The sequence below is a fragment of the Macrotis lagotis genome, chromosome 1 (genome assembly GCF_037893015.1).
Source record: "Macrotis lagotis isolate mMagLag1 chromosome 1, bilby.v1.9.chrom.fasta, whole genome shotgun sequence".
In the NCBI taxonomy this organism is placed as follows: Eukaryota; Metazoa; Chordata; class Mammalia; order Peramelemorphia; family Peramelidae; genus Macrotis; species Macrotis lagotis.
Window position 1 is genome coordinate 117,832,728 of NC_133658.1, and position 144,179 is coordinate 117,976,906.

The following is a 144,179-nucleotide window of genomic DNA, read 5'->3' on the forward strand; positions in this document are numbered from 1 at the left end:
TTCTGTCATGTTTTACTAGATTTTCCAGTGTACACATAGATATTAGTAAATATTTAGATAAACAAGCAAAACAAAAAGCAAAATAATTATTTGCATCCTGGATAAGCAAATGCTTGCTAAAAGTTCCCTCCCTCCATTCTGAATATAAGTACTCAGTAATGATGTTATGTTCTTGAATCCTTTAACCTCTTATTCAGATATAGTTGTTCTATCTAACAGCAAATTCTGTGATTTGGTAAAGTTGTAAATGAGGTTTTGATGTGATAAGGTTGCTCTTCTCCATTTCCTCCACCCCAGCATTTAGAAAAAAGGCTGCAAATCATCTTAACATTTCACTTATATCTGAAATGTGAATGGTTCCCAAGACTTGCAAGTAACCAAGTATTTGAAATTTTATAACTTAAAAAATTCTGTGTAGTATGTAGTCCTTTAACTATTTAAAATTTTTTTGGTTTCCTCAAGTTTAATATGTATCTTCTGCTAACCCACTTCACTTTTTTAAACCTAAATGTTACTGATCAACTAAGGAATTTGACGTAACTTATTTTTTTCTGTAATCTACTTTTGTAAGGCAATTCAATTCAGAAATGTATTATTTTATAAAAATTTAAAAGATAATTTCCCAAGTCAGTATAGAATTAGCCTGGTCTTTTATGATATATTTCTGCTGTAGTGCTATTATAATTGGTGTTTATAATAGCTATCTTAAGGTAGAACAAGTACTTTCTGAAGAATCAAGGAAAGATGGTCTGAATAGCTTAATGCATTTTGTGTTCTAATGTACTTTTTAATTTATTAATTCATAATAATAATTATAGGAATTGTAATTATTCTGGTAACCAAAATAATTAACCAGACTATTTATCTTTTGAAATGTTCTGTGTAAATAAGATTTTACTAAAGTAGTTGATCTTTTAATTTACATGTGGAAATTTTTAAAGACCAACTAAAGTTAAATTCTTAAGTGTTTTATATAAACCATTATATATACCACACATATATTATTCAAACCATCTAGTCAATATGTTTTAAGTTTCAGAATACACTTAAACTTTATTACTTGGGGCTAGAGATTGTAAATAGTTTAATCTGAAGAAAAAACTAGGCAGTTATTTATTGTACTTTAATAATAAACCATATTGAAAACATTGAATTAAATGGTCTAGAGAATTTCATAGCTCCTGGCAACTAATTTTCTGAAGAATAGATGATTTTAGTTCTCTCTCTTCAATATTTCTCATCAAGAATCACATTGGCTAGGGGCAGCTAGGTGGCGCAGTCAGGAGTACCTGGGTTCAAATCCAGTCTCAGACACTTGATGATTTACCTAACTGTGTGGCCTTGGGCAAGCCACTTAACCCCATTTGCCTTGCCCCCCCCCCAAAAAAAAGAATCACATTTGCTAAAGTTATTTGTATAGGAATGAAATTTTTTTTAGGGAAGCTATACTTATAAAGAATAAGAGATATATCAGAGCTCTGGGAATTTTAAAAATATGCTAATAGGAGGACAATGAATCATGGTAGATAGAGGACAAGTGTGCTATTTCTCCTTTGGCATAATGACTAAAAATACAAGAAAGGCATGATGTTGCAAAAAATAATGGGAGAGGAGGGTCTTCACATTTGTAGGAAGATCCAGTACTTATAAACCCATGAAATTAAGCATCACCACTTCCAAGGAATACTAAGACTTGAGATGCAGCCTAAACAGTTGGCCTACTAGCATACCAGGACATCACTTGGGGTCTTTTTTGTTGCTGTGAGCAAGTTCACATAGAATGATTTACTTTTTTTGTTTTTTGTTTTTTTCAAGGCAAATAGGGTTAAGTGGCTTGCCCAAGGACACACGGCTAGGTAATTATTAAGTGCCACTGTGCCACCTAGCCGCCCCTCGAATAGATTTACTTTCAACTGCCCCACCATGGCTTCACTTTTCTAAAAAGCCATTATAGCTGCTTCAGAAATGGAAACAACTGTCCTTGAAGACTGGAGGGAGAAATCCCCAAGCTGATAAGGTTATGGAAAGTTTGACAATTGAAGTCCTCAAGGATGTCTTATTTGAATAATGAAAAAGGAAAGCAGAATCACAAAGGATACTGTAGCCAGGAACAAAACTATGAAAGTACAGTGAATTGACTTCCTTGACTGGAATAACCAATTCATATTAGGCTACAGTGGAATATAAAATTTAAAAGTTATTGAATTATGAAAAACATTGAATGCCAAGCCAAGGAATGGAGATTTATCCTACTAGCAGCAGGCAGTGAATGACAGTGAAAGCTGCATTTAGTTATTCTAGTCTAAATACCCAGACTAGGGCAGCTAGGTGATACAGTGGAGAATGGTGAGTCTGTAGTCAGGAAAACTTTATAACCTCCTGAGGTTAAATCTGTCCTCAGACACTAGCTATGTGACTCTGGGCAAGTCACTTCACCCTCTTTGCCTCAGTTTCCTCATAAAATGAACTAAGGGAAAGAAATGCTTAAACCACTTAAGTATCTTTGCCAAGAAAATCCCAGATGGGGTCACAAAGAGTCAAACATGACTGAGCAACCACAAAAAACAGCAATAAAATTAACCAATAAACTTAATCTATTTTTTCTATCAATTCATTTCCAAAGAAAACATCTTTCTAACATAATACAAGTTAGGATTTTTATAGCAATGTTGCCATGGTTCTTAAATATAACACGGTAAAAGAATAGCTAATGTTTTACTCGGTAACAGCAGCTCTTAAGACAGTAAGGGAACAAAAATACTTCTACTTATGTAAAGGGAAATAAGATCAAAGAGGGTCCCAAGAATGCCATGTGAAAGTAAGGGAACTTAAAACATTGTTAATAATCCCTCTAGCCAATAAAGCAATTTTCAAATGGCACTGAAAAAATACTATACTTGTATATTATGAAATGATAGATCCAGAAATTGCAAATAAGAAATCCTTTATTATTATGACTGGGGTCATAACCCCAAATCCAGTTTTACCTGATTTCATCACTTTGATAATAAAGCAGAAATAACATTACCTAGAGTTCAGTTTATTTTGTGTGTAAGATTTTAGGATTGTTAAGAAAGTTTGTGTATTTTCAAAATTATTGTCATAATGTTCAGTGTATTTTTTTTTAGGTTTTTGCAAGGCAAATGGGCTTAAGTGGCTTGCCCAAGGCCACACAGCTAGGTCATTATTAAGTGTCTGAGGCCGGATTTGAACCCAGATACTCCTGACTCCAAGGCCGGTGCTTTATCCACTGTGCCACCTAGCTGCCCCTGTTCAGTGTATTTTGATAGAATTTTTCTTTTATGTGATATATATCAAGTAACTTAGAGTAATGTCTTTATTTCATAAGATAGCAGGACCTAGATTAAATTCCTAGGGGGAAAACTGAAAATCCTAAACTTTAAGAAGAAAATTTCCATGGGAGCAATCTATTTACCAAGTTATATTGGAAACCACAGGAGGAGAGATTTCTTAACCTCCCTGGTGCAGAATTTCCTGATCTCAACGGGCAGCCTCTTGAGATCCATACCTAGAGTTGTAGTCCTATGTGAAATGATAAAACATGTCGAGAATCATATTGAGAAGAGAGATTCTGTGGCTCTTTAACCTTACAGTAGTACTACTATATCTAACCATAATATTTTTTATAAAGGCATCATCAATACTCCTAGTACTCCCGGTGCCTAGTATCAAACCATTGTTGTTATTCTGTGTCAGATCCCTTAACATTCAGCTGTTTCCCTTTTTCAGACTCTTAGGGAAAGAGCCATGTGATCATTTAAATTTAAGGTACTAATAAGACAGATGACTATTAGTAGATGTTTAGGGCAGGAAGGACACTCCAGAGATCTTTCAAGAAGATTTACATTGTAAAAAAATATTTTATAAAAACAATGCTTTAAGATAAATGAATCTCAAATGGCTTGTAGGATTCGGGCTTTAGAGGATGACCTTCAAGGTCTTCATCACACACACACACACACACACACACACCACCCAGGCGTTCATTGATCGTGTGCCCGTCTGGAGAGTCACAAGTTTCACCGAAGGAAACTCGATGATAGTCTGTAGACGCTGTGGCAGGAAATGGACTGCTGGTCAGGGATGACCACCACTCGGCGCCCCTCCGTGGGGGGAGGCCTGGCTTAGCACAGCCTAAGGCGCAATGCCAGCGCCGGTTGTCCCGCAGCAACGTGCCCCCTCCCCGGCTTGTCCTGCCGGCGCCTGGGCCCGCCGGAGCTGTTGCCAGGAGACGGGACGCCGGGAGGGCGGGGGGCGCTGCACTGCGACAAGCCGGGGCGTGGAGCGGAGGGGGAGGGGAGGGGAGAGGAGCGGGAGGGAGGGCGGGCGCCGGGAAGGGGCGGGCGAAGCGGCTGCATGGACAGCGCCGCGTCCCGTCGCCCGCCTCCTCCCGAGGAGCGCCTCGCCCATTGGTCCGCGCGGGGCGCTCCCGGCCCGCGATTGGCGAGGCTGCGTTCGGCCTAGTTGTCGGTCCCGCCTTCGCTCCGCGCTCTCCCAGTGGGGCCGCTCGCCGGCTTCGCCTTGGGGCCGGGGGCGCCGGGAGCCGCGGGCTGGGGGCGGCGAGCTTCATGGCGCGCGTGCGGGGCGCCCCGGCCGCAGCACGTGACGCAGGCGCGGCGGCCGCGGCGAGGCCGGCCCCGGGCAGGTGAGTGAGACAGCCGGCGGCGGCGGCCGGGCCGTGCCCGCATCCGCCTTCCGCGCCGCCCCCGACCCCCCCCCCCCCGGGGCCGGGAAATCCGGGTCCTCTCCGCGGCCTGCCGAGCGGACGGGCGGCGCCGAGGTAACCGGCCCCGCGGCCCCGCCGCCCCGCGGCCCCGCGGCCGCCCCTTTTGTCCCCGGCCCCGCCCTCGGCCCCGGGAGAAGGGGGAGCGCAGGGGGGCCGGGGAGGCGGGCCCCTCCCGAGGCCAGGGGCCCGAGCCGCGCCGCGGCACGTCGGGGAGGCCCCGTCCGGCGGGGCCGGTGACCCAGGCGGGCGGAGGAGCGGGCCGCGCCCCCCGCCCGCCCTCCACACTTCGCCCCAAGTGCGTGCCATTGTTTTTCCAATGGAGGAAAACACGCCTCAACCGTATTTCTTGACTGTCGCTCAACTTTTTTTTTTTGCCGTCGAGAAAGATAAAAAAAGAAAAGATAAAAGGTGCAATTTATTTTTCTTAGTGAGGAGTAAGCAAGAAAGATCACCGGGTGCATTTGAAACTCCTCAAGATCATGGTTAACAGCACCGTGTAGACAGAGACCTGTAACCCTTAGCTGCCTGGCATCCTGGGCACTAGTTGTCTAAGAAAAAGGTGACCAGGTAGCCAGGGAATCCTCTATAATTTCCCTATACCTATTAAATTAGAAGTCCATCTTTGAAATCTTTTTGTTTTGTTTTGTTTTTTTAGGTTTTTGCAAGGCAAACGGGGTTAAGCGGCTTGCCCAAGGCCACACCGCTAGGTCATTATTAAGTGTCTGAGACCGGATTTGAACCCAGGTAGTCCTGACTCCAGGGCCGGTGCTCTATCCACTGGGCCACCTAGCCGTCCCTTGAAATCTTTTTTTAAGTTTGACAGTCAGATCCCATTCCTCTCCTCTCTCACACACACATTCCTCCACCTTCTTTGACAAAAGGGCCCATCTGGTGTATGGTTTCATCCCAAAGGATCCTTTCTGCTCTAGTGAAGCACCAGGAACCTAAAGGAATTTGAGTTGAGATTCTTGCCTTAAACCTGTATTAGTGTCTGAAAATAGTCCAAATTGTTGAGGCTTCTAGACTAAAGATGTATCAAACCTCCAGCCTCCTTGGTCCAGAGCCCTTGTATCCATCATTAGCTAAGTAAAAAGAGGCTGTATAGCCAAGACGTTCTCTTGGTGTGTTCTCTTTTATTCCGATATTTCCATGTTTGTTTCCAAACCCCCCAAAATAATATGGATACTGTTTTTGAAAAGAAAATTTAATTACATGCTATATATATATATGCAATTATAATTGTGTTCTACATGTAATCTTTCTTCTTCCCCACAACTGCTAGTGCCTTGCCTCTCAACGTATTTTTACTAATTTACTTTGTATTTGTATATGTTATAGATTTACTTTATATATTTAGGCATCAACTTGTCTCCCTCTTAGAATGTAAACTTTTAAAAGTAGAAACTGTTAAATGTAGTTGAATCCTACAGTTCAAGTACCTGGCACATAAATACTTAATAAATGTATGTTCAAGGGTCTTTGTGTTAAATTGGCTTCATGTTCTTGTTGGTAAAGAAATGATTCTTCACAAAATCATTTCGATTTTGTTGACAATGGACTAAAGTTCAGAAATGCTTGGTTTTTTAGATTGATTAATAGAGGACTTGTGATTTCACTGGTGTAGGAACTTCTTGTTTTTTCTTTATATATTTATGTAGGAAAGTTAAGTATATTTTTATTATTCTTTTCTCTAGTCCTGATTCTTGCTAGCTCTTAGTTCAAGGCACTGACAATTTATTGAATATTTAAGAGTACTAGTACTTAGCTTTTCTGGGCATCCTGCTCCCTCTTGTGTTCATCTGGAAATGCATCTGATCAAGTAGATCATCAGGGTATGGTGATCCAGGGATGGTCAAAGGAATAACCATTTCTATAATGCTTATATAATGTGCAGGCCCCATGCTAAGTGCTCCACAATTATTATCTTATTTGATCCTCACAACAACCCTGAGAGGTAGGTTCTATTATTCTGTTTTACAAATGAGGAAATTGAGGCACACAAGTGAAGGATTACATAGCCAGCGTCTAAGGTCAGATTTTATTTCAAGTCCTCTTGATTCTAGATCCAGGACTCTCTTTATCCACTGAGTCACCTAACTGTTCAGACCCACCAAGTCTCAGGGGCTTTAGACTCTTAACATGACTTAAGACATTTTATGCTCTCAGGTGACCAGAAGACTGTCTACCTTGGAGTCAGTCAGGTTCTGATAGCAGTTTTGCGCTATCACTAGAAGATTTTAGAATAATTTGTGAGTAGACCACTTATGGTTTTTAATGTCATTATCATATAGAGGACTCAAACTTAGTACCAGATGGTTGTCTAATATATCTTTTATTTAAGGGCTATAAGAAGTAACGTGGGGGGCAGCTAGGTGACGAAATGGATAGCTCACTGGCCCTGGAGTCAGGAGGATCTGAGTTCAAAACCAGCCTCAGATACTTAATAATTGCCTAGCTGTATGACCTTGGGCAAGTCACTTAATCCCATTGCCTTAAATAAAATAAAAAAGAAATAATGTGGTAGTTTAAAAATAGATGTATTTTAAGAATCTGAGTTTGAATTCTGACTTTCATTTTACCATCTGTGTAATCTTGGGTCAGTCACAACTTTATTCAGCATCAGTTTCCTCAGCTGTAAAATGAACTAAATAACTTCCAAAGTTTCTTCAATTTTAAATCTATAATCATATGAACTTGAATGAATAAGGGATATATATAAAACAGCCTATTTCAGTTTTCAGTTATGTTAATAGAACTTTATTCTACTTTATAGATATTTCTTTTAGGAAATATCTAACTCCTATTCAGTTTTATAAGAATGAAAGACAATTCCCAATTGATAAATACATGAAAAAGATATTAGTAGTCAGTTCTCAAGAATCCAATCTATTTAGAGACAAATGGGAAAGAAAAATATGTTCCAATCACTAATTGTTTATTTATTTGTTTGAGTTTTTCAGGGCATTGGGGTTAAGTGACTAACTGGTAAGTATGTGTCTGAGGTGAAATTTGAACTCAGGTCCTCCTGACTCCAGAGCTGGTGCTCTACCCATTGTTCCATAAAGCTGTACTTTCTAAAGAAACTGTTATTTTCCTCCAGGCTGATATTGGACAAAATTGGAAAATGATAAATGTTGAAAAGTGGCACATTAATATTAGTGGAGCTGCGAACTGATATCACCTTATGGAAAGCTCTTTGGAATTGTGTCCCAAATATTACCAAACTGCATCATCTTAGTCTTAGCAATATAAATTTTAGGCCTGTACCCCAAAGAGATTCAAGAAGAAAAGATACTTATTAATAGATGACTAGTAAATGTTTGCTTATTGATATTCTTTTTTTTTGTCATCTTTGCTAGTACTCAGGGTGAGACACAGAACCTCAGGTTTTTAAATTTGCATTATTCATATTGATGATTTGTGCCATAATTTCATACAGTCATCATTTGGAATTCTTTTGAAAACTGTTCCTATCCTTAGTCTATTTACTGAGGAAGAGCCCTTGGTCTCAATTCCCTTTTAGATTTTAGTTTATCATATTGTTATATCTTAGCATTTAAAGTAAAAAGGTTTTTCAATTAAGTTTCTCTTATTCAATTGTTACTTGAGTTTCTAGGGACAAACATTGTCTAGAAAGGTGGGAGGGCATAATTCCAGAGAGTTGATTTCATAGGAAATGGGAAAGAAAAGGATCATGAAAAGTACAGGGGGTAGAAATTTATTGCATAATCAAAAGGACAGGAAAAGAGGAAGATGTAACAGAAAAAGGAATAGAGAGCAAAGATCTTCAAGATCCGTAAGGAACCCGGAGCCCAAAAATAGATTAAGCTTAAGGATGATGAATCTAAAAATAAGAATTTTGAATAAACAGAGGAAGACAATTAATGAAGAGAATGAGGTAAAGAAATTATCTTTAGAAAAAGATGTAAAATTGGTTCTTCTTTCACAACAATGCACATGATTGTACTTATTGTCTGGGGGAGTAAATTTGGAACTCAAAATTTTATTGAAAAATAAATGTTAAAAATTGTCTTTACATGTAATTGGAAAAATACTATTAAAAGTTTAAAAAATTAAAAAACTTAATGGGAAAGGGGGATTTCATTTAATTCCCTAATAGTAAAAAACAGGAAGAATTAGATAAGTAGAGAAGAGGAAGAAAGAAAAGGGAATTGTGAAGTTTAAGTAAAATTTCAAAACTGGGGGAAAATTGACAAATAGGGAAGATGAATGACTTCAGAATGAGGAGACAATTTATGGGGAAAGGGTTACCTTAAAGTAGATTAAGTAAACATAACATAAAGAGGAGGAAAAATGACTCCTGGTTTGGGGGAAAACATTAAAGACAAATGTAGGAAAAGATAATTTTCAACTTTTTAATTAAAATTAAATTAAAATTCATAATTTTAAATGTGAATGGATTAAACAGTTTGTTAAATTGAAAGTGAGTGACAGAATGGATAAGAAATCAAAACCTTGCAATCTGTTGCTAAAAAGGAACAATCTTAAAATGCAAAGGCAAAAACAGAATAAAAATTAGAGGTGGAAACAAAATTTTTCAAACTTAAAAAGAGATGGGGCGGCTAGGTGGCGTAGTGGATAAAGCACCGGCCTTGGAGTCAGGAGTACCTGGGTTCAAATCCGGTCTCAGACACTTAATATTACCTAGCTGTGTGGTCTTGGGCAAGCCACTTAACCCCATTTGCCTTGCAAAAACCTAAAAAAAAAAACCTTAAAAAGAGATTCACAATATAAATGAACTAAATGAGGGCATGATATTGTGCTGATAGCAACCAGAGACAACAAATGTATTAATATCAATATTAAAAATTTGTCAAAATAAAGTAACAACTAAGTTTATAAAGGAAATATTAACTGAATTATGAGACTAAACAGACAATAATAGGATAATGTTTTAGACAAAAAGATAAAAGGGAAAATATAGAATTTTCTGGAGAAATTTTTTTTGGTCTTGTGTAATCAAGAATTCTTATTAAAAATGAGGAAAAGGATATGCTACCTTAAAAGTAATATTAAGAAAATAGTGATGAAGAGAATAACAATTAGTATTTACATAGTGCTACTATGTGCCAGACACTGTGCTGAGTATTTCACAATTATCTCATTTGATCCTCATAAAAACTCTGGGAGGTGGGTTCATTATCCCCATTTTACAGATGAAGAAGCTGAGCCAAACAGGTTGAGTAACTTGCCCAACTTCTAGACCAGGCCTCTTACTCTATTCTCTGTCCCACCCAGCTAAAAAGTTAGGGGGAGGTAGAGAAGTTAAATAAAATTTCAAATTCACTATTAACTACTATTTAAATATGGCCACTTCACTAGCAGTGAATAACTAATAAACATAAAAAGTAAAAATTAAATACTTCAAAATTAAAAAAAAAGCTGTCCTCCACCTATACTTGTACATTTTTCAACTTTCTATATATAGCAAGACCTTTTTACATTTTGGTCAAGTATACCATTTGGAATTTTTAATGTGCTCTAGGTATAAATTGCTAGACTAAACCTCATTTCTGCCTTACAGATTTAAAGTTTTCCCAGAAGTTCTTGTGAAGCAGAGAGTCTTTCGCCCATGTAATTTAAGTTCTTAGATTTATCAAACACTGGATTACTGTCTTGGACCACTTCTGGGATCTAGTAAATTCTTGTCGGTTCTTGTTTATCTGAACTGTTTCACTGATCTACTTTTCTATTATTTTGTTTTTGTTAATTGTTTTTTAGTCATATCCAACTCTTCATGACCTCATTTAGGTTTTTCTTGGCAGCAATAATAGAATGATTTGCCATTTCCTTCTCCAACTTATTGTAAAGATGAGGAAACCGAAGCAAACAGGGTGAAGTGACTTGCCCACATTTATATAGCTAGTTAGGATCAGAAACCAGATTTAAACTCAGAAAAATGAGTCTTATTAATTCCAGGACCAGCTTTCTAACCACTGGGCCACCTAGCTACCCTTCTATTATTTTACTGGATTCAGGAGGACCTGAGTTCAAATGTGGTCTCAGACACTTGATACTTATTAGTTGTGTGATATTGGATAAGTCAGTTAACCCTGATTGCCTCACAACCAGGGCCATCTCCAGTCAAACTGGCCATATCTGACCCCTGGACTCATGGCTCTGAAAGAGAAAGTGATATTGGTGCTGCTGACAATTTACTTAATTGTCATAGCATCACCTCCCTAATGTCATGGTCTTCTTTGAGAACAGAGGACAAACTTCATCAATACCAAATAGATTTTAATTACTTTTTTATAATATAGCCCTTTTTCATTATTTCTTTTGTGTACATATCTTTTAGTCCTCTAAATAAATTTTTGTTACTCTTATCCAGTTTCATGCAATTATAGGTAATTGAATTGATATAGCACCTTCTCTCTTTCAAATGAATCTTGGATCTCATTGATTCAGGACTAATCTCCAATGATGTAAATTATAACGCAGCCATGCCCTCCTACAACTTTACTACTAGGGCTTCTCCCAAGCTGCTGGAGGCCTTACTTTCTCCCAGCATTAAAAGTAATACCAGTTGACACTTTGCTCATCTACTTTCTATTTCTTGCTCTGAGAATATGACCATCCAAGTCATGTTTTCTCTTTGAACAGCCCTTGGGCCAATCACATAACCTCTATTTGCTTCAATTTCATCAACTATAAAATGAGAATAATAATAATATCTGCCTCTCAGAATTGTTGTAAGAATCAAATGAAATTTTCCATATGTATGTAGATGTGTGTGTGTGTATACATACATATATATAGTATGACAAAGATATTAGGGATACATATAGATAGATATAGATATATATAGTATGACAAAAATATTAGGGATATATATCCTTAATAGCTTTCTGTCATACTATTCTTGATGCCATTTTTTAATATTTTAGGGTATTCTCTGATGTTTATATATTGCAACCTGCTTACATCCATCTTTTCCATTACCTTCTGTGAGATGCATGTTCTTAGTTTCTAGGAGTTAGTGTTATTTGAGGTCTTACTGCCATACAGCAACTCAAAATGTTTATATTGAAAAGATGGACCTTTATTGTTATGAAAGCTTGGAGTTGGTAAAAATGCCTTGCAATTTCCCAAAAGTGATCCAACAAACTTTAACTCTTCCTCCTTTCATTTGCCGTCTCTACTGCCAGTTCCAGATGGACAATCTTTGTAGGGTGTCCATTCAAATACATGTTGAACAGTAATTTTTTTAATCCATTTGATCTTTGAATGGACAAACCAAATTCCTTCAAATATATAAAATTATAAGGCTTTTGCATAAATAGAATTAATGCTACTAAAATAAGAGAAACTTAAGTGAGGAAAAGAAATCTTCTAGGAGCGTTCGATATCTTGAATAAAAATCAGGAAATCTTGAATGGTCTTGATATATAGATGCAAGACACCTTATTGTAAAAGAGACTGTAAAGCAACATACTAATCTTGGTTATATTTTATCTTGGTTATATTTTTCAGACAGTTGTAAGAAGGCAAAGATGTGAGCCATTACTGAATATCATTTGCAAAAGCCTCCTTGTTCCTTGCTAATACTTCCATCAGGGATATCCTCATAAAGATTTTGTATAGAAGGGAAAGTAGGCAATTAGGTAGGTAGTTGTCAATATATTCCTATTTCTTTGCAGGGAGGGGTGGGGGTGGGGAGGGGGGAGAAATCAGTAGTCAGATTTTTTTCAAATCTTTAGCATCTTCCTGTTTTTTGTAGTTAAGTCCCATAGTGCCCTCATAATTGTACCTTCTCTATCTCATCTCTTTTTTAATGTTTGATCCAATTCAGTTGTTTTTCCTGTTTTTATTCTCTTCAGTGCCATTTCTATTTGCTTTTTAAGCACCTTGGAAATTATGATGTTAGGTTCCAGGTAGAGTGGTCACATTCCTTGATGGAGAAAATGACTATAATAACTTTTGTAAATCTATTCTTTTCTTAGAAGTTCTGTTGGAATGCTCCTGAAAAATAGAAGCTTTTGCTTAGGCAACTAGGTAGTACATTAGATAGAGTTACTGTGTGACCTTAGGATAATAATAGCACCTAACTTCTCAAGGTTATTGTGAGGATCAAATGGTATAAAATAAGTAAAGCTCTTAGCATGGTACCTAACACATAATAAGCATTTATATAAGTGTTACCTATTACTGTTGTTGTTGTTGTTGTTGTTATTGGACATCTTTCCTAGCTTTCTGTGCTATTATTTTTTTGACAACTTTTAGCCAGCTAACTGTGAAATACTGTTCTTTACATAAATCAGCTATATGGTAGGTCTTTTTTCTTTTAAGTTTCCAAGAGTAGTTCAATTCTAAATTGTAATTTAGTTTTTTGGTTTTTAATGTGAGCCTCATGATCTTCCTGGCTAAGTTTGGAAAGGCTCAAAACCAACAGATTGGCCAACAAGAGATGAAGTTTAGTGATCTAAGAACTATCAATATTAGGCCTTAGAAGGGCTGTGATCTGTCTCAGTAGGATTAATACCTGCATCAAAGCAATTCCAAGTCTTAAAAAATATAAGTTTAAGTATTTTCATTTCACCAAATATAAACATTTGGTTAAAATAAGATATATTTTGCTACTTAATAATTATCAGGAACTATTACTTGGGTACAAAAACATTAAAAAGCAAGAGATTTCATGTTTTTCTTCTCTCTTCCTAGTTCTAAAAGATGAGTCGTGGGTATTCAGAAAACAATAATTTTCTGTGCAATAATCAAATGGTGTTGGACATGATCCTTTATTCTCTAATTGGAGTACCTCAGCCTATCAACTGGGAAACAGTAGCAAGACTAGTGCCTGGATTAACATCAAAAGAGGTAAAATTTCACATCTAAACTCCAATAAAATATGATTATTAAAAGAAATAACTTAGGATATTAAAATGTTTGAATCATGGGTTTTTAGATAATACAATATATGTACATGCAATTTTCATTAAAATGCATGCATAATATATATGTGATTATATACCTTAAAGTGCTGTGTGTGAGACTTTTGCAGTCATTAAATATTCACTCCTGAGTTTAGTAGTTTACACATTAGAAGTGTTTCTGAAAAGCTGAGTCTATAGGATCCTAAGTGTCTTAGGGGCATTGACAGTTAAACCTACAGGGGCACCTAGGTGAATAGAGCATCAGCCCTTGAGTCAGGAAGACTTAAGTTCAAATCTGGCCTCAAACAATTAATATTTACTTACCTGTGTGAACTTAGGCAAGTCACTTGACCCCATTGCCTTGCAAAAAAAAAAGAAACCTACCAAAGTTCTGTGCAAATTGTTAGGAAAATTGCTAATTAACATCTCATACTATATTATAAATTCCTTGAAATCCGGGATATTATCTTATTATCTTTGTGTCACCTTTAACACTAGGTTGGTATACAAGTGCTCAGTAATTGTTAAAAATTAAAACATTTGGCTATGGTATAGCATCAAATCCTTTTGTAATAGTCATTAAAACGATCAGGACTTGGGGGGGACCTTTTAAAAATCATGAATGTGTTTCTTGAATAACTTCTACTGAGATAAAAATAATGTGTTCTTCCTTTGGACTAATTTATTCAAAACTGAGAAGCTATTTAGGAATAAAAAAAAGGCGAGGAAGATTGTTATAGTTATTGAACAAGGACAAAAAAAAAGACTGGTTTAGCTGCATAAATTTCTCATACTGACATGACAAATAGCCTTTAATTTAGTGATAGAAAATTTTCACATAATTAAAATAATAAAATATATAGACTTGTTTTGTTTAAATAGTTTTTTATCACTTTTTAGCAAGATATTCAGAATTTGTAAGCTTCTTGTTTCAGTTAAATGTACAAATGTCTTTTGTTTTTTATAACATCTTCCTTATCTAGTGTGGCAGGCATCAGCTTCAAATATCCTTGGTTATTAGCTCATTAAATTCTTTTTTAAAAAGCATTTGTCTTCTATTGATTTTATACATAGTTGCTTCATAGAATCTTGGTAAATTTTTGTTTTGTTTTCCAACATAGCTATATAATAAAAGATATCCAAATAAATCCAGCTCTAAAAATAAAACCTCCATCTCTGAATTGTAGAAGAAAAATAACAATGAGATACTTTGTGTACAAAAAGTAGATTAATGTAATATTCTAATGATTTTAATTCAACTTATACTCATATTTATGTGACCATGACTATTCTCTAATAGTAAAAATATAGACTTTTAAAATTTATCTTTATGATAACTTTTTTAAAAATTTATTTAAGGCAAAAGGGTTAAGTGACTTGCCCAAGGCACACAGCTAAGCAATTATTAAAGTGTCTGAGTTCAGATTTGAACTCAGGTTCTCCTGACTCTAGACTCTACCCACTGCACCACCTAGCTGCCTCCTAAATTTATCTTTAGTTTAAAATTTCATCACAACTCTTTTTTTAAATAGTTATCTAGCAACTATTCCTTTATACTTTATTAAATAATCTTGTTTTAGTAGTTTCATTTTTACTTATTATTTTAATGATATTATCATAATTATAAAATTTCAATTCTAAGTTTAAGGAAGGATTAAGTATGTGTTTGCTTTTGAATAAAATCTCTTAAAATTTGAAAAATATATCTCACTTAAACGATTCTGGCCACAACCCAGCTAAGAGTTCGTATGTTTGTTTGGTAGAAATAGTAACTAAGTAATTTAAACTACAGAATGGAGTAAGCCAATTATAGTGAGGGTGCCTGTACTCATTTAAAAAGTAGATGAAAGTATTGCTTGGAAATGCCTATGGTTGCTGATCTGAATTAAATAGTATGTACTGTTACTCTCTGAACTTTATTTTCTGAAAAAGAGGTGGTCCCTCCCCTTACCAAAACCAGTCCTTCAATTTACCTAATTACTTCTCCAGTCGTATGCCTTTATAAGTATCCCTTTCCCCTCTCCCTTCTACTGACTTATTTCTGCTGCCTAATTATCCCCCAATCTTTAAAAAACCTTGACTTAATCTTAACATCTCCTCAAGCTATCTCCTAGAACAAGCTTTCTATTTTTCTGTACTTCTGTGCATCTCTTCTTCCTGCCTTCTCATTTTTTAGCCTGTTATATTTCAGCTTCTGATGTCTTCACTCATGGGAAGTTACCCTCTTCAAAATAACCAGTGTTCTCTTAAGTGCCAGATTTCATAGTCCTTTCTCTATCCATCCTTCATGACCTCTGCAGCATTTGAGATTATTAGCTACCTCCTCCTAGAGGTGACAGTGTTCTCTCTTGGTTCTTTTCTTGCTTCCCTGGCCACTCCTTTTCAGCATCCTTTGCTGAACCATCATCCTTATCCTAAACTTTATTGAGGTTATACCTTGAGACTGTCTTATGGAGAAGATCCAAAATATGTGGACCTCACTATGGTAAAATAAAAGAAAAAGCTATTGACTGGAAACCTTGCTTCATGGATAAATTTGATATCATTGGAATTATTGGAGAAGGCACCTATGCATAAGTTTACAAAGCCAGGGATAAACATAGAGGAGAAATGGTAGCCTTATAAAAAGTGTGACCAGATAATGGAATGGAAAATTTCTTGATTATAGCTATTCAGAATTAAAATCCTTCAGCAACTTACCCATCAGAGTATTATCAATATGAAAGAAATTGTTCTCTCCATTCTCATTTACCACATAAACTTCTGTTAGATCAATTATCTCTAGACAGGTGACTCCCACAACTGTGGACTATCCATGTTCTCTTTCCTGAGTTCCAATTCTGCATTACCACCCAACTATTAGACACTATTTCCAACTATACATCCTGTAAACATAATAAACTCAAAGACTCAAAAGCAGAACTTCTCTTCCTGTCTTCTCAGTTTTGAAGCCACTGCCCTCTGGTTACCCTGGTTCACAGGCTTCTTTAATGTCCCTCACCCCAGATAGCCAGTCAGTATTCAGTTTTGTTAATTCTATTTCCCTATCTTGTGCATCCATCCCCTTTTCTTCAATAATAGAGCTACCAATCTATTGAATTAACTTTTAATTAGTTTGCTTGCTTCAATTGTCTATCCTCTTCATTCCTTCCTCTACCCAGCTGCCAAAGTGATATTTATAAAGTGCAGTTTGACTATATCTCTCAGTAAACTAAAGTGACTCCCTATGGCCTTCAGGATCAAATACAAGCACCTTTGCTTTGGTGTTTTAAAGTCCTTCATATCCTCAGTTTGACCTACTTTTCTTATTAAGTGCTTACTGTGGGCTAAGAAATTGTCCTAAATACTGAGAATACAAAGAAAAATAAGAAAACTTAACAGATGTCACGTTTCCTTTGATATGCTTCCAATCTGCCTTTCTCATAGAGCACAGCATCCTCACTGATGAGAACATGCCATGCTGGGTAGTCCTGTGCCAGTGTCTCCCATTCTGTATAATCAATCCTAAAGTTCTACAATGAGACCTTCAGGGTGTCTCAGTATCACTTCTTCTTACCCCACTGTGAGTGCTTGCCCTGGGAGAGTTCTTGATCTTAATTGTTAGGCAAAAATTAGTACAAGTAGCAGAAAATCAATCCATACTTTGCAGCATCTCGGCTTCAGAGGCTTCATTGAGTACACAATCATCCACAAATAGAAGATCATGACCAACACTCCCTCTACTTTGGTCTTGGCTTTTGGCCTTTTCAAGTTGAAGAAAAGGGGGTAGTATCAGTGGGGTAGCTGACCTTGAGGCCATATTCATCCCCAGTGAAGGCATTTGATAACATGGCTAAAAATATCTTGCTAAAAAGTATTGGAGTGGGGCAACTAGGTGGCACAGTGTCTAGAGCACCAGTCCTGGAGTCAGGAGTATCTGAGTTCAAATTCGGCCTCAGACTTAATAATTACCTAACCGTGTGGCCTTGGGCAAGCCACTTAACCCCATTGTCTTGCAAAAACTAAAAATTAAAAAATAAAAGTATGGGAGCAAGGACACATCCTTATTTTAGTCCATTGATGACTGGGAAATTTCGAGAGCATTATCCTCTATATATTCCTTTCTATCTCCATTCAGTTTTCTCCAGTGGTCTATACCTAAGTTTTTTAAAATTCTATTTTCCGGGGCAGCTAGGTGGCACAGTGGATAGAGCACTGGCCCTGGAGTCAGGAGTACCTGAATTCGAATCCAGTCTCAGACACTTAATAATTACCAAGCTGTGTGGCCTTGGGCAAGCCACTTAACCCCATTTGCCTTGAAAAAGCCTAAAAAAAAAATTCTATTTTCCTCCTTAACTTCCTTCTTGCTTCTTTTTGGTTAGATTGCTCTTATTCTGAGAGAGGAAGATGTAGTCCCCCCCACTAGTAGAGTTTTGCTCTCTATGTCTTCTGTAACTCATTAAGCTTCTCTTCTACAAATTTGGATGTGATACCGCATAGTGCACATGTCTTTAGTATTGAAATTACTTAAGTGTCTATGGTACCATTTAGGAGACTATAGTTTCCTTCCTTATCTCTCTCTCTCTCTGTTTTTTTGTTTGTTTGTTTTAGGCAGACGGGTTTAAGTGGCTTGCCCAAAGCCACACAGCTAGGTAATTATTAAGGGTCTGAGTCTGGATTCGAGCCCAGGTACTCCTGACTCCAGGGCCAGTGCTCTATCCACTACACCACCTAGCCGCCCCTTATCTCTTTTAATGAGTTCTGAAGAAAAGCCAGGAGAGCTTAAAACATCTGGCTTCTCTAACCACCTTGGCCTCCTAATCCAAAAGGAAAAGTTAAATGAATTACAGAAGGAAAAATTGTAAAATTATACTAGTGAGGGACCTCAGCCTTCCCTTCTCAGAGCTATATAAATAAAACCATAAAATAAATAAGAAATTAAAGAGATGATTAGAGTCTTAAAAAAGTTAAATCAAATTGACCTCTGAGGGAAATTGGAATAGAAAAGAATATACCTTTTTCTCAGCTGTACATAATACCTTCACAAAAATTGACCATGTATTGAGATTTTTACAAAGACTTCACAACCAACTGATAAAAAAATGTAGAAATCTTAAATCTTTTTTTTCCAGATCATAAAGCAATAAAAATTACATTCAGTAAAGGATATTGGAAACTTAGATTAAAAATTAATTATAAAACAATCCAAACCTAAAGGATGAATAGGTCAAAGCACAAATTAAAGAAGCAATAATTTCTTTAAAAATAATGACATATGGGGCAGCTAGGTGGCGCAGTGGATAGAGCACCCATCCTGAAGTCAGGAGGACCTGAGTTCAAATCCAGCCTCAGACACTTAATAATTACCTAGCTGTGTGACCTTGAGCAAGTCACTTAACTCCATTGCCTTGCAAAAAAACAAAACAAAATAATGACAATAATGAGACAATATTCCAAAATTTGTGGGAAGCAGTCAGGGTAATACTAAAGGGAAATTTTATATCTTGAAATATGTGCATTAATAAAAGAAAGAGAGCAGATTGGGAATGCTGATAAAAAAACTTAAAGGAAAAAAAGACACATTAAAAATTCCCAAATACCAAAATGGAATTCCTGAAAATCTCATAGGAGAAATTAATAAAATTGAATGTAAGTAAAACTAGGACCTGGTTTTGTGGGGGGAAGTCCCCTTCTAAATAAACCATTACTTAATTTAGTTTTAGTTTTTGGTTTTGATTTTTTTAAAGAAAGGAAGCAGAGTCAAGTTACCAATATCAAAAATTAAAAAAGATGAATACATCACTAATGAAGGTGAAATTCAAGTACTAAAACTAAGTAAAATGAGTGAATATTTACAAAAATATAAACTCCACCCATATTAACACAAGAAGAAATAGAATGCTTAAATAATCCTATCTTAGAAAAAGAAATCAAATAAGCCATCAATGAAGTCCCTAAAAAAAAAGTCTCCAGGACTAGAACAATTCACAAGTCAATTAAGGACATTAAGGAAGTTAATCCCAATATTATATAAATTACTTGAAGAAACAGATAAAGGAAGAATCCTACAAAGTTCTTTCTAGGAAACAAATATGGTTTTGATACTTCAATCAGGGAAAGAAACCCAGAAAACTAAAAGCCGGGTTTTGGGGGGGGGGGTATTATTTTTGTTTTTATTGAATTTTGCCATTTTCCCCTAATCTTGCTTCCCCCCCCCACAGAAGGCAGTCTGATAGTCTTCACATTGTTTCCATGCTATACATTGATCAAAATTGAATGTGTTGAGAGAGAAATTATATCCTAAAGGAAAAAAATTAAATTTAAGAGATAGGAAAATTACATAAGATAACTTTTTTTAAAAAAAATTGAAGGTAACAGTCTTTGGTCTTTTTTTAAACTCCATAATTCTTTCTTTGGATACAGATGGTATTCTCCATCACAGATACCCTAAAATTGTCCCTGATTCTGCACTGATGAAATGAGCAAATCTATTAAGATTGATCATCAACCCCATGTTGCTGTTTTGGTGTATCTTCTGGTTCTGCTCATCTTGCTCAGGATCAATTCATGCAAATCCCTCCAAGCTTCCCTGAATTCCCATCCCTCCTGGTTTCTAATAGAATATAATGTTCTATGACATACATATACCACAGTTTCTTAAGCCATTCCCCAATTGAAGGACTTTCACTTAATTTCCAATTTTTTTACCACCACAAACAGGGCTACTATGAATATTTTTGTACAAGTGATGTTTTTGCCTTTTTTTATGATCTCTTCAGGGTATAGACCCCAGTAGAAAAACTAGTTTTCTTAATATCAGTGCAAAAATTTTAAATAAAATATTAGATTACAGCAATATATCACAAAGATCATACTCTATGACCAAGAATGCAGAGCTAGTTTCATATAATGAAAACTTTAAGCATAATTGACTATTTTAATAACAAAAAAAAATCTGCATACTACACCCAGTCCTTTTAAAAACACTAGGGGAAAGCATGGGAATCAGTAGAAACTTTCCTCAAAATTATAAGTAGTATCTAAAAGTATGAGCAAGCATTATCTGTAACAGGGATAAATTCGAAGCTTTTCCAGTAAGATCAAGGGGTGAAGCATTATTACTACTATTATTCAATATTATAAGGGAATACTGCATTTAGCAGTAAGAAAAACAAAGAAATTGGAGAAATAAAAATAGGCAATAAAGAAACAAAACTATCAGAGATGATATGATAATTTAGAGAATCCTCTAAAAAAGTAGTTGAAACAATTAACAATTTTAGCCAAGTTGCAAGATATAAGATAAACCTGCACAAATCATCAACAATTCTGTAGACTCCCAACACAACCCAGTAGGAAGAGATAAAGAAATTCTATTCAGAATAACTGCAGACAATATTTGGGAGTCTACCTGCCAAGACAAATCCTGAAACTATATGAAACCAACTGAAAAACAGTCTTTGCACAAATAAAGACAGATCTAGACAATTGAAGAAATATTAATTGCTTGTGAGTAGACTAAGCCAATATTATAAAAAAAAATTCTACTTAGTTTACTTATTCAGTGCCATGGCAATTAAACTACAAAAGAATTATTTAATAGAACTAGAAAAACTAATAACAATTTATCTGGAAGACAAGAATATAAATGGAATCAGTGAAAAACAACGTGAAGGACAGTGGCCTAGCAGTATCAGATATCAAACTATATTACAAAGTAGTAATCATGAAAACAGTCTGGTACTGGTTAAGAAATAGAGTGATGGATCTACAGAGCAAAGGAGGTACAGAGTACACAGTGGTAAATGACCATGGTATCTAGTGTTTAATAAACTCAAAGGTCCAAGATTTGGGGGATAAAGCACTTAGCATCTGACAAAAATTCCTGGCAAAACTAGAAAGCAGTTTTGAAGAAACTATATAGATAACTTTTATACTACATGTCAAGATACAGTCCAATTGGATAAATGATTTAGACAAAAGAATGATATAAATAAATTAGGGGGAGTGTGGAAAAATGTATTTTGTCAATTATGGATAAAGGAAGAGTTTATGCAAGCAGGAAATAGGATCACATGAAATAAAAAGGATAATTTTTGTTACAGTAAAGTTTTTTTTTTTTAATTTTATTTATTGGGGCGGCTAGATGGTGCAGTGGATAGAGCACCGGCCCTGGAGTCAGGAGTACTTGAGTTCAAATCCAGCCTCAGACACTTAATAATTACCTAGCTGTGTGGCCTTGGGCAAGCCACTTAACCCCATTGCCTTGCAAAAAAAAAACTAAAAAAAATTATTTATTTAAGGCAATGGGATTAAATGACTTGTCCAAGGTCACACAGGCAATTATTAAGTGTCTGAGGTCGGATTTGAATTCAGGTCCTCCTGACTCCAGGCTGGTACTCTAATCCACTGTACCACTAGTGCTCCTTGTTATATTAAAATTGTTTTGCATAGATAAATCTATTGTAGGCAAACATACTTAGAAGAAAAACAAGCAATTGGAGAATTTACAGCAACTTTCTTATAAAGACTTCATTTTTTCAAATGAGTAAGGAAGTAAAAGACATAAAAATGAGTCATCTTCCATTGATAGTCAAAAGATATGAACAGGCAGTTTTTAGAAGAAATCAAGACTATCAATAGTCACATGGAAGAAAATGTTTTAAGTTAATGTTGATTAGAGAAGTGCACATTAAAACAACTCTGACAGGGAGACTAGGTGGCACAGTAGATAGAGCACTGGCACTGGAGTCAGGAGTACCAGAGTTCAAATCCGGCCTCAGACACTTAATAATTACCTAGCTGTGTGGCCTTGGGCAAGGCACTTAACCCCATTGCCTTGCAAAAAAAAAATGAACAACTGAGGTATTAGATTGCATCTCATGACAGAAAAAAAATGGATGCTGGAAGGGATGTGGGAAAAATAGAACACTAATGCAAAATTGGCAGAGTGGCAAACCAGTCCAAATATTCTGGAGAACAATTTGGAACTACACCATAGGACTATAAAACTGTATGCCATTTGATCCAGCAATATCACTATTAGATCTTTACCCTAAAGAGAGAAAAGAGAGGGTCCATTTTTTATATATATATATATTTGATAGGAGCTCTCTTTGTGCTGGCAATGAATTAGATTTTGAGAGGATACCTATCAATTAGAAAATGGCTAAAGAAGTGGTATGTAATCCAGATAAAATAATATTGTGCTGCAAGAAATAACGTTTAGAATGACTTTTGAAAAACCTGGGAAGACTTAATATAAATTGATTTAAACTGAAGTGAGCAGAACTAGGAGAACTAGTAGCTGTAGGTTGCAAGGGTAAACAACAGTGAAAGATTTAGTTAAAGTGATTCAAGGCTGAACAAAGGATCCACAATGAACCATGTTATCCACTTTCAAAGGAAAAAAAACTGATGAACTCTGAGTGCAGATTCAGATAAGCTTTCTTTTAACTTTTATTTTTCATGCATTTTTTTGCATTTTCTTTTGCAACATGGTTATTATCGAAATAAGCTTTGCATTGCTTCACATGTATTCTCAGTACCATATGGCTTGCCTTCTCAAGGGATAGGGAAGAGAAAGGATTTAGGTAGAGAATTTGGAACTCTAAATTTTTAAAAAATAAATATTTAATTGAGAAACAATAAAACAAGATGTTGAGATAAAGTAAATTTTGATTTTTGCAATTAGAATATTTTTATAAGTAAATTCTGAAAACAGGATCAAATGTCAATTATTTATGAGGACTAAATCATCAAAATGACTTCAGACTAGAATTTACTTTATTTTTCTAGCTTAAAGTATTAGCCTATAACTTTGAGACTAAAATCCGAGTTTTAAAATTAAATTATGAAATTACCAGCAGATGGTCGCAATTCAGCAAAGGAAAATATGGTTAATGCAGAAGAAGATGGAAAAAATTAATTTTGAACTTCCTTTTTAAAAAATTTAAAGGGGCGGCTAGGTGGCATAGTGGATAAAGCACCGGCCTTGGAGTCAGGAGTACCTGGGTTCAAATCCGGTCTCAGATACTTAATAATTACCTAGCTGTGTGGCCTTGGGCAAGCCACTTAACCCCATTTGCCTTGCAAAAAAAAAAAAACCTAAAAAATTTAAAACCAAATCAAAGACTTATTTTGACATATTTTTGGTAATTTGGGGGTTGCCAGACATCACAAACCTAGATTTACATCTAGCGATACTAAATTATTCTTCATAGGAAAGAAACTTGTGTTACTAAGATACATTTTCCTTGCCTTCTTTCCTTTTTATTTCATTATTTTACTTCATGACAGTGTGCAAAAAGATTTGATGAACTGAAAAACAGTGTAAGTTCACCTGTTGACAACCAGTACAGTCCTCTCATGGCAACTGGAGGAAGTCCTGTTGAAAACTTAGCCACATACATCAAATCCTCACTCCTTGACACACACGGAGAATTTCAGGAGCAACCTCTTAGGCAGAATTCAGTTTCCAAAACAGGTAAGCTTTAGAATAAATCCATCATTTTTATTATAGTTCTTTTTCCTGAAGGCCAGGTACATTCAGTACTACATCATAAGAATAGAGTTTGAATATTCTCCTATGCTTTAATAAAAAGGGATTAAATCATATCTTTCTGACTTGGAGCTTAAACCTCCTGTGTTTTTCCTTCCATTAGAATATGAACTCCTTAAGGGCAAGGACTATCTTCTGTGATTGTAACTTCAACACTTAGCATAGTGCCTGGCAATATGTTTATATACTTTTTTCATTTACATTCATACCTGGGTATTTCAGTTATTTTTTTCCTTTATTAAGTGTTACTTTCCAGCTTCTCTATTTTTCAGACCCTATTCTGTTTAGGAGTTATATTAATTAATTAGTCATTGTTTTTTGGAATATTAGCATTGTTGTTTAGTAATGACAGTTTAAAAAATTGCTCATATTAGATACACTTTAATACATGTTAAAGGATTTTTATCTCAACGCTAAAGTTGAGATAAAACAATCATTAGTCTAAAATCTGTTGTTGGCTTTTAGTTCATTTTATCTCCATAAAACTAGTACCTACCATATATAAAAATAATTCCAATGCATTATTTAGAAACATGACTTGCCATCATTAGCAGTTTATGATTCCTTTTCTTTATTTTGGTCCTTTCAGACTCTGATAGAAAAATTGAGGTAGAATATCAACTGACTTAATTGCCTTCAATTTATGTCTAGTTACATTATCATAGTTTTCACTTACTGCTACTCAATTTATCAGGAACCAAGTTAAGTAACAAACACAACATTTTTTTAATCTGTATTTGTGTGTGTATATTTAAGGAAGACCTAATATAGCTTCAACAAGGAATTGTTCTTCAGAAAATGAAAACTGTACTGCTCATAAAGATGGAGAGAAGGCTGATGAAGCAGAAGGGTAGGAATCTGGTTGTTTATTTGATAAGAACTAATTTTTTAAAAATTATAAGGTATGTAATAAAATTTTTATAAGTCCCTTACTACAAATGTAGAAATATTAAATTACAATATTAGTATCAAAACTTGCTTTCAGATCATCCTATGCAAAATTTATGGTTTATTACTAATTTGCATCTAATAAGCAAATTGAACTTTTTTTACATTTATAGGTGCTACAAATATAAATGAAAACTTTGAAGAGTGACTGAAAGAATCTAAAGAACATTTTTTTTCTTTATCTCATTGATTTTATAACTGAAGAGCCTAGATTTGTTTTCAGTATCTCAATATTATTAAAGTCTTTTTGATTGAAATATTTAATTGCCTTATAATATGTTAGAAATGTTCTTATTGTTTTAACTGTATGCCACTGGGACTTAATGTCAAATTCTCTCTTTTTTTTTTAATTTTATTTATTTAAAGCAATGGGATTAAGAGTGACTTGCCCAAGGTCAGTGTCTGAGACCAGTTTTGAACACAGGTCCTCCTGACTCCAGAGCCAGTGGTCTATCCACCACCTAGCTGCCCCCAAATTTTTTTTAATGAATTTCACTGATTTGTTGTTCTCAACTAATAATTAAATATTATATCTGACTTTGGGGAAAATTGTTTAATTATGAATATAAATTTTCATAATCATTTATTTTGACTGATGGAAATAAATTTCTTTCATTTAGAATTCTTGAATTTGTTGAGTCCTATCCCTTTGATTTTTTTTGTCCCAGCCCCAGGTAGGGAGGGGAGGAGAGGGTGACTACTCATTCAGATTACTGTGCAACCATTTAAATACACAGTATTGTTGACTTATTTTATTCAGTAAATCTGTTCCTATTTGTATATTCCTTTTATAGAGTGACACAAAACAAAATTTGGTTTGAAATTGATGTTTTTAATTTTTTAATGGTTATAATCTTCAGGTAAAGAAAATTTAAAGATTAGTTAATGTGTTAAAATTAACTTTCTGTTCTATCAACCACATTAACATGTTTTTTAAAAAATATGTTAATACTTTTCAATAATGTTAAATATATAAACCATTTCATGTGTAAACTTTTATCAGTCAATACAGAAAGGTAAACTTTATAGGATCATAGCTATAGGGCTAGAAGGGACCCTAAAAGTTATCCATTATAACCCCCTCATCTTACAAATAAGGAAACTGAACCCCAGGGAAAACCAAGATCACAAAAGTAGTGAGCATCAAAGGTGAGTTTTGAATTCATGTCCTCTGACTCCAGAGTAATTGCTTTTTCCATTGTACCTCACTGTCTGACTTTTCATTATTTAAACTCTTTTGTAAAAGTTAAATAAATATCTAAATATTTTCTTTTATTTTGTTATATATTTTTCATATATATTTTATATTTTCTTTTCAGGGTGTAGTATTCCCTTACCCCCAAAAGTATTTAGAATGTAGATCAAAATCAATCCTTATCTTACCATCCTTTTGTAATGCTTGTCTTTGTGCTTTTATTTCTTAATCTGATTTTAAAACTTATATTCTTTGACATTTTAAAACAGTAACAAAGAATTTTATGAATTTAATTCCCTTCTTTCTTCAATATCAATCTCCCTATTCCTTATTTAAAAAAATATAAGGCTGTATGTTCATGCCAAGAAATTTATTTAATTTCTCTGCTGATTATAATTTCTCATTTATTTACTTTCTCTGCTATTTTTATAAAGTTGAAACACAAATTCCTTTTTAAAGTCTAACTTAAAATAGGATTCATTTGTGTTATTGTTAATAATTAAAAGAAGACTGTTCATCTATGAAATTGACATTATTTTTTTTTTGCAAGGCAATGGGGTTAAGTGGCTTGCCCAAGGCCACACAGCTAGGTAATTATTAAGTGTCTGAGGTCGGATTTGAACTCGGGTACTCCTGACTCCAGGACCGGAGCTCTAACCACTGCACAACCTAGCTGCCCCAGACATTTTTTTTAAAGTTTTTTTTAGTCATGTAAATCCATAAAATTTGAAATTATATTAAATTTTACTTGATAATTATCATCAGGTTAGTACGATATCAGAATGTTAAAATTCCATGAAACTGCTTAAGTGCATATCTTCACTTTTTATCTCCCTATTTTTAATAAATGTAGCTTGACTTTTCCTTTCAAACTATGATAACTTGTCTTCTTTGTAACTTTTTAAATGAAGGCCAAATATGGTGATTCATGTATGTGATGAAGCAAAAAACCTGAAAGAAGATTTTACTTGCCCTCGAGATCTTTTGATATCAGAAATGAAATATTTTGCTGAATATCTTTCTGTGGATGCCCAGCGCTGGGAGGAGGTGGATATTTCAGTTCACTGTGATGTTCACATCTTCAACTGGTTGATACAGTATGTGAAAAGGAACTCCAAGGAAAATGAAAATTGTGAGATACCCACTTTAGGTAAAAGTGCTTATTTATTACAGACAATTCTTTATAAGTTGGAATGCAAGGGGTGGCTAGGTGGCGCAGTGGATAAAGCACCGGCCCTGGAGTCAGGAGTACCCGGGTTCAAGTCCAGTCTCAGACACTTAATAATTACCTAGCTGTGTGGCCTTGGGCAAGCCACTTAACCCCATTTACCTTGCAAAAACTAAAAATAAATAAATAAATCAGTTGGAATGCCATCCAGTAGCTGCTTTATGCCAGTAATGAGATGTAAAAGATTATTTGTAAAGTAGTGTTCAATTCCACATAGGCAATAGTCTTTTAGGAAATATAATCCTTTTTTAGTAAATTATAGTGGAATTTCTGGCAAATGGATAGGTCTCCAGATGTTAGAATGGACATATTCCAAATTATTTTTAGAGGATAAAGACATGTGGCCAGAGAATACATTGCACTGTCTAATAAAAACATCTTATACAAAACTGAAATTCTTTATAACCTTTCCCCATTGATTTTACAGCACTTATAGCTTCTTTATCAGTGAAATATTAATACTTAGAATACCACGTATTTCTGATACACATAAACAGTTAGTGATTTTGTATTTTTCATTAGTGTATAGAAACTTCCTTCAAGGATGCCAATCTTCAACCTGTAGTCTTGAGACAATTGCATAAGATAAATTGAGAGGATAAGCCACTTGTTCTTGGCAAGGCAGCCACTACATGCCTTTGACAGATTTCTCAACTTTAAGACTCTACTCATTATGTAATGCTTCCAGTGGTCTAATTAATCTGATAGCCTAGGTGAAGCATGACATCATGAAACCACCATATTTAGATAAGAAATTGTATACTTCTTAGTACTGATAAATGTCCATATGAAATGGTACCATAAATGATCATATTTTCATAATAGGAACAGGAGCAATTTTTCTCCCTATATTGATCACTTTATCAACTGAAAACACTTGCTAATTTAGCCCAACTAAATTCTTTTTTTTTCTTAGTTTTTGCAAGGCAATGGGGTTAAGTGGCTTGCCCAAGGCCACACAGCTAAGTGTCTGAGGTCAGATTTGAACTCAGGTACTCCTGACTCCACAGCTGGTTCTCTATCCACTGCACACCACCTAGCTGCCCCCAACTAAATTCTTAAGACGCACTTATACTATATTTAGAAAGTAGTTTTTTCCTTTTTTTTTTTTTACTTCTCTTTGGAAGGGTTGCATTATCTAAAATGTTGCCTGTAGGTCCATTTGCAACAACTCTGATGATATCAAATCATCTCAACTTGTTTTCTATATTTTTCCATTAAGGAAACGTGATAATGTATCATCTTGATGTTTTGGGTTTAGTTATTCTTTATTTTTCACTTTTTTGTGAAAAAAAGAATTTTGAGTATGCTTGGTATATATCTTGATTCCAGTGGAGATTACTGCTTGTTTTCACTGTATCCTAAATTTAACTTTGATTTTATTACTCTGTATCTGAACTAGATATTAAAATTGTATGACTTAGATTTATTGCTATTTCACTTGATAAGTCTTAAATAGAGATTCTGTCACAAAGGAAGAGATAAGTGAATTATAATTTTTCTCATTTATTTTTAGAACCAGGGAATGTCATTTCAATTCTAATTTCTTCTGAATTTTTGAAGATGGATTCATTAGTAAGTATTCATAAAGAGTTCTAAGTCTTTTACTACCAGCATTTTGCTTCATTGAATTGGAAATGCTTAATCATCAGATACATCTTCATCTTTTATTCTTCAGGTATCTGAAAAGTCCTGTCACATCATTTCATTATATATTGTTCTTTTAATTTGTTTTTAATAAATCTAATATCCCTTTTAGAAAAAAATTCTAAACAAATGTGTTTAAGAATAATTTGTTAACTTTTAGAGATTCCAGTTTTGGGGAATGTGGCAGGGAGTCAGAAATAATAATGAGATAAAAAATGGAAAACTCTTTGCAAAACATAAAATGTTGTATGTGATATACTTTGTTATATACTATTTAAAATAGAGATCTTATTCTTAAATGGGATGAAGTAAAATAATTGTATATTTGCCCCTGAAAGTAACTTTATTTTGAAAGTCAGGTTAAAGGAAGAGTAAACTGATTAATTTTTAAGTTAATATTTAGTGTAAAATAGAAATTCAGGTGTAATTGGTTTATCAGCTATTACAAGAAATAAAGAAATAAATGTTCAAATTTTTTAATGAAAATTTTATGTGGACATACAGAAAATGTGCATAGGCTTAATATTATCCAATAAAACACCAACAAAAATGGCACTATAATGTCAGTTTTTTTTAATGCAGTGATAAACAGTACTTTTATATTTCCATGACATTTTACTTGTAATCATTGTGCTGCCTGCCAGACTTCTAAAGCTCCAATCTGGACCCACCTCTCAGTTCAGTTCCATTACTTTTTTGTTGTTGTTGTTGTTGTTTTTGCAGGGCAGTGGGGTTAAGTGACTTGCCCCAGGTCACCCCAGCCAGGTAATTATTAAGTGTCTGAGGCAGAATTTGAACTCAGGCCCTCCTGACTCCAGGGTCGGTGCTCTATCCACTGCTCCACCTAGCCGCCCCAGTTCCATTGCTTATTAAGTGTCTGTTGTGTGCAAGGCCCCAGAGTGAGACATAAGCAAAATACTTCCAGACCTCAGAGAGTTGATATGCAACTGTAAGTAGATAAGTAATGCAGAGGAGAGTCAGAGAAAGAGAGACAGAGATCTTGTCAAGACCCAAAGGGAAAATCCTAGGTCTGAGGGGAGGAGTGGACTGGGCTTAGAATCACTTAGGGATTCTAACAGAAGGATGTGAGGAAGGGATGCATTGCAGATGCTCAAAACCCTTGAGTTGAGGTGCATAATGGCACCTGCCATTTGGCAGTTGAGTGGAGAATGGATTAGAGAAGACAGGAAAAGGAGGCCAGGAGATAATGAAGGTGAGAAGTGATAAGGATGAACTAGGGAGAGAGAAAGAGACAGGTGGAAGAAATATGGGGAGGGAGGAATGACTTAGAAACTGGTTGAGTGGGTTGGAGACATGAAGGCAAATCTGGGTGACAGGAAGGAGTCCTCCTTGATTTTTCCCATTTCTTCATCTTCCACGTCTTTCTGATTCTAAGTCTGTGTCTCTTACAGCCACTTTCTTCTCTCCACTACTTCCCCAGCTTTTCTACTTGTGGTCCTTATTACCTCTTACTCGGTTGACTACTGTAGCCTGCTGCAGGTGTTTCCTCCTGATCATACTCTATCATACTCTAGACAGCTGCCAAATCTATATTCTTAAAAAATAGATGTTATTAAAGTATTCACCTTTTCACAAATCTTAGGTTAGCTCCTGCTGGCCACTAGAGTAAAATAATCTTCATCCTAGCTTTTTTAAAGCCATCTACACTGGATTAAGCAGCTCTGCTATGGTTAGACTGGCATGCATGGCAGCTGTTCCTGCTTCTTCCTGGAATGTTCTCCTTCCTTATATCTATCTCTTAGAATCCTCCCCTCTTCCTTCAGTTACCACCTCCTGCAGGGCATATTCATATATCCTTATATATCCTTAGCACCCAACATGATGTCTTGCATATAATAGGTATTTAATAAATTTTTCTTGAATTACAAAGTTTGATACCACATTACTTTCATTGAAGTTCTATTATAATTCTAATTCTTTGTCTTGACTGGGACAGGTTTGTAGACTCTTGAGGGTTTTACCAATTCATCATAAGCCCTGGCAGGCCCTCCTGAGTCAGAATGACTTTAAAGCATGGTCCCAGAGATAGACCCTATCTTGAGTCCTTTATCTGAAGATCAGCTTCAGTTTAAAGAGATTGGTTACCTAAAGTTGGCCATAGTCCACATTTATTTTTGCCCAGAGAAAATCATGACCTTCACAAATGGAGAATATAGTGGATATTTATAGATAGATAGATAGATAGATAGATAGATAGATATAGATACATATCAATTATTATGGGATATCTATATAATTATAATATGATAAAATATTAATTATAGTAATTAATAAAAACATGAATACAAAACAGGCTGTTTTTTTTTAATTAAGGGTTCCATCACAAAAATCAATGTTCTTATGATTTGGGTGCAAATTTTGGAATCATTGAAATATGTATGTTTTTCATTTTTCTTTTCCATTGTTAATTCTTAAATTTTTTCACAAGCATCATATATGTAGCTGTTTTCTCAGTAACTAGTGAAACTATCTAAATTATACTGCATTGTTATTTGTGTAGATTTTAAGTTTCCAAACTTTTCATAATTTGGGGTCTTAAACAGTCACAATTAGACCAAGTACTATAGACAATAGACTACGAAGATATAGTTCAGTCTAATAATGTGGCTTTTAGGTTATGTGCCATGAGTTGGAAAACCTTAAGACATTCATAAATACTTACATTTAAGTATTCAGTAAACTTAAAACGTTACCTGCCACATTACCTGTGCGGTGATATTAATAAACAAAATTTACTTTTGTGTTCTTGGATTAGTCCCATCATAAATGTTTATCATGTGAGCTTGTTGATATACAGAAATACCAGCATTCATCTTATTACTTTCAATATTCATTGTCTTTTTTTTCTTCTTTGTAGGTTGAACAGTGTATTCATTATTGCCATAAAAACATGAATGCTATAGTATCCACCCCATGCAACATGAATTGTATTAATGCAAACCTCCTTACACGTATAGCTGACCTGTTCACACATAATGAAGTTGATGATGTAAAGGACAAAAAAGATAAATTTAGGAGGTAAATTTCAAGGCATCATTTTTCTTTTAAGAAATAAATCAATTTTATCTTTGAATCTTTTTTAGGACCTTCTATGTGAAATATCTTTCTTACAGAACAGGTATCAACTGAATGGTCAGTCATTTTAAAACAAATACCTTTTTAAAAAGTTGTAGAGTGGTTTAGAAATTTGTCTAGAAACAAAACTAATTATTAGGGGGGGAAAATTTTAAGAATACTTGGGTTCTAATCCTGACCCCAGTAAACTCAAAAGAATCATTATTCCTTGTGCCTCTTTCTTTCATGTGTCTTATAGAATAATAAGAAATTGACTAGGACATAAAGTTAATAGAAAAATACTTTACAAATATAAGAATTTTATCAAGCTAGGAAAAAATATGACTCATAGTTCAGTCCTTTAGACAGAAGTTAACTAAACCCTAGAAGTCTTCAATTTCTGGTTTGATTTGGTTTTGGTTTTCTGTTAAAGTAATCCTTGGGTGAGTATGACTAATTTGGTGACTATTATATCTATTTTAGCAGTATCTTTAGTTTCAAAAGATAAGGATAATTGACATCTTCCCTTTCTGTACACTCCTACTAACAACCTGGTTCAGGCCCTTAATACTTCACACATCCACCACAATACAAAGCCCATTTTTAAAAAACTACATGGCCCTCTAAATCTGGCCCCAGCCCACCTTTCTGATCTTATTTTCTCCCATGCTCCTGCATATAAATACTGTTCTCCAGCCAAATTGGTCTGTGTACCATTTCTCAAATGCAGCCAGTATTTGACCTTCCTATTTTTAGTGTATTCTGTTTTCTCTGGTTAAAATGCCTTCCCTCATAACTCTTACTACTAAGATCTATTTCTTCTCTCTGCCCAAGTCTTTCCCCCCTATATCTTTCATAGCCCAACTGCGTCCTTTACAGTAATTTTCTCAGATCTCTCTAGCTAAGAGTGATCCTTACCTCCCAGTGACCTATAACACTTACTCTCCAGATCTTTCATTTGTCATATATTTCCTTTTTTGTAGATTGTTTGGGGATTTTTGTTCTTTAATATCTCCTATACTGGATTCATCAAAATAAGAATTGTCACATACCTCTTTGTTTTACTTATTTTGAATCATTTTTAATAGTTCCTTGCTTATAATTGTGGAAAGAGAATCAGAAAGAAATAAAGTCCTTCCCCTGACAAATATTAACTAGTTGGTGACCAAGTCTCCTGGGCTCTTAATCAGGTCTCCAGCAGCAGCCTGAGATCATTTCCTCATGTTCATCATTGTTGAGGGAATCCTCCCTCAACCTCTCTTCTGCTTGAGAGCTGCAATGAGTGCATCACTACCATTGCTCTGGAAAGAATACATTCATGGATTCCTCTATTGTCTATCTTAACTTCCTAAACCATAAGCCCCCTCTGTGACCCCACCCCCTTTAGAATATAAGCTCCTTAAATGCAAGGACTGGCTCACTTTTGCATTAGAATCTCCAGTATTTGACACAGAATAACCACTTATTAAGTATTTTTCATTCTAAAACTACAAGTTACAAAAACTTGCTTTTCTTTACTAGTGAAAGGAAAGCTTCCTTCCACAATGGGGTTTCCCTATATCCTCTGAAATTGCTTTCTGCAGAGTTACCAGTGAAGTCTTATCACCAGATTTGGTAACTACTAACTAACCATGCTTTCTTTACCCTGCATTTTGTAAAGTTCATTTTTTAACCTAAATGTAATAATTTATTATCCATATTGAATTTCATCTTATTAGAATCTGCCTAGTATTCTATACTATCAAGATCTTTTTAGATTTTGAATGTAGTTTAATCTGTTAGTTCTTTCTCTCATCTGCCATCTGTAGATTTGATGTTTGTCATTAATAAAAATATTCAATAGCACAGAGAAAAGTTCCTCCAGAATGTTAATTCCTCCAGAGATAGCCTGTTCAAGTGATATAGGGCTGTTAGTGGCAACACTTTGAATTCAACCATCCAACCAATTCTGAATTAGTCTATATTAGGGTCTGTCCTACACCTCATCATCTTTCATGAGCTCTTATAGCCTCAGGTGGAAAAAACATTAAATGCCCCCAAGTCCAGTTCCTTTATTTTATAGACAAGGACACAAGAGTCTGGAGAGGTTTGGTGCTTTGGTTAAGAAGGGTCAAGGGTGGAATTTGAACCCATGTCTTTCTGACTTAAAGGCCTGTGCTGTATTATGAAATGATTGTGTAAGATAGTTCATCAAAGTCTCAGTAAACTATATTAATAGAGATTTGCATCAGTGTGGTAATAATCCTACTTAAGGAAGAAATAAATTTGACCCAGTGTGACTTATTACATGAGTATGTGCTTTTAGAACCTCATCAATCATCTCTTTAATAATTCATTAAAGAATTTGTCAGGAGTCAAGGCAGTGGGGTAATTATTAAGTGTCTGAGGTTGGATTTGAACTGAGGTCCTCCTGACTCCAGGGCTGGTACTTTATCCACTGTAACACCTAGCTGCCCCAAGAACTTATAATTTTAAGCTCTTTAATCTTCCTTCTCTAGAAAAGTGATGTAACATTTGACCTCTAGTCCTTTGGTAATTTTCTAGTCTTTAAGCTATCAGTGACAGTGTCTCATCAATTAATCACCAATCTTCACCAGTTCTTAAATTTGGTAAGGGCAATTAGGTTATCTATTTTTATCTAAATATTTTGACTGTGAACTTTGTTTTTGTCCTGTTATTTCCAGTGCAAAAATCATTATTCTTGACCAAAAGCATTGAAGGAAAAGATGATCTAGGGCCATAGTTCAGGCATTCAATTCATCCCACTGAGTATCAGTGTTACCAGTGAAGATATTTTCTTCCCCTGTATTAGGGTCTGAAGTTTTTCTTGGGTTTTTGTATGAACTTTGAGTATCTGGGTAAAGACATTTGAGGCCATGATTTTTATAACTGGTTCCTTTTGTGATTTTTTTTTCTTCACTGAACTTCTGGACATCTCAACTGCTATTCTTCCTTCACTATAGTTAACTTCTGTGATTTCTTTATTAATAGATAAATGTTGCTGGTTTTCTTTGTATTCCATTCTTTTTATTTTGAAGCCCTTTTTATTAATTTGCAACTTGACCAAGAGTCTGTAAAGTCTTTAAATCCTCAGTTTCAAATGTGTGCAATAAAATCAAACCCATTGTCAGATAGTACCTTCTTAGCTAGATATTGCTTTTCCAGATCAATTATCCTCTTCTCCAGTAATGTCAAACTCAAACAGAAACAGAGGGCTCACTAAGTCATACAGAATACATGTAGGTAGCATAACTAAAAAGCCTATGTTACCATCTGTTGTGTTTTTATTTATTTTGTTAAATATTTGCCATGATTAATTTCTCTAATTAAATATTTGTTAAGTACTTAATCTGGTACCATTGGACTCAGGAGTGTTTTGAGTCCTTCATTTGACACCTGTTCTTCTTTTTTTTATTATTTATTTTAAGGCAGTGGGGTTAAGTGACTTGTCCAAGGTCACACAGGTAGGTAATTATTATTAAGTGTCTGAGGTCAGATTTGAACTCAGGCCTTCCTGACTCCAGGGCTGGTGCTCTATCCACTGTACCACCTAGCTGCCCCACCTCTGCTCTTCTTTATTCTTTACCTTCATTGGGTCTAGTGAAGGAATATCTGGGCTTAGTCCTGCTGTTCCTTTCTTGGAGAGATTATGGGAGAAGGGAAAAGGAAAAAAAATGACCATTTATATAGTACCTATCATATACCAGGAGCCATGCTAAGTACTTCATAAACATTAACATAAGAACCATGTATGTTAGGCTGATGTTATTATTCCCATTTTACCATTAAGGAAACTGAGGCAAACAAAGGTCAAGTGACTTGTCCAGGGTCCACAACTAGTGAATATCAGAATCTGGATTTAAACTTAGATACTCAGAACTCAGGTCTTCCTGACTCCAGGCATTTTACTGTGCCACCTAGCCAGCCTAGGAAATCTAATTTGATTTTGGGGTGTTGTGTTATTCCAGGATCCCAGAGACAGTTCAAACTGGAGATCTGCATGCTTTCAATACACCCTAAGTAATTTAATCCAGAGCAAAAACTGATTTCTAACATCCCTGTCCCAACTCTAGTCTGAATTCTACAAGTTCTTTTTTTTTTTTCTTAATTTATTTTTTGGGTTTCTTTTTTTTTTTTTTTTTTTTTTTTTTTTTTTTTTTTTTGCAAGGCGATGGGAGTGACTTGCCCCAGGTCACCCCAGCCAGGTAACTATTAAGTGTCTGAGGCCAAATTTGAACTCAGGTCCTCCTGACTCCAGGACTGGTGCTCTATCCACTACACCACCTAACTGCCCCTGAACTCTACAAGTTTTTAACTAAGGTTTGGGTCTGAACAATTTGCCCTTGGTTTGAGTTCCAGGAGATTGCTACTGAATTCAGCTACCAAGAGCTAACTGGAAAGCTCTCCTTGTTCTTAATGTCAAAACCTGTTGATTCTCCTTTGTTCTGGGATTCCTGCTTTGGTTTATTCCCCTCCAAGCTTCAGACTGGTCTAGAGACTGGAACTGAGACCCCTGCTCAACCCCTGAATTTGCTTTTGACCTTGTATTTTGATCACACTTCTCACCCTGGATTGGCACTCCTAGGTTCAAGTTCCCTTCTTAGTCTGCTTTGAATCTGTGACCTGAAACTGAGTAGTAAGCCAGCATCCTGCCCAAGCAGAGGTTCATCTGGGCTGGATTTGGGCTTCTCATTGTGTGCTCCTGCTCAAACTCTGTCCCCAATGTCTGCAGACTTTCTGTCTGGTTCCTTATGTCAACCTGGGCTGGAATAATGACCCCCCCCCCCAAAAAAAATTTTCTTTTTCTCAGATCAGAACCAGGTCTGCATTTTCAGGACCTCTATAGAGGGGCTAACCAGTGACTTTAATTGTCTGACCTAATAATCTCAGACACTTGATACCTGTGTGACTGTCGAAAAGGCATTTTAACGTCCACCAGCTTTAGTTTTCTGATCTGTAAAATTGGGGTTTTATAATAGTGCCTACTTTCCAGGGTTGTTAAGAGGATCAAATGAAACAGTATTTGTAAAGTATTCTACAAATCTTAAAACCATTGCTATTTCTCAGTCTTCATCTTTCTTGTCCTCTCTCCAAGGTTTGACACTATTGATTACTCTCCTCACCTCAGGCAGTTAGCTAGGTACAGAAGTGGATAGGGCACTAAGCCTAGAGTGAAAAAAGACCCGAGTTCAAATTCAGCATCAGACACTTAGTATTGTGTGACCCTGGCCAAATTACTTCACCCTGTTTGCCTCAGTTTCCTCCTCTTTAAAATGAGCTAGAGAGGGAAATGGCAAACCACTCCAGTCTTTGCCAAGAAAACCTCAAATGGGGTCACAAAGATTCCAATATGACTGAAAGGATCAAATAATATCAAAATTCCACTCATTAATGCTCTTTTCTAAGTTTCCATGATATCATTCAGTCCAATTCTTCTACCTATGTGTGCTCTTCTCAGCCTCCTTTTCTAGATCTTTATTCAGATCATAATCCCTAACCATGGGTATATCTTTCTCTCCATATGATTTCACTTAGCGATCTCATAGGTCCCTATGATTATTCTCAAACCTAGTTATCCAGTCCTTACTTTTCTCCTAATCACCAGACTCTTCTCCAACTATCTGTTAGACAACTATCACTGAATATCTTGTAGATACCTCAAACTCAACAAGTTCAGAATTTAACCACCATCCCCCACAGTTACCCAGGTTTGAAACTCTTCCTCCTTTTCACTTTGTGGCTTCCCCAACTTCCTCTAGTCTCTTCTTTGAGGAGTCTTTCCAGATCTCTCTTTAGTGCTGATGTCTTTCCTCTGTTGGTCCTCCCCCATTTCTCCTCTGGGCAGCCGCTTCTACATGGGGATTTTCATGCTGTCTGCTCCATGAGCCTAAGCTCCACTTTGTTTGAGCCTCAGTGCTTATCAGACACATGGTATGCCCTGAAGTCTTCTGTTCAACTGACTGAAAGCAGAGCAGTCATTTGATTGGGTTAGAAATAAACATAAGTCCCTTCACAGTGCCTGCTCTTTGCATTGATTTTGATCTCTAGGATTGTTTAATGACATTTAGTATTCATATCTCCCCTAAAAAGGTCCTGAATAAAAGCTTTGGTATTGGTAACATCTACACTTGATTCCTTAATAAATATGAAGCCCCATCCAATTCCTTTCTTTGTCTAAACAATATTGACCTCCTCTTTCTGTCACTTATTTGATTTACTTTTCTTGATGTGTTCCACTTATGAATTGTGTATTTCATCCAGATCTAGCAGCAGTACCTGACTCATATTAGGTCCTTAATAAATGCTTTCTGAACTGAAATCACAGACCCAAACAATAAAAATCTCCCACTTAGGACAGATTTCTCATAGGAGAGAGTAGTGAGTTCTTTAATCTAAACTTTCTAATTTTTCCCCTATTGTTCTGCTTGTTAGAGCCATTTTAAAAAAACAGCATTTCATATGTGGCATAATCACCATAACATTTCAATAGGAACTCTTGAGATTATTCATTCATTCAGCAGATATTAGAATTTGTGAAATCATCACAATGATGAATCCCATTTAACTCCACATCAGTGCTTACCACATTTTGACTTTTTTTGATAGCAGAGGACAAGAGGGAAGAAGTTTAATTTTTATCTGATTTTCATACAAAGTCAGACTTTTGCAATAACTTATGCAATAATTTTCAGAGAAAACTACAACAAAATTACAGAATATCAACCCATCAAGTAGAGATGAGTCAATAATTTATCCTAATTTTTTTGCCCCTATAGAGTTGGAAAAAAATTTTTTCATAGTACTACCAGGTAATCTTTGTAGTAAAATCAAATATATACTTTACAATCAGTTGAAGTCAGATATATTTGTCATTTACAGTAAACTTTTTTGTAAGAAGATTGAAAGACTTTTTGATCCAGACTACCTGAACCCAGATTCTCGGAATAATGCAGCAACACTATACAGGTAAAATAATTCTTTAGTATTAATTATATGACAAGATATTTTTCAGTGAGCTATATATTCCTAATTATAATTTTGAATGTTTCTGTTTTCTTTTCAAATGATTTTTAGATGCTGTTTGTGTAAGAAACTTCTAACTAAAGAAACAGAAACAAGAATTCCTTGCCTTCCAGGGAAAATCAACATAAATCAACATGGAAACATCGTTTATATTCACATAAGGTATGGTGAAAATAAAATAAATTTCCTATGATATAAACTTTTCATATGTTTACAGAAATATTCTCATTCTTCTGAGTGGAGAAAAGGGGAGAGACATAGAAGATTCTGGGTAACTGACTAGAATGGAAGAATCAAGAGTCAGGAATTACCTGGAGGTTTAAACTTGGTCCTATGACAAATAACAGGCTGGTTTTAGTAATGAATTAATGAGATTTGTTTTATGGGAATTTGATTTATATCAAAGAAGTAGAACATGGTATAGAATAAGTTCAATGTTCCTCAAGTTTCACCCTTAAGCCTAAGGACTTCTCATTCTTATCCCTTGTTAAAGAGCTTTCAGGGTGAAGTTCTATCCTTTTCCACATTGTTTATGTATATTGTCTAATGAATTTGTTCAGAGCTGATTTTTTTTTAAGTATCAAAAAGAAGACATCTTTTAAGTTCAATGTTCCTCAAGTTTCACCCTTAAGCCTAAGGACTTCTCATTCTTATCCCTTGTTAAAGAGCTTTCAGGGTGAAGTTCTATCCTTTTCCACATTGTTTATGTATATTGTCTAATGAATTTGTTCAGAGCTGATTTTTTTTAAGTATCAAAAAGAAGACATTTTCAGGAAATTTGAAGATGGTAAAGAGGAAGTACTTTTATGAGTACAACAAAGAAAATTTCCCCTAGAAAATATTATCAATATTTCTGGATTTCTTATTAGAACTACAATGGTGAATTTCAGGAGAAAGAATTCTGAGTTTGCTCTGTTAAAACACATATATACTTATCCAAAAAAGCCCACCACTCCAAACAGTAGATTCTGAGATTACCAATTAGAAGTAAATGACATTTGATCATTTAGTTGTAACAGAGTTTGCATGTACTATTTGTACTTAAGGCCAGGTAATAACTGGTTGATCTCTGCTATAGCTTTTATTTATTTTTTGAGTGAGACTCTATCTTGCTTAGATTGAGGCACAACGGCTACATTTAATGGACCAGTGTCACTATTGATCAGTATGGGAGCTTCTATCTGGTACACTTTGAGCATGAGATGGCCAAGCCTCCTTAAGCAACATATGTCCTTACCTGCTAGTTCCTTTTCCACCTCACCCTTTATGTGTTTGTGTATGAATTAACATTCTTATAACGTTTCCTCTTTTGTTTCCCCATAGACTCTAAGCTATCTACAAGCAGGAATGTTTTTTGTCTTTGTATCCCCAGGATGATTTCCATAGAATAGGTGCTTAATAAATTCATTGATCAAAATAGAGATGTGATACAGTGATAAATTTATACAGTGATACAATGTTTGGGATTACCAAGAATACCTATCAGATTGTTATAGCATATGCATTTATAATAATTTCTATATGACAAATTTTTCTGTTTCCCCAGCATTCTACTTAATTCAAGCAATGGTTGACAAGAGAATATAGGTAAAGCAAATGTCATACAAATGACAACTCTTATGATAATGATTGCAAAAATATTTTGAGTACAATAAAATAGGCCTTCTCCAGGATTTATCATAACTTGATTTAACCTGTAGGATCATTAAGAAATGTGGAGAACAAATTCTTCTAACAATAATAAGGGATGTAGAACTCCTTAAAGTTTTTAAAGTGCTTTACATGTTTTCTTATTTTAGCTTCACAGCAACTCCATGAGGTCAGTACTAAAGGTAGTAGTATTCCTATTTTATCCCTGACAAAAATGAGGCTCCAGACTTTTGCTGTAGATGTCACAGGATATGAACTTGTATCTTACTGACTCCCAATGCTCTCCTCTAGCCACCATACCAAAGTGCCTCAAATACAGTTTTCATTCATCCTCCACCTTAATTCTTGTCAACCCGACCATTTAAGAAACTTTGTTAGAAGTAGAAGGCTTAATTATTTTGAGTCTAAAACAAACATTGTTTATGTTGCTATTTATTAAAGTAAGTTTACTCATCCTCTCTTCTTAGAGATAAAACTTGGGAAGTTCATGACTATTTGGCTAGTCTTTTTGAGGAATTAAAGTCTTGGAGAGATGTGTACTGGCGATTATGGGGGACCGTCAATTGGCTGACATGTTCTAGATGTCACCAAGTAAGTACTTTTATTTTCTTCTTATTGAGTTTCTACATAAAAGATGCAAAACCTTTTTTTATGTTATTTAATTTTATTTTTTCCGGTTACATGCAAAGATAGTGTTCAACATTCATGTTTTTGTAAACTTTTGAGTTCTACATTTTTCTGTCATCCTTCACTCCCCCTTCTCCATGGCAGCAAGCAATATAATCTAGGTTGTACATGTGCAATCATGCTTAGTGTATTTCTATAATAGTCATTTTTTGAAAAAGGAATTAGAAATAAAAGTAAAAATACCATAAAAAAAAAGAAAAAGCATTAAAGAAGTTTTTAAAAGTGAACCTTATATGCTTTGTTCTGCATTCAAACTCCAGAGTTTTTTTCCTCTGGCTGTGGAGGGCATTTTTCATGACAAGTCCTTTAGAACTGTAACCTTATCATCAAACTACTGAGAATCAAAATAGATCATCTGATGGAGAATACCATCTATTTCCAGAGAAAAAATTGTGGCATTTGAACAAAGACCAAAGATTATTTTAATGTTTTAAAAATTATTTTATTATGTAATTTTGCTATCTCTTATATTTTATTTTTTTTCCTTAAGGATATGATTTCTCTCTCATCACATTCAGCTTAGATCAGTGTATAGCATGGAAACAAGACAAGCAGTTTGCCTTCTGTTGGGAGGTGGGGGGGCGGGAAGCAAGATTAGGGGGGAAATTGTAAAATTCAAAATAAATTAAATAAAAAAATGGATCATATCACAATGTTGCCATTAATATGTTCAACATTTTCCTAGTGCTGTCCACTTGGCTCATCAAAAGATGCAAAATCTTATGGTCAAATGTCAGGTGTTGTTTCCATGGTTACATCTGATAGTTTCAAATGTCAAATCAGTATTTTTTCCTTTGTGAAAACAAGAGGGAACAATAAGACTTTCACTTATATTTTATATTAGACTATATTTTTGTAGTCATACAGTTCTGAAAGGTACAGAGAATAAAAGATCCTCCTAAGCCTCATGGTTTTTAAAATTTTATTAATGTCTCTTTTCCTCCCTCCCCATCCCACACTAGAGAAGGCCATCTTTTTACACAGATGTATAAATATATGCAAAACCATACTTTGCATACTTTTTATCAGTTCTTTATCTGGAAATGGATAGCATCTTCCTTCAGAGGTCCATTAGAGTTGATTTGAGTATTTATAGCACTCAATTCACAATCATTCTTCAAACTACGTTGCTGTTACTGTATAGTTCATGACATTAAATACTACTATCATCATGACCACTACCATCCCCAGGAAAAAGTCATCAATAGGATACTTATTGTCAAGGAGATTGTCAACATTTTCATATTCCTACCTCATCAGTATTCTCTGCCCTTCCAATTGCAGGGCTGGGGGTGGGGGGATTATTGAGCAGATTTCACCTAAGCCTAGGCAACTCTTCATTTCCTATGAATTATATTTTTTGAGTTCAAGTTTACCATCATTCTATACCTTCCCCACCTAAACCCTCCTCTAAGCTTCCTTTTTTACAGGATCTTTCCATGTAAAATTATCAGCTCCTCAAGGGTTTTGCTTTGTACCTCTAATATTCAGCACAGTACCTGCACATAGAAGGTGTTTAATAAATGTTTATTGTATTGTAAATACACACCCACTAAATGACATTGCATCTAAATATTTAAAGTATAAGAGAACTAGATTATCATATCATGAAACAATTAGAAAATAATAGAAGGAAACTTAAGGAGTGGAGCCAAGATGGCAGCATGAAGCTAGCATGCTCCCAGAGCTCTTCCTACACAGTGTTAAATGAAGCCTCTACACAGAAATTAAAGCTATAGATTCCACCAAAAAAAAAAAAAATAAAAGATTGAAACAAGTTTTCAACTGTAGACATTCATATAGGATCTTCAGTGAAGGCCACTCTCTTCCAGAGAAAAGGGGAAGTAAAGCCCAGCTAGGTGGGAGGAGCAGGAAAGCCTATAGGAGGCCTCTAACCACAGTGCAGCCTAGTTTCCAGCAGCTTGACAGAAATCCAGGTCCTGGGAGCTATATATAGGCCAGCAGGGAGGGTCCCATCCCCAGACAAAGTCTGAACCCTGGGAACACAGGGGCAACAGACAGGACTGGGTTGGGAGCAAACCTCAGTATAGGCAATGCCTGGGCTCCATAGGCAACATTTTGGCAAGCTATAAGCTAGGGTTTAGGCCCCAGCCCCAGCACAAAAAGCTCAGGACCATACTCCCTATACCCCAGAAGCAGAACTCAACAATGAGCAAATGAGCAAAAAAACAAAAAGAGAAGAAGGAAGAAGTGACAAATCATGACATGACTCAAAAGGAATTTATGAATTGGACTTAATCCAAAACCTCATAGAAGAGCTTTAAAAAGATTTTAAAAACCTAAGAAGAGAGGAAGAAGAAAAAAATGGGAAAAAAAAGAAATGAGGAAAATTATAACCAAATTTTGACCAAATCATAACCAAATAACCAAATTTTGACCAAAGAAATAAACTCCTTTAAAAGTAAAAATAATCAACTGGAAAAAGAAGATAACTCATCAAAAAATAAAACTGACCAATTGGGAAGGGAATGCAACTCAGCAAAAAGTAAAATTAACCAAATGGAAAAGGATAACTCACTAAAAAGTAAATTTAACCAACTGGAAAAGGAAACTCAAAAGCTAACTGAAGGGGAAAAAAACCCTAAAAATTAGAATTCAACAAATAGAAATTAATGAATTGCTGAGACACCAAGATTCCATTAAGCAAAACCAAATGACTGAAAAAATTTAAGAAAACACAAAGTACCTCTTAGAGAAAAACAAACAACCTAGAAAATAGATCTAGGAGAGATAATTTATGAATTTTTGGTCTAACAGAAAGCATAAATCAAAAAAAAAGCCTGGAAAATATCTTTTCAGGAAATTATCATGGAAAGCTATCCTACTGTACTAGATCAAGAAAACAAAAGAGTTCTTGAAAGAATACCAGAGGAGCAGCTAGGTGTCACAATGGGTAGAGTAATGATCCTGTAATCAGGAGAACCTGAGTTCCAATCCAGTCTCAGACACTTAATACTTATTTAGCTTTGTGACCTTGGGCAAACCACTTAACTCTCTTGTCTTGCCAAAAAAAACAGCAAAACAACAAAAAAACTACAAAAAGAAGATACCAAATCACCTCCAGAAAGAAACCCCAGGTTCAAAGCTCCAAAGACTATCATAGCCAAATTGCAGAATTCTCGAAGGAAAAATACCACAAGAAACCAAAAAGAAACAATTGAAATACAAAGGAAGCACAATCAGAATTAAATAGGGCTTAACAGTGGAGGACAGAGGATCTTGGATTACAACTGAGAATTTACTACCCTGCAAAATTCAACATGTTCTCTCAGGGGAAAAAGATGAATTTTTTTTTTTTTGCAAGGCAATGGGGTTAAGTGGGTATAGTTGTTTCTTGTCCTATGTTATCAAAAATGGCATCCCTATGTTTTAGACAAATTGCATTCTGTCCAGCTGTGGCTAAAAAGACTAGTACTAGCTCGGCATGCTTTGCCACAAGCCAGGTGAACACCTTAGGTGATTACCCTAAACTTATGTATCTCACTTTTCCCTTGATCTACTTTAAATCTTCCTTGCTCATGGAGTTCCTCACTTTATCTGATGAGGGCACTCTTTGCTGAGAGGTCCTGTGCCAGTGTCTCCCATGCCTTAAAATCAATAAAAGTTCTTAAGAGAAACCTTAAAGGGGTCCTAGGACTTAGAGTACTTAGAGGATTTATACATAATTAAATCAGAAATGACCTTATTTTACTAGTTACCTTTACTTTAGTTAGAGAGGACTGTAGTACAGTAGGGGCAGAAGGTAGGGGTTACTTAGAAGGATTGGACTTAAAGAGTTTAGTAAGTGATCTTGCCTTAAACAAAACTTTAGTTAGCAAAGGTTTTAGTACCATAGTTGGGGTGCTAAAGGGACAGAGGGAGACAGTGTACCTGATAACTTTGGTTGGGGTGGGTTGTAGGGCTGAGGTTGGAGTACTATAGAGAAGGAAGGAGAGAGTGTACTTAGAGGGTTTGGACATAAAAATATCATGATATTTTTCTTTGCTTGGTTGGCACTTTGGTTACAACTGGAGGGAGCAGGCTTAGGGGTTGGTATAGATGGTTCATGAAATGATTTGGCTTTGTGTATCCATGAATGGTACTTGAAAAGGGAGTCAGATATAAAATTATTATAATTTGATGTAATTTATGACTCTTGAGAAGTGTATTTTTAATGAGATAAGAGGGGAGTTCTTAGTGACTATGAAGCAGTGCTACTTATCAGTCAGTCAAGCAATCAATCAACCTTTGAGAATAGTGCTTCTGTCAGAACAGATAAAAGGAGTATATTTTGACAAAGGGAATATAAGTACAAGATAAATTGTTAAAACAATAAAAACATTAAAAGAAGTACTATACTAGGAGAAGACTAGGCATTAGTGGATAAATAACACCAGCTTAAAAGACACAAAGATCTATTATAGTAGAGGGAAAGAAGAGAGGGTGTTAACTGAGTAAATCTCTCTGTCCCAGAGAGGGAACATAAATTCCCAATTGGATTTAAAAATCTATTCTACCCTACAAGAAAGGGGATGAAAAGGGAAGAAGGGACTGATAAAAAGGGAAAGTAAAAGTGAAAGCAAAGTTAAAGTTAAAATTTAAGGAAAAGTTAAAGGGGTGAGTAAAACATTGTGAAGAAGAATAAGTTTAAACAGGGAAAGACAGCATGGAGGGAAATACAGAATTACTGATCTTAACTTTAAATGTGAATGGGATGAATTCTCCCATGAAACAAAAGTAGATAGCAGAATGGATTAAAAGCCAGAATCCTACAATATGTTGTTTACAAGAAACACATTTGAAGCAGAGAGATACACACATAGGGTAAAGGTAAAAGACTGGAACAAAATATATTTTCTTCAGTGAATGTAAAAAAAATCAATAGCATTCCTGATCTTAGAGAAAGCAAAAGCAAAATAGATCTCATTAAAAAGAATAAAGAAGGAAATTACATCTTAAAATGTACCATGGACAGTGAAGTTATATCATTACTAAACATATTCACCAAGAGGTATAACATCCAAATTCTTACAGGAGAAGCTGAATGGATTACAAGGAGACACAGACAGCAAAACTATAACAATGGGGTATCTCAGTCTTCACTCTCTCAGAATTAGCTAAATCTAAGCACAAATAAACAAGTAAATTAAGAATAATAAAATCTTAGAAAACTTAAATATGATAGACAACTAGAGAAAATTGAATGGGAATAGAAAATAACATCTTTCTCTGTAGTACATGGCGCCTTTTACAAAACTAACTACGTACTAGGGCATAAAAACCTTATAATCAAGTGCAGAAAGACAAAAATAATAAATGCAAACTTTTCAGATCATGATACAATAAAAAATACTTGGAATAAAGGGTCATGGAAAGATAAACCAAAAATTAATTAGTGATAATGGGTATACTTGTTTTACCCCTAATCTTACTGGAAGAGCTCCCACTTTATTCTCAATACACATAACATTTGTTGAAGGTTTTTAGATAGTTACTGCTTATTATTTTAAGGAAAATTCTATTTATTTCTATACTCTGGTGTTTTTTAATAGAATTGGATGTTTTATTTTTGTCAAAGGCTAATTGAAATGCAAGGGTAAATACATAAACTTTTGCCAAAAACATTTATTTATAGTATTGTTGGTACAGTTATGAATTGTTTCAGCTATTCTGGAAAACAATTTGAAACTATATGATGCAATCCCAGTACAAGACATATAATCCAAGGGAAAAGATCTCATTCAATTCAATACTGGCAAACCATTCATAGCAGCAATCTCGGTGGTAAGGGAGGAAAAAACCAGAAGGTGTTTATATTGGAGAATAACTGAACAAATTATGGTCAATGAATGTAATAGAATTATTCTGTTGTAAGGGAAAATGAATGTAGAATTTTAGAGACATTTTGGAAGCCTGACAGAAACTGATATGGAGCAAAATAAGGAGAACAAAGAACATAACTATATATAGCTGCAGTAATGTAAAGAAAAATAGCATTTTAAAACTTCAGAACTTGGATCAATACAATAATATCTCTTCATGAGGTGGAAGTTAACAGGTGAAAACTGAAGTATATGCTATCCGACGTAGTCCATCTCTGTTCTTTATGTAACTTTGGTTTAAGAGAGAGTACTCTTGGTAGCCTAGAGGAGGGTGATTGTGTTTGAGCAATAGCAGCAGTGCTTACAAAGCACTCAGAAAACCTGTTCCTCCTTCCACTTAGTTGCAGTTTTTAATCTTCTGATTTTCTTTACTACAAAAATATAAGGATCAATATGTGCTTTAGGCCTTGTGATAATATGTTGATTCACTGTTCATTAAAGATCTCACATTTAAGAATACATTCCATGTTTATAGGCAGTCTAAAAGCTTCCATTTTTAGCACCTTCTTCTCTTTTTTTGCTACTCCCTCATCATCGCTGCAGAAGTGGAAGGGGGAAGCAAGACTGAAGGATATCATTCCTCTTTATTGTTAGTAATCCATGATTATACATTCAAAGAATTAATCATTTCAAACTAGCCTGAATGGGGCTTGTACTCAAAGACTTTCAAGCATGGTGGAGCCTAGAAGAACGTATTCTTTTGTACTAGCACAAAGTTAGAGTCATTTTCATGCTGCAATGGAAGCATTGGAGTGGTACTTTGTGCTTGAATGGTTCAGAAGGGCAAATTATTATGTGTTGATGTCTTATTCAATATCATTGTTTTAAAAGTGAAATTTCTGATAGTTTTTAGTTGTTTCCATTTATAAGTGTACCTGAAAATCCTAGCATGACACAGCTAAACAATTTGTTTTCATCTAATTTTAGACTTACACCATAGTTTCCATTAATATTGGAGTTATTTATATACTCTTTTAAAAACAATATATCATTGATTTCTCTCTCATCACACTCAATTTGGATCAGTGCATACCATGGAAACAATGTAAAGACTGACAAATTGCCTTCTGTGGGGGGTGGGGGAGGGAAGTAAGATTAGGGAAAAAATTGTAAAACTCCAAATAAATAAAATCTTTACTAAAAAAATATCATATTTGTAAAGCAGAAAGGGTACTAGGTATGAATTCAAAGAACCTGAGTTCAGAATCTTCTTTCTGCCATTTTTCCTAATGCAACCCTGAAGAAGTCAACTTAACTCTTTCAGCCTTAGTTTCTTCATCTATTAAAAGAAGGAATTGGGGTAAATGACCATTCATTCACACTTCCTACCTGTATGATATTGGGCAAGCCCCAGCTTCACAGATCATTTCTCTCATCTGTAAAATGATTTTAACTATATGGCCTCTGAGATTCCTTCTAAGGGACCCTTCAAACTCTAAATCTAGTATAATTCTATGAAACTTTTAAGTGCTGTTCATGATATAATTTCCATGAGGAAACTTTTGACAAAACTGGCAAATTCATGATTTAAATTATTGTGTATTGTCACAAAAAAACAACTAGATGATTTTGATTTCATTAAATTAAAAAGTTTTTGCACAGATAAAACCACTGTAACCAAGATCAAAAGAATTGTAGTAAATTGGGAAAGAATCTTTACAACTAATGATTCTGACAAAGGACTCATTTCTAAAATATAGAGAACTGAGTCATATTTTTAAAACAAAACGCCATTTAAAACAAAAAGCCATTCCCCAATTTGACAGATGGTCAAAGGATATGCAAAGGCAATTTACAGATGAGGAGATCAAAGCAATCCATAGCCATATGAGAAAATGCTCTAAATCATTAATTATTAGAGAAATGCAAATTAAAGCTTCGCTAAGGTACCACCTCACACCTCTCAGATTGGCCAGTATGACCAGGAAGGATAATGATCATTGTTGGAAGGGTTGTGGGAAATCTGGGACACTATTATGCTGTTGGTGGAGCTATGAACTCATCCAACCTTTCTGGAGAGCTATTTGGAACTATGCCCAACAGGCAACAAAAATGTGCATACCCTTTGACCCAGCAATACCACTACTGGGTCTATACCCTGAAGAGATGATGAAAAAGGGTAAAAACATCACTTGTACAAAAATATTTATAGCAGCCCTATTTGTGGTGGCAAAGAAGCGGAAATCAAGTAAATGTCCTTCAATTGGGGAATGTCTTAGCAAATTGTGGCATATGTATGTCATGGAACACTATTGTTCTATTAGAAACTAGGAGGGATGGGATTTCAGAGAAGCCTGGAGGGATTTGCATGAACTGAAGCTGAGCGAGATGAGCAGAACCAGAAGAACATTGTACACCCTAACAGCAACATGGGAGTGATGATCAACCTTGAAGGACTTGCTCATTCCATCAGTGCAACAGTCAGGACCAATTTGGGGGCTGTCTGCAAAGGAGAGTGCCATCTGTACCCAGATGAGGAGCCCTGGAGTTTGAACAAAGTTCCAGGACTATTCTCTTTAATTTAGGGTGAAAAAAACCCAGACGTCTAATTGTCGGATCTTGTTTTTTCTTAGACTTCTTGTCTCCTCCTTAAAGATATGATCTCTCTCTCTCATCGCACACGATTTGGATCAAGGTACAACATGGAAACAAAGTAAAGACTGACAGATCGCTTTCCTTGGGGGTAGGGAAGTAAGATGGGGGGAATTGTAAAACTCAAATAATATCTTTAATAAAAATAAATTTTAAAAAAATATTGTATATTGAAGATAATGTAAATTTTATTTTGAAAGAAGTCATGTGACATGCACAAACACATAAAATTATTAATTTGTTTCCTTTGCTATTTAGACTTTTCTCTGCACTGAGTTTTCACATTGTCAATATCACTCAGAGCCAGTGATTTATCCTGGTGTATCGAATACATCAAGTAGTTCTGGCACGGGAATATATCCTTGCTGTAACCAGAAGGTTCTTCGATTTGATCCTACCCAGATTGCAAAGGTAAATTTTCAGTGTGACTTTTCTTCCCTTAGAAAAACTTGAAAATTTACTAGTTCTAAGAGGAAAAAAATTAGTCACAAATTTGAGGACTCGGGACCAAATAAACTCAAACTTTTGTTTAGCTTCATCATGTTTGATTTTTATTGATAGAATTAATTCATCAGAAATTTAATTTGTGAGGTTGTTAAGGTTGACTAGGAAATTTACATTGGAGATTTTTTATGCTAAAAATTTTTTATGAGAATTTGCAAAATGACATTCTAAATTCATTGGATAATAAAACAACAATTCATAGGTCTAAAATCTTATGATTTACAAAGTATATATAATCTCATTCTCACCACAACCCTATGAAGAATGTGAAAATTAAATGGAGTTTATTATAAGTAGAAAAAGGTAACACTACACTGACAGACTGATCACTGAAGATCAATGATAGCTTCAAAATGGAACCAGCTTTTATAGGTAATTTTAAGATAATTCAAATAGATCATTGCCAGCAAAACAAGTTGAGCCCTTGCAATCTCACTTCCTCCCCAAGATAGGAAGATGACATTTTATAGGTGGGCACACATGTTATAGGTAGGGGGTAACTTAGATGTGTGAAAAATATAAAGGAATTGGGTGACACCACCCCCAACATTGAATGACAAGCAAGACTGGAAACAATAGGTTACTGAGTCAGCATATCTTTGAATAGTGATACGAATGTTATATTAACTCCTTTTTAACCTGACCTATGACTTATTTAGTATAGGAAACTTACCAAGAAGGAATTTCCTATTCCAATGCAGATCTTCCAGGTTATCTTCTCTGCCACTTAGAGAGTTACCCAAAGGACTGAGGTTCCATAGCCAGCATGTTAGAGCTAAGATTTGAACTTACAGCTAGATCTTCATCTTCTGTGTCACCTGGCCTTCCAATCCCATTTTACAAATTAGAAAATAGGGTGAAGATTTGCCCAAAGTCATAGTGATAGAATTAGAACTCAAACCCCAATCCCCTCATTTTCATATTCCTTACTCCTATCAATACATGACATGCTACATATTTAGTTCTATGAGATATCTTCAATTAAGGACTATCTGTTCAGTTTCCCAATTCTCTCATTCCATATATGGGAAAATTAGTTTCTTTAGATCAGATTATCTTAAAGATGTTGTATCAACCTATGATTAATGTGTTGTATATTTTACTTAGATTTATTAAGATGATCAATTCATTACTTTGTGTTTGTTTCTCTATTTTAACTTTGTATATCTTTTATGCAAATACATTATTTATAGGAAAATAATATTCTTCATTGTATGATGAAAGTCATTATATCTTAGTTGACACTTGGTTTTTCTGTTAGTCTCATTTTAATACTTTACTTCTTGTATTATTCACTAATATTCCATTCATTCTAAGTGAATTCAAGATATATGGGATTTAACTATGTAGCAAGTCCAATTAATTATCAGCTTTGCACCAAATGTATACTCAAAGTATATTGATTCATATAGGTAATCTGCCATCTTCAAAGAACTAGCACATCATGGTTTACAATCAAACAATAATCCTTAAAACAAACATTTCTGTACCAAACGATCTAACCTGAAGTCTCTTATATAACAGGGTTGTAAAGTGAGAGACCATGTGATTGCTTTGTGTGATCGAGGGGAAGGTGGGGATTTGCAGACCTGTTCATCTTCTAAAATACTGGAAGATCTTCTCATGCACAGAGATGTTATTGTTGTACCTTTTCCTAAAGACATAATTAGGTGAGAAAAGACCCCAAGAAGGTAAAATTCTGTAATCTTTGAATTTGTCTTTTATGTGTTTTTTTAATTGTTTAAGCCCTTTATTTGAATGCTTGAGTAAAAGCACTAAGAAGTTTGGTTAGTATCAGCATTCTAGAAATTAATCTTACTGCAGTTACAACTGAATTGGAGAATTTAGTATATATAATTACTGCTACTAAAAAGGTACTCCAGAAATAATAACCCCCATAGCCCACTTTGCTCAGTGGCAGGCTTAAGAGGATTTAATTGTCCCTTAGTTAGGTCCCTATTAGGCAAATCATTAAATTGATTAGAAAATACAAACTTTTGGGGCCTAGGTGACTCAGTAGATAGAGCACCAGCCCTAGAGTCAGGAGAATCTGAATTCAAATCTGGCCTCAGACACTTAATAATTACCTAGCTGTGTGCCCTTGGACAGGTCACTTAACCCCATTGCCTTGCAAAAAAAAGAAAGAAAATACAACTTTGAACTCATAGACCTCATACTTGAGAAACTACAAATATAGCTCCTATATGGCTATGCAAATAACTTCACTTAAATTTTCATAAAACATTAGTAAACTTAAAGAATGTTCAATTTAAATTGATGAAATCCAATGCTTTCAAAGTTTTTCTTCTATCAATAATATTCTATCTTCTTTAAAGTGATTATGGAATTGGCTTCTTTGATGAGAAAGGCCCAGATTGTGATGGTCTGCTAGAACCAAATACACCTTGGGGTCCCAAAACTGCAGAGATCAATGCTGTGAGTAAATCCATTTTTTCTATACTTTGTTCATATTTTTATAATGTAATTTAAAGCATTTGTTTGATCTTCATTTTACTTCAAAAAAATTTTAGGTTTCTTCCCAAGTTTGAACATTTTTTAAACTTTAAAAACGTAACTTCTGAAGTATTTTGCTTTTGAGTTTTTTGTTGGAGTTATTTTTGGTAGATTAGAAACAGATTTTCTTTTCATTTATTACAAAAGGTGAATTCTATGTTGGATTCTTTTAACCTTTTGTTGTACTTTGATACCTTTAATTTTTACAAATTAAAGAAAATAAGCTGATTAAGCCACAATGATCTATCATACATAATATACTTTTTTAATATACAATGTTGTATGTTTTCTACCCCTATACCTGTAAGATTTCCAAGACCCATGAATAACTTCAGTAACTTCCATCCCCTCTTAATTTTATTATATCCTTATGACTTCTGCCTTTTTTCTAGTTGTTCCCTATTGTTAGCCTTTCCCCCCCACTTTGAATTATCTGCTTCATGTGGGCTCCCTTAGCTCAAACTCCTGAACTACATAAATAATCAGGGGATCTAGCAGGCAGTACAATAATTCTAAGTTTAAACCATAAATAAGGACTCTTATTCACATATGTTTATTTCAACAAATAATTTGGTAACATACATGATTTTAAAATCTGATACTTTAATTTAGAATAAAATTCTCATAGTTCTTGGGCAAACTTGATCTCTAAATTATCTTTGGTAATTCTGTAATAGGAGACACAAGATTTAAATTGTATTATAATCAGGATAGAAGCATAGCTATTGAATTAGTATTTTTCTGTCTTCTTTACAGTTCTTATCCTTGAAAAATTGGACTCTGCAGCTGGTAAATGACTATTCGTGTTTTCTTAGTTTCTTATAATAAAAAAAAAGAATTTAAACTGAATCTTGGACAGTTTTTATTTCAGAGATTTCAGTGAATTGCTCTTTTAGCTAAACTTCTTTTGTTAATAGTGAGAAATTTGTCTTCATTATAGTTGGCAATATTTTGTTAGGTTGACAATATTTGCCATGCTGTTTGATACCTCTGATTTTATCATCTGCACTAGGCTTATCATCATTACTGTGTTAAAAAAAAAATTTTTAAATCAAAATCTAAACACATGATGAAATGATGTATCACCAAAATGTAATATAAGTTTAGATCACTGGAGGAGACTATAACCAAAGGAAAACCATGAAGAAAATGTTAGTATGTGAGCAATGACCATGTTGCAGGAAATGTAAGACATTTAATGCAAGAAATCGTTATTTTGTTTTTTAATAGAGTTAGGCTTCCCATTTTAAATCAAAGCCTCCTCAAATCAAGAGACATTTGTTTAATATCTGTTATGTTCTTAGGATTATAGCAGTTACTCTGGGGAAAAACAAATATGTGATATGATCACTATGTCCCTAAATATGAAAACTTCTTGTCCATAAACCAGCAGTTGCTGAATACTATGATACTATTTCTTTGTTTTCACTTGATCTATTCTATTTTCTGCTTTGAGAACAACATGTTAGAAATATGATCATCTCTTTATGATTAAAAAGCAGAGAATTTATTTCATGAGTTTTTGGGGGGTTTTTTTAAACAACAGAAACAACAATCATTATTTTCAGAAGAGGATGAATATACCACTGGTTCTGAAGTTACTGAAGATGAGGTTGGGGATGAGGAAGAAGTAACTAAAAAGCAAGGTATATAACCTACATTAAAAACAAGTGTCAGTGTTCTTAGCTGCATTCAAAATTCATTTTGACAAACTCATCAAATTTTATTTCCAAAACATTATTTATTGTTCAGCATGAGGGCAGGTCTTTCTTTGCCCTTATTAAGCTTACCAACGGATTGCATGGAAAATACATAGTTAAGTATCTTCATATTTTTCAAGGATCTTTAATGTCATCTTGTTGGGTATTCCCTTAAGAATGAGGTCACATGTATTTATATTCTTTTCCTCTACATCTTGTAAATTAGACCCACATCAGAGATATTTGATACACAAATTTTTCTCCCATTTCCACAGCTTTCCTTCTTATTCCAGTTTGCCTAATTTTGTTTTTGAAAAAGCTTTTCATTTTCATGTAACCAAAGTTGTATTTTAATCTTTTATGATTATTTCCAGCCCTCATTTGAGTAAGAAATTCCTCTCAAAATAACATACACACTGAAATCTTATCTTACCCTAGAGAAAAATGAGAAGAAAGGGATGGGATAAGGGGGAATGGGGGGAGGGAAGGGGAGAATAGGTGATAGAAGAGAGGGAAGATTGAGGGAGAGGGTACTCAGATACAACACACTTTTAGACAGGGACAGGATGAAAGGAGAGAGAGAGAGATTAGAATAAATGAGAGTGGGAAGGAATAGAGTGGAGATACAGCTAGTAATAGCAACTGAGGGAAAAATATTGAAGCAACTTCTCTGGTGGACTTAGGATAAAGAAAGCAACTCACCCCAGAGATAGAGCCATTGGAATCTGAACACAGAATGAAATACATTTTTTTGACTCTTTCTCACTATTCTTGAGGTTTCTCTTCTTCTGGGGGGGGGGGTGGTTATGTTTACTCTTATAACAAAATTATGGTAATAATAGTAATAATAAAGTTCACTTGCAAAAAAAGTACAAAAATTAAAAAAAGTTAGAAAGAAAAAGAAATTCCTCTCTAGCCATGGCAGTAAAAAGTCACTGATCTGGTTTGCTTCTAATTGTTTAAATGTTGTGACCATTAATAGTCTTCTTGTATATTCCTTTTTAATATAAGTGCCACCAAAGCAACTACTTGAATGTCTCTTTAGAGCTGCTTATGGCATAGGATGTTAGAAAATGAAATCAACCTAATTTCTCCCAGTCTGCTTTCTAGTTTTGTAAAGCAAAAAGTTCTAACTCAAGACACTTAATATTCTGTGAATTTTTAAAACATTGAGTTGTTGAGTTAAATTGTTTCTGATTCTTTCTCATCTAGTCACTGATTTACTTTTTTGTTTTTAACCAGAACCATTTGGTTTTAGTTATTATTTTTTTTCCCTTTTTATGGGGGGAGGGTGAGTTTGCAAGGCAATGGAGTTAAGTGACTTGCCCATGGTCAAACAGCTAGGTAATTATTAAATGCCTGAGCTAGATTTGAACTCAGGTCCTCCTGACTCCCAAGGCCAGTTCTCTATTCACTGCACCACTTAGCTGCCCCTATTTATTTTTTTAAAATATTATTTATGATATAGAAGTACTGCCTCTCTTTCATACCTTCTTTTTTCCATTACTTGCCTCAAGATTCTCGACCTTTATTTTTTTCTAAAATAGCTTCTTGGTATTTTGATATAGCACTAAGTTTCTAGGTAGTTAGATAGTATCACTTTTTATTATATTAAGCCCAACTTTTCCTGCTGTTCTTCTTCTGGCAATGCTTCATAGTTGCATATTCTATGGCACCATGAATACTAATTGCCATTGTTCTGAAACACCAAATACATGTGATAACTAGAAGTCAAGGATAGCGTATTAACTAGTTTATAACTTAACATTTTTATTTACAGGAAAAAAAGAGAAGCCAAAGAAGTTCACCAAACAGCCAAAAAAACAGATGTCTTCACCATGTGTTCAAAAGAAAGAAAAATCATCAGATAAGGTACTTTTAAGTTTTAAAATTAATTACCTAATTGTTACCTAAGCCCCTTGAAAATTTTGATCATTTAAATAAAGGGTAAAGGAGAATCAGGTCAGTCAAGCAAAAGGTATTTATTAAGTATTTATTTTGTAATAAATACTTCTCAGATCTCAAGGGTACTGGGGAAAATAGCTTACACATGTGACCATAATACAAACTCTATAAAACAGGTGAGAAGTCATTGGAGGGTTACAGCACTAGCATGGGGATCAGGAAATGCTTCTGGTATTTCAAGGAGGAGGGCAAGAGTTATCCCATTAATATACACTAGAGCAGCTCTCTTTCCCATGATGGTGAGAGCTCCAAAGATCTAGATAGTTTACCATGATAACTATTATCCTACTCACAGGGTAAGTGTTACAGTTGTGAAATTGTTGGTATATTTAAGACTACATTTATATATCATAGAGAATTATTTTTAATACTAATTTTGACTAAATCAGCAAATGTGTTATAGTTGGGCTTAAGTGCCATCATTGGGTTGTTTCATTTTTTTTAGTCAACTTCTAGAGATGCCTCTCCATTCGTGTAAGTACTGCCTTCTCCATCCTTTCTTATCTGTGCATGTTTTTTTCATAATAAGCTTATACATACACACACACAAATACATGTATATACATATACACAGACACATTCAAATAAAGGTATGGAACCTGATTTTTTTCCCCATTTTTTTCTGATAGTGTGAGTATACAGAGGAGCAAATGGGATGCCTCCAGGTCTTTGAGGTTCAATCAGGATGCTCAGAGAGAAGAGGGTAAGACATAATGATCTGGTTGACACATTTGCATATACATAAGAGAGATAGGTATTTCTTCCTAATGTTTACAAATCCTTTTGAAGAAATAAAAGATTGGAGCTTCCACCATTGGAAGTGTTTCTGAGTAATCAAAACCAACCCCTCATTTTAAAGATGAGAAGATTGATATCTAGGACATTGGAAGTAGCCTCTCTAAGATCACTCTCCTGCTGAGGGATAGGAACAGGAACAGTGAACAGGTTCAGTGTAGATCTCTTAGTCTAAAAATTGTAAGGAGCCACCTCGTAATGACCAAGTATCTGTGAGAGTGGGGATATCCTTTTTGTCGCTACTAATCTGAGAAAGAACAAAAAATCTACTCCTTTTATTCCTGCATACACTACCATAGTATGTCCTTTTTAGTTATATACTATTATAGTAGAAAGTGCATATGTATACATATTTCTTTTCAAAGTGGATAATTTTGTTTACATTATATTAGTGTTAAACAAAGTAACTATAAATTATTTAAGAAAATGTTCTTGGGGGTGGCTAGTTGGTGCAGTGGATAGAGCACCGGCCCTGGAGTCAGGAGTACCTGAGTTCAAATCCAGCCTCAGACACTTAATAATTATCTAGCTGTGTGGCCTTTGGCACACCACTTAACCCCATTCGCCTTGCAAAATCCTAAAAAACAAAAGAAAAGGAAAAAAAAGAAAATGTTCTTGCAAGCTGGTGGTCCTTGAGTTATGGCCACCTTCCATCATTATTATGTGTTTCAGCAGTCCTTTCACTAAAAGATAATACTATTTAGACATAAAATTACTGCAATTCATCTGAACTGTTTCTCTATTGACTACAAACTTATTTATAGTGCCAAATTTGATCATAGCCTTTTTAACTAAATGGGAAAATAATTATTCCAAACATTCTTGACTACATTGAGTTATAAACCTTTAAGAACTGGAGAAATTGATCCAAACTATCAGACTGAAAGAATCAAATAGTTCTAGGGTCTTTATGCATTCCACCAAAAAACACAAAAGAGAAATACTAAAGAGGGGAAAAAAATTATTTTTAGAAACACATAAGAAAAAAACAAAGTGAAAAGAACCCGTACAATTTTTTAAATACTACAAGAACAAGTTAATTAAAGCATCAGAAACAACAGGTGTGGAAAAGTAAATTGTAAGAGATGTTCTCTTGTTGGTTCTGGGCCCAGTTCATTGTCCATTTCCAGGATTCATCCAAGATATACCAATGACTGATGGAACAGCTCACTCTAATCTTCCCTGCCACTTAATCTCCTGGTCTGGACAATGGGCATTGTTCCTCAACTTTGTTTTTCCTTCCCATCATGTAGACCAGGTTGCAGGTAGACCAGGATAAATATCAAGAAGAAAAGTGTCCTGAAATCCAAGGAAAGGAAGGGACCCTGCCATTGCTAGATATCAAAATGCTCTCTATGGAAGCAATCTTTTTATATTAGATATTTTTAAACTGTGTGGTACTAGAAATGCTTTATATAAATGCTTTATCTGTCTATCTAAACCTATACTCAAAACAGAATAGATTCATTATTCATTAAAACTGCACGTCTGTATGACCCAAAAAAAAGATTTAGAAACATATATAAACTGTAATAATTTCTAATCAGTTCTTCAAGCTAAATTTTTTTTCAACTCATTAAAAATCTAGAAGGAAAAACTTCTATATCTATTTCTACTTTGGAGAAGCTGAATAAAGTAAACAACTCTGATAAAGCTCTGGCCACAAAATCTCTAAGGAAATAACACATATCCAACTAATATATACTCCCCAGTGGGCAGTGGTCAAAAGACCTATAAAATTTACAAAAAAGAGGAAATGAAAATTCAAATTGTTCATAAATATATGAAAAATGCTCATAGTCCAAGACAGGAAGAGAAATGCAAATCAAGACAACCTCAAATGCTGCCTTGTACCTCCCAGAAGGACAAAAAAAATATGAAAAAAAAAAAGCTTAAATTCACTGAACTCTCAGGGAACAGACATTCTTCTTAATAAGTTTTGGGTGAAACTTCAGGATATCATACAGTTTTTGGAAAGCACCATGCAATGAGTCAAAAATGATCCAAATTAACAAGGGTCAGAAGAAAGGATATTGAATTTGGAATCAGAGGAACCAGTTTTGAGTCCTGACACTTCCATTGACTGCCTGTGTGGCCCTGGACAAATCACTTAGCATTTCTAGTCCTCAGTTTCCTCATTGTAAAACAAGAGTATTAGACTTAGTAACCCTTGAGTTCTTTTCTTGTTCTAATATGCAGCAGTTCCATTGTTAATTCTCTATCCCAAAAACAACATTAAAAAGGACCTGCTTTTACAAAAATATGTATAAGGGTTCTTTTATAATAATACCTGAAACACTTGTGTTCCCCCCAAAAAGTTGCTCCATATATGCCAAACTGTGGGTCGCTGGCACAGCCCCTTGCCATTACTTTTGCCAGCCAGAAGACAAATTAGTTTAAGCTCAAGATTGATAATGGACTTGTGTTTTCATTGACATGGAGAACTCCCCATGAGAAAACATCTTCTACCAATGCAGGTTGGCACCTTCTCTGCAACTTAGGGTCTCAGTTGCTCAGATCACTGAAATTGTAAGTGACCCTTTCAGGATCACAAAGAAAGTATGTGTCAGAGGTGAGACTTGAACCGAAGTGTTCCAGGTTGCAAGGCCAGCCCTCTGTCCAGTATACCATGACTACCTCTCTTAGATCAAGATGAAGACATTTAATCAAATAACACAACAAATAAAATGACAAGGGAAAGTCCTTCTGGAATATATGACTTCGGGATGTACACAAAGAGAACTGGAAGTCAGAAAACATGCATGTAGGGGCAAACAACAAAAATAAACATATGGAGGGCCCACATAGGCAACCAATGTATTTGGCCAGAGCCTCTCAGGCCTTTGATGCTACTAAGCTAACTATCCCTTTTTAATATCATCATAGCTTTTTCCTGAAAGTATTCCTGAGTGAGTGTCTTTGCCAGTCTTAGTTAGACAGGAAAAGCCAGTAGAATTCCTCCCTTTCCCCAACCCTCATGAAGATTAAATCTCTAATTTTATAGGTATTTCATAATCCTAGACAACCCTGTTTTTTCTAAAAACCATTTCACAAATTCTACTTGGAAATCGAAAAATAACAACTTAGAGGAACTGTTCTCAAAATATCCTTTGGCATGTAAATTAGGTTAAGAAAAAACACAAAGTCTGTGGCAGTTTGGCCACATTACTTTCCTATAAAGCCTAGCATCCAGAACAACAACAACAAAAAATTCCTTTTTTTTTTAACCTGTGCCCAACAACAAAGAATGATTCTTTTTCCAATACAAAATCAGAAGTAATCCGTGCATTCAACAATCAGATCAGCTGAATAAATTAGAGTATCTTAATGTAATAGAATGTTAAGGTGCAGTATAAAACAAGAATTGGGAAGACCCATACAACATGAGTAAAATCAGCAAAACCTGATATTAGTTATTTTTAAAAAAGAAAACAAAAGGGGAAAGTAGATCTAAAGGTGGCAGAAATTGAGCCAGGCTTGGAAGGAGTCTAATTTTGGAAGCCAAGGCTTTTGAGAAATCTTAACCTTCCTTTGTTTTCATATTAGAGGGGGGAAAAACTAATCATTATTTGAATATTTATCAAATTCTTTGAAGAGGTTCAGATAAAATTTCTTTATGATTTGCTAAGAAAATACAAATCACATCCCTCAAAAAATGTTTCAGTTTTACATTGAAATTTAGACATTTGGCAATACAAGTTCTGTTCTAGCTTTTCCCTTTTTTAAAAAAATTGTCTCTCCCCTTCTGGCTTCTTTATGGATCCTGAAACCTTTGGAAATTTAAAGTTGTCCAACTTCAAAGAGATTTTTGGGGTTTTGTTTTTGGCAAGGCAATGGGGTTAAGTGAGTTGACCAAGGTCACACAGCTAGGTAATTAAGTTTCTGAAGCCAGATCTGAACTCAGGTACTCCTGACTACAGGGCCGGTGCACTAATCCATGGTACCACCTAGCTGCCCCTGAGATTATATTTTTAATGTAATAATACAAATCCTCTCATCTAGCTAGTTCTAGAGTGGGTCCCTAGATATGACTTGCTTTTCTGGGGAGAAGAACCCAAAACCACATCCCAAAAAAACCTCAGATTGCTTTTATTAACTGTGTTTCCTAAGTTTATGAATACCTATTAAACACCAGAAAATCCATGAAGAAATAACTTTGCAACTTGATACCTTGGTCCTACAAAAACATGTTTACTGAGAAAACCTACCAGTCATATATTCATAAAGTCTTGATTTTTATGGCTGCAAGTAATAATTTTCTCACAAGAAAATAAACAGGTTTTACTATTTATTATGTTCAGATCAGCGACGGATGTCTGAAATTACAGGGCATCTAATAAAAATGCGACTAGGTGATGTGGATCGAGTCAAGTCGAAGGAAGGAAAGGAAGTAAGAATTATGCTCTAGTATCCTTTTCTGAGTTTGAGTATGCCTTCATTTGAATTTTATTTGTTTTCACCATGGGGAATTAAAAAGAGTTTTCACATAATTCAACTCTGTAGACAAGTCTAACAGCACACAGAGGTTATTAACCACTCACCCTACCCTTGAGCTTTACATGCCAAAGTAGCAAAGTAAGGTGGGTGTGTGTGTGTGTGTGTGTGTGTGTGTATGTGTATGTGTTTCTATTCCTATTATAGGTTCTTAATTCATATTTCACACTACTGGCCACATACTATGTGACTTTCCTGGAAATTTAATATTAGTTATTGATTTTTATTAATAGCATCTGTCCAGATGATTAGTAGTATCAATTGATCCTGCTGCTATAAATATCAGTGTGCTAAGTATAAGGTAATAATATGCATTAGCCATAGCAGTATTATAATCCATTATCCTCCAGATCTTTAACTTAAAAATAAGATTTCAAAACTCAAAAATGGACCCATTAATAAGCAAAGTAATTATTAAAACCAAAGTAGAATAGCTTCATAATTTAATTTATTTACTTTGCAGTTTGCGGGTGGTATTTATTCTAGGCTTGAAGCTCAAATCAAGGCCTCAATTCCAGTTACTACACGTCAGAGCAGCACAGAGAAAAATGCAAGGTAACTCAAAACCTGAATTAGTGTGTTCAGGAGATAACTTAATTTTGAAATTACATTTCAGTTTAAGTTACATGAATAATAAAGGAAAACGTATTTACCTTTAATCTGGAGTATGTTAAACTTCATCTCAAAATTGTAAATCATGCTGATATAGTATATATACATAGCATAAATAGAGCTGTAGTGATGCCTATGTATTTTTTTCAAAACTCCCAACAGTTTATAAAGCAGTTTCAAGAACTGTAGGTTTAAATCTTTGACAAAGCCCAATTAAATGTCAGAGTGTGAACTCTAGCTCTCAGAGGGTGTCACAAAAGTCTGAGTGCTGTTTTTAAGCTATTTTAGCTATTGAAAGTTTAAAATATTACTAAGAACTTTTGTACAATGAATGGTTTCTTGAAACTTTGCTGTGAGCCAACAGCTAGTATCCAGGTTCAGAAGTGTTCGTGGTCTGCCATGCCCCCCAGGTCACCTGGAGAAGTCCTTGCATTTTATGAGCCTTAGTCTCCTCATCTAAAATGAGGGGGGGTTGGACTAAATGACCTTAAGAGTCTTCTGACTCTAAATCCATGATCCTGCTCTCAGTATGTTCTGCTTCCTAAGAAAAAATGTGATTTCATCAGACAGGCTTCATTCTCCCTCAGCCAACTGAGACTAGAAATGGTCAACATCTCAGCAGAAAGTCTCATGAGGTGCCATGGCCTACTAGGAATTCAAAACCTAATGACTAATGTTTGGTGATAAACCTCTTTGAACTTACCTAGGATCATCAATTAAGATGTCCAGTTCCCTTATTTCTTAATAGATAAGGAGTAGAGAAAAACCCAGAGAGATTTTCTGAATTGCCCAACATCACAGAAGTAGTAGTGGGTAATCTCTCTGGATTGGGATTTGTATTAAGGTTCCCTGATTCCAGATCAAACCTTCTACATTGTTCCTGAGTTGATCCCTGGGCCTGACCCTTTGCACTTCTAACATAGCCATTAAAAACATTGGAGGAGAGAACTTTAGTGGAGGAATGTATCTAATAAAAATTTTAATTATGTAAGTCTCTACCTTTTAACTAGTAGCAACTATCCTAATGATTTAAAATAAGATAAGTCTTAAACCTTGATTTTAATTGACATTATTTATTTTTGTATTTTAACCTAGGTCTAAAAGTCGCTTTAGTCAAAACCGTCCTGTATAAGACACCTAAGGAAAGCTCTCAAGTAGCCGAAGGCATTGCTGACATCAGAAATTGTTCTTTTTTGAAGATATTTGGAAGGCTGTCGTCTTAATCTTTTAAGTGACTTATAAATTGAATACTGCAAGCCACATTAATTATATTTACTAAGAATGAATGCAGATCTCAGATCTTGTAAAAAAAATGAAATTTGTAAATATGCAACTTCTTAATTTTACTCTGCTTTTTAATAAGTTATGCTATGTAGAAAATTTTTATTTATAAATTTGCACAATTTTAAAACTTCTAATATTTGAGAATTCTAATTTATTTCTTTGAAAGGAAAGAGGCCTAAATTCTAAGTTTTTTTCTTGGTGGGGTTTTTTTAAATACATTAAGAAGTGACTGAAATACAGCTGGCAGTGTTACCATGCATGTGCATTAAACTAGTATTATATCATTTCAGTTATACATCTTGGGATACTATATTGGTCTTCAGTATGTGCAATGTAATTCCCAATGATGTTAGGTAGGATTGCATGAGTATCTAGGGAGCAACAAAGACCCCAAGATTGCAGTGTTTAAAACTTGAAGGTAAGGTAATTTTTTTGTATGTTGGGCAAGATTCATTCTCCAACCTTATATCACATAAAAATGAAAATGTTTACTATCAACCCCTTTTTTCCCCCTCTTTCTAGACAAATGTTTTGGCATTTGTGCCTGAAAGTTCAGATAATTACCTAGTTCCTTCTGTGTTACTAGCGTCATTCTGAATCTGATAGAATAGCAGTTAGTCCTAGGACATTAAATCATTTCAGTTTGGTGATATACCCTGAGTCTACAAGGGTCCCAAATTTAAGATATTGATTTTACAACCATTAAAATAGTTCACAGTGAGATTACTGATTGCTTTAGAGCTGTCTAGAGAGACAGATGTTTGTGTATGTTCAGTAGGGATGCAATTGTGTGTCCTCTAAACAAATCACAATACAGTTGTATCCTGCAGATCATGTTTTAATTTTTTCTAGCCAAGCAGAAAGAGTGCTCAGGGAAAATTAGTTCCAAACCATAAGCACATAGTAAATAATGTGTTTGGAAATTACTTTTACTTAAATCTCTGGAAAAGAAAAACCTCCTTAAAATGCACTATCTGTATTTTTCAGCCTTTATTTCATTTTTAATTAAAATTATTCAAAAATGTAAATTATAAAGCAGATTTAGATATGTGAGGGTGGCAGCTTTTAATTGACATGTTAAGTGTTGCACTTGGTTTACACAGAGAAATCACTATTCCAAACAAGTGTTCGAGTATTCTTTCTAATTTAAAGGATTTTGCAGCTTCATTTTATTTTCTTTCTGAAAATAAGTATGGCTTTGCCAAAGTCTTTGTTTCTTATTCAGAAATTTTATTCCATTTTTTGTTTTTAAAAACAGTTTTTCAGAGTGGTTTACTTTGTAACATCTGTTCAGTATTAGAGTTTGACATAAGTTTACTATATTTTTGCTCGACAAAGGGATCTAGGTTTATTCATGTAAACTTTGTTTTAAGACCCACAATAATAATAAGAAAAATGTTCTTTCTCAATTTACTGATGTGAAAAGAGTAAGCTGCTTCTCTCCTGGAGGGGACTGGACCACTGAATTGATTTTTTTTTGTTTGTGATTGTGCCATTTTTCATGCCAGAGTATTTCAGAATCAGATTCTCTTCAAGATGTGCTTTTTTATTTTTGTTAATGTCTGTCTGTACTACATAGCATAAATACAATTAATGTTTTAATAAAACTGTATTAACATTTTCTTTGCCAAACATACCCTGCATTAACTTTGAGTTTCCCACCTCTTTAACCAAAATAAATGGTAATGAAAAGCTACTTAATGAATTCAATAATTAAGTTGTTTAAATAGTCTATAATTCTGAAGCATTCATTCTTACCTGTAATGTAGGTAAGCAGCAATATACTAATTTGATTTCTACTTGATTTTTATTATAATAAGATGTTTTATATTTTAAGTCAAGTCATCATTTATTAAGTATGCCATATATCTTGCATTTTGCTGAGTGCTTATCAGGAGAACAGATACAAGCAAAAAAAAAAATAAGGAATTTACACTTATAGGGCAAGACAACATACAAACGGTAACTGAAAAATGAAGGGGAGGAAAGGCTTCCTTAAAAAAGAAATTCCAGGGGCAGCTACGTGGCGTAGTGGATAAAGCACCGGCCCTGAAGTCAGGAGTACCTGGGTTCAAATCTGGTCTCAGACACTTAATAATTACCTAGCTGTGTGGCCTTGGGCAAGCCACTTAACCCCATTTGCCTTGCAAAAAAAAAAACACCTAAAAAAAATGGGGTAGCTAGGTGGGGCAGTGGATAGAGCACTGGCCCTGGAGTCAGGAGTACCTGAGTTCAAATCTGGCCTCAGACACTTAATAATTACCTAGCAGTGTGGCCTTGGGCAAGACTGCTAGACCAGAGCAGTGTAGTCCAGAGAGGCAGGAATGGGAATTGAAACCCTGAAAGGAGGGACTAGTAATAGTATGCTTTCACCAGTGTGGGTGTTGCCATACCATAGTAGACAGTCTGAGTTGCTGTAGCTGAAAATATCACTTGGTTGTCAGCTTTTTGCTGATGAGCCTATTCCCCCAGCTGCTACTCAAAGCCTTTCCACATCAGAGGGACCTGCTTGAGCTTGTACTCCACTGCCACAGCCTTTTGAGAATCCAGCATGATGTACCACAGCATCAGATTAGGACCCAAATGGATGACAGCAACCCTTGAACAGGGAAAATGCTACAGAAAATGTTGGTCAGCTAGATCACTCCATGGAAAGGAAGAGTCAAAAGGGAGCATCAGGAAAAAAGATGACCAAAGTGTACTTCACAATTCCACATTGATAGAGACCAACTGAGGTTGGTAAATCCAAGGGGGGGAAAAAAGCTTTTCCAGCTCAAGTTTGCACATGGAGACAGGTCTGGTTATGGAATTTAGCCAAGAATAACCTTACAAAATATTTGCACCAGGGCCAGAAGTCATCTCAGGATCGTGTGCCAGCTGTCATCTTTGTCACACCACCCAGGTCAAAGATCCCAGGTGGACATGGAGGGAACCTACACCAAGGAATGGTAATCCACATTAAGGTTCCTCAACTGTGTACTGAACAAGGAGCAAGTTTAAGAAGTAAAAGACATCCTTGTGCCTCTGACTCCAGAAGCTGAGCAGGGTCTCCATTTCAGCCCAGTCTGAAGCCTATAGTGGAATAACAAGGGCAGAGGAGAGACTAGACTTTAGACCTACACAGCTTTCAAGCCAGCTGCTAATAGATGAGTGCATCTAGAGTCTACTGGAACTCCTGCTTGGGAGTATTGTTTCCAAACCCAGGTCAGAAAGAGGAGTAATCACTTTGCCCTAGATTAGAGCACTTTGAAACACTACTAGCTTATAGATCACAAGACTGAGCTGTGCCAGAGATCCTAGTAAAAAGCACTGTTCCATACTCCCTTCAAGAAAGCAGCAGTAGCTTCCAGGAGAACACAAGCTTAGTTCAGACGTAACCTGACATAAAATCTGAATGAGGGAAAGAAGAAAAAGTAGATTAGAAAAAGGAAAATATTTCTACCATTAAAAAGTTATGACAAGGGGCGGCTAGGTGGCGTAGTGGATAAAGCACTGGCCTTGGAGTCAGGAGTACCTGGGTTCAAATCCGGTCTCAGACACTTAATAATTACCTAGCCGTGTGGCCTCGGGCAAGCCACTTAACCCCATTGCCTTGCAAAAAATCTAAAAAACAAAACAAACCAAAAAAAAGCTATGACAGTTATGCTTTAAAAAACTGCCCATATCTCTTAGAACTTGAGGGTAATGTAGACACAGAATACATCAGTCTCTTTCTGAAAGAAAGCCTACAATTAACTCTCAGGAACATCATAGTCAAAATCCAGCTTCCACATCGAATAAGTACTGCAAGGAAACCAGGAAGGATCCCAGTGCTCAGAAGCCATTGTCAAAACCATAGGATTGCGGAATCAATAGAGGAAAGAACTTATCTGAACTGGTTTGATTAAAGGAAAGAATACAGTAATCACACAGTTGGCTGCAGAAGTGTATTTCACTCATTGGGGAAATCTGGGAAAGAGGAGAAGGGTAGAGATAAAATAGAGAGTAGATTAGGAGATTAATCCTAAATCAAACTAAGAATGCATAAAAATATTTCTAGCCCTTTATGGTCCTTTTTGAAGTAGCAAACTATTGTAAACTCTTGTAGTCCCCATCCCTTGTGGCTAAATATATAAATGTGATAGAATATTAATATGCTATAAGAAATGATGTAAGAAATGTGGGAAAACAAACTGATGCAGAGTGAAGTGAGCAGAATCAGAACAATTTACATAGTGACACTATATAAACAACTTTGAAAGACTTAGAAACTAATCAGTTCAGTGGTCAACAATTCTGAATGACTGATGATAAAACATGTTACCCAACTTTTTGAAAGCTTAATGAGATTCTGACACCAAGTAACTCTGTAAAAGTACGAAGAAATCCCACTGCCTAAAACACAACAAATGAACAATTCCTAGAAATTTGACTATTTACTAAATAAGCACATAAATGCTATTTGTGGATGGGGTGAGGAAAGGAAAACAATATCCATAATAACTTAAACAATGTATATACAACAATAATAAAATAGTTGATTATTTCAAAATTATAATGACCAAACTTAGCTACAAAGAAAAGATGAGACTTGTCCCACTAATCTGAAAAGTTTATGGGTCTCTGGATGTAAAACATTTCCTTTAACTTTGGACTTTTTTGATGTGCTGACTGGTTTTTCTGAATTTTATTCTTTATTAGAAAGAATGACTTTGAGAAGAGATGAGGGAGTAACATAGGGTACATAGCTGATATAAAAGCAAAAGTTATCAATAAAAATCTTTTTTTCTTAAAAAAGGAAGTCAATGGTCCAGGCCCTGTCCCTTTATTTATATACCATCATTTTACTAATTCATTCCTAATCAATGAGCACCTATTTTTTCCTTTCAGTTATTTGATACTACTACTATGATAGGCTTTTTTTTAATATATGGGACCTTTCTTGGGATCTTGGGATAAATCCTTGGATTTTGGAAATGCCCCTCGGGATAATTTGGGATAAATATATAGTAATGATATCACCAGGGTCAAAATGTATATACAACAATGGCCATGTAATTCCAACTTATTTTCCAGAAATTTTGGACCTATTCATAGAGCCACCAAAAAAGCATTAGTATGTCTTGTCTTCTCAGAGCACCTCCAATTTACCATCTCTATATTTTTCCATCTTTGACAATTTAATGGGAATAAGGAGAATAAGGGAATAAAAGTTGCTTTAAAATATGTTTTATAACTAATTTTTAACATTTCCTTCATATGGTTGTTGATAGATTGTATTTCTTCTTGAAAACTGCCTGTTCCTATCATCTGATGACTCCTCTATTGGAAAATGACTCTCATTCTTACACTACAAATTTAAGTACCAAATCATCTCAAGATTGAGGTATGCCTATGAACTTAAATATAAAGATATGTAGTGTGGAATAGTGGGTAGGGTGCTGGATCTGGGATCAATTGAACCAGGATTCAAATTTTACCTAACATACTTTGTAACCATGTGGCTTCAGACAAACTCACTCTGAGCTTTGATTTCATCATACGCAAAATGGTGATAGTCCTTTTTGTAAGGTGATGGTGAGGATTATTTGAAACAGTTCATCTGTAGCTTTCTTTTGAGACAACCCTTCCCCAAATCCTTTATTATTGGGTTCCCTCAAGGACTGCAAGACCAACCTCAAGGTATGCATGAACTACATCCTATATTCCTAAAACTTAGAGGCTCCCATTTTGTCTTTCAGTTATTAGCCAGAGCATTTACTGAAATGGCAGAATAATAAAACATTTTTCCAATAAACCTGAGGCACACTCTGTAACTATTCTCAATATCAGCAAAGAGCGTGGACGCAGATAGGGAACATGGCAGCCAAGGCACATTAAAGAAGGGGCTACTGACCCCTTTGATAATGGCTGACATTCATGCAGCTCTTAAAATCTTCCATCCTTCTGGGTGACAGCAGCCTCAATGTGTTACAGTAATTTGCAAGATTTACTGACAGTTCTGTCCAGCAATACTTCTCTTTTATTTTCTACTTCCAGCTATCAGGCGATCCCTGCTGAGGACCAGGAGAAAAAGGTTAAGGGTTTGACACCTTTTACTAGTAACCAAAGTTGTATCTCTTGAAGCTGTTTGGAGTTAGTCATCTTGAACAAGTGATCTCTTCTTTCTCTGTCCTGGGACTGCTATTTGTTGCATTAAATTCTCTGTTACATCTAGAGAGGAAATCTTTTCTCTACTGCCAGAGTTGTTACTAGTGTGACACTTTATACATTATCTCATTAGAACCTTTCAGCAATCAATCTAGAAGACGAATATTATTGTCTCATTACCCAGGCTCACAGTTACTTAAGTGTCTGGACAGATTCAAACTCATTACTTCTAGACTCCAAGTATAACATGCTTTCTATGTTTCACAAAATGCCATTGCTCCTTAATGAAAAAAAAATGCAAAAGAAGGTGGCTTAGCCCTACCTGATCTAAAATTATAAAGCACCAGTCATCAAAACTGTTTGGTATTGGCTAAGAAATAGAGTGGTGGACCAGTGGAATAGACTAGGTGTAAAAGCAGGAGATGATTATAGTAAGCTGCTGTTTGATAACCCAAAGAGTCCAGCCTTTGGGATAAAAACTTCCTCTTTGATAAAAACTGCTGGGATAATTGGAAGTTAGTATGGAAGAAACTTAGATTAGACCAGCACCTCACACCCTTTAACAAGATAATATCCAAATGGATACAGGATTTAGACATAAAAAACAATGCTATAAGCAAATTAGAAGATCAAGGACTAGTTTACCTGTCAGATCTATGGAAAGGGGAGCAGTTTATGACTAAGGAAGAGTTGGAGAACATCACCAAAAACCAACTAGATGATTTCGATTACATTAAATTAAAAAGCTTCTGCACAGATAAAACCACTCTAACCAAGATCAAAAGAAATGTAGTAAATTGGGAAACAATCTTTACAACTAATGATTCTGACAAAGGACTCAGTTCTAAAATATACAGAGAACTGAGGCATATTTTTAAAACAAAAAGCCATTCCCCAATTGACAAATGGTCAAAGGATATGCAAAGGCAATTTATAGATGAGATCAAAGCAATCCATAGCCATATGAAAAATTGCTCTAGATTATTAATTATTAGAGAAATGCAAATTAAAGCTTCTCAGAGGTACCACCTCACACCTCTCAGATTGGCCAATATGACCAGAAAGGATAATGATCATTGTTGGAAGGGTTGTGGGAAATCTGGGACACTATTACATTGTTAGTGAAGCTGTGAACTCATCCAACCCTTCTGGAGAGAAATTTGGAACTATGCCCAATGGGCAACAAAAATGTGCATACGCTTTGACCCAGAAATACCACTACTGGGTCTATACCCTGAAGAGATGATGAAAAAGGGTAAAAACATCACTTGTACAAAAATATTTATAGCAACCCTGTTTGTGGTGGCAAAGAATCAGAAATCAAGTAAATGTTCTTCAATTGGGAATGGCTTAGCAAACTGTGGTATATGTATGTCATGGAACACTATTGTTCTATTAGAAACCAGGAGGGATGGGAATTCAGGGAAGCCTGGAGGGATTTGCACGAACTGATGCTGAGTGAGACGAGCAGAACCAGAAAAACATTACACCCTAACAGCAACATAGGAGTGATGTTCAACCTTGAAGGACTTGCTCATTCCATCAGTGCAACAATCGGGAACAATTTTGGGCTGTCTGCAAAGGAGAGTGCCATCTGTATCCAGATAAGGAGCTGTGGAGTTTGAACAAAGTTCAAGGACTATTCCCTTTAATTTAGAAAATAACCAGATATCTTATTGTCTGATCGTGTTACCTCTTAGACTTCTCTTTAAGGATATGATTTCTCTCTCATCACACTCAATTTGGATCAAGGTACAACATGGAAACAAAGTAAAGACTGACAGATTGCTTTCCTGGGGAAGGGGAAGTAAGATTTGGGGGGAAATTGTAAAACTCAATGTCTTTAATAAAAAAAAAATTTAAATGCCATTGCTTTTCTTTCAGAACCTCACCTTATAGACTTCAAACATAAACTTATCTCACAGAGCTATGAAGGCTAGATATATTATCAGATATGGTCACTAAATTTTTTTTTTGGTGTTTAGTGTAGTTTTGCTAAACTGGTCTTCCTTCTTACAAGAGAGGGCTGAATTTTAGAGAGGGAAGAGGGGGTCTTTCCAAAAATAATGATAACACAAAAATAAAGGATATCAATAAAATTTATTTTCTTTAAAACTATTTTGCAATAAGAAATGGGTTGCACTGTGGATGCATGAAGAACTATGTATCTTAGTACTATTGCAGAAAATTGGTTACAAATGATAATAATGATAAATATAGAATCCTATTCATTCGTTGTGAAGGATATAAAGGAGACTAGTTTTATATTGGTAATCTATTATTATTGTTAGTGAAAGTATTTCTGGGTGAAATCAAGATAGTATAGTGAAAGAAAGCATTTTTGCCTTGCTCATCTAGCTCACTCCGATCTAGAAAATGCAGCAGATAAGAATTCTGATCAGAAAAAATAGTTAAAGTCACATCAAATCATTTTCTGACCTGGGCATTGTAGGGGAACAAGCAGATCTTCAGGCACTGTGGTGGAGGCTTGCCAGAAGTTTCCCGGGCAGTAGGGCAGCTAGGTGGCACAGTGGATAGAGCTCCATGCTCTAGTCAGGAAGTCTTGTCTTCATGAGTTCAAATCTGTCCTCAGACACTAGCTGGGTGGCCCTGAGCAAGTCACTTCACCTTGTTTGCCTCAGTTTCCTTATCTGTAAAATGAACTGGTGAAGGAAATGACAAACCACTATCTTTGCCAAGAAAACCCCAAATGAGGTCACAAGAACTGAAATGACTGAATAACAACCACTCAAGGATGGAAAGAGGGTTGAGAGAGAGTACCAGGGCAGGAAGAGATCTCAGGGAAGACTTGAAATAGCACTGGATGCAGGAATGGGAACCTGTGGTACTTTCCCAGTTCTGAGTCACAAATCTAGGAAAGAAAGGAGTGGGAGCCAATTTAGAAAAAAGGCAGGTACTTAACTGGGTTCTCGCCCAAACTCTTCCAAATACCTTTAAATTATGACTCCAAATAAATTCTAGAGCAGCAGAACCCACAAAAAGATGGTGTGAAATGATTTTCCAGCCCAAGACAACTTAGAAAGTTGTCAAGAAAGGCCTGCTGCATGAGGGTGAGAGAAAAGCAGAGGCCAGGCCAGCACACACAGGGCTCTGTCAGGAGGAGATAGCAAGTCTCTTTCCTAGCCCTGAGGCAGGTCTGCTGCTTTGCGCAGACCAGATCCAGTTTGCAGATGGTGACAGTCCCAGGCAAGGAGGAGCAGGAGCACACCAGCATTTAATGAGATGCAGTGGAGCAGGAACCCTGTCACAGTTCTAGGGCAGAAAAGAGTGCTTGGGGTCACTCAGAAACTAGAGCTCAGGCCAGGAGAGGAGTAACAGACCTTTCCTTAAATCATACCACCTTGGAAGAACTGAAAACTTACAGGTTCCAAAACTAACTTTGAAAACAGTTGCACAAAAACCCTGGAGCTTGGTACAATGAGCCCTTAACCCTGGAAGCAGAGCCCTACTTTAACAAGAAGTTGAAAGTCAAGTAGTGGACTAGGAAGGTGTGTAAACAACAGAAGAAAGAATTCTGAACACAGAAAGATAAAAAATACACTCAGAAGAAGATAAAGAGTCAAAGCTCTAAAAGGCCGAGCCTCTACAAAAAATATAGGCCATGGAAATGCTCAAAAAGATTAAGAAGGGTAGAGGAAAAATTGGGAAGAAAAATAAGTGATGCAAGAAAATCCTAAAAAACAAGTAGTATGGTAAAGGAGACAGGCGTGTGTGTGTGCGTGCGCGTGCGCACACACACACACACACACACACACACACACACACTGAAGAAAATAACACTTTAAAAAACCAGACTAGGTCAAATGGTAAGAGAGGTACCAATGAGGAGAAGAATACCTTAAAAAGCAGAATTAACTAAATGAAAAAAAGACACAAAAATTCACTGAAGTAATCCAAAACAACCTTCAAAAGTAGAATTGGCCAAATGGAAAAAGATACTAAAGCTCATTAAGAAAATAATTCTTTAATAATTAGAATTGAGGGGCAGCTAGGTAGCACAGTCAATAGAGTACCAGCCCTGGAATCAGGAAGACCTGGGTTCAATCCATCCTCAGACATTTAATAATTACCTACCTGTATGACCTTGGGCAAGTCACTTAACCCAATTACCTTAATATAAATTAAAAAAAATTAAATTAGAATTGATCAAATGAAAGATAATGACTTTATGAAAAATCGAGAAACAATAAAACAAGACCAAAAGAATGAAAACAAAAGACAAATATTTCATTGAAAAAACTAAACTGAAAAATAAATCCAGGAGAGATCATTTTAAAATTATTGGATTTTCTGAAAACTATGATAAAAAAAATAGACATCATATTTCAAGAAATCATCAAGGAAAACTGCCCTGATATTCTAGAATCAGAGAATAAAATAGAAATTTAGAAAATAACCAATCACTTCCTCTTTCAGGATCTTGAGTTCCCAGAGAATATTGCAGGTATCCAGAAAGAAGCAATTCAAAGTATCATGGATCCATACCCAGAATAACACAACACTTAGCACTTTCTACATTAAAGTATCAGATGATTTGGAATATAATTTGGAGGGCAAAGAGCTTAGATTACAACCAAGAATCACCTGCCCCCCAAAAAATGAGTATAATCCTTCAGGCTGGGGAGTTGGAGGGTGGAGTAAGAGAAGGGAAGGGAGAATGGGCATTCACTGAAATAGAGGATTTTTTAGCATTCTTGGTGAAAAGTTCAGAACCAAATACAAAATTTGACTTTCAAAGTCAAGACTCTAGAAGCATAAAAAAGGTAAATAGGAAAAGGAAATCATAAGGGACTTAAGGTTAAACTGTTTACATTCCTATGGGGTAAGATAATACTTGTAACTCATAATAACTTTCTCATCAGATCAGTTAGAAGAATATATAGACAGAACGCACAGATGTGAGTTAAATATGAAGGGATATCTAGAAAAAAACATTAAGGGGAAAGAGGAGAATGTACTGGGAGAAAGGGAAGGGAGAGTTAGAATGGAATAAATTCTTATAAAAAAAAGAGCAAGAAAAAGTTTTTACAGTTGAGGGGAAGAGGGAGGAGGTGAGAGGGAAAACCTTGCTTTTATCATAACTGACCTCAAAGATAGAATAACATACTCAACTGGCTATAGAAATCTAGTTTATCCAACAGGAAAATAGGAGGGAAAAGGGGAAGGGGATGATAAAAGGAAGGATAGATTGGGCAAAGGGGTCAGTCAGAAGCAAAACACTCGAGGAGAGCCAGGGTGAGAAAGAGAATAGAATAAACAGGGCGGGGGAAGAAATGGAATGAAGGGGAAAACAGCAACAACTGTGAAAAAAATTTTGAAGCACATTTCTCTGATAAAGGCCTCATTTCCCAAATAAGAGAGCTGAATCAAATTTATTAAAAAATAAGAACCATGGGGAGGCTAGGTGGTGCAGTGGATAGAGCACCGGCCCTGGAGTCAGGAGTACCTGAGTTCAAATCTGACCTCAGAGACTTAATAATTACCTAGCTGTGTGGCCTTGGGCAAGCCACTTAACCCCATTGCCTTGCAAAAAAACTAAAAAAAAAATTAAATTAAAAAAAATTAAGGACCATTCCTCAATTGATAAATGATCAAAAGATATAAAGTTTTCATACGAAGTATTCAAAACTATAGTCACATGAAAAAATGTTCTAACCCACTATTGATTGGAGAAATGCAATTAAAACAATTCTGAGATACTATCTTATACCTATTAAATTGACTAATGCTACAGAAAAGAAAAATGACAAATGTTTGAAAGGATGTAGGAAAAAATAAGACATTAATACATCGTTGATATTGTAAACTGATTCAACCATTCTGTAGAACAATTTGTAACAAAGCCCAAAGGACTATAAAACCATCCCTACCCTTTGACTTAGCTTGTATCCCAAAGAGTTAAAAAAAAAAAACCTATATGTACAAAAATATCCATAGCAACTTTTTTCTGATGACAAAGAATTGGAGATTGAAGAGATACCCATTAATTGAGGAATGGATGAATAAACTGTGGTATGTGATTATGAGGGAATACTATTTTTCTCTAAGAAATGAAGAGCAGAATCCTTCTAGAAAAACCTGGAAAGACTTATATGAGCAGATGCAAAGTGAAACATTCTGTGTATAAAGCAATAGCAATATTGTAAGATGATTAGGTCTGAATAGCTTAGCTATTCTCAGCAATAAAATGACCCAAGACAACTCTGAAGGACTTACAATGAAAAATCCTATCCATCCCCAGAGAAAGAACTGATGATGTCTGAATACAAATACATTTTTTTTTTACCTTCTATGTTTTTCTTGAGGTTTCTTGGAGGGGTTGTTTTCTTTAACAATATCACTATTATGGAAATGTTTTACATGACTGTTCATGTATAATCTGTATCAAATTGCTTTCCTTCTCCATAGGACCTGGTGGAGGGAGGAAGGAAGGAAGGGAGAGAATTTGAAAGTCAAAGTTTTAAAAATGAATGTTAAAAATGTTTTTACATGTAACTGGGGGGGGTATAAAGTTCTAAATAAGTTTAAAAAAGAAAAACAAAGAGGAAAGGAAAGGAAAAAGGAATGGGGAAAGGAAAGGAAAGGAAAGGAAAGGAAAGGAAAGGAAAGGAAAGGAAAGGAAAGGAAAGGAAAGGAAAGGAAAGGAAAGGAAAGGAGACAGAAAGAAAGAAACAAAGAAAGAAACAAAGAAAGAAAGAAAAAGAAAGAAAGAAAGAAAGAAAGAAAGAAAGAAAGAAAGAAAGAAAGAAAGAAAGAAAGAAAGAAAGAAAGAAAGAAAGAAAGAAAAAGAGTGGTGACAAATGAGTAGACTCAAGTAAGGAACAAGTTCCAGAAACTTAACTGTATGGCTCTGAGCCTTGGAGAACTGTGACTCAATTCCACCCCTTAGTCCAGTATCTAAGCCTGGAATGGAAAAATCAGGGTTAGAGTCACAGACCAAAGATGAACCAACTGTTCAAATCTATTTGAATCTATTAGAACTGCAAAATGAGGGGCAGCTAGGTGGCGCAGTGGATAGAGCACCAGCCCTGGAGTCAGGACGACCTGGGTTCAAATGCAACCTCAGACACTTAATAATTATGTAGCTGTGTGGCCTTGGGCAAGCCACTTTAACCCCATTGCCTTGCCAAAAAAAAAAAAAAAAAAGAACTGCAAAATGATGAGTATAGTTACAGCCCTAGTGAAATGCAACCAGGCACAAACCAAGAGACTCAAATCTGGGTCAAGCCCTTGCAGAGCTCAAATCAGGAAATTAGTTAACAGTCCTCACTCTGGATCCCACGACTTTTTTTTTTTAATTTAGAAAGATTTTATTTTGAATTTTACAATTTTCCCCCATTCTTCCCCACCCCCTACAGAAGGCATTCTGTTAGTTTTTTTACATTGTTTCCATGATCTCAGTTGAATGTGATGAGAAAGAAATCATTGGATCACAACTACTTTAGGAGCACTGAAAACTTGCAAGTGTCTGAACTGAACTCTGAAAGCAGTAGGACATAAAAAGTCAGAAGCTTGGGTTAGCCATCCCCTCACCCCCAGAAGTCCAGCTCTAACATAAAATCCAAAGTCAAGAAGAAGACTGGTATAATGAGCAAACCAAAAAAGATCCCCATCATAAAGAGCTACTATAATGATAGAGAAGTTCAAGGCAAAAATACAATAGACAATAACTTGAAAACATCCACAAGCCAAAGCTTAAAAAAGAAAGATGCAGATTGAACACAAGTCTAATATAATTTCTAGAAGGGTTAAAGAGGTTTGGGGTATTGTTTTTTTAAGAACAAAAGAAATCCACCTCCAGTGAAAAAACTGATGCAGATTGAAGTGCACTTAAAATAAAAAGAAGCAAAACTGTATTTTCCTTATTTATTTTTGTCTGTGTTTCCTTTCACAACATGGCTAATATGGAAGTATGTTTTAGATGACTACACATTTAAATTATACTAAAGGCCTGGGCATAATTCTATTTTTTAATGATCTTAAAAAAGACGAATGGAAATATGGGGAAAGGGATGTACTGATAGAAGGGGAAGATAAAGAATGAGAAAATTATCTCATAGATGGAGAGTACAATGGAGGAGATGGGAGAGAAATGAGTGATGCTTGAAATTCATTTTCATCTGAACTTATTAAAGGAAGAAAGAATACACAAATATAGAACTGAGGATAAAACTTCATCTTACCTAACAGAAAAGTAGGAGGGGAAGGGGTTAAAAGAAAGAGAGAGGGAATAAAAAGGATAAATAATGCAAATAAAATAGATGTCTTTCCACTAAGACCAATTGTAAAGCAAGGATGTCCACTATCATCTCTATTCAATATTGAACTAGAAATTCTAGCTATAATGATGACAAGAAAAAGAAAAGAAACAAATAGGCATAATCTCCTCCAACATTCAACATTTTTCCTTTTTTTTGTCATATTAGATATTCAGATAGTTGTGAGTTGGTATCTCAGGTCTGCTTCAATTTGCATTTCTCCAATTATGAGCATTTTTTCATATGACTAAAAATAGTTTTGATTTCTTTGTCTGAAAACTGCCTGTTCATAACCTTTGACTATTTATCAATTGGGGGAATGACTTGCATTTTATATTTTAGAAATAAGACTTTTAACAGAAATACTCAGTGCAAAAATTTTTTCACCAGTTTTCATTTTCCTTATAATTTTGGTTACATTGTTTTTGTTTGTGCAAATGTTTTTTTAATTTTATATGATCAAAATTATTTATTTTGCTTTTTTGTAATGCTTGCTATATATCTTCTTTGGTCCTAAATTCTTCCCTTCTCCATAAATCTGACAGATAAACTATTCCATGTTCTCTTAATTTACTTATGGTATCATAAAACAGTCTTAAGTAACTTTAAGTAAATTTTAGTACTGAATCAAGTGCTTTTTTTTTGTAGTCTACGAACCATAAAGACAATTTGTTGCATGTTCAATTGTTTTTAGTCATGTAGGACTTTTCATGACCCCATTTAGGATTTTCTTGGCAAGGATACTGGAGTGGTTTGTCATTTCCTTCTCCAATTAATTTTGGAGATGGGGAGGATTAAATGACTTGCCTAGGATTACCCAGTTATTTCAATGTCTGAGAACAAGTTTGAAAGCATAAAAATGAGTCTTCCTAAATCCAGACCCAGAGTTCTATCTATGCTACTTAACTGCCCTACAGGCACTGAACTGTGTGTGTGTGTGTGTGTGTGTGTGTGTGTGTGTGTGTGTGTGTGTGTGTGGTCTATAAACAATAAACACTTGGGATCTTATATTTTCTTTAAATTTCAATCAATTGTGTGAATAAAACTGTAGCCTGCTCTTTGCAAAAATCTTTGTTTCCTTCTTATATTTTCAATCAGATTGTTCTGAATACATGTGTAAATCATTCTCATTAAATTCTTTATAGATTAAAAAACTAGGCATATGAATCAGCGATGACTAATGTGTTTTCCCTTTCATTATTTCCAATCATTTGTTATCTTTTCTTTCAGATGATTTGGGAATTACTCAATGTCCTCAAAATTGTTTTGTCTATCAATAAATCCTCTGTTTATAGCTGCACTGCTCTAGCTGCTTTTCCCATCTTTATTTTCTTTAATACAATTTATATTTCTTCATGAAGTACATAAAATCTAAATGTATCATTTTTATGATAGTTAACTATAGTTCTATAGTTTACTATAGAACTGATAACAGATCTTTTCCATTTTTGTTTTTGGTCTGTTTCTTTCAATTGGATCCTTAAATACTCCTGGGGATGACACTTCTTCAATGGATATAACACCAAACTTAATATAAATGTTTTCATCAAATACTTTTTTGCTGTGTTATGAGATGATAATATTCATATTTCAGTTTCCTCCTTCATAAGGATTTATGATTGAGAATATATTCTAAATTGGCAATACCATTAGCTGCCAGAATCAAGTAATTTATGATTAAGGTAGTTTTTAAATTATTTTTATCTTACCATCATGATAACTACTTTGACTTCATAATGACTGCATATATTAAATTTGTGCTGGGAATAGCAAAATAGCAATATCCTGTGTTGATAGTTTGTTTAAATACTTCAGGTTGAAGTTTTTTTTAAGATTTTATTTATTTTGAGTTTTACAATTTTTCCCCTAATCTTACCTCCCTACCCCTACCCCCCACAGAAGGCAATTTACCAGTCTACATTGTTTCCATGGTATACATTGATCCAAATTGAATGTGATGAGAGAGAAATCATATCTTTAAGGAAGAAACAATAAAGTATAAGAGATAGCAGGATCAGACAAAAAGATATCAGTTTCTTTTTTCTAAATTAAATGTAATAGTCCTTGGTCTTTGTTCAAATTCCACAGTTGTTTCTCTGGATACAGATGGTATTCTCCATCGCATTTAGCCCCAAATTGTCCTTGATTGTTGCACTGAAGGAATGAGTGAGTCCATCAAGGTTGATCATCACCCCCATGTTGCTGTTAGGGTACACAGTGTTTTTCTGGTTCTGCTCATCTCAATCAGCATCAGTTCATGCAAATCCTTCCAGGCTTCCCTGAATTCCCATCCCTTCTGGTTTCTAATAGAACAATAGTGTAGGTTGAAGTTATTTTCATTGAACACTATATATTTAAAATTTTTAAAATAATTTATATCTCCTAATCTGATTTTGAATCTAACATTTCTTTTAAAAATTACTGATAGAGTAATTTCATGAGGTGGGGGGAGGAAAAGGAGGGAGGTGGAAAATGTGCAACTAAAAAGGTTGCCAAAGTATCAATGTAGAAAACTATCTTTGCATGTAGTTGAAAAAAATAAAATAACATAAAAAATTAAAATTATTGATAATGGTCTCATGGCATTTGAAAAATGTGACTCATTGTTGAGCCTATTGTCTGTACCAACAATGCTTCTATGACTTGGAAAACCTTTGAGATTTGCTAAGGTTGGAAAAAATGTAGTCTTTTGTGGTCATTTTGGTAGTTATTTGAGACTGTTGATAAGTTTCAGTGAATTTAGCCAGATCAGTTTTCAGACAGTAGGTAGTTACTGGGACTATACCTGAAGCTGATTCAACTAGGTAGTCAGGACTTGCAATCAATTAGTATAACCTTTAAAAATCTAGGGTCACCTTTTATTTTATTTTATTTTTTTTATTCTCATTTTGTACAAATGGTTTTTTTTACATTAATAAAATATTCTTGTTTAAGAGTAAACGAAATACCCCCTCCCCCCCATGAATATAGACTTGCCTGAGCAATAAAGTAAAGGGGAGAGAAAAAAATTAAAATTAAAAAATAGTAATAATTGTAGGTATGGCCAGGTGGCTCAATGGATGAAGCACCAGCCCTGGAGCCACGAGCACCTGAGCCCACATTCAGCCCCGTACACCCAACAATCACCCAGCCATGTGACATGCAAGCCACCTGATCCCCACTGCCCTGCAAAAACTGAAAAGAAGAAAAAAAGAAAGACCCAAAATAAAATAAAATAGTAATAATAGTAGGGGGTAGCTGGGTGGCAGATGGAGCATTGGCCCTTGAGCCAGGAGCACCCGGGTCCAAATCCGGCCTCAGACGCCCAAAGATCACCCCGCTATGCGGCCCCAGGCAGGCCACCCAGCCCCAATTGCCCTGCACCTCCCCAAAATAATAATAATAATAAATAATAATAATAATAATAATAAATGTGCTTCAGTCTTTGTTCCAACACCAACAACTCTGTTGTGGGTGGATCACATTCTTTATGCTAAGTCCATCGCAAAAGTTACTTCCATATTTTTCCACTGTTGCCATTGCTGATCGCAACTCCCTCCTTTCTTATTTCTCCACTACCATGTGCTATATTTTCTCTCTCCTTTCACTCTGACTCTGCTGTAGGGTCACTGAGTGAGGTAGCAGACAGATCCCCGGCCCTGGGGCCAAGAGGCCGGGAGCCCCCCTACCACCCCTTAGGCCCAGCATCCACCTGGCCCTATGGTCCTGGGCAGGCCTTCCAATCCCAGCCCCTTGCAAGAAGTAAAAAAGAAAATGTGTTATATCTGACCACTGTCTCCCCATGGTCCATCCTCTCCTCCTTTATTCACATCCCCACCCCTTCCCCCTGCTCCCCCCTCCTTCTTACTCCAGATGTCTATACCCCATTGAGTATATTTGCTGTTTCCTCTCCTAGTCACCTCTGATGAGAACAAAGGTTCCCTCATTCCCCCTTGCCTCTAGCTCATTGTAATAAAGAAAAATATTATATGAAATATCTTGGCCTATTCCCCCTCTCCTTTTTCTTTCTCCCATTCCATTTCCCTTTTTTTCTATTGACTCCATTTTTACACCATATTTTATCTTCGAATTCAGCTTTCTCCTTTGCTTCAACTATAAAAACTCCCTCTACCTGTTCTATTAGCTGAGAAGGTTCATATGAGTATTATCAGTGTCATTTTTCTATGCAGGAATACATGCAGTTCATCCTCATTAAGTCCCTCATATTTCCCCCCTCTCCTCCAATCTCCATGCTTCACCTGAGTCCTATATCTGAAGATCAAACCTTCTGTTCAGCTCTGGCCATTCCAAAAGGAACATTTGAAATTCCCCTGGTTCATTGAAAGTCCATCTTTTTCCCTGGAAGAGGACATTCAGCCTTGCTGGGTAGTTCATTCTTGGCTGCATTCTGAGCTCTTTTGCCTTCCGGTATATTGTATTCCAAGCCCTATGAGCTTCCAATGCAGTTGCTGCTAAGTCCTGTGTGATCCCGACTGCAGCTCCATGATATTTGAACTGTGTTCTTCTGGCTGCTTAGGGTCACCTTTTTAACCTTAAAGAGGTAGCGCATAGCGGTGGCTAGGTGGCGCAGTGGATAAAGCACCGGCCTTGGGGTTCAGATCCGATCTCAGACACTTAATAATGACCTAGCTCTGTGGCCTTGAGCAAGCCACTTAACCCTATTTGCCTTGCAAAAATCTTTAAAAAAAAAGAGGTAGCACAGTTGATCTTTAGTGAAGGCAATAATTAGCCTTCTTAAAAGGGATGAGAAAGAAATGGGTCAGGTTTTTTCATCTCCTTTTTGTTAGTTTTTTTAAGTCTTTGGGGGAGTAAATCAGAAAAGGTAAACTGGAAACTTTCCTCAGGCTTCCTAGTTATATTGCTCAAACTTAATAAGAAACAGGCATTCTTATAGTAGAAACATGAAATCATTCTGCTGGCCTCTTTTTTTGCACAAGGAAATTTTTCCTTTTCTACTCTGTGTGCTGTTTTTAAAAGTGTACTACATCACACCCCCTCCCAAGGCACTCTAATAACGCCTGCCTAATTTAGTTGCTAGTTCTCGCAAACTCACTGCATAATTCAAAATGAGCAACTTGCGTAACTATACTAACTCTCCCACATAGGAATAAGGCAGTAGGTGCTACAAATGAAAACTTCCCCTTGGGGCAGGTTTTTTCATTTAGTTAGGATTTTCCAAAATGTAAGAGACATTTTTTACGTTTCTATTATAGCAAGAACATGATTTTTAGTGGGTTTGAAATATTTTTTATTTGAAGCCAGCCTTGTCCTTTTGAATCTCATCACAAGAGTCAAGTTTTGGTTCCAACTGTAGGCTCTCCCACTAGTGGATTGGCAATGACAATGAATCTCTTTGTGTGTGTGTGTGTGTGTGTGTGTGTGTGTGTGTGTGTGTGTGTGTAAACATATGAGTATATAGGTATTAATATATATATTTATGAATACACACCCGAATATGTGAGTATGTGTTATACACTGTAGTATATGATAGTGTATGCATACCATAAACAATATTGTATTACATGATTTTTATAGCATATTTTGTAGATAGATAGATTAGATAGATAGATCGATAGATAGAAATAGCTATATGTATTTGGGACTAAGCTAATGAATAAAGCTATTGTTTCTTTGGAATAGGAAACTCCTGTAATTAAGGATACTTGGTTTCCCAGTTCAGACTTGCATTTTCTCTGAGTTAAATGTGTATATGTATGTATTTGTGCATGAGAATATGTGTATATAAAGATATAGTATAAGAGCAGGGATTCCTAGCTTTAAGAATATGAGTATTTTTTTATTTTATTTTTTATTTATTTAAGGCAATGGAGTTAGTGTCTGAGGTTGGATTTGAAGTCAGTTCCTCCTGCCTCCAGGGCCCGTGCTCTATCCATTGCACCAACTAGCTGTTCCCATATATGAGTATTTTAAAAAATATATTTGGGTAATTGCATTTCAAATATAATAGGTTACCTTTATCATATTTTGTAATATATTCTCTTTTATGTCTTTAAAAACATTATCCGAAGAATTGATCTTATGGTTTCACCAGAGTATCAAATGGCCCTGTGACCAAGGAGAGATTAAAAAAGTCTATCTTAGAGGGTTTCCATAATACTGAGGGCTTAAGTGACTTGTCCAGGTTAAACAATAGTCTACATATGTTAGAGGCAAGATTTGAATTCATGAGTTCCTGGCTCCAAGGTCAGGCTTTCCAATAAACCATGTGCCACATAATATATATGTAGATATATAACATATTAGCCACATGTTTTATATGTGCATATGCATGAATATATGTGTGTTCACATATAATTATGTTTTACCTATATTTGTGTATATATGTGTGAGTTGTGAATATAAATACATACACATATGATTGAATGAAAAAGTGTTAGCTTACTGTTTGCCTGGCAGTGCGCTAAGCCCTGGGCATACAAATTCATAAAAACAAATAGAGTCTCTGCCATCAAGGTGTCTGCTTTTTTTTTTTGCAAGGCAATGGGGTTAAGTGGCTTGCCCAAGACCACACAGCTAGGTAATTTAGTATCTGAGGTCAGATTTGAACTCAGGTACTCCTGACTCCAGGGCCAGTGCTCTATCCACTATGCCACCTAGCCACCCCTGAGGTGTCTACTTTTTAATGAAAGTAACAAAGCACAAAGGAGAGTGTTGGCCAAGGAGGGGCACCCAAGCCAGAAAGTTACTGGGATGGTCAGTGGAAGTATAGAGGAGCAATCTGGCACACTGTCTAAAAACAAGGCAGAGTCCAATCTATTCGTGATTCCAGAACTTGGTTGAAATGAAGGTAGGGGCTGGAAATTATATCCTAGCTGAAGCCAAACAGGTAGATGCCTTAGAGGAGTTGGGCATAAAGCAAAGTGAATCAAGGCTAGGATATTTTCTAAAATAGTGGACTGAAAGTTAGAACCACCATTGAAAGAGTGGGGCCCAGAATGGGAAGAATCCTGAAAAAGACTATGGAGAAATTCACATCCTTATCTACTATAGTAGATAATATCCTAATATCTACAAGCAGCCTTTCTTACATAATGGTCGAGATGAAAGGGAACACCAGCAAGCTGGGATGGGTTTTGCAATCAAAACTAATCTTGTCAGCTTTCTTGGAAGCCTACCAAAATGAATGAATGACAGGCTCATGACATAGAGATTGCCATTTCCAGAAAAACACCATGTCACCATCATCCGTGCCTGTGCTCTCACCCATGACAAACACTGATGAAGTTATAGAACAATTTTATGTAGATCTGGAGATCCTTATCATCTATGTACCCAAAGAGGACAAACTCATAATTCTGGTTGACTGTAATGCTAGAGTAAACTCAGATTACCAGACATAGTAGGGAGTCCTTGGGAGGGATGGAATTGGAAACAACAGCAACGGTCACCTTCTACTGAAGACTAAAACTTCCTCATAGCAAACTTCGGCATCTATTAGACTATGTGATTGTAAGGAAAAGAGACAGACAGGATGTGAGAAAGACAAAGGCAATGTGTGGTGCAGAGTGCTGGATTGATGATCATAGACTCATCCTTTCTTAGCTAAATATTCACATTCAACCAAAGCTACAGCCCCAAGGTAAAAGAATTAATGTCAAGAGATTAGAGTGTCTCTCTAAGCAAGAAGAGTTTGTTGCTAACTTGGAAGGGTAACTGAGCCAACACACAGTTGGCAACAGTAGAACAGAAAAAGAGTGGGCAGCTTTCAGAGATCTGGTGTACACCACTACCTTTGCTCATCTGGGCCAGAACACTCACAAACACCAAGATTGGTTTGATGAAAATGGTGGGGAAATACAAAAGCTGCTAAATGAAAAACAAGAACTCCACAGGGTTTAACAGCAGGATAGTTCAAACAGTTCAAAGAAGGCAGCATTTAATTCCATCAAAAGTAAAGTACAAGCAGAGATAAGAGAGATGCAGGACTATTGGCTCAGTAAGAAGGCTGATGAAATTCAATTTTATGCAGACAGTAACAAACCAAAATGTTTTTACGGTGCCCTGAAGACTATTTATGGGCCAAAGACATATGGTGCATCTCAGCCTCTCAGTGCTGATGGATCCACATTGATTAGTGATAGGGACATGATGCTAGAGAGATGGGCTGAACACTTCCACAGTATTCTTAATAGACCATCATCAATCAATGCAGAAGCCATTAACCATTTGCTTCAAGTTAAAGTCAATCAGTACCCAGCTGAAGTTCCCACTAAAGAAGAGGTTTTGAATGCCATTAGGTTCCTTTCAAGTGGCAAAGCACCTGGTGCTGATTTTATTCCAGCTGAGACCTACAAGGTGGGGGATCCATAGCTCATCCAAAAACAGAGTAAAATTTTTCAGGGTTTATGGCATGAAGAGCTTATCCCCCAAGAGTTCAAGGTTGCCTCCATCTCTATAAAATGTTCATCTCTATAAAATTAAAGGGAATAGATCATGACAATCACAGAGGTATTTCTCTTTTAGTCATTACTGGTAAGATTCTTGCCAATCCTTCTCAATAGGGTGATCCTTCACCTGGAAGATGGTCACCTCCCTGAGAGACAGTGTGGCTTCAGAAACAGTCAAAGAACAGTCACTATGGTGTTTGCTGCCTAGCAACTCCAGAAAAAAATTCCAGAAACAGAATAGATGTATGCATACAACATTTGTAGATCTGCCCAAGGCCTTTGATACTGTCAATTATGAGGGTTTATGGAAAATTTTGTCAAAATTTGGTTGCCTGAAGAAGTTCAACACTATTGTACATCAATTTCATGATGGCATGTATACCTGGGTTCTGGATAGTGGACAATGCTCTCAAGATTTCCCAGTCACCAATGTAGTAAAACAAGGGTGTGTCACGTTTTAGCATGATGTTTTCAGCTATGTCATCAAATGCCTTCACTGAGGATGAACATGGATGGCCTCAAGGTCAGCTATTGCACTGATAGTAAATTCTTCAACTTGAAAAGGCTACAAGTCAAGACCAAAGTACAAGGAGTGTTGGTGCATGATCTTCTGTTTGCAGATGATTGTGTGCTCAATGCAGCCTCTGAAGCTGAGATGCAACAAAGTATGGATTCTCTGTTGCTTGTGCTGATTTTGGTCTAACAATTAATATCAAGAAAATACAGGTTCTCCATCAGCCAGCACCTCACCATCCATATGTGGAACCATCGATTACAGCAAATGGAGAAGTTTTATGTATTGTAGACAAGTTCATTTACCTTGGCAGTGTCCTTTCCAAGGGGGTGCACATTGATAATGAGGTTGGCACATGCATTGCCAGAACTAGCACCAAAATAAAGTATGGGAAAGAGAGGTATTAGACTGACTATCAAACTGAAGGTCAACAGAGCCATTGTTCTGATCTCATTGCTATATGCTGTGAAACCTGGATAGTCTACTAGTGCCATGACAGGAGACTGAATCATTTCCATTTAAATTCTCTTAGGAAGATTCTGAAGATCACCTGGGCAGGAGAAGATACAGACACTGTGCTTTCTCAAGCTACACTGCCTGGCATTGCAACATTACTACTACAGAGAGTGCAATTACAATGGGCTGGACACATTGTTAGAATGCTAGATGTTCACTTGCCAAAAAAAATTATTTTATGGAGAACTCACACAGGGCAAATGCTCACAAGGGGGATCAGAACAAGAGATATCAAGACACCCTGAAGGTCTCATTGAAGAACTTTAGAATTGATTATACAGAATGGGAGACATGGGCACAGGACTACCCAGCATGGCATGTCCTCATCAGTGAGGGTGCTGTGCTCTATGAGGAAGGCAGAATGGAAGCAACTCAAAGGAAATGTGACATCTGTAAGTTTAAAGTACCTACCCCAGTGTTCACATGGACTTTTTGTGCCCAAGCTGTGGTAAAGCATTCTGAGTTTGTATTGGTCTGATCAGCCACAGTCAGACATGCTGTAATTTGTCTCAAACATAATGTTATCATTTTGGTCTTCTTTGATGAGGAAGGACAAGAACCAACCATATTATTTATACATATAATATATCTGTGTATATATATATTTATGTATATAGTTACAATTATATGGTAGAAGAAATTTTCTTATTGCGTGGTTACCAATGCGAATCAAATCACAGAGTCAATTCTATTATATTTTCTTAATTATGTTTAATTCTAAGAAAAATGGATTTGAACACTACTGGCTCTACACCCTAAAGAGATGATTAAAAAGGGTAAAAACATCACTTGTACAAAAATATTCATAGCAGCCTTATTTGTGGTGGCAAAGAATTGGAAATCAAGTAAATGTCCTTTGGCTTAACAATGGCTTAACAAACTGGTATATGCATGTCATGGAACACTATTGTTCTATTAGAAACCAGGAGGGATGGGAATTCAAGGAAGCCTGGAAGGATTTGCATGAACTGATGCTGAGTGAGATGAGCAGAACAGAAAAACACTGCACACCATAACAGCAACATGGGGGTGATGATCAACCCTGATGGACTTGCTCATCCCTTCAGTGCAACAGTCAGGGACGATTTGAGGCTGTCTGCAATGGAGAATACCATCTGTATCCAGAGAAACAACTTTGGAGTTTGAGCAAAGACCAAGACTATTAATTTTAATTTAGAAAAAAACCTGATATCTTCTTGTCTGATCTTGCTATCTCTTATACTTTATGCTTCTTCCTTAAGGATATGATTTCTCTCATCACATTCAATTTGGATCAATGTATACCATTGAAACAATGTAAAGACTGGAAAATTGCCTTCTGTGGGGGGTGGGGGGAGGGAAGTAAGATTAGGGGGAAAAATTGTAAAACTCAAAATAAATAAAAATCTTTAAAAAAGAAAAAGAAAAATGGATTTGAAAATAGAATGTATATATGTGGTTATACATACATATAGATACATACAAGATAGCTAGCATTTATATGGCATCTACTGTGCTGTATTAAGTGATTAACAAATATTATCACATCTGATACTCACAATAACCCTGGGAGATAGTTGCCATATATGTGATGTGTATCTTAGAAATATGTTTAAACACATACATATATTAATCATGCATAGTCATTTTACTAAACTAGACAACTATAAGGTGCTGTCCTCAATGAGCTCATAAACTAATGGGAGAGACAACAAAGAAATATGTATAAATAAGCTTCACATAGGATAAATAGGAAATAATTAAAAGACACTAGAACAAAATAGTCAGGAAAGGCTTCCTGCAGAAGATGGGATTTTATTTGGGACTTGAAGATAGAGAAATCAGTGGAAAGAGATGAGGAGAGAGAAAGCATTCAAGGCAAGTGGGAAGGGGGTGGGTGGCGGGGAAGCAGCCAGAAAAAAAAAATGACTGGAGTTAAGAGGTGGAGTGTTTTGTTCATGGAATAGTCAGGAGGCCAAAGTTACTGCATCAAAAAAGAAGATGGTGGAGGATTAAGAGGACTGGAGACATATATCAGGGTTGGACTAGATCCGTACAGAGGATTTTGCATTTGTCCTGGAGGTGATAGGGAACCAGTGAAGTTTATTGAGTAAGGAGGGGGTGATACATGGTAGGATCTGCACTTTAAGAAAGTCCCTTTGAGATCTGAATAAATTTAAGTGGGGAAAATCTTTAAAAGGGAAGACCCACCATTAGGATATTGCAGTAGTACAATGTGATGTGATGAAACCCTGATCCAGGATGGTGTCAATTGTCAGAGGTGATGGGGCATATTGAAGAGATGCTCATGAGATGTTATCTATCTGAGAAGACACAAACTTGTGTAACAAATTCTGTAACTGTGCATATATATATATACATATATATATATATATATATATATACACCTAAATGCATGTGTGCGTGTGTTTTTGTGTGCATATTATTCAGTTGTTTAAGTTGTGTTTGACTCTTTGTGACCTCATTTGGGGTTTTCTTGGAAGAGATGCTGGACTGGTTTACCATTTTCTTCACCAGTTCATTTTACTAATGAGAAAACTGAAGCAAACAGAGGAAAGTGACTTGCCTAGTGTCACACAGCCACTAAGCTTCTGAGGCTACTTTTGAATTCAGAAAGAGGACTGACTCCAGCTCCTACAGGCTATCCATTGTGCCACCTAAATGCCCACATGTATATATGGATACATACATATAGGTACAATCCATCGGATTAAAAATTCCCTAAGGGAAGTGCCTGTCTTTTGTCTCTTTTTGTATCTCCAGGATTTAGCCCAGTGTTTGAAACATAGTAGACACTCAATAAATGTGTGTACACACACATATGGACGTGTGTGACTTTTATCTGAAAAATGTGAAAAGGAAAAATATATTTTTCCATTTTAAAGTGTTTTATTTGTTCCAATTACATGTAAAAATAGTTTTCAAAATTCATGTTTAAAATATTTTGAATTCCAAATTTTTCTCCCTCTCTTCCCTCTCTTTCCCAAGAAACAAACAATCCAATATAGGTTATACATACATATACAACCATGTTAAACAATTTCCATATTAATCATGTTGTGAAAGAAGATTCAGAACAAAAGGAAAAAACCACAAGAAAAGTAAGACTAAGAAGCAAATAAAGAAAAGTGAAAATAGTATTGCTGTGTTCTGCAATCAGACTCCATAGTTCTTGCCATCTTGTGGATGGCATTTTTTCATAACAAGTCTTTTTTGAATTGTCAATTATATATTTATCTATACATATAGACACATATAAATGCATATAAATACACATATATACACACACATACATACATACATACATACACATATATACCTAACACCAGGCTTCAAAAACTACTATTTTTTTCTTTGACAACATTCTATATACTTTAAGAAAAAGATTAAGTTAAATGTATACATACACACACACACACACACACACATCTACATATATACTATTCTGTGAGGTCAAGACACTTAACTCAAATGCCGACAATTCAATCAATAGATTAAGCATGGATTCTATCCCTGTTACCATGGCAACTGTGAATATTCAGCAGTTATTTTTTCCTGTTGAGATGTCTAGAAGTGTAAAGAATGAGAAAAGGCCATTGGACTTAGCAGTTAGAAAATTAATCTTTGGTAAACTTAGAAAAAGCAGTTTTAATTCAGTGAGTGTTAGAAGATGGGGGAAACCAGGATTTCAACTTCCTTGCTTCCCTCGTGATGTCCCTTTAAAGCTTGAAATCAAATCCTACTATACTGACCTTTTCCCTCAAATTGTTTTTCTATATATTCTGATTCCAGAGATGCAGAACTTTGAACACTAGAGGGAGAAAGCAACCTAGTTAAAATGACATTACAATTCCTAAACAAAAGGTAAATAAACGACATCTTAAATGTTCTTGAGAAAAAGATATACCACTTAAGACTAGTTTCTTTAGAAACTAGATTATAGATTTGCTCTTGTCCTTACTTTTATCTCAGGATCCTGCAGGTTAATTAAACCCTAAAATTCAAAGAATTTTCCTTACTTTTCACCTAAAACTATGTGGGAGGTTTTTAAATTTAATCTTAGTTGGTCCTGGCTGCTCAATGGGAAGAAGGAAGGAAACAGCCATTTATTAAGTATCTTTCCCATTTTTAAAAAAAGCACATAGAAGGTTGTCAAGAGAAAGGAAATATAGTAGTTTTTTGAAGTCTAGTGATATTTTGGTTTTATTTCCTTTTCACTTTCATCAAGTAAAAGTTATTCTCAAATACCATTCTAGAATGGAGGTAATTTGTCATTGCCTGGTTTCTAAAAAAAATCATCTAGGTTTAAGATCTTCATTACCTTAACACCTTCTCCCCTTTTCCTGTATTTAGACTCTGACAATGAACTAAAATGACTTTCTCCAAGTTTATTATTATTGATAATAATGGCTAACATTTATGTAGCACTATGCTCCAGGCACTGTACAATTTACAATTATCTCATTTGATTCCCACAACAACCCTGGAAGGGAGATGCTTTTAGCATCACCACTTTACAGATGAAGAAACTAAAGTAAAATGACATGCCCAGGATCACATAGCCAGTGCCAGATGCTGGATTTGCTCTCAGGTCTTCTGACCCCAGGGCTGGTAACTATCCACTGTGCCACCTAGCTGTCTTAGTTTACTATATTTGATCTATAAATGACTAAACCTAATTATCTGTCTTCATCCTTCTTGACCCTTGCAGTTTTTTGATTCTCTTGATAACCATTTATTAAGCATGCTAAATACATCATAAATATTGCCTCATTTCATTCCCACGACAACCCTGACAGATAGGTGCTATTATGATCCTTGTTTTACAGTTGAGAAAACTGAGGCAGGCAAGTTAAGTGATTTGCCCCAGGGTCACACAGTGTCTGAGACTATTTGAGTTTTTGGACTCTAGTCCTCCTGACTCCTGGTCCAAGACTATGCCATGTACTGTGCCACCTAGTTGTAGGCAAATAAATGTTTTCTATAATGCTACCATTTTTCAGAAGAGAAGCTGATCAAGGGCAGAATCATCCTGAATCTAAGGGAACTAAAAAAAAATACCTGGCTGGCTAGGAAACATAGAATTTATGAGGTGCTCTATAGTCCTACCAAAAAAATCATTTTTTTAATTTTCTGAGAGAGAATGATAATTTTATATTTTAAGTGTGACTCTACCCACACCCTCCAGCAATGAATGTGATGCTTCTCTGGGGGGGGGGAGATTGTCCAGCTTGGGTTGGGTCAATTGTTCAGCTATTCAGTTGTGTCTGACTCTTCATGACCCTATGGACTAAACTATTCATGAAATTTTGTCGGTAAAGATAGTGGAGTAGTTTGCCATTTTCTTCTCCAGTAGATTAAAACAAACAAAAGTTAAGAGACATGTTTAGGAGTTACAGTTAGTGTTTGAGGCTAAATTTGAATTCAGGTATTCCTGCCTTTAGGCCCAGTGTTCCATCCACTGAGCCACCATGTTACCTTGAGTTTGAGCATTAGGAGGCCTCAAAAGGCAAGTGAAGTAGAGAAGGAAAACAACATTGAAAAGAAATCAGATATGTATTGTAGGTCAATGGGGCACCAGTAATCAAAGAGAGGTATGATCCTCTCCTCCATTCCTCTCAGGGCCCTACTCTATGGACCACTTCCCAGCAGCATTCTTATGCTTGGAAGTTGCCTTTATACATCATGCTCCAGAAATGTTTTTTTTTCATCTGTCTTATTTATTTTTTCACATTATTACATTAGTCATGTTGTAAAAATAAACATAATCCCCCCCCAAAGAAAAACCTCAAAAAAATTGAAGTGAGAGAGAAAACAAAAAGTGTACTTCAGTCTATATTCAGATACAATCAGCACTGACTTTGGGATAGATAGTATTCTTTATCATAAGTTCATCAAAGAAATTGCTTCAATATTTTTTCCCACAGTTGCTATTGCTAGCAATATTGCCCTCCATCCTATCCTTCCCAGCCCCTCAAAAATGGTTTGTATCTGACTGGCCTCTCTCACAATCTTCCCTCTTTCTATCACTCACACACACACCCATCCCCCATCCCATTTCTCCCAACCTTATTCTCTCCTATTTTCCTCTCAGGTAAGATAGAGTTCTACACCCAATTAGTGCTTATGTTATTTCCATTCTGAGCTACTTTCAATGAGAGTGAAGGCTCACCCATTCCCCCTCAACATCCCCCCTTCCACTACACTGCAAAAGCTTTTTCTTGACTCTTATAGTGAAATATCTTTGCCCATTGTTCCTCTCCTTTCATTTCTCCCAGTACATTCCTTTCTCATCCATTAACTCCATCTTAAATATATTATACCTTCATATTCAGCTTCCTCCTGTGCCTTTTCTATAAATGTTCCTTCTAACTGCCCTAATAAATTAGAAGATTTATATGTTATCAGTATCATCTTCCCGTGCAAGAATGCATGCTATTCAATATCATTAAATCCCTCATAATTTGCCCTTCTCATCCACCCTCTCTGTGCTTCACCTGAGTCCTGTATTTGAAGATCAAACTTTCTGTTCAGCTCTGGTTGTTTCAACAGGAAAGTTTGAAATTTCCCTATTTCATTAAATGCCCATCTTTTTCCCTGAAAGAAGATGTTCAGTTTTTCTGGGTAGTTAATTCTTTCTTGTAAATCAAGTTCTTTTGCCTTCTAGAACATCACATTCTAAACCCTAAGAGCTCTTAATGTAGAAACTGCTAAATTTTGTTATCCTGACTGTAGTTCCATGATATTTGAATTTTTCCTTTCCAGCTGCTTGTAATATTTTCTCTGTAACTTGGAAGTTTTGGAATTTGGCTATAATATTCCTGGGAGTATTTATATTGAGATCTCTTTCAGGAGGTGATCAGTGAATTCCCTCAATTTCTATTTTACCCTCTGCTTCTAGGATATTAGGGCAATTTTCCTGGATAATTTCTTGAAAAATAAGTTTAGGCTCTTTTCCTAGTCATGATTTTCAGATAACCCAATAATTTTTAAATTATCTCTCCTGAATCTGTTTTTCAGGTCAGCTAGTTTTTTTTTTTGAGGATAAGGACAGTTTATTAGTCTCCACGGAGTTGGTAGGGAGCAACAGAGGAACCCCTCCCCATCCCAGCTTTCCCCAGCACGTGCCCTCCCCGCCTCACCCCAGGGACTGCAGTCTGGGTAGCATCAGGGAATGATATAGTCTTTGTTATCAGGACTCTCAGGAACCAGTACTAGATTTAGAACCTTTCATTCTTGCCCCCCTACCATTCATTACATGGAGTTGTTTCCATGACAACCAGCCACCCCAGAAGTCCTTGACATCATCTCTGGATTTCACAGCTGTGCCCAGGGGAGAGAATAGGCAGCTGCACCCCTTACATCACCCCAGCATGGACACATACCCACCCCTACTCTATACAGTTCTCTGTAACCTAAATATAAATACCCTCCCTGTGGCCCCACCTGACTGCAATAACTCAGGGGTGCCAGGGCCATTGAGCCTGGTGTCAAGTGGGGGCTCCTCAAGGTGGGCCTACTAAAGTCACCCATGGAGTTCATCTTCATAGCCAGCTGTGACACCGGCCAGGGCTGCCCACCTTTTAATGCCTGGATGCTGTTGGTTCAGAGTCATCCTCTCCACCCTCACCAATTGGCTTTTACAGCATTGATGTCACTCACAAGATTCTGGGCCAAACAAATGCCAAAGATCTGGAGCATGGTGATGCCCATGAAGACCCCAGCTACCACAACCAGGTTGTCTTGCAACCACTTTTCAAAGTGGTCCCCACAGCCTTTCATATGGATGAACCTCTGTTGTTTCAGTTCCAGTTTGAGCCAGACATCATAGCCACATTGGGTATTGAGAACATCCTCTGCAGAATCCTTGACACAGCAGAAGGGAAACCCACACTGCTCATGGCTGGGGTTCCAGTCAGTGCAGTTAAAATAGATGTTGAGGTTCCAGTCACTGGGCCCTCAGACTCCACAGCAAGACCAATATTCCTGAGTAAAGTCAATGAGGTTTTGCAGGTCAATATCATCCTGGTAGACCTTGACATTGTTGTTGATGAAGATATTGAGCTGGTCTCTAATCCAGTCCTTAAAGATGAAGGCCAGGATTCCTGTGGCTAGCTCCAGAAAGAAGATAAGGCCAAGGAACACTGAGAAAAACAAGTAAAAAGGTGTTCTCCAGAAGAGCCCAATGCAGCCTGCAAAGCCCAGCACAGACATGATACCTCCCACCACCATGAAGAACCAGATGGGGTCCAGGCCACTCAGGTGGGTAAATGAGGAAATGTTGGAAAGGATACCCTTCTCCTCTGCCTCACAGGCCCACAGGCCTATGATTAGAAGCACAGCCCCCCCAGTATCCAGAAAACAATGTTGAAACCGAATAGGAAGCATTTTCCATAGCAGCTGACCTCTGGTTCCTGAAAGCTCTGCTGCTTGGCTGGCATGGTGAACATCCAGGGAGCCCACGGCCTGGGAACTGCTTGCCTGGGGCCGGGGCCCATGGCCCTATAGCATCCCTGGGTTAGTGCAGACCCCAGGCCTGGGCTGGCGACCTTTAGATCAACTGTTTTTCCAATGAGATATTTCACATTTTCTTATAGTGTTTAATTCTTTTGTTTTTTGATTTCTCACAGTCATCAGTTTCCCTTAGCTCCATTATACATTTGAAGGAATTATTTTCCTTAGAGAGCTTTTGTGTCTCCTTTTCTAGCTGTCTAATTCTGCTTTTTTTAAGGCATTCTTCTCCTCAATGGCCCTTTGGACTACTTTTTCCATTTGACCAAAGCTGGTTTTTAACATGTTATTTTCTTCAGTATTTTTTTGCATCTCCTTCACCAAGCTGCTGACTCGGTTTTCATGATTTACTTGCATTGCTCTCATTTCTCTTCCCAAAATTTCTTCCACCTCCCTTACTTGATTTTCAAAATCTTTTTTGAGTTCTTCCATGACATGAGAACAATTCCTATTTTTCTTGGAGACTTTGGATACAGAAACTTTGACTTTGTTATCTTCTGAGTGTGTTTATGATCCTCCATGGGACCAAAGTAATTGTCTATGGTCAGATTTTTTTCTTCTATTGTTTGATAATTTTCCCTAGCCAATGACTTGATTTTAATTCTTTGTTAAGATGGGGTTCTACATCCAGTATCCACTGTCCCAAGCTTTGGAGGATTTTTTCAGCTATTTTCAGGGATATCCTCTCAAAGACTTAAATTCCTTTGAAGTCTTGTAAGAAGCTCTGACTGCTCTCCTGGCCTGTGTTATGATTTGTGGATCTCCCCTCTCTTCTGGAACTGTGAGGAGGTTCAATCCTGCACTATGGCAGTAAAACTCCTTTTTTTCCTGAGCCTGTAACCTGGATCTGAGTATGAGCAAAGCCTCAGTGATAGCAGAGAGACCTCTGTAGTCTCCCCAACCCCCTTACCTTCCATTGATTGAGAGTGCTCCGAAAGCAGTGGCCAGGTGGCTCCCTGTGCTCCAGGTTCTCCAGGGCGGGTCTGTGCTGAGGCCTGCACTGGACAGGGCACTTCCTCTGGTGCAGCATAGTTTTCCGGCTGACCTTCCAAATTGTCCTTAGCAATCCCCAGGCTGAGATGACTGGAAACCACCCTGTTGTCACATAACCAGGTATCCCCAGGGACACAGGTGCCCTGCAGGCTGCTTTGGGCTGGCCAGAGCCAGTTAGCCTTTCTAACCCCCAGTATAACTGAACTTTCCTGTGCCCAGTTGTCTTGGACTGGAATATTGTTTCATTCAGTCTTTCTTTGGGCTCTACCACTCTAAAATTTGGTTAGTGTCATCATTTAGAGGTATTTGGAGTGGTCTAGGGGAGAGTAACCTGGATTTTCTGTCTTCACTATGCCTTCTTTGCTCTGCCTCCAACCAGATAGAAGGTTGCTATCTTTGTGCAGACTAAAGAAATTTAGTGGAAAACTGAAGTTTAGTTCAAGGAAGACCTAAGCAAACAACAAGGCAACAAAGCAAGCTAACTTTATGGAGGTGCTAACAAAATAAAGGAATCCAAGAGAATGATGGAGATAGGTCCTCTGGTCTAGCAGGACCACACCCTGGGGAAGGATGTAAGGAGTGATTGATGCTAGAAGGGGAGAAGATTCTGGGAGAATGGGAAGTTAGTTTATAGTCCAACTTTCTGCCAAGTGGGAAAAGGGGACTTTGGTACATTACTCCTGCTCTTATCCAGACAACTCAGAAGTTTTCTTGTTTGCTTATTTAAACTTTCAGGGTGCTTTTTTGTTTAGTGGAAAAGCTGTCTACTATATATTTTGTACCTTCTCATCCTGTAGCTTCCACTTCTTCCCCTACAGCCTTTCCTCTGATGCTCATTCTTCCTGGAATCTCAATGAAGTGTCCCTAGGTAAGCCATGTTCATGCCTTCATTCCTCTCTGGTGCTCCTTCCTGACTCTCTGGATTTCTATTTTCTCTTATACTCAAACCTAGGTACCTCCCTCAATTCCTTTTCAACTTCCTTTTATGTGTTGTCTTCCTCCATTAGAATGTAAATTCCTTGAGATCAAGGACTGTTTTTGTTTTTCCTTTTACTTGTATCCTTGACATTAAACACTATCCCAGTACATTCATTTTCAACACATTCTTGATTTGTTGATGAACAGACTAGAAGTTCTCTTTCCTCTCTTTCTTCCCTCCCCTCCATCTGCAGATGGAGATTTTTTTCCCCCCCCTAGAGCTTTTGACCTCATTGGTCCTTCCTGGTACACTGGTATTTTTTAAAATTTATCTTGATTAATTTGTATAAAGAGTATCAATATTTCACAGACTGCATAAGCTAGGACCTCTTTCCTGGCCAAGGAGATCATGTGGCAAAGATTTTATGAGGCATTTTACCCTATATGTTTCATAGCTGAACTCCCAAAGACAGAATCGGGAATCAGAGGTCTGCTACTGAGGCCATGAATCTGTCTTTTATTTATATTGTTTGAAGTCATCTGTTATGGCTCCTTGATTGGTTAGCTGGTGTTTTCTGAGCCTGGGCAGTCCTCCTTCCTCAGTCTCTGGAACAAGAGTTCTTGACTTCAGGTTCAAGAACATTTTTAAAAATACTCTTTGACAACTATATTTCAATATAATTATTCCCTTCATTATTATTCCCAATAGATTTTATTTTATATATACCAGTGACTACCCTCTCTCCACCACCACCTAATGGTCAAGTGTGTTACACTTCACTCTTCTCCATCCATGGTTTGAGGTTCTAGGTCCAGGAGGTACAATGTCTGTACCTAGAACTGAAAAAATCAAACAAAATAGACCAACCCTCAATCCAGATTCTTGGGGCCATGGGACCTGAAAGGGAGATTAAAAAAAAGGAAATCCACCTCCCCTCCAAGCCAGCTTAGTTTATGGTACCTGTGCTGTGAGTGAAGGAAACCTTCTTCTACTGGTTGCATTTAGAAAAAGACAGTGAGATTGTCCTAATATGATAGTTTTATCTGCCCAGTCTGTTTCCATTACCAAGCCAAAGGAAAGAAGCTGTCCCACCCATGAGGGAGGGTAATGCAGGATGTCTTACTCTAGAAGCAATCTGCTGTTTCCCACAAGGATGTCTCCATCTTAGGTGATCTGGGCATGTGCAAAAACTCTGCTTCCTATGCATTTAAAAACATTATTCTGAGAAATGGCCCATTGGATTCACCAGACTGCCAAAGAGGTCAATTGCTTGCTCTGGAGGAGAAAGGAAGGGAAGGGCAAGTAAAAGGTGGAGACAAGAGTAGAAAGTCTAAGCACTGCTCCAGCAGCCTGAGTGTTTTGTGTCTGCTCTTTTCTAGTTGGGTAGGCAGGAATAAGAAACTGTGCAGACAGCAGCTACATAAATGTTAACATATCCTTAAGAGTCTTTTGTTTCTTAAAATGGTAGTTGTGCATTGAGTATCTTTTATATGTAAAATATCCATATGGTTTCTCTAAATATATATATTCCACTCTTGGAGAGGAGACAGTGATTTCGACTTTGAGGTGAACAGGAAAAAGACTATGATAAGACCTTTGCTTCCTCCCCCCATCTAGTTCTAAAAGATATATCAGACTAGAACAATATTTCTGCCCCTTCAAATATTGTTAATCTAGCAATAAAGTCTGGTTGGGAAAGAAAATTGCTTCTCTGATTGTTCTTAAGGACAAGGGTAGCATTTAGCTTACTGCCAAATGCTGGTTACAGAAAACCTCATCATAAGTAGTGAATAAAACCATTTGTCAAATCAAACAGAAATTGGAGAAGTTATATACACTAGAATATAACAAATAAAATATGAGAGTGAATGAATTTTTGATAAGAAGAAGAAATCTTAGAAAAACGGGCCCCATCTAAACCAAGAAAGTCTATTCTAAGCTCCAGATGGTGAGCTGGAAATCAGACATTTTGAGAAATTCCTCTCCATGTCTGTAGTGTCTTTCCATGTATATCTCCCTCTCCTGTACCCCTAGAAGCTCTAGCACCAATTCCCTAAAAACCTTGGTCTAGGTCCTATATGGGGACCTAGCATTCTCTCTTCTAATTAAGAGTGGCATTTTCCTCTATATATGCAGCAGCATGTTACATGAGTAATACTTACTTTTATTTTAGAGTTTGTACCCAAGGCTCTATCTGAAATGGTAGCACAATAAACCAGAAAAGAAAAGGAAGGCGGAAGTCTCTTTGGGAAATGGTCATGTGGGGGATGATTAGACTTAAGGAGATTCACAGTATCTTCTCCATGACACTTGTAGTTTTTCTCCCTGACTGTATAGTATTTGGAAAGCAAAGCCATCCTGTCTTATTCCTTGCATCAATATTTCACTGCTGTGGCTGAAAACATCTTTTCTATTGTTTTCGTTAGTGCAGAAGTTTTATATTTCATTGCTATGAAGGGTCTAGTGATGACTCCATCTAAGAACTTTGTCTTTCTGGAATTTTTAGATGCCTTCTGCCTTGCAAAGGTTAAATATAAATCTTAAAAGGAAGCGTTTTAAAACAGAATGCCCTTTATTTTTTGTGGTAATCACATTTGAAATGGTAGGCAAAAGGAGAAACCCCCTCCCTCTAATATTTTAACTGGTTTGGGGCCAGTGGTGCTAAAAGTAAGGGGTTAAATTCAAATCTATTGTTCAAGATCAATCTGAGATGTCTGGAAAAACATCTAGAAAACCTTGAGGAAGTGGGTGGGACTATCATCTGCAGCAAGGAAAGTAGCCAACAATGACTTGTATATGAAGAAAATAAGTTTGCCTCAGTTTCCCTGTCACCAAAGCTAAAGAGAACCCTATAACATCTAACAAATAAGTGTCCAAAATGGAAACCCTGACAGGGAGGACTAAGATGAATGAGGTCTGAGGGGTGTCATAGATTTACAGAGGTCATCATGTCCCACCAATTTGGACTTTTCTTTTTTAATCTTCTTACTTTTGATTCCTTTTATTGATATATCACATTCATTTCTAAATATAAGTCTCCTCCCTTATCCAATAAGCTATTCCTTTAGCAAAGATTTAAGAAAAATATATTTAAAAAAATAGTAAAACTAGCCATCATATGAACTGTATCTGATAGTATATGAAGTATTCCACCTTAATTATTTACATTATAACTTATTTACAGTTATACCACCTTAAGAGTCTCCCACCTCTGCAAGGAAAGCTGAGAGTTACGTTTCTTAATTCCTCTGAGGCCAAGCTTAATCATTTTAATTAAACAATACTCAGGTGTATTCTAGTGTTCTTCCTTTGTAATAGTCAGTTTGTCCTGTCTTGGTTCTGCTTCCTTCACTCTATGAACTCATATATCTTCCCATGGATATATCTGAATTCTTCCTAGTCATAGTTTCTTATGGCATAAAAATTATATTCATGTACCATGATTAGTTTATTTATGGGTTTACTAATTTTAAAAGTTGCACATTCAATTTATAAATCCTCTCGTTTTCTATTTTGTTAATGTATTTTTTTCAAGCTATAACTCTTCCTCTGAGGATTGTTGAAGTTGAATCCCAAAAGCTGTTGCGAGTTACCTCATGGTTATCATTCTTTTACACATGGTTATTGTTTGTATGATTCACTCTTTGACCCAATCATTAATTAGATTATTAAGTAGCCTTTTAGGTCCATGTTGCTTATAACAATGTCATCATTTTTGTTATATTTATTTTTATGAACAATGTATTTAGTATAAAACTATACTAAGACTTCTGGGATATCCAGTATATACACATATTTGCATATATGTATGTGTATATGTGTGTGTGTGTGTATACATTCTTTTTCTTTACTATTCTTATTCAGAAGATGCCTTTATGTAATATGTATTCAGTCTAAGAAACATTTATATCTCCTATAATTATGGTTTTATCTTTTTGCATTTGGGCTAACTTTTTCTTTATGAATTTAAATTCTAATGTCTTTTGTTGCATATATTGAAATTGTTTCATTGTTTATTCTACCTGTTACAAGCTACCATGGCATATATATTTCTTATCCATGTACCTCACTACCCTTTGTGCCCAGACTTTTCCAATGGATATCGTTCATTTGGAAGAGTGAACCCCAAGTTTATGAGTGGAATGTTTTGTCATTTTTACTCTTGATTTGCCTTTTTTTTGTAAAGAAATTATATTCAGGGCTATAGAATCTTAGAGTAGGAGTTATAGCAGCTGATCTCTTTTGGGGAACCCTGGGTGAAGATCAAGGAAAAACAAGCCAAAAGAGAGTTAATAAAAGTGTATGTGGGAGAGAGAGAGAGAGAGAGAGAGAGAGAGAGAGAGAGAGAGAGAGAGAGAGAGAGAGCGAGCTCAGGGGGAGGGAAGCCCAGTAGTCTATATTGCAGGATCATAGATCTTGGATTCAAAGATAACTCAAACCATATAGTCCAACCCCTTTATTCAACAACTGAGGAAGAAATTGAGGTCTAGGAAGGTTAAATGACTTCCCCAGGGTCAAGTTGAACTACATCCAACTAATAAACAAAGAAAAAATGGGATGCCAACAAAAACATCTTATCTACAAAAAAAATTGTTATCTTTCTGGATGAAAATGCCAGGATATAGACAGGAGCTAATTGGTAGCCTCTGATATTGGAATACCTCAAAATAAGCAAAATAGAAAGGAAATCATTTTCTTCTTTCTCTAAGATTGCCTTCTGGGAATTGATTGGTACAGTAAATGAATAGAACTGTTGTCTCTAAATATAGAATGGGGGGGGATTATTGCATGCTTTTGTTGTTGTTATTCAGTCATTTTAGTCATATCTGATTCTTCATGACCCTATGGACCTCTGTTCAAGGAATTTTCTTGGCAAAGATATTAGAGTGGTTTGCCATTTCCTTCTCCAAGGGTAACAGATGTTAAGTGACTTCCCAAGGTCATTCAGTTAGGAAGTTTGGAGGCTGAATTTGAATTCAAACCTTCCTGACTCCAAACCCAGCATGCTATATACCGTGCAACTTACCTGCCCCTATTACATGTTTATTATGTGCTAAATACTATGAAAAGCTCACAAATCAAAATCTAACAGAATCCCTGCTCTCAAAGAGCTCACACTTCAATTGGGTGAGACAACACCTAAAAGAAGATGAAAAGATGGAAAGGCCAGTAAATGCTTACATTCTTATAGATGAAGCCATTTTATGATAAAAGTATAATTCACTTGCTTTCCTCTGCCCTCCTGGAATTTCACATACATCCTCATAAATGTCTTAGACAATCCCAATAACCTACTCTGCCAGAGGGAAGAATTCTACTTTCAGTTCATTGTGGGGGGAGGGGGTCTAACATGTTCCTGTCATCTAGCTAACTGCCTAAAGGAGACAGGTCTCTTGGTGATATTGTGGAAACAATATTGAATTTGAAGACAGAAGATCCAGGTTTCAACCCTTTGCTGCTTTTTATTTCTGAATTGTAGGAGAAATCACTCCTCTCCGTCGTCCTTAAGCCTCCGCTTCTTGATCTGTAAACTAAAGGAATTAGATTAGATGACCTTTAAAGTACCTTTCAGTTATAAATATGTGGACCCTAAACTTGTTTCCATAACCTTATTCCAGGACTTCAGACTCTATTTTGCCAGCTGAGTACAAATATTTTTCCAGGTCTCAATTCTTTGCAAAAAAGAAGGATACTCTGTCCCTGAAAAAATGCAATACTGGTTCCAAACACTGGATACTGCAGTGCTGCAGATTTCTTCAGGGAAAGCTATGCAGTGCTTCTCCAAGACAGAATAGCAGAGGACAAATCATCAGCTGTGCAGAAACAAGATGAATTATTCACCTAAGCCCTGTCTCTGACTCTGTTACATGCATAGCTATCTTGGCATGAAATTGTGATTAACACTTCTATTTTGTCCTACTCATGTGAAACTTTTCTCTGGATTAGAAGAGCTACTTAACAGATAATTGCTCTGTCTCTGTCTGTCTCTGTCTGTCTCTGTCTGTCTCTGTCTGTCTCTGTCTCTCTGTCTCTCTGTCTCTCTGTCTCTCTCTCTCTCTCTGTCTCTGTCTCTCTGTCTCTCTGTCTCTCTCTCTCTCTGTCTCTCTCTCTCTCTCTCTCTCTCTCTCTCTCTCTCTGTATCTAGGTCCCTGTCTCCCTCTGTCATCTCTCCCTTGTTTTTCCACTTAAGCTACACAAAACATTCAACTACAATAATATTGTTATCATCTTTTTCTCTGCTGTTTAATTGAAACTGACAAAATTATACATAAAACATTTCTATCTCAGTGATTGGGGCATTCTGAGCACACATCCTTAGTAGAAAACCATGGACATTGGAATTGTATTGGACTGTTAAAAAAAAGGCATCAGAATGAGCCATTGAATATAAATTAACTTGCAATAGGAAACCTCAGGATGTCAGAGCCAAAAGAATCCTTAAATATTATACTGTATATTCCAAAAGTCAATGCAGTTATAAATATTAATAGCTTTAAATGCACTAAGACTTTTGAGACACCTTGTATAGACAGACTCCTCTCATTTAAACAATAAGCAAAATCCCAAAGAGATGAAATTATTTCCTTAAGGACACATAATAAGCTGGTATGTAACTGGCTACAAATGTTCTTTCTTTCAAATGATGCTGCAACTAAAAAGCTTTTATCAGCAAGTATAAGACCTTCTCTGGGATCACTCCCTCAAACCAATCATAAGATTGTAGGTAGGGATGGTCAGAGGGGCAAGTATTACCCAGAGTTCTCATGGAATTTTAATTGACTCTCAAGTAGAAATTCATGCATGCAAATAAATAGGTTTGGGCGTGTTGGGTTGGATTTCCATATAGTGTGGTTGTCCACCTATAACAAATATATTAGACAATGTTAGGTTTAACAGAGATCACTATAAGTAAAACAACTTAAGGCAAAATAAAGGAATTATCTGCTGATATTATCTTTTAATAAGAAAAGACTGATATGTGAAAGGGAGGAAGGCATAAAAGGAATGAGCATTTACATGATGTCTATCATTTTCTTAGTGTTTTTACAACTATTATTTTATTTAATCTTCACAACAACTCTTATTTAGGTGCTGCTATTATCCCTATTTTCCATTTGGGGAAACTGAGGCAAATAGATCCTGTGCCCCGGATCACAAAGCTAATAAATTTCTGAGGTTAAATTTGAACTTGGGTCTTCTTCCTGACTTTATTTGTGAGCCACAAGTAAGGAATACAGAGGGGACCTACATGGGGAAAAATTTTAACATATGTGAGACACAAGTCCTTTTCTCACTCTATATAGAGTCATCATGAGTCCCTTTAGGTGTAGCTCTCTACTAAGTTGCAAGGTTTCTTTCTAGAGTCAATAGCTGGCAATTCCATTACAAAAGATTATATTTCCTAAAGCTGTTTTTCTTTGATAACTACTGCTTCCTATCCATTTTTCTTTGGAATATTCCTCTGCTCCCATACATCCTTTGCTGTTAAGTCACTAAGTCTCTGGAGAGCAAAGCTACTTCCACCATTCAGCTCCGGCCAGCAATAAGGCATAGGATGGCTTCAGAAGATGCAAGATGTATCCAGCTTGGATTACTATTTATCTCATATCAGAAAAGAACAAAAACAAATAGACTGAGACATCCATGTTCCCTACCTTTTATGCCTGGATAGGAGATGGGGCAGCTGCTTTTCCCTTATCTGATTCTAGGGTAGATAGATGGTGTAATGGGTAGAGCACTAGCCCTGAAATCAGGAGGACCTGAGTTCAGATGTGGCCTTAGACACTTAATAGCTATGTGACCTTGGGCAAGTCACTTAACCCTGATTGCCTTGCATCCAGGGCCATCTCTACTTGTCCTGATCCATATCTGGACACTGGACCCAGATGGCTCTGGAGGAGAAAGTGAGTTTGTGTCTTAGCATAGCACTCCTTTCTCAAAACCAATTCATGTACACAATTGTCATGTTATCACCTCCTTAATGCAATGGTCTTCTTTCAGAATAAAGGACAATCATTATCTCACCTTGGTGAGATAGTTAAAAACAGCCCTTCCACTTCAAAACTAAGAAAGAAGGAAGCCCATTGAATTCTGGTTCAGCAACTACTATGTCATCAATTATTCTGGCTTAAGCAGCAGTAATTTTTCATCATCACATAGCCCCCAAGCCCTGGTCCTAGTCCTCATGGCAGGCTCACTCCAAGGCTTTCATGAACTTCATTTTAATTAACCAAATATTTGCTCTTAAAATTATATATATATATACATGCATACATATAGATAGATATGTTTCTGGCTAAATTTTCTGGATCATTGCCCTAAGTCAAATAATCCAGGAACTTCCTTTCTGACAAGGTCCCAGGTTTTTTCCAACTCCTTTTAAGTTTACAAAGTTCAAGGAATTAACAGGTTTATTTATAGGTCAATGAAAAGAAATATAGTCCTTCTGAAGGGATAATATCAACTGAACAATGAGCAAATCTTTCTCATAGACCAATATAACTCAGTCACTTAGAGAATACCACAATTCTTCCACATGGCCTGTTTGATTTCCTAAATGTGATTTCTCATTTAGACTTTTGAGATAATAGCTGACATTAAGTAGCTTTAAGGTTTGCAAAACATATTACATAAACTCATTTACTCTTTACAACTGTAGTAGGTTAGATGCTTTTATTCCTATTTACAGATAGAGAAACTGAGACTCATGAAAAGACTTGCCCGGAGGGGTTGGGTGGCACAGTGGATAGAGCACCAGCCTTGGAGTCAGGAGTACCTGGGTTCAAATCTGACCTCAGACACTTAATAATTACCTAGCTGTGTGGCCTTGGGCAAGCCACTTAACCCCATTGCCTTGAAAAATCTTAAAAAACAAAAAGACTTGCCCAGAATCACATAACTAGTAAATATTTGAAATAGGATTTGAATTTAGATCATGATGTCAAATCCAAAGATCTCTCTGTCACCATTCTGCCTTTGATTCTCCTTAATTTCCAGTGCATTGCTGCAATGATGTTTTTCATATTGTTTTCTCCTTGTAGAATTATACATTCCCATGACTCACCAACACCATCATTCCATTCTTATCACTCCACAGGCAACAATTCTCTGCTGGAGAAAGGAGCCATGGGTTGAAGAAGGCATAAGCTATTACCCCTTATTTCTCCCAGCTTTCCTTCTAACTCTCCAGACTTTGCCACTATGCTCCTTTGAAATTCTCTTTCTTTAGGATAGGAATAAGGAAGCAAAACTCTCACTCTTTGCAGATGATAAAAATGGTATATTTAGAAAATGCTAGAGAATTAACTAAAAAACTATTTCAAATAATTAACAACTTAAGTTAAGTTGGCAAGATATAAAATAAATCCACATAAAATCATCAACATTTCTATATATAACCAAAAAAGTTCAACAGCAAGAGATAGAGAAATTCCATTTAAAATAACTAGACAATACAAAACATTTGGGAGTGTCTACCTGCCAAGACAAACCTAGGAACTATATGAACACAATTACAAAAGTTTCACACAAAGTCATATCTAAACAATTGGAAAATATCAGTTGCTCATGGATAGCCCAAACTAATACAAAAAAGACAATTCTACCTAAATTAATCCATTTATCTATCAGTGCTATACTAATCAGACTACAAAAAATTTATTTTAAGGAGCTAGGAAAAATAACAAAATGCATCTGGAAAATTGAAAGGTCAATTATCAAGGGAATTAATAAAAAGTATAAAAGAAAGTAACTTAGCTATACCAGATCTAAAACTATATTATAAAGTGACAATCATCAAAACTATTTGGTATGGCTAAGAAATAGATGGATTAGTGGCATAAAATATCTACATAAGACACAGTAGTAATCAACTATAGTAATTTACTGTTTCATAAGAAAGACTTCAGTTTCTGGAATTTAAATCACTATTTGACAAAAATTGCTGGAAAAACTGAAAAATAGTATGGCAAAAACTATGTATAGACCAACATACCCTATACCAATCCTATACCAACCAAGATAAGGTTGAAATGGGTACATGATTTAGACGTAAATTTTGATACTATAAGTCAACAAGGAGAACAAGGAATATCTTCAGATCTATGGAGAGAAGAATTTATGACCAAACAAGAGATAGAGAACACTATAATGCAAAAATGAATAATTTTGATTACATTAAATTAAAAAAGTTTTGTATTAACAAAACCAATGTAACCAAGAGTAGAAAGGAAAGCTGGGAAATAATTTTTGCAGTCAGTGTTTCTGTTTAAGGACCATTTCTAAAAAATATAGAGAACTGAGTCAAATTTATAAGACTACAAGTCATTCCCCATTTGATAAACAGGCAAAGGATATGAACAGCTAAGTTTTCAGAGGAAAAAATTAAACTTATAATCATATGAAAAAATGCTCTAAATCATTATTGAATAGAGAAATGCAAATTAAAATAGTTTTGAGATATCACCTCACCTCTATAAATTAATATGATAGTAAAAGAAAATGATGGATTTTGAAGTATATGTGAGAAAACTCAGACACTAATATGCTATTGGTGGACTTGTGAATTAATCCAATCATTCTGAAGGTCATAAAAAAGGACCCACGTGTACAAAAATATTCATATCAGCTTTTTTTTTTTTAGGTTTTTGCAAGGCAAACGGGGTTAAGTGGCTTGCCCAAGGCCACACAGCTAGGTAATTATTTAAGTGTCTGAGGCTGGATTTGAATTCAGGTACTCCTGACTCCAGGGCCAGTGCTCTATCCACTGCCGCCCCCATATCAGTTCTTTTTGTAATGGCAAAGAAGTAGAAATTGAGGGGATGCCCATCAATTTGGTAATGGCTGAACAAATTGTGGTGTATGAATATGAGGGAATACTACTGTTCTCTAAGAAATCATGAGGGGTGGGACTTCAGAAAGACCTGGAAAGACTTGCATGAACTGAAAACTGAATGAAGTGAGCAGGACCAGGAGAACATTTTATATATTAACATCAGCATTATGTGATGATCAGTTGTGATAGATTTTGCTCTTCTCAGCAATATAATGATCAAAGACAATTCTAAAAGACTTGTGATGGAAAATGCCATCAACATTGAAACAGAACTGTAGAATCTGAATGCAGATCAAAGTATATTTTCACTTTTATTTGTTTTTTTTTCTCATGGTTTTTCCCCTTTTGTTCTGATTCTTCATTCATAACATGAATAATTTGGAAATAAGTTTAACATGATTGTGCATGTAAAACCTATATCAGATTATTTACTGCCTTGGGGAAGGGGAAGAGAGAGAGGGAGAAAAATTTAGAACTCAAAATTTTACAGAAATGAATGTTGAAAATTGTTTTTACATGTAATTGGGAAAAATACTATTATCTTTCTTCATTTCCTCTTTTCCCACACCCTTGCATTTCAACTTTCATTTATTGTTGTCTTTCCCCATTAGAATGGAAGTTCTTTGAGGTCAAGGACTGTCTTTCCTTCTGCTTGTATTTTTATTTCTAGCACTTAGCTCTTAGCCTGGGACATAGTAAGCATTGATAAATGCTGGCTTACTTGATTCAGTGTGATACTGTAGGAAGCATTGGTGCTGGTGATGTGGTTCTTTCTCAAACACATATTAGCGTTGTGACCTTGAGTGAGTCACCTAACCTCCATCTACCTCCTTCTGTAAAAAGGAGAGGATACTTGCACCTCTCAGGGTTGTTGTGAGGAAAAAGATGAGAAATTTGTGAAATACTTTGTAACCCTTAAAAAAATATATAAAATTTTGCTTTTTTGTTCATATCTATCAGCATTTGAGTATATGAATATGTGTAAAGAACTATATCACAAAAAAGAAATTTCTCCTTGCTGCCAAAGTTTACACTCTCATTTTCACCTCTTCTTCTTTGTTCCTTTTCACATCTCATATCTTATCCTCAATTTTATCCAGTCCCTGCATATGTTTTCATGAATTCCTACTTTATGGATTTTGTCCATGCTATGTCTGTTTGCTGGATAGTTTTTTTTCCTTGGCACACAATTATAATCTTAATTATGTTGTTCCAAAATAGGACTTCCATGGACTAAGGATTAGCTACTCACAGGAGCAGGAGAGACAAAGTACAAATTAGGAGATAAGTAAATGTAGGGCAGGAGGCCAGGGCAGCCTGGGATCTGAGTGGGAGCGCAGAAATCCAAGGGGCAGAAAGCAGTTAGAAAAGCCAGGTACTGGAGCAGTGATTTGGACCAGGAAGTCGGTATCAGATGAGGAGGCCAGATACGAGGAATGCCAGTGAGTTGATAATTGCTGGTATGGCTCAGGGCAGCTGCCTGTATTTCTTATCCTTTTCCTATATTGGCACGGTCTATTGTAAGCCTCTTAGTTCAGCTACAACCCTGCCACCAAGCTGCCTTCCATTAAGAAACTCAGCTACTCATTCAGAGAAAAAAAAACTATGGAGTCTTCTGTTCACTTTTTAAAACTTCTCTTAGTTTTTTCTTTCTTTCTCATGTTTTTCCCCCTTAGTTCTGATTCTTTTTTTAAATATAACATGACTAATATGGAACTATGTTAAGCATGACTGTACATGTGTAATCAATAGCAGATTACTCATTGCCATGGAGACAGGGAGGGATGGAAGGATGGTAGAAAAAAATGTAGAACTCAAAAGCTTGCAGAAAGATAAATGATTGAAAACTCTTTTCGTGTGATTGAAAAAATAAAATACATTTTTAAAAAAGAAACAGATACTCTTCAATCAACCTAATTTTAAAATAGTTATTCTGAGACAAAACTAGGGCAGGACCACCACAGGATGAGAAATTGAAAGGGCACCACACTACTGTTCTGGGCCATTACTGTTCTTGGTTGCCATTGTCACATCACACCAACCAACAGTAGCCATTCTTTCAATAGTGTGCATGTGCAAACCTGAGACGTCCCTGGGACAGACATATATATCAGCAGAAAGACCTCTCCTCTCTCCCTCCACCTCCAAATACATGACTACTTGACCAAGAAATTGGAAGAGGAAAACATATCTTAAGTGTTTGCTTAGTCTCAGTCAAACTGAGACTTGTTAAAGATCTTAGCCTAAAGAATCCACCAAAGGCCATCTCCAGTCATTGTGATCCATGTGTAGTCACTGGACCCAGATGACTCGCTGGAGGAGAAAGGGAGGCTGGTGACTTGGCACAGCCCCCCTCACTTAAATCCAAATCACTTCCATGAAATGGTATCACATCCTTATGCCAGGATCTTCTTCAAGAACATAGGACACACACAACAACTACTATGTCCCAAGCATTTGGGTCCCATGCTATACAAATATAACAACCCTGGGGCCTAGGTGCTCCTCCTCCTCCTCCTCCTTATTATTATTATTATTATTATTATTATCATTTTCAGTTGTGGATATTGAGGCAGACAAAGGTAAAGTGACTTGCCAGGGATCATATAGCTAAGAAGTATCTGAGTCTGGATTTGAACTCAGATCTTTCTGACTTCAGGTCCAATGTTTTAATCCTATAGTTCTTTATTTCTTGTAGTATTGTGCTTCTTACTTAGCATTTAGATTGATAGACCACTTCATATTTTCTCTTACAATAACATACTCAAAGATCAAACCTCAGGCATGAATAATTATTGGCAGCAGGATAAATAACAGATAAATTTTTTTCTTATATTCCTCTGCCATCTCCCTCTTTGAAAAACAAAGTTTAAGGAAATATATAAAATCTACTTTATTTTTTTTTAATCCTGGCTTAGATGAGAAACAGTCTGTGTCAGGCAGCAAATCCATTTGAACCAACATATGTGCTTTGAGAGGCCAAACTATCAACGTGATTAACTACAAAACACACAATGATTGGCTTCGTTTGGTTGCCAGGTCCATGCTGATGCTTGGTGAATAATCAGGGCTTGTTGTCATGGCACCAAGAACTCACATTCATACAAACTATGCCAAGTTGTTATTTTTTACAGATTTCAGATATTACATAATGGAAAATGTCAAAGGAAGGGAGAAATGAAGAGGCCCAAGGCACACTGGGAGTGAATTGTGGAACAAGATGAGGAGGCATTCAAAAGTTAGGTCAAATTTTACCCAAAACAATCCTCTCATTTTCTTTTTTATCTAATTCCTTCTGAAAAGGACAAAAGAACAAGAATCTCACTTGGAGAAAATTCATAATTAATCAATAAGCATTGATTAAGTGCCAGTTATGTGATAGGTAATACTTGAAGACAAAATGAAATAATCCTTGCCCTCCAGAAGTTTACCAGTTTATCAAAGGAGATAACGCACATACAAATGTCAACTCTGACCAAATGACCAAAGAGCCACAGCAGCTCTGTGCTGCTCTTAATTCTAAAAAAAACAAAACAAAAACAGGGAGTTTGCATAGATTATCAAAACCATAGTTAATTCTGAAAATAAAGCCAGAGCTAACAGAGGTTAAAAGCAAAAAGCTTTCTTTATTCCATAGGAGGAGGGAGACTGGACACATGTGCTGCCCCACCCCCCACCCTTTTCCAATAAGAGACCAACTTTAGTACGGACAAATATTCCTCTCTCTCTCTCTCTCTCTCTCTCTCTCTCTCTCTCTCTCTGCATGTGTGTGTATTATATATTAAATATATGTGTATCATATATTAATTATGTTACACATTAAACATATGTGTGTGTATTGTGTGTTAAATATGTGTATTATATAGTAACTGTATTATATCTGTGTGTTACATATTAAATATGTAGGTATTATATATTAAATGTGTGTATTATATATTAAATACATGTGTATTCTATATTAAATACATGTGTGTATTATATTTTAAAAATATGTGTGTATTATATAGTAAATGTGTGTGTGTGTGTGTGTGCTAGTGGCTTCACAGTGAGCTGTAGTTCTAACAATGTATTAGTAACAGCAACAATGAGGCAAGTTTGATTCACAGCAGTACTTCATGACCAGAACATGGGTATTATAGGTGCTTGACCTTGCTCAGAGATCCCTTGAGTCTGGAATGAAGCAATTCTGAGATTTTGTATGACTGAGTTCACCCAGAGGGTGCAGGCAAAGGATTATTGTTATTCTAAACTCAGGACATGGCTTGTCTGTTGGACCTTCCTTCCCTGGTCCTTTTTTGTGCTTCTCTCTTCCCTGGTGACTTTCAAGAAGGTCAGTCTTTCCTGTTTTGTCCAGAGGGTAAAGAATTCATCATCCTACATCAAAGGAACACTAGGATGAGAAGGGAAAGATTTCCTTTTCTTACTGTCCTTTTACCTTAGTTCCAAGAGATGGACCCTGAGGTATTTGTTTCTGTTCTTTGTCCTTCTTAAGTTCAGGTACCGGAGGTTAAACCTGTTAAAGTTGGGCTCTGCTCCTGGGGTGGAGGCGACAGTGTTCCAAGCTTCAGGTTTTTCATGCTACTGTTGTCAGAGCTAGTTCTGAGGGTCTGTAAGTTTGAAAGTCTGTAAGTCTGTGAGATCCAACATGGTTTTGTCTAAGGAGAAGCATGCTCACTGCTCTTATCTCACTAGAGTGACAAAGTCAGCTGAAGAGGCTCTAATCAGTTAGTTCATTTTTAATGTATCCCAAGTTCCCACCACACAACCTCAGCCAGAGAAGCTCCTCCTGACAATGTGATCAGAAAACCATAAATCAGTTACAGAACTGGACAAGCTTCAAATTTCTCCGAGATGCTCTCATTATCTCTCATCACAAGAACTTGTCAATTTAAATCATGTAGATGACTCACTATTCAAATTTTCAGTAAAACAACTACAAATTCTTCACATAGCAGCAGAAGGACCACAAAAAGAAATGCTTTCTTGGTCATGGAATCAAAAGATCACTGATCCAGAAGTAGAAATAATCAAAGGATCAAACATTTAGATATGGAAAGGATATTAGAGACCTAGTAGTTCAACTCCCTCATTTAGAGATGAAGAAACTGAGTCACAGAGAAGTAGCTTGTCCAGGTCATTCAACAAGTCTCTGAGGCAGAATTTGAAGTCAAATTTTCCTGACTCCCAAGTTCAGCATTTCATTCAGTACACCATTTAGCTACCATCTAATCCAAACTCTTAATTCTAGATATGAACAATTAAGTACCAGAAAAGATCTTTCTCCCCAAAATCACACATGTCCAATTCAAAGGTCCATGTTCCCTTTCCCTGAAAATGAAATATGGAAAATATCAATTCTGTGGATTATTATAGACTCAGAATATTATATACTGATTCCTAATCTCAGTTTCTTCAATATAGAAACCATTGAGTTGGTTTTTCCTCTCTAAATAGGAAGGTAGCAGAACTCAAAAAAAAAGAAATTCTTGAGCAGAAATTAAGTTAAAATAAGGCTACCCTATATTAGGCAAATTTGAGCAATATTTATTCAATTTCAATCAATAAGAAATTAAACAGCAAAGCAATAGTTCATATTGGACAACTGTGCTCAGGATTACAGTCAGCTGAGCACATTCTTTTTCTTTGTTTCATCTGCACCTACCTTTAAAGCTTTTATCCCTGAACTGTAAGGGATTTCTGTTTTCTGGGAGTTTATGATCAAAAATAGAAGTTAATTTTAGATTTCTCCTCCCTCCCTATCTTCCAGTAGGGACTGATGCACAGCTGAATCTCTAGTATATAAACTGGAGTGCTTTTAGAGGTTGTATAATCATATGCCTTGGGTCTGAATCTCATTTCTATTTCTTACTACTCATGGGATCTTTAATCTCTCTGAGATTTATTTACCTTGCTGTAAAATTAGGTGATGGGATTAAATGATCTCTGAGGTCCTTTCAGCTCCCTATAATTCCTAGTTCATGGAACTTTCCACATTAAGGCTTTGACAAGGTAGCTATAAAAACAAGGGAGAATTCAGAAAACTAACAGCATGATCACTCAGCACCTCATCCCCTGTCACCCATTGTATTTGTAAGACTATACAAGCAGTCCAAAGGGTTTACAATAAAACTCAGCTCTAGTTCCCTGACTACATCTGTGAATCATATGGCAACCTTCTGTGCTGCAACAGTTCTAAAGGAAAACAGAGGAACAGAGGGAATAGGAAGGATAATAATATATAATGGGGTTTAAATCTATACCCTGACCTCTCTCCTCTTCCTCCCCTCCTCACTCTTCCTAGTGCCCTGGAGAGCCAATCTCCAAATAGCAGACATTTGTTCATCCTGAGATAGTAGAATAAATAGCAGCACACTGTGCGCCTTGGGTCAGGGAATTGAGAAATGGCAGAACAGAGGAAGACATTTGTGGCACTCCACAAAACCCAAGGAAAAGAATTCAGCAGCCAGCTGGGGTGATTTATGTTCTTCCAAAAGTACTTGGAGTAGATACACAGATTGGTAAACCAAGAATTGTCCAAAATGAAAGGAAGCTGAAACACCTTGAGATCCAGCCCCTGGTGAAACTACATAGATAGGAGGGAGTCAAAAAGTGAACAATAAGAGAAAATAAGTATAATTACCTTAACTTTCACTGCCTAGGTGGTTAGATAGAAATTCTCCCAAGCATTTTCTGGTTCTCTTGAGGGGATTGAAGGAGGTGTATTTAAGCTCTCTTGGCTCTAGTTCTCACTGATGAGCTTTATTCTAGTGGGGGGGGAGCAAGGAAAGATGATTCCTAGAATACAGTTCCATTAAACAAAAATCAGATGATGTTTATTTATTTCAAAAAGGCATAATCAGAAATCTAAAAACTTATTCCCTTAATTTGTGGGAGTTATAATCCTCTGTCTTTTCTCCCTTTACAGCACTTCAATCTCTGGTGTAGCAATTAGGTTCAGAGTCTAGTTTGGTTCCCATAGAACATGATTGTATCTAAGTCTAACTCTCATCTTGGGCTTGAGTCTTAGGCACCCTCGCTTCCTGAGGCTTTCAGCTAGCTGACTGACTACATACCCCTCCTGAAATCCTGGCTGCACTGTTGCCATGGCATGAAGACAAAGAGAGAGATCAAAAAAAGATGAAAGGGGGAATAAGTAAAACCACATCAAGAAAGTTCAATGATGTTAACTTGGTTATCAATAGCCTCTTCAAAATGTATTGAGTTTTTATGGCACAAAAGTATTTTATCAGCTGCTCTTGATTGTTCCACCCTCGCTGCTTAGAATCCCCAATTTAAACAATTAAATAAGTTTATAGGCTGGGAAAAAGAATGACACACACCTTTTTCCTGTATGCACAAGTTTCCAGAATCATAAAGCATTTATATACAACAATGTTTGATTTAGAGCAACCCAAGATTGAGAAATTCCAAAGTATACCTATAAATGAACAGACAAATATCTCCAGTGGGCCATGAAGCATATTTGGTTATCTAATTCATTCCTACTGAGACACAAGAATGTGAATTGTGAACCCCTGGGTTCTAGAAGAGAAATTCAATTCTATCATATGAGACTGGTACTCAAACTCTATTTAAAAAAGACAAGAAAAAGCAAAGGTAAAACAGATATAGATTATTTTAGTCAATCTACCCTTGGAAAATGTGATCAGGTACCATCTGTAATAATTTTGGGACTGCTTATAACAAATAAATTAGTAGCTCACAACCTTCTTAAACATTAAAAGGAATCAAATTGAGTTTGAAATCACAAATAAAAATGAAATACAGACATGATAGTATTTTTTTTTGAAAATGCAGAACTGTAACAGCCAAAGCTCTTCCTTTGGACAATGACATTTAGCAGGTAGAGACAAGTTATACTCTCTAATCGATGTTGAAACAAGTGAATTTAGCACCTATTTAGCAAAAGTAATTATTTAAAATAGGAAACTACTGGATCATCCATTTACCACTAAGTGAAGCTATGAAATTCCCAACCCTTAGAGATCATAGGATCATCTATTTAGAGCAATAAAGTACCTTGAGTCATCTAGTCCAGTTCCCTTATTTTACACATGTTAGAACAAAAGCCCAGAGAATTTAAGTGACTTGTCAGAGATTTGAACCAGGGACTTTGACTCCAAATTCAGCACCATGTTTTATCTCTGTACTACACTGCTTTCTTTGAGTTCTATTTTTTTTTGGGGGGGGGTACTAATTATCAGTCTTTGAGAAAAGTTCAGTCACTCAGCTCTGAAAGTGGGACTAAGACGATGTCTTGATATCCAGGCTAATGCTTCATTCTATGATGTCATAGAAGGGAGGTAAGTGGAAAGGCCACCTCTGCCTTGGATCCTTGCTTCCCTGGTTAGGGAGAAGATTTGAATAATCACAAGAGTTCCAGTTCAGTGACCCTTCCAGCCACTTCATACTCATCACATTCATAGGGAAGAATTAAACCAGTGTGAGTAAACTCCACCTACACAGGAAGAATGTATTTTACGGAACTGAACTAATAAAAACAGCATCAACCCCCCAACCCTTCTGTTCTTCTGTTTCTAGAAAACTTAAAGAATAAGAGAAACAAATTCAAACTGAGCTGGGGAAAAAATCTGAACAATCTGTGATCGTTTGAATGTGTGATGTTCTTTGAAATCCTAGGAATCTGGGTCCTCATTACTTTCCTGATATGTGTCATATTCCTTCTCCTTTTAATAGCGATTTTATCATGCCAAAGGTATCAACCATACTCATAAGATTCCAATCCATGATAGAAGCTTAGTTTAGATCTTCAGTCACATTTTGAAATAGCTCAAATAATATTTTGGATAATTATTATTCATTTCTCCCTATTCTTTAAGACACAAATATCAATGGCACTCTTCTTTTTGTATATTCTTCTCAGGGCCCAAATGGGAAGGAGAGCTTTTGTAGGGAATATGAAACTAAATCCTAAAAAGTTGCATGCAGAGACTAAGAAAAAAATGACAGATCCCACCAAGGACAGGTAAGATTTGTTTTTTGGAATATAGCTTTATGTAATGATTTTTTTTTAGGTTTTTGCCAGGCAATGGGGTTAAGTGGCTTTCCCAAGGCCACACAGCTAGCTAGGTAATTATTAAGTGTCTGAGGCCGAATTTGAACTCAGATCCTCCTGACTCCAGGGCCAGTGCTCCATCCACTGCTCCACCTAGCTGCCCTAGTCCTTGATGCTTTTAAAAATCCTGTAGTAATTGTTTTGTAGAGCCACCTCAATGAAACCTGGCATTCTGGTGCAAAGACAGGACAGAAAACAAATGTTGGTTTTGCCATGGAAAAATGAAGAAATCAGGGAGGAAAAGAGGAAGATGATGGAGTTTGATATGCCCAAGTGGTTTGACAGTGATACTGAGAAAGAGGTAATATGCTTTTCTGTTTAATCGAGCATTCTTTTGGGGTTGTTGTTTTTGTAAGACAATGGAGTTAAGTGACTTGCTCAATGTCATATATGCTAGTCAAGTATCAAGTGCCTGAGGTCTGATTTGAACTCAGGTCCTCCCAACTCCAGGGCCCAATCTCTATCCACTGCTCCACCTAGATAACCCATTAATCATTTCTTAAGCATCTATTTACTATGTGCCAGATACTGGTTATTTGAAGACAGAAATGAAGCATGCCTTGCCCTCAAGGAGTTTGTTTTCCAAGGGCAGATGCACATAAAAATATATACAAAATACACAGTCATTTGAAAGGGGAGGCACTAGCAACTAGTAGGAAAGGCCCCACAAGATAAAGATGGAGGAGGTGCTCCATTCCAAGCATGGTGCTACAGCCTCTGTTCACATATAAAATCTTATTATATATTCTACATTATAAAGATTACTTCTAATTGATCCTCAGTTTGTATTTGTATACAATGCGTATGCACACACACAAGTGTATGTAATGTATGCATACAATGTGAATGCTATTTATACACACAAATGTATACACAGAGAGAGTAAATTGGATCTAATCTTAGAGGGAAGGCTCTAGAGAGGAGGGAGGGAGGGTGATTAGGAGAGGCCTCTTGTGGAAGGCTATTTGAGTTAAGACTTAGAGGAAGCCAGGGAAACCAGGATATAGAGGAGAGAAGCATTCCAGGCATGGGGCAGCCTCAGTTAACTCATCTATACGACAGGAGTAATAATAGCACCTGTTTTTACAGATTGTTGTGAGAATTAAATGAGATATCATATATGTAAAGTGCTTTACAATCTTAAAGCATTATATAAATGTAGCTATTACTAATATTTTATTGCCATTCATGTTTTGAGAAATATTAACCTACAAGGTTAGACACCTTGTGACAACTCATAATATGTCTCGTGGTTCCTCTTGGAGCAAGAATGAAAAAGCTCATGAGTCTCATCCTGTATACATTCCTTAAAATGTTTACTCTGCACCATCATGCTAATCTCTGTTATATAAAGAAAGATATAAAAAGAACTTCTTATGGAACTTATTGCATTATACATTCTCATGTTCTTTTTACATATCGGTAAATGATACTTTGAGAAATTTTCCCAGATAAGCTATGGTATTACAATTATATTAAAAGTATTATGGAAACATAGTATTATGACAATTTCTCATGACCTACACACACCATTTAAGTAAGGATAGTTGACTGCTTCTTACTAGTATAACCCATTTTCAAGATTTACATTTAAAACAGAAAATTTTATTTTTTCAAAAAGCATCGTATCATTTGAGATCTTTTGTCTTATCTTTTCTCTGTCACATATTCTTAAAGGATTCCGAGATGTCAGAAGGAGAATACTTGATCTCTAACTCCTCCTCTGCTGAGGACAGCAAACTAATAAAAGAAGTAACATTTTCTCAAGAGGTCGTTGTTGTAGATCTTGGGAAAGGCAATGATAAACCTCAGTATTATACTAGAGAACATAAAGATCAAAAATGAAACCTCTAAAAAAGAGGGAGAAGGGAAGATATCGAACAATGTGCTGGAAACCAATGAATATGGACATGAAGGATTACAATGAATTGGCAAAAATCAGGATGAATCATTTCATAAATACGGATATTCATTCATCTTTGGGCAGAAAAAGATGAACTAGATGTAAAATGCTATAAGTAAAACAGCTTGAATTTAGTTTTTGAAATATAATATTTGAATTAAAAAATTTGTGTATTTATGCTTAAACCTCTTTCTGCTAGATCACTGCACTGAAAAATATGAATCATACTCTTTGTTTCTTCAAATGCACAACAAGAAAGCAAGGTCAAGACATGATTCCTTGATTTTTCTTTCTTTTTCAGACCTGAGCCTGTCATTCATTGGTGAAGGGAACTAACTACCACTTAGGAAATTCTATCTACCAATGCTCTGAAGCTTATCCTTAGAGAGTTTCTTTGGGCACTAAGAGATCAAGAGATTATACACAGCCAGTAAATATTAGAGTGAATTTAAACCCAGATCTTCTTGACTCTGAGGCTAGTTCTCTATTTACTATACCATACTCCTTCTTTACCTTTTAAATTGCTCTCCTTTAATGTTCTGACATTTTGAACTTAGAAGTACACAACTAAATAAATTTATTTTCAATGTAGAAACTCTCATAAGTAACACATTGTGGTATCTCTATGTTACTTAGATAGTTGGTGTAGATTAGTAGATATTGTTATTTTGGACACAATTCCAGAATCTTCTTGACACTAAAAAACATTTTCTTTTTTTTTTCCTTCTGATTTTTCAAAGCAATGGGGTTAAGTGGCTTGCCCAAGGTCACACAGCTAAGTAAATATTAAATTCTGAGACTGGATTTGAACTCAGGTCCTCCTGACTCCAAGGCTGGTGCTCTATCCACTGTACCATCTAGCTACCCCCAAAGTATCTTTGCTTTTCTTTTGGTTTTTGTAAGGCATTGGAGTTAAGTGATGTGCCCAAGTCACACAACTAAGTAATAAGTGTCCGAGACTGGATTTGAATTCAGGTCCTCCTGACTCCAGGATTGATGTTTTAACTGCTGCTCCCTGAGCTGCCCCCAAAACATATTTTTCTAAGATTTTGGCAACAAAATAATTCAAGCAGCTATAGAGATGTATAGGATTCAGTATTGATATTATCTAAATCCTAAGACTCTACTACTCTCTTCAATAGCATCTTAATGGTGATTATGGTGATATTGGTTGGGATGACATAAGAATCTGTATGTGGGTTATGGAAGGAGAGATCAGTGCCTCTTCAGTAGAAGTAACAAGTATTTCTTGACTACCTACTATGTGCTGAACATGTGCTAACAATCATTAATGACTGTAGGTATTAAAGTGATAACAAATCAGCAAAATAATAGTACTTAGCGCCTACTATATGTGGAACTATATATATGGAACTAGAATTCAGAAAGGTGTAAAACATAGTTTCTGATCTCAAATAATTTTAAATTTAGTTGTGCAGCTCAGCAGAAATGTAGCAAACTGGGAAACAATCTTTATAACTAATGTTTCTGACAAAGGACTCATTTCTAAAATATACAGAGAACTGAGTCTAAATTTAAAAAAAAAAAGACATTCCCCAATTGACAAATGGTCAAAGGATATGCAAAGGCAATTTACAGATGAGGAGATCAAAGCAATCCATAGTTATATGAAAAATTGCTCTAAATCATTACTTATTAGAGAAATGCAAATTAAAGCTTCTCTGAGGTACTTGCACCTCTCAGACTGGCCAATATGACCAGAAAGGACAATGATCATTGTTGAAGGGTTGTGGGAAATATGGAACACTAACACATTGTTGGTGGAGCAGTGAACTCATCCAGCCTTTCTGGAGAGCAGTCTGGAACTACACCCAAAGGGCAACAAAAATGTGCATACCCTTTGATCCAGCAATACCACTACTGGGTCTATACTCCGAAGAGATCATGAAAAAGGGTAAAAAATCACTTGTACAAAAATATTTTTAGCAGCCCTGTTTGTGGTGGCAAAGACTTGGAAATCAAGTAAATGTCGTTCGATTGGGGAATGGAAGCCTGGAGGGATTTGCATGAACTGATGCTGAGCGAGATGAGCAGAACCAGAAAAACACTGTACAACCTAACAGCAACATGGGAGTGATGATCAACCTTGATGGACTTGCTCATTCCATCAGTGCAACAAATCAGGGACAATTTGGGGCTGTCTGCAATGGAGAATACCATCTGTATCCAGAGAAAGAACTGTGGAGTTTGAACAAAGACCAAGGACTATTACCTTTAATTTAGAAAAAAAAACTGATTTCTTATTGTCTGATCTTGCTATCTCTTTTACTTTATATTTCTTAAGGATATGATTTCTCTTTCATCACATTCAATTTGGATCAATATATACCATAGAAACAATGTAAAGACTGGCAAAATGCCTTCTGTGGGGGGCAAGTAAGATTAGGGGAAAAATTGTAAAACTCAAAATAAATAAAATCTTTATAATTCAATAAAAAAGAAGATATCTGGTTTTGGGTCCTAACACCAAACCTCTGATTAGTAACCAAACACTTTCTTGAACTTCATTAATGGAATGAATAAAGCTTGAAGTATCTATTTTCAGAATTCTTACGAGAAAAAAGTCAAGTGATTTGCAAGGCTATAGGGAGACAACAATTTTGTCTCTCCATTCTCCATAACTGAAACTTCTGAGAGGCAAGAACCACAACCAGCTACATCAGAATATAAATTAATCAAAAAGACTTTCTCATTTAAACCAAATAAAGGAATAAACTCATAGGTTTCCTCAGACAAAATCAGAAGAGTTCCAAAAGATGAATTGAATTTTATCCTGTCTACCAACTGGCTATAGATTTGCTGTTTAAAAATAATATTGAATAGGGTGGATAGGGTGGATGGGCAGGCTTTTATAGCAGTGATAATTTTGTGAAAGATCAACAGGTGGCAGTGGAGAGCCAAGGATCAGTGGATGACAGGCCATTCATTAGTCCACCAATACTTTCAATTTTCAGGGTAGTCAGATGACATCACTGAATCTGCAGAGTAAGAACCTGAATTTTTCTGACTTCGTGTTCCTACATATATGTCCTTGACACAGATGATCCTTCTTCTAGCTCATTATGGTAATCTGGGGGGCAAGTACCCTCCTGGGTGGATATGGAAGAGGTTTCCCTTTCATTTTATTTTTCTATGCTTTTTACTCGTTGAAATAATATATCTTCTGATAGATCCAATAAAAGGAACATTTGTGAGAGCTGTGTTTTTGAGAGGATACTGACCCAAAACAGGCGTTGAAACTAGGGTATCTTTCACAGAGCCCAAGGAAGGGGGAGGATCTAGTGCTACAAACTGACAGGCACCATATAAATGTTGGCTATTATTATTTGGGGAGAAAGAATGGATAGATTACAATACAAGTGATAAATCATGGTACAGTAAAAATAAGGGATGTAGGGAGAAAGAATGGATAGATTACAATACAAGTGATAAATCATGGTACAGTAAAAATAAGGGATGTAGGAGGGAGAAATCACTTTGGTGTGTGGGAGGACATATCTTCACAGAAAAGATGGTAAATCTGTGAACTAATTCAATCATTTTGAAAAGCAATTTGGAACTGTGCCCAAAAAGCTTTTAAACTCTGCATACCCTTTGACTTAGCAGTACCACTACTGAATTTATATCCTAAAGAGATAAAGGAAAGAGGGGAAGGGCCTATTTTATAAAAAAAAAATTAATAGTAGCTCCTTTTTGAGTTGGCAAAGATTTGGAAACTGAGGGGATACCCATTAATTAAGAAATGCCTGGGACAAATTATGATATATGTGTGCTCTATGAAATGATTTTTGTTTAGCAGAACCAGGATGACAACTTATACAGTAACATGAATACTATAAAGAAAATCAACTTCGAAAGATTTAGAAACTGTAATACTGACCAACCATAATTCCAAAATGAACCTCTCTCCAGACTTAGAGTTGATGAACTCAGAGTACAGATTGAAGCAGCTTCTCTTCTTTTTTTCGCTTTCTTTTTTATGGGTTTTGTTTTTCTTGCCTTCTCAAGAGGTGGGGAAATGGGAAGGGGGGAGATAATTCAGAAGTGAAAAATAAATTAAAATTGAATAAAAATAATAAAAGTGCACAGAGTAGTCCAGGAAGAAATTTAGAAGCAGGGACAGAAAGAAAAAAAAAATTTAGAAGCAGAGACAATCTTGAAAGAAGTGGATTTAATTTATCATACTCTTTTGTGGGGGTGGGGAATGAAACTTGAGTTGATTCTTTTTGTATTAACATTTTTATTTGAAATTTTGGTTCCATATTCTATTTCCCCTTCCTGAGAAGGCAAGCTATTAGATTTAGGTTACACATGCAATTTATGTAAAAGATTTTAATAGTAGCCATTTTGTATGAGACTCAAAAAATGAAAGTGAAAAATAGCATGCTTCATTCTGTATTCAAACACTATCACTTCTTTCTCTGGAAGTGGATAGTGTGTTTCATCATTAATCCTTTGGGATTGTTTTGGATCATTATATTTCTGTGAATAGCTTAGTCATTCATAGTATTTCATAGAACAATATTGCTGTTACTATGTATAATGTTCTCCCATTCTGTTCATTTCACTATGGATCAGTTCTTGTAAGTCCAGGTTTTTCTGAAATCATCCTGCTTGTCATTTCTTACAGCTCAATAATATTCCATTAGAATCATACTCCACCAACTTGTTTAACCATTTCCCAATTGATGGGCATCCCTTTCACCTTTACTTCTTAGCGAACACAAAAAGAGCTTCTATAAATATTTTTGTACGTATAGATCCTTTCTTGCTTTTTTGGATGTCTTTGGGATATAGACCTAGTATATTATATTTTTAAATATTTAATATTCATTCTCATTTTGTACAAATTTTTTTATACATTAATAAAATATTCTTGTTTAAGAGTAAAAAAAATACCCCTCCCCCCCAAAATATAGACTCACTTGAGCGATAAAGAAAAGGGGAGAGAAAAAATAAAAATTAAAAAAATAATAGTAATAATTGTAGGTATGGCCAGGCGGTGCAGTGGACAGAGCACCAGCCCTGGAGCCATGAGCACCCAAGCCCCAATCTGGCCCCGTACACCCAACAATCACTCAGCTGTGTGACATGCAAGCCACCCAAACCCCACTACCCTGCAAAAATCAAAAAAAGAAAAAAAAAGACCCAAAATACAATAAAATAGTAATAATAATAGGGGTGGCTAGGTGGCGGACAGAGCATTGGCCCTTGAGCCAGGAGCACCTGGGTTGAAATCCAGCCTCAGACACCCAACGATCACCCCGCTATGCGGCCCCAGGCAGGCCACCCAGCCCCATTTGCCCTGCACACCCCCCAAAATAATAATAATAAAAATGTGCTTGAGTCTTTGTTCCAACACCAACAACTCTGTCACGGGTGGATCACATTCTTTATGATAAGTCCATCACAAAAGTTACTTCCATATTTTTCCACTGTTGCCATTGCTGATCGCAACTCCCTCCTTTCTTATTTCTCCACTACCATGTACTATATTTTCTCTTTCCTTTTACTCTGACTCTGCTATAGGGTAGCTGAATGGCACGGCAGACAGATCCCTGACCCTGGGGCCAAGAGGCCCTGAGCCCCCATACCACCCCTTAGGCCCAGCATCCACCTGGCCCTGTGGTCCTGGACAGGCCATCCAATCCCAGCCCCTTGCAAGAAGTAAAAAAGAAAATGTGTTATATCTGACCACTCTCCCCCCATGGTCCATCCTTTCCTCCTTCATTCACATCCCCCCCTTCCCCCTGTCCTCCTTCTCTCCTTCTTACTCCAAATGTCTATACCCCATTGAGCATATATACTGTTTCCTCTCCTAGCCACCTCTGATGAGAGCAAAGGTTCCCTCATTCCCCCTTGCCTTCCCACTTCCATATCATTGCAGTAGTTCATTGTAATAAAGAAAAATCTTATTATATGAAATATCTTGGCCTATTCCCCCTCTCCTTTTTCTTTCTCCCATTACATTTCCCTTTTTTCTATTGACTCCATTTTTACTCCATATTTTATCTTCGAATTCAGCTTTCTCCTGTGCTTCAACTATAAAAGCTCCTTCTACCTGCTCTATTAACTGAGAAGGTTCATATGAGTATTATCAGTATAATTTTTCTATGCAGGAATACATGTAGTTCATCCTCATTAAGTCCCTCATATTTCCCCCCTCTCCTCCAATCTCCATGCTTCACCTGAATCCTGTATCTGAAGATCAAACCTTCTGTTCAGTTCTGGCCATTCCAAAAGGAACATTTGAAATTCCCCTGGTTCATTGAAAGTCCATCTTTTTCCCTGGAAGAGGACATTCAGCCTTGTTGGGTAGTTGATTCTCGGCTGCATTCTAAGCTCTTTTGCTTTCCGGTATATTATATTCCAAGTCCTACGAGCTTCCAATGTAGTTGCTGCTAAGTCCTGTGTGATCCTGACTGCAGCTCCGCAATATTTGAACTGTGTCCTTCTGGCTGCTTGTAATATTTTCTCTTTGATTTGGGAGTTCTGGAATTTGGCTATAATATTCCTAGGGGTTGTTTTTTTGGGATCTCTTTCTCTGGGGGATCGGTGAATTCTCTCCATTTCTATTTTGCCCTCTGCTTCTAGGATATCAGGGCAATTTTCCTGTAGTAATTCTTTGAAAATGATGTCAAGGCTCTTTTCCTGATCATGACTTTCAGGTATTCCAATAATTTTTAAATTATCTTTTCTAAGTCTGTTTTCCATATCAGTTGTTTTTTCAATGAGATATTTCACATTTTCTTCTATTTTTTCATTTTTTTGGTTTTGAAGTATTGATTCCTGATTTCTGGTAAATTCATCAATCTCCCTGAATTCTATTCTTTGTCTGAAGGATTTGTTCTCCTCAGAGAGTTTTCTTATCTCTTTTTCCACCTGGCCAATTTTTCTTTTTAAAGCATTCTTCTCCTGAATAACTTTTTGAACTGTTTTATCCATTTGAACTAAGCTGGTTTTTAGCATGCTATTTTCTTCAGCATTTTTTTGGATTTCCTTGACTTAAGCTGCTGACTTCATTTTCATGTTTTTCCTGCATCTCTCTCCTTTCTTTTCCCAGTTTTTCTTCTGACTCCCTCATTTGATTTTCAAAGTCTTTTTTGAGCTTTGTCATAGCCTGAGTCCAATTTCTGTTTTTCTTGGAGTCTTTAGATGCAGGAGCTTGTGCTTCCTCATCTTCAGACTGAGTATTTTGATCCTTCTTGGGCTTATATGCAAAATATTTCTCAATTGTGTTCCTCTTTTTTTCTCTGCTTGCTCATTTTCCCAGCCTGAGCCTGGTTTTGGGGTGCTTCCTGAGCTTTTGGGACACTCCCACAAGGGTCTCAGTGTGTGAGGCTCTGTTCTCCCTCCTGGTCTGTGAATGACCATAAGCACCCCCCTCTGCCACGGGGCTGAGGGGGAGGCACTGCTGTTCTATGGGGGGGCCTAGACTGGGATCAGGATCTGAATGTGGTCAGAGCTCCAGAGTCCTGTTCCAGGGGCAGAGGACAGAGCTCTGCAGTCTCTCTTCACTCCCCTCCCTCAGCTCAATGGGCTAATGCCCTGGGGGCTCCTGCTTACCAGCTCCACCTGCTTCTGTTCCTGGAACTTGGCTGTGCTGGCCATGCTGCTTGCTGTGTGCCCTGTGGGCTGGGCTCCACATGATCACTCTGGCAGAGGTCCCCTGCTGTTCCCCCACTTTGTGCCCGGTTCTTCCCGGGTATAGCTCAGGAAACTCCCCCGCTGCTGTGGGCCAAGGCTCCCAGCGCCCTGGGGCTGCCTCTGGGAGGTTGAAGTTCTTTGGCTCTGGTGGGCCACCCCTCTGGCAGGCCACCCCTCCGACCCCAGGGAGCAGAGCCTTTCTGCTCTTTTCCAGGTTACCTTGAGTAGAGAACTGCCTCACTGGGTCCCTCTGTGCATTCTGTCTCTCAAAAATTTAGAATCCTTAGCTTATGAGTTTTATGAGAGAGCACCTAAGACATGATCCTTTCTTGTCGCCATCTTGGCTCTGCTGTTATGTTCTTTTTAAAAAAGTAAATAGTATGGAATAAGAATTCATAATTTCATATGTAGTCTTTTTGTATATAGAAATTTTCTTTTTTATATTAAGAATAAATATATTTTGAAAAAAGTAATGATAGTAGCAGAAACTCTATTTCATTGATATAGTACTTTAAGGTTTACCAATTGCTTAAAATACATTAATGATTAGAGAAGTTGATTTAATTTCATTCAATTCAACATATATCCATATATGTTTGGGTGTGAGGCATTGTGTGAGGCACTGAAGATACAAAGTCAAAAATGAAATTTGTCCCATTTTTTAGGGAGACCTATAACTCAGAGTATAAAAACCTATGCCAACAGTTTGATTTATCAGTGAATATGTAGAAATGGGATCATGATAAACTAAGGGATCTATTAGCAAGGTATTTGGTTTCTTGCCGGCTTGGTAAGTGGTTAGACAAAAGGAGGAAAAGGTATATGGGGTCCAAGAAAGGAACAATTGGAATTGGGAAGAAAGCAAGAAAGTCCCAATATTGAAATTAAAACTATATTGGCTTTGGAGGTTCTAGGGTTGATAGGGTCTTTGTTTCCATGAGGTTCAGAGATATAGATAAGGACTTGCTGCTATTGGAGATTCAAGAAACAAGAATCGACCAGGAATCAGTGGAAATTTCTGGTCTATAGGAAGAGATTCATCCAGAAGCAGGGGAAAATTAATGGGTAAAGCAGTAGCTCGTAAATTATGTTTTACATTTGCGGTCGAGGTGATTTGGAGCTCCCATCCAGTGCAATTGAGGAGTCAAGGTGTGGACTGATTGAAAGTCTTTAGATAACTAATTCTTGACCTTAGTTTAGGAAATGAAGAGTGCTCTTTTCAGATGTGGCATAACTAAGAAAGGGTTACTATTGTAGAAGGTGGTCCTGGGTAAAAAGGCTGTGAAGTACGGCATTCTCTCCCTGGCATTAGTCTGGTAACTGTGGGTATTACTAATGTGATAGTAATTGAGGTAATGTTTGGGTTCCTCTGACTCTAGTAGTGAAATCTTAGAATGGTACTCAGGCCACTGTAAACTTCTCAAACAGGAACTTTCCCAGCAGACCAATGATATGTCCAAGATCTTTTATTCAACTGTGGTTGTTGGCCTCTGAGGGCAAATAGAAGAGCTTGGTACAATGACTTGCTGGAGGACTTTCACCAGAAGGGGTGCAATAAAGAACCACCTATTTCTATATTATACTGATACTTGCTCTAGTGTCTTCTCTGGAGGAGGGGGCAGTATTCCTCACCTACTCACCACATACTATTCAAATTTATTTAAGTATTAAATGAACAAGACTTGAGTTTTAATGAACCATATTCAAAGGTTCATATCCTTTAGCCCACTGAGATGGTATTCTTTCCTTGAATGTCCATGAGGGACAGGGCAAGATCTTTATTTTTCAGTCAGTCCTCCCTTGGCAGTCTCTTCAAGGAAGAGTCACCCTTTTAGAAGGAGGAGTCCCCCTTTTAGAAGAAGTCCCCATTTTAGAAGGAGTCCCCCTTTTTATTTATTTATTTTTATTTTTTTTGCAAGGCAATGGGGTTAAGTAGCTTGCCCAAGGCCACACAGCTCAGTAATTATTAAGTGTCTGAGGCTGGATTTGAACTCAGGTACTCCTGACTCCAAGGCCAGTGCTCTTTCCACTGTGCCACCTAGCTGCCCCTTGAAGTCCCCCTTTTAGAAGTTACCCTTTAAGAGTCCCCCTTTTAGAAGTCTCTTTTTTGACTAGTAGGGAATTAATTTCTAGCTTCAAGAGAAAAGATGGAAGAAGTTAACTATCAGATGCTGAAGAAAAAGATTATGGGAAGACATGGGAAGGCAGTCTCTATCATGTCCCTATTCTCGGGTTGCTACTCTAGAGAGTTTGGGAGTTACTCCTTACATGAGATCCAGGATTCTCTTGGGGTTATTTTTGCTCCCAATGGGGGACAGCATTCACTTTGTATTATTTGGTATATTCTTCTATGTATACCTTCTCTGATTACTCTTCTGCTGTGATCTGGATAAATGGGCTTCTTATCCAGATCACAGCAGAAGATCCACCTTACCCACCTTGTCTTACCCATATCAGAATCCATCCCTATAGGCTGTGCTTTATGAAGACCTAGTGCTATTGATATGCTAATCCAATGTTTCCCACTTTGACAAGGACCACATGACTGCTCACTCAGCTTGGAGGAGATAAGAGTCTCCATTCTTTCTGATGGGATGGAGTACCACCAGCCCTTTCTCATATCCCCTGCCTCTGACACCTAAGAGATCAAAGGGAAAAGACAAGGGGTTGGGGGTAAGGTGGCCCCAAGCTATATAACAATTGTCTGGTCCCAAAACAAACTCTAGTAAGGTTGTTTGCTTCTGGAGGAAAAAAAATCTCAGATTTACAATATAAACTATGACTGAATAGATGAGTTAAGTACTTTGTGAATTTGCCAGAAGTACTCTTGTTCATACTGGGAGAGGTTCAGGATAAAACATGACACTGGAAAGTGAGGGTCACCTGGTAGATAGGATGTTGGAACCATGTCTGCCCTGATTCTTTAGAATCAGGTTTTACCCTGTAATCCTCAGGCATGGACATCTGACTTCTTCATTTAATCTAAGTAACTTCAAACCTTGCCACTCACCAATCATTGTGCCTTTGGGACTTCTGAACCAGTCCATAAACATTTATTAAGTGCCATTTATTATATATCAGTTCCTCAAGATATAAAAAGACCAAAAAATAGTCCCTGCCTTCAAGGAATTCCCAGTCTAATCAGGAAGACCAGTAAAAATATGTAAAAATAAGTCATATACAGAATAGGGAATAATTAACAGAGGGGAAAATGTTAGAATTAAGACAGATTCAGAAAGACTTCCTGTAGTAGATGGGATTTGAAGGAAGCCATGGAAGTCAGAGATGAGGAAGGAGAGGGATCTAGATATGGGCAACAGCTAGAGAAAATGTCAGAACTGAGAGAGAGTATCTTGTTTATGGAACAGCCAAGGAAACCTGTGACAGGAGCAAAGGAATATATGGGGATAAGATATGACTGGAAAGATGGGTGAAGGGTGGGTTGTGAACCATTTTAAATGTCAAAAGAAAGATCTTTTATTTGATTTTGGATGTAATAGAGGGGTCAAGGGGAGGTACCAAGGGCATTCATTGAGAAGGGAGTATGACATGATCAGAACTGTTCTTAGGAAAATTACTTTGGTGAATGGAGGATGAAATGAAATGGAGAGAGACTTGAGGCAGGTAATTGCAATAGTCCAAGCATATGGTGGCAGTATCAAAGGATAGAAGGGGTTATAATAGAGCAACACTGAATGATTATCAAGTCTAAATGATTCAACTCTTTTCAACAACACAATCAACCAAGACAGAAAAAACTGATGGATTCTAAATTCAGAACAAAGCATAGTATTTTTACCTTATTTTTTGTGTGTTTTTTTTTCTTTTGGTCTATTTCTTCTTTCACAATGTGACTTATGTTTTATAGGATTGCACTTTATGATGATGTTTGTCCTTTGTTCTCCAAGAAGACTATGAAGTCAGGCTAGTGATGCCATAACAAGGACATGATTTGAATTTGAGTGGGGGTGGGAGTGGGGATGTGCTAAGTTAACCCTCACTTTCTCCTCTGGAGCTATCTGGATCCAGTGGCCAGATAAGAATCAGGATGACTGGAGATGGTCCTAGATGTGAGACAACCAGGGTTAAGTGACTTGCCCAAGGTCACACAGCTAGTAAGAGTCAAATGTTCTGAGGTTGAATTCAAACTCCTGTCCCCCTGACTCCAAGGCCAGTGCTCTATCCACTGTGCCACCTAGGTGCCCATGACCAAAGTGAAGGGAATGTTGGTGCATAATCTTCTGTTTGCAGATGATTGCACACTCAATGCAGCCTCTGAAGCTGAGATACAACAAAGTATGGATCAATTCTCTGCTGCTTGTGCTAATTTTGATCTGACAACACCAAGAAAACATAGGTGCTCCATCAGCCAGCATCCATACCCTCCATATGTGGAACCATGGAGAAGTTTTGAATGTGGACAAGTACACTTACCTTGGCTGTGTCCTTTCCAAGGAGGCATACATTGACAATGAGGTTGACACAGACATTGCCAGAGCTAGCTCAGTATTTGGGAGGCTCCAAAAGAAAGTACAGGAGAGAAGAGATATTAGACTAATTACCAAACTGGAGGTCTACAGAGTTATTGTGTTGACCTCATTGCTATATGCTTGTGAAACCTGGACAGAACACCAGCGCCATGTCAGGAAACTGAATTGATTCCATTTAAATTCTAAGAAGATTCAGAAGATCACCAGGCAGGAGAAAATACCAGACACTGAGGTCCTTTCTTAAGTTAAAATATCTAAGCATTCTAACAAAACTACAGAGAGTGCAACTATGATAGGCTGGTCATGTTGTTATAATGCCAGAAGTACGCTTGCCAAAAAGACTATTTTATGGAGAACTCACCCAGGGCAAGTGCTCACAAGGGTGTACTGGTATTGCTTCTTCTGACCCCCTTGTGAACTTTGGAATTGGGGCAGCTACATGACACAGGGGATAGAGCACTGGCCCTGAAGTCAGGAGGACCCAAGTTCAAATCCAAACTCAGACACTTAATAATTACCTAGATATGTGACCTTGGGCAAGTCATTTCCCCATTTCCTTACAAAAAAAGAAGAACTTTGGAATTGTACAACATAGGAGATACTGGTAGAAGATCACCCAGCATGGTGCGCCCTCATCAGTGAGGGTACTGCATTCTTTGAGGAAGGCAGAATTAAAGAAGCTCAAAGAAAACATGACATATATAAATTTAGAGTGGGCACCCCAGAAGTTCACATGGCCGATTTGTGCCTGACCTGTGGTAGAGCATTCTGACCTTGCATTGTTCTGATCAGTCACAGTCAGACAAGCTATAACTTATCTCATACATAATGTCATTTTCATCTTCTTCCATAACAATGAACAAGAACCAAACAACCAATTATGTTTTACATGATTACACAAATATAACCAAATCAAAGGGAGAAAATTTGGAACTCAGAATTTTGTAAAAACGAATGCAAAAACTGTCTAACTCTAAGACTTTTTTCTCTAATTTTTGCAAGGCAATGGGGTTAAGTAACTTGCCCAAAGTCACACAGCTAGGTAATTATTAAGTGTCTGAGAATGGATTTGAACTTAGGTCCTCCTGACTCTAGGGCTGGTGGAGTCTATTCACTGTTCCACCTAGCTGTCCCCTACATATAACTATAAAATAAAATACTATTAAAATTAATAAACATTTTAAAAATAATTTATAATTGAGACACATTACAAATGTGAAATTGGTAGGCCATAGTAACATGAGAAAGACTCAGGGATTGAGGTTGAGAGACACCTAGGTTGAAAGTCTGAGGGACTAGGAGGATGGTGCTCCCCTTGACAGTAATTAGGAAATTAGGAGAGGAGGAGGAGTGTTTAGGGAAGAAAATATTGAGTTCTGTTTTGTATGTTGAGATTAAAATCTATTGGATATCTAGTTCAAAATGTCTGAAAGGCAGTTGGAAATGAGAGAAATTGGAGGTCAGGAGAAGTAATAGATTTGTGAATCTTCAGCACAGAGAAGGTAATTACATCAGAGCTTCCCTTTCCTCCCAAATAATGATTCCTTTTTTGAGTCATTTAAGGAATGGGCAAGGCATAAGAGGTGCAATTAATAGGAAAGGGAGTAAGGTGATAATGGGATGTTCAGATGGAAGTTTAGGAAGAGGGAGGTTAGGAAGAGGGAGAGGTTGATCAATGAAACAGATTGGGTACCCAATATATAGAAGCAAACAAATGTGACTTTTTGGTGTTCCATAAACCCAAAGATCCTAGTTTTGGGGTGAAAAATTCACATTTTGTTTTTTTTTTTTAATTTTTTAATGACTCCAAATATTTTTGTTTCCAAATTACATGAAAAGATAGTTGCCAACATTTATCCTTTTGCAAGTTTTTGAGTTCCATATTTTTCTACCACCCTCCCTTCCAATCCCCCCCCCCCCATGGCAACAAAAAATCACGTATAAAACCCACCTTAATTTTGAGGCCTGAAATTTGAAAAAAATGTATTACATAAAGTTTTTGAACTCAAGTTTTATTCATCATGAAATTCAAGGACCTTCTGCTCTTAACTTTCAGGCAAGTCTGGTGCATGGACATGTACTTAGTTCATTTGGTTTCATGAACCTGAAGCACCAATTGTGTCCTTTAAAATCAATAACTTCTTTTTCATCAGCAGTTCTTCTGGCCTCCTGCTGAACTATCTTTGTGGTCACAGGAATCACAATGGCCCTTTGCTCTTCAATCCATCTCTTCAAATCCCTCTCTAAATAAGGCCATTTGGCTGACTTGCCTCTCATGGCCTTCTTCTGCTGTGACCTTTTCAGTAGGGTTTCTTCTTCCCATAGCCAGTCTTGGATTGGTTTCTCAGTTGGAGGAAGATCAAACTGACATTCAGCAACACGATTTCCATTCATTTTCACAACTGATCACTTTGAACTTGAATTCAGCACTGTACAAAAACCTTTTCTGAGTCATTTCTGTGCAAAACATGGCAAAATGTAACCTAATATACTGGTAACAAATGTAAAACAATGAGCACAAAGACAAGTGCAGAAAAGCTAGAAATGCAAGTAAAAAAAGTCTACAACTACTATATGATACTCCCAGTTTTTAGACCCCAAATTTTTCAAAGAAGGATGTGTCTTAACTGTAGGTTGTACATGTACAATCATGTTTAATATTTCCATATTAACTACATTATGAAAGAAGAATCAGAACTAAGGGGGGAAAACAGGAAAGAAAGTAAAAAGTGAACATAGTATACTTTACTCTGCATTCAGAATCCATGTCTTTTTCACTGAATGTGGATGGCATTTTCCTTAACAGGTCTCTTGGGATTGTCTTTGATTACTGAACTGCTGAAAGGAGTTGCATGCATCATTGTTGATTATCAGTGTTGCTGTTAATATGAACAATGTTCTCCTTGAAGAACTTACATTTTGACAAAAAACTCATTGCTTTCAGGCATCTGAAAACTGGGAAAAGTTAGATATAGAATAACATCTTACACTGTATTCTAAGATAAGCTCCAAATGGACATATGATAGAGTAGGAATATGCAGTTTTTTTGTTTAAATGTACAGATAGTACATATTTTAGATGTTGTGTGCCAAGAAGCAAAATAGTAAGAGGGCAAACTTTCTCATAAAATTTTTGCTGATAATATACAAAATATAATGGTAATAATTGAGTAATTTTAAAAAATAATTTAGATCTACCAATGAGAAGAACGGAGTTATTTTTTGAGGGACAATATTTTGCTTAATTTGGGTTCAAAGTTAGTATTCTCTCTTACCAAAAATCAAAGGCAAATATTCATCTATGATTGCTCCTCTATACTGAGATCTTACATATTTTATCTTTTAAAAATGTCCTTTTGCACAGATAGGTACTGTCAAATACTGATATCAATTCACAAGCATATGATTACAGTTGAGGATATTGTAATATACTCCATTTATTGGGGGCATTTACAGAATTCTATCAGGTTCTTCTTTTGATATTTGCCTTTTAGCATGACATTACATTGCAGTTTAATCACTTTCAGTTGAAGATGAGATAGAAATTCTTCCATTACACAGTTAAATGGATCTTGAAATATGGAAATTACTTTTCTACTTGCATTAAGGTCCAAAAAATGCTTCTGGAATTTCAGTTTGAGCTTGGAAAATATGTGGTTAATTGTTGTTGCTGTTTTGGGGGTTTTCTTGGCAAAGAAAATTCAGAAAATTTTCATTCTCAACTCTGGGCTCAAAAAAACTATAATAAAAATTTCCCATCTTCTTTTCTTGTTTGGTTATTATGGGTAAACCCTGATAATTAAAAATACCAATTGTAGTATGGTGATACATGTGGTATTCAAAAGACTGTCAGATTTTAGCTGTCACTGTAATGTGAAATATGATAAGCATCAGTGAGAAGTGATGAGAATTGCAAATACTCAACTCTGACATAGTGTGAAAGCATCTGTAACAATATGGAAATGGAAGACTATGGTTGGGGACAATAAAATTTATTTATGGGATATTGAAATTTTTTTGTGTCTTTTAACTTTTTTTCAACCATTTAACATGTAAAAATCATTGTTAACTTATAGACCATACAAAAACAGGCTATGGGCCAGAATTGGCTTAGAGGTCATAGTTTGTTGTTGCCTGACATAGACATCAAGTCTGAGACATCATAAACAAATTAGAGGGGCAGATCTATGATAAGGGGAGAGTTCATGGCCAAATGAGATAGAGAAGGTAAAATGCAATTTGATTATATAAAATTTTAAAACTTTTTCAAACTCAAACCAGTGCAGCTAATATTGGAAGAGAAACAAATAAAGGAGAAAATCATCTTTGAAGCAAGTTTCTCTGAGGAAGGTACCATTTGTAAGCCAAAAAATAGAAAATTGATTTGAGCTATCAATAGCTTTAAATCACTAATAATTAAAGAAATATAGATTGAAACTCCTCTGAGATTTTACTTCATAGCCATCAGATTGATAAAACTGACAAAAAAAGGCAAATGACAAATGCTTGATGGACCTTGGGAAAGAGAACAGGTACCTTAATGCGCTGTTGGTGAAACCGTGAACTGGTCTGGTTATTCTGAAAAACAATTTGGAAATTTAACCCAAAAGCTATAAAATTATGTATTCCAGCAATACCAATGCCAAGTGTATACATCAGAGAGATAAAAAAAGAGGAAAAGAACCCATGTGCCCAGTCAAGGAAAATAGAAGTGAAAAAATGGGTCAGCTAGGTAACTAGTAGATAGAGTTCTAGCCCTGGAGTCAGGAGGACCTGAGTTCAAATCCAACCTCAGACACTTGACACTTACTAGTTTTGTGACTCTTGGGTAAATTCCTTAATCCCATTGTCTCATAAATAAACAAACAAAAATAAAGTTAAAAAAGAATTGGGAAACTGAAGGAATGACAATCAACTGGGGAATAGCTGATTAAGTTAAGTGTAGAAATATGTTGCAACATTTTTGTGCTGTTAAAAAAAAGGAAATGGTTTTAGAGGAATCTGAGAAAAAATGTATGAAGCCAGTAGAATTAGGATGACAATTTGTACAATAAAAACAATATGGTAAACGCAAATAATTTTGAAAGATTTTGAAAGACTGAGCAACAATGAACAACCAGAATTTTAGGGACACAACAGAAATGTACAATCTACCTCAAAATAGAGGGAGATGATGGATTCAGTGAAGATTGGAGTTGATGTTTTGTTTTCCCAACATTTCTAATGCAGGGGATTTGTTTTTGTTCTTGTGTAGAAAAGACTCCAAATGTAATGAGATCCCATGGGTGATAAGGGCTGTCATTGTGTGGTATGAAGGGAAGCAGAATAGACATTTCTACCATTTTCTTCTACCACTCTCCTTCCAAGGAAGACTAATTCTTGCCCTAAAAAGAAATAGGAAGTTGAGCCTAGAAGACATTTTACTTGCCTCTAAGAGAGAGGGAATACTGGACTAGATCTATATCTATCTGCTCCTTTAAGTATTATTAGTATGGGGATATGATCAAGGTTCCAGCTAATTTCTGATTACTCTATCATTATTGGAAGGGAGGCATACCCATACCTCAGTTTTATATCCACAGTATCACCCCTATTGCATCTAATAGCAATTTACATGAACACTATAGCAAATAAACCCATGGTAAATCACAGGAATACAAAAATCACAGAATATATACACAGGAGGATATATACTAGACAATACAGAGTAGAGGAGCTCTCCCATTGAGAGCAAGATAAATCAGACAGACAGAGATAGAAACACAGAGAGATACAGAAAGAGGGAAAGGGGGAGAAGGGGAAGAGGAGGGAGAGGGGAAGGAGGTAAGAAGGAGCGGGTGAGAGGAGGGGAAGGGAGAGAAGGAGGGGGAAGAGAGAGGGAAGAGAGGGGGGGAAGAAAGGGGAGAAGAGGAGGTGGGGAAAGAAGAGGGAGAGGGAAAGGAGAGAGGGGGGAGAGAAAGGTCTAAATCTTACCCAAGGGAAACTCCTGCAGTCTCTATTCTGAGCTACCTTGGAATAGGGCATGAATAGAAAATGCTGGCTCTTCCCATGGCTTCCAAGACTTGGTTAGGCATTTCTTCTACCCTTCTGTGTTAAATTTGAGATCATTAACAATTGATGCTTCTATTTCTTTTCCTCTCACTTGATTTTTAAACTCTCTGCAAATCTGGTTTTCCTAAGTACTCTCAGTAAAGCTATATGGTTGTGCATTGTGGGACATTGGTGTCGCAATACAATTCAAAGAATTTAAGTTTCTTTTATACTACATACCCTGTGCCAGTCACTGACCATGTAAAGATAAAAAAAAAGATCCTCATACTCAAGAAACTCACAGGCCACTATAGGGAAACAATATACCTAGAGAAATAAATTCAAAATATATATGTAACATGGGTGTCTCTGGCTTCACCTTGTTCAGGTCTAGGCCTATTACCTTTTGCCTCCTATAGCATTTTCCAGTACTTTGATGGGTTTGGGGACTATTTTTTTCTGTCATCAGTTAAAATCCCACTGATTTTATTCATCGCTATCTTTAGGAGCCCAATGACTAAGAGCCCAGTTCCATTCAACACCAGGTTAGTTTGTGCTAAGGGAACATCTTTAACATCTTGAATACAAAATCCTTCTTTCCCTTCCCAACTTTCTTTGGGGCAGAGCAGGGAAAGGAAGGAAAGTAGGTTCACATTTTAGCTCATTTTCTCCATTGCGTTAATCTTATCTAATTCAAGTTCAAAACCAAGTGTCCTGGTTTCTGTTGAGATGTCCTCTCAGGGCCTCATTTCTGGGATAATTCCAATATCCTGCCTAGATTCCTAGACCCCTTGCGTCCCTATGGCTCTTGCTTCTAGGCCAGATTAGAGATTCCATTCCCTGTACCTTGAAAAGAAAAGAATAAATGAAAAGGCCAAGGACTGAACTCTGTTCCTTAGGGTAACATGGCCTAGGTTCTGAAAGGGGTGGAGTGGAAAGGAAAAAAGAAGTTTGAGGATCCTCCCTCCTTCCTGACCTTGGTCTCAGTGGCTATGAGCTGAGAGCCATTTTCACCTTCACACATGAATGCAACAAAAAGTCACTGTGGTTGCTGAGTAGGCAGTTTTTCAAGATGTCAAAATTTCTGGCTACTCAGTCATTAGAGGAAGTTTCTGCCACTGCCCAGTAGACTTGCAAAGTAGTATGTCCATGCATGCTCTGGTCCTCACTGGATTCTCCTGGAAGCTGGTCTTTAGTATCTTCCATACAAATGACATCATCTTAACATAACTGATAGTTTTTCCTCATTATGTATGCAAAATATTTAAAAGTCAATGAAGGGAAAGCAATCTCTAACAATTGGAAGAATCAGAAAAACTTTCTTGTAGGAGATAGCACTTGAACTATGAATTCCAAGAGAATGAGAGAATTCAGTCATTGGTGATGGCCTATGTGAAAACACAAGCTGCAAATGGAATGTTAAATATACAGAGCAACAAAATCAACCATTTGACTGGAATGTAAAGTGGATGAGGAAATGATGTGAAATCATCTTAGAAAGATAGTTAAAGGGGCGGCTAGGTGGCACAGTGGATAAAGCACCGGCCCTGGAGTCAGGAGTACCTGGGTTCAAATCTGGTCTCAGACACTTAATAATTACCTAGCTGTGTGGCCTTAGGCAAGCCACTTAACCCCATTTGCCTTGCAAAAAAAAAAAACTAAAAAATTAAAAAAAACAAAGATAGCTAGAGCTAGAATGAGAAGGAATTTAACTAGCAGAGGAGTTGAATTAGGAGCAACAGGAAACCACTGATGCTTCTTGAGAAGGGGATTGGCATGGCCTCACCTGTGCTTTAGGGATGTCAATTTTATTTCTACTTTTTTGGAGGGTGGTTTGGATAGGGGAAAGACTGGAGGCAGGGGGACCTATTAGGAGTTGGTTATAATTGTCTGGGTAATGAGATTAGGAAATAGTATAGTGGTTGTATGAGTGGAGGAAAGGGAGTAGGTGCCAGAAATATTTTGAAGGTGGAAGATTTGGCAACTGATTAGATATTAGGGAGTAGGTTAGAGTAAAGAGTCACTAATAACTTCAAGGATGTGAACTTGGATACCTGAAAGGATAGTGGTGAACTCAGAAGAATAAGGAAGCTGAGGAAGGTTGGGATTAAGAGGAGAGTTAGTGAATTTGGTTTGAGACATGTCTGAGATCCAAGTGGAACATTAAAGTGGATGTGCCCTTAGAAAGATGCAGAGTTGGTGCTCAAGAGACATGTGAAAGATGGATAATAGTAGCTGTTGGATCTACTAGCACAGATGCAATAATTGAACTTGTATGAACAGATAAGAACATTAGGAGAATATAGAGAAAGAGGAGAGAACCAAGGATAAAAACAATGGGATTATATCAGGGGATGGACATGGATGGTAGTCATATATATATATATATATATATATATATATATATATATATATAAATATATAAATATATTTTTATATATAATATATATATATATATATGTATATATATGGCAATCTCCTGGCAAATTTTAATTCTCTCTCTTTTTTTAAGAAAAAAAGTACAGGGGCAGCTAGGTAGCATAGTGGATAAAGCACTGGCCCTGGAGTCAGGAGTACCTGGGTTCAAATCCTGTCTCAGACACTTAATAATTACCTAGCTGTGTGGCCTTGGGCAAGCCACTTAACCCCATTTGCCTTGCAAAAACCTAAAATAAAATAAAGTCCAAATGATCCAAAGGTCAATGAAAAGACATGATTTCTATAAAGGGGTTGCAGCATCCTACAATCTGCCAGAATCCCAAAGGAAGCCTGGTATAGTGGAAAGAGTGATGTTCTCAGAGAATATGAGATCAAATTCTGTCTCTGCCTCTTACTGAGTGATCTCAGTGATTTCACTTATCTACTCTGGGACTTAATTTTACCATTTCTAAAATCAGCACCTCTAAGGTTTGTTCCTTCCTGCTCTAAATTTGAGATCTTGTTTGGTAAATAACATTAATCATGATATAGATGACCAGAAAAGGAGGTGAGTATATCATGTGACAATGAGGGATGCCAGACAGGCAGCATTTTTTTAAAAATTAGTAAACAAAGTTTAATATGGTCTCATGTACCCTGTGGGAGTGGGGCCTGATTTGGGGGAACAGTTGCTATATCTAAATAATTATGGAGTCATAGAGTCATCAGTCTCTTTTCTGCCAGGCAGAACATTACTAATTTCTTTCACTCGATAATCAGATCTTTTAAGATCTATTAAAACAGTAACAAAATTGAAGTCTCTGGTCTTCTTTTGAGCTTCTGGGTAGACCTGTATTACTAAACTGGTCAATTCTTAAGGTCGATCCATCCAGGTGTTGATCTATAGCTGGCTAGAAGGCATCTTTCTGCAGAAGAACTCTTCCAACTCAGAGGTGTCAGTTATTTTTGGTGGTGAAGACTCACAAGGTGAAGTGGGCTCGAACATGCATGAATCATATAAACTTGAGTTTCAAACCTCACTCTGCCAATTTACTATCCATGTGACCTTGGATCCAAGTCACACCCTCTGAACTCCATCTGTAAAGTAAGGAATGAACTTGATTTCTGAGGTCTGTGATTTTATTAGTTCATGACAGACAAGAACAACACAGGACAATGGATAGGTTGGTTCAAATCTGTACCAGTGTAGTAGGGAATAGACAAGTCAATGAGAATTTATCCCCAGGCATATCAAGCTTCTCCCAGCTTTTTTTCCTTTCAAACTATTATACTCTGCTTATAGTTGCCTCCACTTCATTCTCAGTTGCATCCATTCCTCAGTCCCTTGTAGTCTGTTTTCTATCCTCATTAGTCTAGTGAAACTGAATTTTTATAGGTCAGCAAAGATTAAATTGCCACAATGAATCCATTTTTCTCAGTCTTTTTCTTGAATTTTTATGTTGCATTTGACAAAGTAATAATTTAATATTTGCTAAATGGAATTTATGATTATATTAGAGTATTATTAAAATATTAGACCATGATGATGTATTATTAATGTTAAACTTATAGTGTCATTATTAATAATAAACTTATTATAAAGTCATTCATTATTATTAGGATATTATGGCATGAATCTCAAGAAAGGATAAAGTCAAGATTTTGACATTTCCTTTGTTGAGATTCATTCTGCTGAGATTCCATTTATTTATTACATATTTCTTCACCTCTATCTTATCCACTATCCAGATAAATTAATGTTTCACCCTAAAAGACTGTGAATACTATGCTTGTGATTAATTTTGAAATTCATATTCCTAGTCAGAAACTTTTACTAATTATATTTTAAAATCCTTTAACATTGTCCTCATACCTGGATCTGCCATTTTGAACTTAAGAACATTGTAGGGAGCCACTTGGTGGTTCATTGGATAAAATCCCGGCCCTGGAGTCAGGAGTCCCTGAGTTCAAATCCAGCCTCAGACACTTAATAATTACCTAGCTGGGTGGACTTGGGCAAGCCACTTAACCCCATTCATTGCCTTGCAAAACAAACAAACACCCCCCCCCCCCATAACATTGTAATTGGTAGGATCATCTATGAACATCAATAGACAAGTAATCTTATTAAAGAAACTTAATATACAACCTATTGCACCTGCTGGCTACAGTCCTGGAATTGAGGGTTTTGGGAGGAAGAGCGGTTTGGATTGTTTTGTTTTTGTTTTGTTTTGAATACGTAGACGCTTCAACAGATTTCTTACTGGTATTCTTCCCAGAGAACAATCTAAAAGTTATTTTCCCATTCTGTGCATTTGCTCCCCACCTCCTGGTTTGTGAAACTGCCAGAAAACCAGCCTGGTTGTCGGAGGAGACTAAGAGGAAGGTCAAGGCTGGCCAGGGGTTTCCTTTACTTCTCTGGTTCTCTGCCTCACGCCCCCTTTGCCCCCCATTATCACCTGCTCTCTTCCCTCTCTCCCGTTCCTGAAAGGGCTCAAAGACAGACGCCTTATGTGAGAGGCGAGTGAGGCGAGCTCGAGGGAGGGTGCTTCTCCTCCATGCTGGGCCCGGGGTGCTTCTGCTCCCCGCTCCCCCGAGCTTCTGGGGCGACGAAGGGGTGCATGAGTGTGCGCAGTCAAGCAGGAAAGCGTGGCGAAAGCGTCTGACCCCCCACCATTCAGCGTGCGGGCAGGGAGGCTGGGCCGGGGCCCCGGGGGCCCCGCTCGCTCTGGGGCTGCCAAGGTGGGGCGCAGCGGGCGGAGCTCCGGCCGGGGCGGGGCCAGGGGCGGGAGTTGCTGGCACTTTCTGGGTTCTGCCAGGATTTCAGACAGAGGAGGCCAGAAACGCCGGCGAGGAGCCCCCCGGAGCTCGGCCCGGTCCCCGCGGCCCGAGGCGCCATGGCCAAGTGGGGGCACGGGGACCCGCGCTGGATCGTGGAGGAGAGGGCGGACGGCACCAACGTCAACAACTGGCACTGGTGCGGGGCCGGGGAGGGGGCCGCGGCCGCCGGGAGGGGCCCCGGAGCCCCCCGGCCCCGTCTAAGGGTCCTCCCCGCCGCCCCGCCCAAGGCCGGCCTGGGTCAGGCCTCCCCCCAGGGAGGGAGGGCGAGGTCTCCCACTGCCTGAGGGTCCCAGCTGGAGGGGGGCCGGGGCAGCGAAGGGGTTTCTTGCCTCACCTCTCGTCTAAGGTCCGCGCTCATGTCCAAGCATGGCCCTTGGAGCAGGGCAGAACAAGGGAACCCCAGCTCACCGCTGATGGTCCATGACCTTGGGGAGGCGGCTTGACCTCCCTCGGCCTCTGTGGGACTGCAGAATGCAGGTGTGGGCAAGGGGGAGCATCTGTCCCGGGCTCCCTCTGCCTTCCTCTTCGGGGACTTTGGACACCCCGGGGTGGGGACACTGGGGTCTGAGCGGGTGTAGCAGTCATCAGATCCTCCATTCCCCTGCGTGGCCCCAAGGGGGAGGGCCGACATGCCGTGACCAGCGCGTGCT

General features: G+C 36.6%; 4 protein-coding genes and 1 pseudogene across 7 annotated transcripts in view; 3 read left to right on the forward strand and 2 right to left on the reverse strand.

Moving 5' to 3' along the window:
* Positions 1–4,376: 4,376 nt before the first annotated feature.
* On the forward strand, positions 4,377–65,613 carry SANBR (SANT and BTB domain regulator of CSR). 3 transcript variants are annotated; one of them, XM_074206794.1, is made up of 22 exons: positions 4,380–4,666; positions 12,245–12,375; positions 13,433–13,588; positions 23,923–24,109; positions 24,941–25,034; positions 27,239–27,477; positions 29,072–29,130; positions 32,081–32,241; positions 39,157–39,243; positions 39,352–39,462; positions 41,418–41,541; positions 50,370–50,522; positions 52,140–52,285; positions 52,952–53,051; positions 53,886–53,918; positions 54,676–54,775; positions 56,610–56,701; positions 57,240–57,268; positions 57,424–57,497; positions 61,891–61,979; positions 62,547–62,638; positions 63,791–65,613. In XM_074206794.1, the coding sequence occupies exons 3-22, from the start codon at positions 13,442–13,444 to the stop codon at positions 63,825–63,827; spliced, it is 2,154 nt and encodes a 717-aa protein (XP_074062895.1). In that variant the 5' UTR covers positions 4,380–4,666; positions 12,245–12,375; positions 13,433–13,441; the 3' UTR covers positions 63,828–65,613. The 3 variants fall into 3 exon arrangements, 2 of the variants coding, with proteins under 2 accessions (XP_074062895.1, XP_074062903.1); XM_074206802.1 differs by lacking the exon at positions 12,245–12,375; XR_012472440.1 differs by lacking the exons at positions 57,240–57,268; positions 63,791–65,613 and having other exon boundaries at positions 4,377–4,666; positions 62,547–62,633.
* A 29,686-nt stretch (positions 65,614–95,299) lies between these two features.
* On the reverse strand, positions 95,300–96,266 carry LOC141514061 (tetraspanin-17 pseudogene; annotated as a pseudogene).
* A 21,081-nt stretch (positions 96,267–117,347) lies between these two features.
* On the forward strand, positions 117,348–120,267 carry C1H2orf74 (chromosome 1 C2orf74 homolog). The gene is made up of 4 exons (XM_074224540.1): positions 117,348–117,406; positions 117,988–118,089; positions 118,327–118,480; positions 119,857–120,267. The coding sequence occupies exons 2-4, from the start codon at positions 117,995–117,997 to the stop codon at positions 120,022–120,024; spliced, it is 417 nt and encodes a 138-aa protein (XP_074080641.1). The 5' UTR covers positions 117,348–117,406; positions 117,988–117,994; the 3' UTR covers positions 120,025–120,267.
* Positions 120,268–141,341: 21,074 nt separating this feature from the next.
* The window catches only part of USP34 (ubiquitin specific peptidase 34), a 398,976-nt gene continuing 396,138 nt past the window's right edge, over positions 141,342–144,179 (reverse strand). The window contains exon 73 of the transcript XR_012472449.1: positions 141,342–141,786. The gene's annotated coding sequence lies outside the window, so the exon portion shown is untranslated. The remainder of the gene's footprint in view (positions 141,787–144,179) is intronic.
* Positions 143,494–144,179, forward strand: part of LOC141502217 (activator of 90 kDa heat shock protein ATPase homolog 2-like) — a 26,778-nt gene continuing 26,092 nt past the window's right edge. The window contains exon 1 of one of the 2 annotated variants that reach the window (XM_074206850.1): positions 143,494–143,665. In XM_074206850.1, coding sequence (XP_074062951.1) covers positions 143,586–143,665 — 80 coding nt within the window. In that variant the 5' untranslated portion in view covers positions 143,494–143,585. Of the gene's footprint in view, positions 143,666–144,012 lie in introns of those variants that run through there. The other variant, XM_074206856.1, reaches the window with a different exon arrangement.

Bases quoted from the DNA above. Each gene is read 5' to 3' on its own strand.
- SANBR (XM_074206794.1), top strand. From the start codon at position 13,442: ATGAGTCGTGGGTATTCAGAAAACAATAATTTTCTGTGCAATAATCAA. The intron at 52,286-52,951 runs GTGAGAAAAGAC...TCTTCTTTAAAG, and splicing joins TTTCCTAAAGACATAATTAG to TGATTATGGAATTGGCTTCT. The intron at 56,702-57,239 runs GTACTTTTAAGT...CATTTTTTTTAG, and splicing joins AAGAAAAATCATCAGATAAG to TCAACTTCTAGAGATGCCTC.
- C1H2orf74 (XM_074224540.1), top strand. From the start codon at position 117,995: ATGGGAAGGAGAGCTTTTGTAGGGAATATGAAACTAAATCCTAAAAAG. The intron at 118,090-118,326 runs GTAAGATTTGTT...ATTGTTTTGTAG, and splicing joins ACAGATCCCACCAAGGACAG to AGCCACCTCAATGAAACCTG. The intron at 118,481-119,856 runs GTAATATGCTTT...ATATTCTTAAAG, and splicing joins ACAGTGATACTGAGAAAGAG to GATTCCGAGATGTCAGAAGG.